The sequence below is a fragment of the Haliotis rubra genome, unplaced genomic scaffold (genome assembly GCF_003918875.1).
Source record: "Haliotis rubra isolate DU_JTF1 unplaced genomic scaffold, ASM391887v1 Scf49, whole genome shotgun sequence".
Classification (NCBI taxonomy): Eukaryota; Metazoa; Mollusca; class Gastropoda; order Lepetellida; family Haliotidae; genus Haliotis; species Haliotis rubra.
This window is the reverse complement of record NW_025767179.1, coordinates 2,300,143-2,444,321: the sequence shown is the minus strand read 5'-3', so window position 1 is coordinate 2,444,321 and position 144,179 is coordinate 2,300,143. Positions and strand designations below refer to the sequence as shown.

General features: G+C 41.8%; 9 protein-coding genes across 14 annotated transcripts in view; 2 read left to right on the top strand and 7 right to left on the bottom strand.

Moving 5' to 3' along the window:
• LOC124291331 (N-acylethanolamine-hydrolyzing acid amidase-like) overlaps positions 1 to 8,335 on the top strand; it is an 8,401-nt gene extending 66 nt beyond the window's left edge. Inside the window, exons 1-11 of the mRNA XM_046728309.1 lie at positions 1 to 165; positions 882 to 976; positions 1,774 to 1,843; positions 3,493 to 3,619; positions 4,582 to 4,681; positions 4,868 to 4,950; positions 5,200 to 5,287; positions 6,099 to 6,183; positions 6,577 to 6,642; positions 7,102 to 7,197; positions 8,226 to 8,335. The exon at positions 1 to 165 is cut by the window's left edge and continues 66 nt beyond it. Of these exons, the coding sequence (XP_046584265.1) occupies positions 1 to 165; positions 882 to 976; positions 1,774 to 1,843; positions 3,493 to 3,619; positions 4,582 to 4,681; positions 4,868 to 4,950; positions 5,200 to 5,287; positions 6,099 to 6,183; positions 6,577 to 6,642; positions 7,102 to 7,197; positions 8,226 to 8,298 (1,048 nt within the window). The 3' untranslated portion in view covers positions 8,299 to 8,335. The remainder of the gene's footprint in view (positions 166 to 881; positions 977 to 1,773; positions 1,844 to 3,492; positions 3,620 to 4,581; positions 4,682 to 4,867; positions 4,951 to 5,199; positions 5,288 to 6,098; positions 6,184 to 6,576; positions 6,643 to 7,101; positions 7,198 to 8,225) is intronic.
• A 2,233-nt stretch (positions 8,336 to 10,568) lies between these two features.
• Positions 10,569 to 17,999, bottom strand: LOC124291318. Of its 3 annotated transcripts, none has more exons than XM_046728291.1 (7): positions 17,813 to 17,999; positions 15,929 to 16,773; positions 15,310 to 15,466; positions 14,924 to 15,108; positions 13,899 to 14,860; positions 12,953 to 13,170; positions 10,569 to 11,745 (listed from the first exon to the last, which is right to left on the bottom strand). In XM_046728291.1, exons 1-7 carry the CDS (start codon positions 17,824 to 17,826, stop codon positions 11,382 to 11,384), a joined length of 2,745 nt encoding a protein of 914 aa, XP_046584247.1. In that variant the 5' UTR covers positions 17,827 to 17,999; the 3' UTR covers positions 10,569 to 11,381. The 3 variants fall into 3 exon arrangements, with proteins under 3 accessions (XP_046584247.1, XP_046584246.1, XP_046584245.1); XM_046728290.1 differs by having other exon boundaries at positions 13,899 to 14,968; positions 15,032 to 15,108; XM_046728289.1 differs by having other exon boundaries at positions 13,899 to 15,108.
• A 6,585-nt stretch (positions 18,000 to 24,584) lies between these two features.
• Positions 24,585 to 40,503, bottom strand: LOC124291324. Its single transcript, XM_046728301.1, is given in 7 exon segments — positions 24,585 to 25,723; positions 26,722 to 26,939; positions 28,096 to 28,173; positions 28,175 to 28,892; positions 29,487 to 29,658; positions 31,786 to 32,242; positions 40,187 to 40,503. Coding segments are annotated over 7 exon segments (2,040 nt in total). The 5' UTR covers positions 40,502 to 40,503; the 3' UTR covers positions 24,585 to 25,641.
• A 72-nt stretch (positions 40,504 to 40,575) lies between these two features.
• Positions 40,576 to 51,636, bottom strand: LOC124291325 (adhesive plaque matrix protein-like). Its single transcript, XM_046728302.1, has 2 exons — positions 49,720 to 51,636; positions 40,576 to 40,607 (listed from the first exon to the last, which is right to left on the bottom strand). Exon 1 carries the CDS (start codon positions 51,631 to 51,633, stop codon positions 50,896 to 50,898), a length of 738 nt encoding a protein of 245 aa, XP_046584258.1. The 5' UTR covers positions 51,634 to 51,636; the 3' UTR covers positions 40,576 to 40,607; positions 49,720 to 50,895.
• Positions 51,637 to 59,474: 7,838 nt separating this feature from the next.
• Positions 59,475 to 66,082, bottom strand: LOC124291302 (zinc carboxypeptidase-like). The gene is made up of 10 exons (XM_046728275.1): positions 66,003 to 66,082; positions 64,835 to 64,904; positions 63,889 to 64,022; positions 63,667 to 63,766; positions 63,132 to 63,239; positions 62,286 to 62,393; positions 61,750 to 61,845; positions 61,290 to 61,386; positions 60,384 to 60,583; positions 59,475 to 59,537 (listed from the first exon to the last, which is right to left on the bottom strand). Exons 1-10 carry the CDS (start codon positions 66,080 to 66,082, stop codon positions 59,487 to 59,489), a joined length of 1,044 nt encoding a protein of 347 aa, XP_046584231.1. The 3' UTR covers positions 59,475 to 59,486.
• Positions 66,083 to 76,386: 10,304 nt separating this feature from the next.
• Positions 76,387 to 78,598, top strand: LOC124291350 (vasoactive intestinal polypeptide receptor 2-like). The gene has a single exon (XM_046728331.1). The coding sequence runs from the start codon at positions 76,448 to 76,450 to the stop codon at positions 77,567 to 77,569; it is 1,122 nt and encodes a 373-aa protein (XP_046584287.1). The 5' UTR covers positions 76,387 to 76,447; the 3' UTR covers positions 77,570 to 78,598.
• An 8,632-nt stretch (positions 78,599 to 87,230) lies between these two features.
• On the bottom strand, positions 87,231 to 94,983 carry LOC124291360 (PDF receptor-like). 2 transcript variants are annotated; one of them, XM_046728343.1, is made up of 3 exons: positions 93,221 to 94,983; positions 92,825 to 93,047; positions 87,231 to 87,246 (listed from the first exon to the last, which is right to left on the bottom strand). In XM_046728343.1, exon 1 carries the CDS (start codon positions 94,949 to 94,951, stop codon positions 93,791 to 93,793), a length of 1,161 nt encoding a protein of 386 aa, XP_046584299.1. In that variant the 5' UTR covers positions 94,952 to 94,983; the 3' UTR covers positions 87,231 to 87,246; positions 92,825 to 93,047; positions 93,221 to 93,790. The 2 variants fall into 2 exon arrangements, with proteins under 2 accessions (XP_046584299.1, XP_046584298.1); XM_046728342.1 differs by lacking the exon at positions 87,231 to 87,246 and having other exon boundaries at positions 92,757 to 93,047.
• Positions 94,984 to 105,666: 10,683 nt separating this feature from the next.
• Positions 105,667 to 131,066, bottom strand: LOC124291323 (pre-mRNA-processing factor 6-like). 3 transcript variants are annotated; one of them, XM_046728300.1, is made up of 25 exons: positions 130,948 to 131,066; positions 130,540 to 130,599; positions 127,588 to 127,678; positions 127,191 to 127,388; positions 125,936 to 126,030; positions 123,700 to 123,781; positions 123,253 to 123,363; positions 122,746 to 122,840; positions 121,677 to 121,741; positions 121,373 to 121,500; positions 121,099 to 121,225; positions 119,012 to 119,130; positions 118,201 to 118,363; positions 117,056 to 117,164; positions 115,813 to 115,882; positions 115,533 to 115,654; positions 115,017 to 115,110; positions 113,462 to 113,626; positions 113,076 to 113,177; positions 111,594 to 111,668; positions 109,821 to 109,954; positions 109,537 to 109,604; positions 109,090 to 109,243; positions 107,617 to 107,743; positions 105,667 to 106,902 (listed from the first exon to the last, which is right to left on the bottom strand). In XM_046728300.1, the coding sequence occupies exons 1-25, from the start codon at positions 131,034 to 131,036 to the stop codon at positions 106,750 to 106,752; spliced, it is 2,796 nt and encodes a 931-aa protein (XP_046584256.1). In that variant the 5' UTR covers positions 131,037 to 131,066; the 3' UTR covers positions 105,667 to 106,749. The 3 variants fall into 3 exon arrangements, 1 of the variants encoding a protein (XP_046584256.1); XR_006902189.1 differs by having other exon boundaries at positions 106,771 to 106,902; positions 109,094 to 109,243; XR_006902190.1 differs by lacking the exon at positions 111,594 to 111,668 and having other exon boundaries at positions 106,771 to 106,902; positions 109,094 to 109,243.
• Positions 131,067 to 139,385: 8,319 nt separating this feature from the next.
• Positions 139,386 to 143,493, bottom strand: LOC124291301. The gene is made up of 5 exons (XM_046728274.1): positions 143,156 to 143,493; positions 142,388 to 142,478; positions 141,812 to 141,988; positions 140,847 to 141,026; positions 139,386 to 139,645 (listed from the first exon to the last, which is right to left on the bottom strand). The coding sequence occupies exons 1-5, from the start codon at positions 143,486 to 143,488 to the stop codon at positions 139,386 to 139,388; spliced, it is 1,041 nt and encodes a 346-aa protein (XP_046584230.1). The 5' UTR covers positions 143,489 to 143,493.
• Between the last annotated feature and the right edge of the window lie 686 nt (positions 143,494 to 144,179).

Genomic DNA, 144,179 nt, shown 5'->3' with positions numbered 1-144,179 from the left:
TCTTTTTTTGCTGTTTGTCATTGTACAAGTGGGTTACAGCAAACCAAGCGACCCCCAAGTCACCAAGTGGTATGATGTGGACATAGACACCCCGGCCGACACCCGGTGGTCGAAAGTCCTTAATGACTACACCCAGTTTGTGCCAAATCTGCTGGCCACCATAAGGTGAGCTATGTAGTTTCCCGTGTTATGAAGCTTGTTTGTTTGTTTTTTTACGCCGCACTCAACAATATTCCAGCTATATGGCGGATGTCTGTAAATAATCTGGAATTGTCTGGACCAGACAATCCAGTGATGAACAACAGCATGGGCATCGATCTACGCAATTGGGATACGATGACATATGTCAACCAAGTCAGCGAGCTGAACCCACGAGTATGGTCATGGTGCTGACAGTCAGATAATCACGTTCGGAGCAATTCCTGACACAAGTACGGGACGCAACTCTTATCGTGTATAACGTATTGGGATGCGCTTATAATCGGGATTGCAAACACGTTGCAAACGTACACTATAATCGCACCGAACAGGGTTTTCGTTGTGATTGTTAAATGTATCTTTCAAAATGTCGAAGATCCTAGTTCGAATCCCAATATGGATCACTACGGAATGCTACGTTTATATGCTGAGGAAAAACAAACTTTCTTTATTGTTCTTTATTGACACGAAGTTCATTCTATTCTTGAAATATGGAAATCCATTCTCATAATATTAATTGCAGCACGCTCATCCTGATGGATGATTTCATCATTGGCAGCGTTTAGACATCAGGGAATTCCATCTCGTTACACATGTAATTATAAAAAGTGCCATTGTGCGGGGTTGATAGACTCTCTATAGTTTTAGATAAGCCTACTTTCTATGATGTTTCTGTTTTGCAGGCAACTTGTCCCAGTGGAAGTGATTCCTATAGCGGAGTTGATCGCTGATGACATTGAGAATCTAATTCCGAGCCCATTCGCAGAGGAATTGTTGGGTAATATATTTTGAGATCTGAATAGCAGTTCGTGCATCATATTAAACTGTCCCGATCTGTGTATGTTCCACCGCATCAGTGATTGGTGTTACATGTACATACAAAACAGCATGCTGGACTGTAGCTACAGAGCCAGTGACTCCATTCCTTTTTTTCTTATTTTCCCATTTGTCGTACGCCTGCCTCGGATTCCTCATATCCATACCTTCCTCTATAATGAGACAGAGTATGAATGTCTAATGCACGAAAGTGTCACATTCAGATTAATGGTGGGGGTGTTTTGGGGAGATGAATTCAGTCATCGTGGTTTGTTCTTCTGGTTTCTGTATTCGGCACATTCTTACGTGTACGCTGCTATAATACAACGAGTTCATAGAGCCCGGATTATCCAGCCCTCCTGCTGGTGATAAGAGGCAACTATATTTAACACTGTGTCATCGTGCCTCGATTACCTGGGGTCAGTTCCGGCTTACTTCCCTTGGACTCAGTTCGACAGGCCTCTCTCTTCTCGATGCTTATGGATTATTAATGCATATTGCAAAATCGGGGACTGTAAAACAAACAAAACATACTGACACTTAATCCACCCATAAACGTTTATAGTATAACTAACACAAGTAGGAAACTCCAGATTTCCCCCCAATTTCTACATTAAACTATCAAATGAACCATAATTTTATTGAATGACTGTGATAATTGGATGAGAATGTGAATGTGAATGTAATGTTGTTTGACGAAATATGTGCACGAGGGTGTTTTCGTTTCTACTGTAAATGTGTATTATTTATATATTTCAGCTGTTGCGGATGGTTTCGGCATGCTGCCTGGCGACATCATCGCTCTGAACATCCTCTACGACTTGACAGCGTAAGTAGCCTTTTTACTGCAGAGATCGGAAGGGTAAGCGTTAGTTTTACACGTCTATGGCCGATGTTCCATTCTCTACCAAAGTACGGTATACTTGGTATACATTTTAACATTTAGCCTCATGTTCTGTCATGCAGGACATTCAAATCATAACAATAATAATAATAACAACTATAGCAACAACAACAAAAGCGTATAACATCCTCCAGCCAATGGTTATATATCATTTTCCTTCTATTGCTGGGGCGGCGGGGTAGCCTAGTGGTTAAAGCGTTGGCTCGTCACGCTGAAGACGCGGGTTCGATTCCCCACATGGGTACAATGTGTGAAGCCCATATCTGGTGTCCACCGCCGTGATATTGCTGGAATATTGCTAAAAGCGATGTAAAACCACACTCACTCACTCACTCTTCTGTTGCTACCGTGAGTTATATAAAGATGAAACCTATCTGTTTGTGTGGTGAGGTGAAATATAGGGCTTGACATTGCCTTCAGGATTTTGGCACTTATGTAGCAGCTTACACACCCGTGGCTTCTTGTACTGATCCGGAGTAATGCAGGTTTTGTAGCCCTCTGAGGTACATCGTCACAGTTTGACCTGGACACCCAGTTCAGACACAGTATACTCATTACGAACCAACCAGTCCTTGTTTTGATCCCTATAATAATGAGTTCCAGGCAGGGCAATGCCATTTCCACGTCTTTTGGTATGAAGAGGTCGGGGATCGAACCCCTCTCTTCAGACATGCCCTGCTTCAACTGGACTATAGAGGTGGTTGCATCCTGCTTATGGCACAATTAAAATCGATTACATATTTGTGGACTCCTTTGTCCACTGAGAGCGATATGGATAATCAGTGCAATATCACAATGTTCGTGTGAATCAGTGTCCCGTAGGGGTCCCTAGTTTGAACTGATTCCAAGTATAACACGCTGGTCAAAGTCCGATATGTTGGATCTGTAGTCAAGATTTAGTCGATGCCGTGTTATCCTGCCCCCGCTGTCTGGATTGTCGCTACAATAATTATGTTTGGTCCGGGTGAAGCCTCGATTATTTACAGACAGAGCGACTAGAGCTGGCTAGAGCTGACTAGAGCGGCGTTCAAACAGAAGGTCAAACAGGAGTGAGTGGACTGCTTTTAAAACAGTATAACACAGTTATGAGATCAATGTGGAAGGAAAGACCGAAACAGTGCAGATCTTTGTAGTCTACTGATGAGCTAGAGCTTCTAACCCCAAGAGAGAAAAAAGTGTGAGATGCCAGGTCCAAGGGCCACCCTCCCAGGCCGGGTACTGAAGCCCCCTGCAAGCCAACGCATACTTGCAAATTCCCTTCTCAGAAAAGTCACTAAAAACGGAGTAGTCAGACATATTTCTGTCATTTTTAACCGATTTTCGTTTAAATTTTTCATATTAACCCAGTTTGGCGTGAGATTTATCAGTTTTGTCGTGAGAGCGTGACATGGGTAATGTCTCAAGCCGAATGCTGTGGAGATGGCAGGTATGCACGGGCAGTGGTATGATGCTGACATACTCGGAAGCATTATTGGGGAGAACCGGAATTCCTAACAACGATTCTAGATTCCGGGCGTGCCCCAGGGAAGCACCACTACACAGCCCTGTCTGTCAATAATTAATTATGTTACCAGATACTGCACGAGTATCGTAGCCCAAGACGAAAACGGCGTCATCTGGCACGCACGTAACCTGGACTACTACTACGGGGACCTTCTGAGAAACATGACGATCAACGTGAACTTCCGGAGAAACAATCAGGTACGTCATACAGTGCCATCATCCTCGACCATCAAGGGTGTTACATTTCCATTACGTCACAGTCAACAATCTGGACCGAATCGTCTCCATAACATCACTCTCCTACCCATACGGTTAACCTAGAGTGATGCTAGGGCATAGCTTTGCGGGAGTGTGTCTCCACAAAAGATGAGGGCAATACTATTAACCGCCTTTTTGCAGTCTTGCAATTAGGGCTCAAAGTGAAGGTATGGTGGTGAATTCACCCAGGGCATGGAACTACAATGCATCGGATAACGGGAATGTTGTGTCATGGACGTCTCGACAACGTCAATATTTGGAAACATTATAACATTACAAGCGGATCATTCTCTTCCCACAGAGGTTACTTGTCATATCTTACGAAGATATGACAAGTAACCTCTGTGGGAAGAGAATGCAAGCGGATATAAACACTTTTAAAACATAATGTTTACTTCTTTTGAATAGTTTATAGTTTTTACAAAGTAGTAGGTTGCTTTTGGAAATGTTGTAAGATAAGGACGATATGCAAGTGTTGTTGACAAGATAATTCACTGTCGTGTCATTCATGAGAGACGTAGGTCGGAAACATACTGAACATCGCCTGTTTATCATATATCTTAATTTTGAAGATGCATATCAACAAACAGTGCAGGATTACTCTAAGAGAGGCTATGTCTATTTCAAACACGCCACTATAATTACACTGCCTGGAGCATGAATAATGAGACGAACGACGTGGAAGATAGACTTTCCAACTGGGAATGAACTAAACACAGAGTTCTCTCCCCTTACAGTAACAGTCACTGGGATCCGTTGGTGGGATCTATTCCATGATAGGGTGAACCAGTCTAGCCTGTTTCTGGCACCGGTTCAGGGTTCAGGTATACTTTAACAGGGTATTTTGTGAGAGGTTTTCCAACTCAATTTGGTCAAACATATCTGTGTACATGTATTTCCAGACGGTATACACGGGGACGACGTACGCCGGCTACGTTGGTCTGGTATCGGGACAACGACCTAACAACTTCACCATTACCGTCGACCAGCGGGGACATCATGGTAAGACTAGCCTGGTGCTATCGAAGCAGTGTGAAATACTTGTAAAAGTGGGATCATAATCCTGTATACAGAGGAAGCAAAGTTGGTTTTGTTAGAGACGGATTATTTCCCCATCACTTCTAGTAAAGACCTTTTGCGGTAAGACCTTTCATTTTCACATCACTACACAATGTCGGCGTGTTTCAGTGCACGTGGGGTACTGGTGGCAGAACATCTTAATGGCCATCCTGGATAAGAAGACGTCCTTTGTCAGCTTCCTCGTCAGACAGGTGAAGCACGCACGCACGCGCGCACACACAGACAGACACACACACAGCGACAGACGACATACATACACACACACGACAGACACACATATACACAGGCACAAACACCAATGTACACCAAAGATGCAGTTATATTCCCACTATTCAGAATGTTATAATGCTCATTACATATTTCATTAATACTGCGTCAGCTGGACTTCATACAAGATCACAAAAACGTAAATTACCAGATGTTCTGTATTTCACACCCAGGTGCTGGAGACAAACACAGGGTTTCGGGATGCAGTGGAGAAACTGTCGACCACGCCCATACACGCCCCTGTCTACTACATCGTAGGAGGTAGGAGATGTGTCATGTAGAGTAACCTCCAACAATTACCCAAGTCCAAAGAAATCGTCTTCCCGTAGCAAGGGGTTTACTGAATACAAACGTCCAGTTTTCGCCCTTGTCCACTTAGGCTGGAATTTCCTCGCTCGATCGTAGCGCCACCGGCATCCTGTACAAGTTAAGTCCCTTCTGTCTCCCACCTTTTGGCCAATCAGATTTTACCTATCATATCACTTGCATTTGCTCCAAGCAAAATGGCGACGCCCAGTGGAGACGATCTGATCATTTGCTATGGAACGGGTTTTACTTGGCCAAGTCCACCAGCTTATTTGAAAACCTCGATTGCAATCTGACGATGCCCAGTTTATAATACACATAAGTATTTAGCGAATCTTGCAAATGACCATAATCTGCAGTGCTTAATTTTCATTCAAGCAGTTCCAGCGCACTCTCCCTTTGATGGTGTTGTCAAACTGTCATCTCTTATTCATAGTGAGTGAGTGAGTTTAGTTTTACGCCGCACTCAGACATATTCCAGCTATATGGCGGCGGTCTGTAAATAATCGAGTCTGGACCAGACAATCCTGGGATCAACAGCATGAGCATCGATCTGCGATATTGGGAACCGATGACATGTGTCAACCAAGTCAGCGAGCCTGACCACCCGATCCCGTTAGTCGCCTCTTACGACAAGCATAGTCGCCTTTTGTGACAAGCATGGGTTGCTGAAGACCTATTATACCCCAGATCTTCACGGGTCCTCTTATTCATAGCGCTTGTTTCTTGTTTCTATTGAAAATACAGGTAAATGTCTGTTCTCCAGGTGTGAATCAAGGAGAGGGTGTGGTCATCACACGTGATCGCATGACAGCTGTGGACCAGATGTACATGAACCCAGCACAGGGGAAGTGAGTAGTGTCCTCGTCCTACATTGACACCCCTAGTTAAGTGGACTTCCCCACACATCTTCACCTTTCCTATAGTATGGCGTGGAATATGCAAATTGTATCAACGAATGAACAAAGACCAATTTCTGGAGACGATTACAGAATTGAAGAAAAATCCAAAATTTGTTGAAAGTTTTGATCAAAGTATTTTTTTGCAGATTTTATGTCCTTGAGACGAACTATGACAACAGGATCACTCCCACATATCTGCACCTTTTCTTTAGTACTGTGTGGCAAATTTGCAAAGATATCAACGAATAAATAGAGGCCAATTCAAGGAAATAATGAGCCGATTATAGAAAGGAAGAAAAAGCCAACATTTGTTGTAACTTTTGATCAAATTACTTTTTGTAGATTTTATGTCCTTGAGACGAACTATGACAACTGGACCACGCCCCCACCCTACGACAAAGACAGGAGGTAGGTTACACTGCATGTTTGGGATGTAAACTGACCCACAGTGATACAGTTCGAGCTGTCTACACCACAGGGACAGAGTATCTTTACAGGATCGATTCACCACATGGGTACACTGTATGAAGCCCATTTTCGGCGCCCCCGTCGTGGGATTGGTGGTATATTGCTTACCACGACATAACCCATACTCATTTCGATGCTTCTTTGTAATTGAAATTAACATCTTAAATGCTTGAAATGTTCCCCAGTTTCATTACGTATGTAACATTTTGGGAGAAAATGATAAAATGAAAGCTTACTGTGTATTGACATCCTGTCACATTAAAACTGTCATGGGAGAGTGAAAAAATATGATTTCGAATAGAAATACATGTAACTCGTTGACTTACCCACATGGGATCGTTCGTCCTGTGTAATATTCAGAAAGGTGATGATAAATCGTATTCATTTACCCATCCATAGAGCTGTCGGTGAGAAGACCATGAATGCCTTGGGACCACAGGGAGTCAACAAACAGTCTTTGTTTAACGTCATATCTACACGACCAGTCATGAACGAGTAAGTGCTCCAATACATTGAAGATAGTCGTGTACGATGTAACATACCACATGGACAACACCGTAAGCCTGCTCTGTGATGTCAATGGTCTTACAACCCCAAGCCTAGGGGTGGGTATTGCAGAGAATTTTCATATTGCGATATATTGCGATGCGAAAGCATGTATTGCGATATGTATTGCAATATATTGCATGAAGTATTTTTAAACAAAAAACTACTTATAATCGAGATAATGCTTGATTTATAGAGCAAATACACAGCAAAATCACTATGCTTCATTAAGCTTTAATAACAACTTTTATTCATGATTAAACATAAAAATGTGAATAATATTTGGCACAAATGAAAAACGGAAATATCCGAAGATTTCCGAGTGTTACGAAGTTTTCCGATGCAAGTCAAAATACCGGTTTTCGATCAGCGTATCGCAATACGTATCGTTTTCATGTCTGAACCGGTAAATACCGGTAAACCGGTTATATTGCGCAGCCCTACCCAAGACGGACAGCAAATTGTACATGTGGAAACATTGTAGGTTTTAAAAGTGTGTCCTAGGCGTTGTCAAGTTGTGATAAAAATATCACATGAATTAAGGTAGGATCAAGATGACGATTTAAGAATTGTTTGTGCTTATGTTTAAAAGGCAGGGAAGAAACTAAGCATTTAACGTTATTAGAAATACGTACCTGTGAAGATCCGTGTGGGACTTGGTCTCCAGCAACCCATGTTTGTCATAAGAGGGATCGGATGGTTAGACTCGCTGACTTTATTGACACATGTCATCGTATCCCAATTGCGTAGATCGATCATCACTGGATTGTCTGGTCCATACTTGATCGGTTATTTACAGCCGGCTGACATATAGCTCGAATGTTGCTGAGAACGACGTTAAGCAACAAACAAACAGAATAATAGAAATCCGACTATTGTTTTAGCCTCCAAGTCTTAAAACCAGGGACGAAACGTGTGTATTTACAGTTATTAGGACTACCAGCAATGCTTCACCCTCCAAGTCTTGCACGTTTCAGAAACACCACCTACAGCATGGTGATGAGCGCTAGTCAGCCGGCAGTCTACAGTGCATGGGTCAGATGGCCGTGAACACGACACGCAGCAATAAATGTCTCGTATTTCCGGGTGTCTGTGTCTGTGTTTAGGAACTAGATGATTAATCAAACTGCCCACATAGTAGTTGAAACGTCTAAACACAGAGGTAAAGTATATCAAGATGGGCACACAGGTCCAACCTATCCGTCACAGCCAAGATGTCTAAACTCTCAGGTCCAACCTATCCGTCACAGCCAATATGTCTAAACACTCAGGTCCTATACATACGTCACAGCCAATATGTCTAAACACTCAGGTCCTATACATACGTCACAGCCAATATGTCTAAACTCTCAGGTCCTACACATCCGTCACAGTTAATATGTCTAAACACTCAGGTCCAACCTATCCGTCACAGCCAATATGTCTAAACACTCAGATCCTACACATCCGTCACAGCCAAGATGTCTAAACACTCAGGTCCAACTTATCCGACACAGTCGAGATGTCCAAACACTCAGGTCCTACACATCCGTCACAGCCAATATGTCAAAACACTCAGGTCCAACCTATCCGTCACAGCCAATATGTCTAAACACTCAGGTCCTACACATCCGTCACAGCCAAGATGTCTAAACACTCAGGTCCAACTTATCCGACACAGCCGAGATGTCTAAACACTCAGGTCCAACTTATCCGACACAGCCGAGATGTCTAAACACTCAGGTCCAACTTATCCGACACAGCCCAGATGTCTAAACACTCAGGTCCAACTTATCCGACACAACCGAGATGTCTAAACACTCAGGTCCAACTTATCCGACACAGCCCAGATGTCTAAACACTCAGGTCCAACCTATCCGACACAGCCGAGATGTCTAAACACTCAGGTCCAACCTATCCGACACAGCCGATATGTCTAAACACTCAGGTCCAACTTATCCGACACAGCCGATATGTCTAAACACTCAGGTCCAACTTATCCGACACAGCCGATATGTCTAAACACTCAGGTCCAACTTATCCGACACAGCCGATATGTCTAAACACTCAGGTCCAACTCATCCGTCACAGCCGAGATGTCTTAACAGCCAAGACTGGCACTGTGGTGAAAACAAGACGTTCTTGGGTATGATTTGTTTATTGTCACAGAGCAATTTTAACAGTTATTATCACAGGTCACTTGTATCGACAGATCCCCATAAGTCCAATACAGAAAACGCATTCGAGGTCTAATTAATAAATAATTACAACTGCACTTTCATCAGAAGGTATCACTGAGACAGATGAAATTAATTTAATTTGAAACAACATAGTAAATTCTTTAAAAAACAAGCATTGTCACTAAGGTGACATAATCCCCCGCCGCAAATTATCAAATCAAACTTATAAAGTAATGAAAGTTTAAGATGAAGTTAAATGTCAACAAAAACATTATCTTGCTCTTTAGTTGTTCAAACACACACATATTTTAAAAACTGACTTTGACCTTGACATGAATGTCATAGTGTATGAAATATGCAAAACTAGTACTAAAGAAAGTGCTTATTGAAAAACATTCAAGGGAGGTCTTGAAAGTCTATGAAGAAAATCCAGTGAACCGTTCTTAAAATACCTTGCTGACAATTCAGGTTAACATTCTGAAATCTTCATAGTGTCGTCGTGACCCTAAAAACTATGTGAAGGGAGTCTTCACAAAAGGGAGTACATTAAAAGGTTGTTTTTCACCCATGCATCGATCCTACAGTGAAAGGATAACTATTTTGTTCTCACTATAAAACACAGTTACACTGCCTGGAAATACACTGGAATGAAAACCAGTCAAGGGCACGTAACTCCTCAACTTGTCATTCATGTACAATAAATGAAAAATGTCCTGCCGAGTGAACGATAATCAGCAATGCATATTATATGTCATGAAGAAGTGATAATTGTGTTTTAATTATGTTTGATTTTTTGGTTGCATGTGACCTTTAAGGAATATATGATTTAGTCGATTCATTTGAAATGTGGCGTCATGTACAAACGAGATCATATTTGGTGGTTGTTTGTGTATTTCAGAACTGTACATACATCATTGCGGTCAGCGTGAACGATCACGTGCACGGTCATGTTGACCTCAATACTCCAGCACCGAACATGCTCAGAGGACTTAGATAGGACTCCAACGTGTGATAAGCGATTCCTAAAATGATTAGAGGACGCCGAGCCGCGAATTGTGGCGGCTTGTACCACAGGGCAACTGGCAACAGTGTGACTATGTCATACATACATACATACACATAAATAACAATTTAATATTGGCTGGAATAATTTCTTTTTTATATCGCTACACGCTATATCTCATTTTCTTCCCACAGAGCTTACTTGTCATATCTTCCTCTGTTCTAATACAGCCATAATTCCCGGTTCTCGTACCCTAGCGGCAAAAAATCGCAACACGAATTATCTCCCTTCTTTCTATCCAATCAGAACAGGTGGTACGTCGACTTCGATCCAACTTTGCTAATACAATCAAATGTGGGGCCACAAATATCTCTCCTCTGACGGGGACTTGTGTTGATGTGACACACAAGACATTTAATGGATAGATTGTCCGTTGTCAACGAGGGCGATGAAGACGCCATTGATCCGCCAATACATGACTGAGTTCTGTCTAGAAGAAACGTCTACGCATCGCACAGGGGAAGAGTTTCTAGTTTTCCCGAAGCATACGGAAATTACCGAGGCCTTGCCAACGTCACTGATTGCACAACTAAATCTGATTGCCACCAATCACGAATCCTGAACACCCGCACAAGGAAAGGGCCGTATTAGAACAGAGGTTCGTAGGAAGATATAACAAGTAACCTCTGTGGGAAGAGAATGGCTATATCTTGAACATTGACTAGGAAGCTCAACCCGTTTACCATGTTTTCGATCAAACGCTGGTGTCTCCAGTAAACTTCGCAATGTCACGATTACACGCGGGCACTTTCTATGCACTGAATGTTGCCCGGGATAGAGAGTGTCTGAAAAAAAAATATGCCTGGGTGTTTAATCAAGGATATACGGTAATGCATCTTGTCCTGTTCACAAAGTTCTAAATTCTTCATGGTGACGTTTCTCGTGTAACAATTACATACAGAAAGTCACAGCTACTCTGCTATCTCATCATCATCATCATCATCAAATACATGTAGTTTGTTCATGTCGTTCACTGTGTCGTTGCTGTTGTCAACGATGCCGAGATGTGAGAGGTCATCATCAAGTAGTTTGTTCATGTCGTCCACTGTGTCGTTGCTGCTGTCAACGATGCCGAGATGTGAGAGGTCATCATCAAGTAGTTTGTTCATGTCGTCCACTGTGTCGTTGCTGCTGTCAACGATGCCGAGATGTGAGAGGTCATCATCAAGTAGTTTGTTCATGTCGTCCACTGTGTCGTTGCTGCTGTCGACGATGCCGAGATTTGCCAGGTCTTCGACGACACGGATGAGATATTCTGGGTCAGGGTACCCGTATCTGAAACATAGCGAGATAAACCACAACACGGCTCGGCTACATAATTTCGATAACATTCGAGTAACTCGATTTTAACAGAAAAAGAGCCCGAATGAGATTCGGAGTGAGATCTAGACTTGCTTCTTTTAGGGCTCTGGCATCACAGATGGGCTGGGCGAAAGGGAAAATAATATGGCTCGGTGACCGGGAGGCGGACTAATAGAACCAGGGGAAACTGATTGATTTTCTCCAGCAACGGTATCCCTCATCGGGTTGAAGTAAGACGACGATGATTTTCCGCCAGCCGCATTCTGAGCCTGCATAACTCGCCACACTGAGAGTGGTTTCAGCTGTCTGTAAGGTACATCTACAGGTAATTGGGATTGTCATCACTGGTCTTCCTGAACTATGCTCATACCCGTGACCTTCACCAACGCCCATAAACTTGCACCATATTGTGCGAGCCTTCGACCTTAGTCTGACACGAGTGATGGAGCTGAAATACTGTTCAGAGCCATGACCGTCACCACTCCTAGACTCCTAGACTATAAACTAGTCTCTGAAATGGACATATTTTACAGAAAAAAGCTCATAGTAAACAAAATAAAATATAATGAAAAGGAGCCCTGAGACTTTCTTCATTTTCAGAGACCCTGAAGCTGTGGAAATCTAGACTTGCCACATTTTCTAGACTTGCGTGGGCTTTCTATATTTGCTTCAGGGTCTGTATGATAGACTACACCAACTCCTTGAGGCTCTGACCCGTGAAGGTCCGGGTTAGAATATTGGCCTTCAGTAACTCATGCTTGTAAGAGGCGACTAACGGGATCGTGTGGTCAGGCTCGCTGACTTGGTTGACACATGTCATCGGTTCCCAATTGCGCAGATCGATGCTCATGCTGTTGATCTGGTCCAGACTCGATTATTTACAGACCGCCACCATATAGCTGGAATATTGCTGAGTGCGGCGTAAAACTAAACTCACTCACTCACTTGAGGCTTTGATGCAGCTAAGGTCCCGAGTCCCTTTTTGTAAATTAATATAATTTAATTTTTGGTAATGTTTCAAGGTGTATTATTCTTATCTCTGATGGAGAAGTCAACAATAAAATTTAGTATATAAACTGGCATTAAAATTATTCTTTGAAACAAATAGTTATAATTATTATACGCCTGATACCAGCCCATCTCAATAAAGCTGAGAGAAAATTACAACATGTTCACTCACAATTCGGGTCCACCGTCCTGGCTCGTCTTATGCATGATGTGTCCCCACTTGACCACATCCGGTTGACCCGTAGTAAGGGATCTTCCGACTGTGAATACCAGCTTCCTGTCAAATGCGATCTCGAGCATGCGCAATACCTTTCTCCCCATTTCGTTGTCAGGAAGGAAGGCCCGTCGATTTACACCACGGTAGAACCTCCCGGGGTGTGGGTGGTCATCCTTTAAATACCAACAACACAACACGTTGTATAATACAAGAAGTCGAAGCAATCATGTCAGGTATGTTGATAGTTTATATTTTAGAGAAAGTTTGGGCACAGGAGAGGATGAACAAGGACGCTTATGCTTAAATACGAAGGGAAACTCTGAGTGCAAAAGAGGATTGTTTGTTGTTTAACGCCGCACTCAGCAGTATTGAGCTTTATGGCGGTGGTCTGTAAATAATTGAGTCCGGATCAGACAATCCTGTGATCAACATCATGAGCATCGATCTACGCAGTTGGGATCCGATGACATGTGTCAACCATGTTAGCGAGCGTGATCACCCGATCCCGTTAGTCGCCTCTTACGACAAGTATGCATTGCTGAAGACCAGTTCTAACCCGGATCTTCACGGGAATGCTAAAGAGAACACCGGCGTATAACCTGGATTAGACGAAGTATGTGTGGGTAATATTGCCCTTGACGACTGGGATAATTCTCCACCTAAACAGAAATGGATTCTTATAGGATGGAAGGAGGGGGCGGTTTTACGCAACATACACAGTGCCACGGCTGTGTATCTGGACCTTCTAAAGCAATGACTGAGCTATGAGTGTGAGCAGGCTATCGGAGTATGATGACTTAATGCTACCCACGTAACATTGCCGCCTTAAAACAGACACAAACAAGCGCACGCACACACGGACGCACACGCAGGGGGTAGGGTGACACTAGAAATAACTTGCCGTCTGTTTTCCTCCTGGAATGGAGTAAGTGATGACAATGATGCCGACGTCCTCGTATCCTGACACGTGACAGTGGTCAAATGTTGCAACTGTCATCGTTCCGGGAGGCTGGTTGCCCCTCTGGATCAAGTTTTCATCTATTGACGGCTCAAACTCCACTGCTGCTATTACTCCATCATCATCAACATCGCTGTATGTATCTTCATAAGAACGTTCCCAATCGGGGTAGCTATCACCTGCTGCTTCGTCAAAGTCTCCATATTTGGCGACCGCTTCACTGACAGATTTGTAGGGTGATAATGGAAATTCTTCGCCGTCATCAAAGACTGTAAGTCCCGTTTCAACCCCCAATTTCGGATATGTATCAAGTTCATAGTCACTACGTTTCTCTTCAATAGTTTTCTCTTCGGTCTCTTCTTCCAGAAGGGTGAAATCAGCAACATGTTCCCATAGCTGATTTCGTGGTGAGTCTTCGTCACTCTTGCTTTCTCCATTTCTCGCATTGCTTTCTAATTCAGCATCTTCAGTGATGGTGAGATCCTGTACTGGAGACGAGTCTCGCAGAGGGAATCCAACAGGCCCGGGTAAACACGCCATGGACAGGGATTTCACAACAGGTATTGAAACGGGCGAGTCATTGACATCATTTGGAGACACTGTAGGGGATTTATGAGACTGTGTGATTAATCTCTGTATCCGGTCATCCCTTGTTTGTGCAGGCACATCCTCGTTCACCTTTAGGGAAAGGGCGGGTAAGATGGGGACCTGTCCGACAGGAGCTTCCGGGCGTGGCATGGCAGCCACCGACTGTGTTGGGCGCGACGTCTGTGGTGGGGATTTCTTATCTGACCATGATGCCCTTGCATTCACTTTTACCATGTTGATCCCGAAGTCATCAGCTTTAGGCTGACTTTGTGCCGTACTTGGGAAGACTCCTCCAGGACCCGGTGAATACCCAGCACCTATCTGTGCCGTACCTGGGTACACTCCGTGTGTAGACACAGGACCTGGTGGATACCCAGCACCTATCTGTGCCGTACCTGGGTACACTCCGTGTGTAGACACAGGACCTGGTGAATACCCAGCACCTATCTGTGCCGTACCTGGGTACACTCCGTGTGTAATCACAGGACCTGGGTGTGCAGTGAACGCATATGGATGCACGTCTGTCTCACTGGTGTCAGTCTCATCCTCTGAGCTGGATTCATCACTGTAATTTGAAGCAATGCAATTTTAGATCGCAATGTCACTCTCAAAATTTTGATCTTCTGCGCATGTGAAAATAAAAGCAAACCCATGTACAACCTAACCTAACCTATATATATATATATCATTCTAATGAAATATTTTGCAGTTAAATGATTTAACCATCAAATCAAGCTCAAGTCAAAACACATGCAAATACTTGTACCTGAGACTACAGGTGGTCTCGCAGATGACCTGGAAGTAATCGTTGATATCATTGTCCAGACTGACGAAGTCGACCTCCTCCAGAGACAGAGGACGGTGCCGACACAAAGTCCTCACAGCGGCCTCGATGGATTCCTCAGCAGTGCCACGGCCACGTCCTGTCAGTTAGAAATAGACAATAAATTGTCATAAGAGAAATGTTCATATGTATAAAAAAGGAGAGATTTATACTCTAGACAGGAAACAAATTCTAGTTACGTAAACTGATATTCCGAACTGAGTGAGTTGAGTGCAACGTCGATATACACGGTATTCCAGCTACATCACGGACTGTCAGCTGGATGAGTGAGGAAGGGAGTACAACCCGACGTGATGCGGGTCTTACACGTGTGTCACTTTGGACCAAGAAAACATAACTGGTGCGAACAGGAATTAGAACCAATGATCATGTTTTTCTGGAGTGGACAAGAGACATAAGTCTGAAAAGTTTTAGTCCCCACTTCAAATTTTATTCCAGCAGTATCACGGCGGGAACAAGTTTAAAAACAAGATTTGACCGATGTGAATGAATGTTGAGGCTTCACTTTTTATAAACAGTGTACATAATGTTACTGCCTTACCTGTTCCAAGAAGCGGGATAGCAACGCGGCTGAGGTCCTTGTCGTCAGCCTTCTTGTACACATTCCTGTACAGTTTTTTCAGGGTCTTCAACCAGTTTCTACTCTTGGAGTCACCGTAGGGGCAGATAACCGCCTGAAGCACATATTTAAAGGGAAACTCGACGTTTTTCATATGAACTGTGTACACGTTCCCATCCCGTGGGGCGCTTTTAGAGACTCGACGAGTCTCTCTTTTCTTCTTGAACTCCTCCCCACCCGGGAGACTACACAAAGATCGGGTCACCATACTCATATCGGATGATCTGGGGGACTCGCCTGTGACCACGGCATCGGCCTTGACCTTGGTAATGTCACCGACGTAGATCCTGATACTGACACCATGCTTTGTTTTGAAGGATTTCTCAGTCGATGGTACTTTGGCAGTGGCTGGAGGCGAAAAGACTGAAAACGGCGATTGGCTGAAAGTCATTGAAGTCCCAAAAGCAGAATTATAGTCCTGTTTTTTGTAAGGAAAGCCTTCCGTGCTGGAAGCAATCCGAGAAGCACTGCCATATTTGGATGGGAACGTTTGCGAGGTCTTTTGTTTCGCGGGGTTTGTTTGTCTATGTTTATCAAAGGTGGCAGAAGATAAGGATGGTGAGAAGTATCGGCTTTTGTTGGCTGTGTTTGAAGGACTGGCATCGCTCACATACAGCTCGCTCTCAACATCCTCCACACTGTCAACCAGGAGCTGGTGGCCTGTTTCTACAGGACTGCCTGTGGAGTCTCTGGATTCGTTTTCCTGGGATGGCTGGGATACGTCCTCACTCGAGGGTGACCTACTCAATGACCTCTGGCTCCTCGGACTTGGGAAAAAAGGTACTTTGAGTGAGTGAGTGGCAACATGACAAAAAGGAATTCTTCATAATTTAGAGAGATCATCTGGGTGATGAAATATCATTATTAAACTGTAAGGTCTGTTCAAATATACATAAAAGGGACGATCCCGATGACTTCATCTCACTCTCGAATTACACATTTGAGCTTCCACGTTTCCATTTCTGTTGAATGAATAGTTTTATCAACATTTCAACAATTAAGTAATAAATATACCCTACCTTCAGTAATGAAATAGCAATTTGAAAATCATACCCCCCGTTTCCTTGAATATACTGTATACAATATATTGTCGCAATATATTTCCACATGCCATTTTGACACCACATCCCCACTTGAACGCCACGAAGATTCACACCAGACGGCGAGAGGGGGTTTCCCCGTGGGGATGTTATTGTCAGAATGAAACTGTCTTTCAACGCAGACGACGGTGTCTCACGCTATTCACATTGTCCATAACCTCACAGACACTGCGATATTCAGTATCATTATCGCCAGCCATATGGCATCGAACAATATCATTTACTGCTATGTACACTCAAGAGCGATGTACTAAGGGGGACAACTCTGTTTGTGATACAATCCGCATCAGTGACAGACTTTATTCTGAACTCAAGACGATTAAATTCCGGGCGCCGCTCAAGTAAAACAAATTAAATTTAAACATTGTAAACGATATTGAGAATGTGTACGTATGGATACATGTGTGTATGTTTGTATGTGTTTGTGTGAGAGAGAGAGAGAGAGAGAGAGAGAGAGAGAGAGAGAGAGAGAGAGAGAGAGAGAGAGAGAGAGAGAGAGAGAGAGAGAGAGAGAGAGAGAGAGAGAGAGAGAGAGAGAGAGAGAGAGAGAGAGAGAGAATAGTATAGTACGCTGCGTGCCACTACCCACAAAACTGCTGTCATGTCTGAGTGTCATTTCAAAATGTCCAACAACGGCCATTCTTGACTCTGACGTAGCTCAACTTCCGCTGGGCCTATGCAGGAAGCAATGAAATATATCCCCTACCTGTCCGGGTCCATTGTGTGTTCTTCCGGGCTGGTAAATGTAGGAAATGTTCATGAACAGACCATATCCTTGAGTCAAACGACGACAGACGATAATGAGATCACGTGAGATTCTGAGAAAATGCAGGACAGGACAGAAACGAAAGCGAAAGTAGGACTAGTCGCTGCATTGATAATTAATGTCAACACAACATGCACATGCTAAACCACGTGACTTCAACACGCTTGATGTCGTGGGGTCAGGGTTATGTTTATGCTGCTGTTTCAAATTCTGTATTATGCAAGGGACGTAAAAAGCACTGATCAGGGGAAGCAAGCCATTTAGAATATGTCCCTTAGCGTAAGGGGTTTCTGTCGTGTTGTGGATAAAGTGTCTGTCTGGAGAAGGGAATGTTGGTCCTTCTATCCCCCGAGCGTTCGCCCTTTAGGGGATAAAACAATGAATTGGCTCATTATCAGTATCTGTGTGCGAGGTGCCTGTCAATACTTTAGCGTGGTTCGTTCGTTTGTTTGTTATTTGACGCCACACTCAGCAATACCATAGCTATATGGCGGCGGTCTATAAATAATCGAGTTTGGACCAGACATTCCAGTGATGAGCATTATGAGCATCGACCAGTGAGCCTGACTACCCGATCCCGTTAGTCGCCTCTTACGACAGGCTTTGGTTACTGAAGACCAATTCTAACTCAGATCTTCACGGGTGTTTACCGTGGTATGGTACGATACGACTATAAGACCGACATACACACACGCACGTACACACGTGTAAATAAAAACAATAGCGTCAATCCCCATTTCACCTCACCTACATCCTTTGATGTACGTACAGGTCAGCAGACTGGGGTTTTATTAGTATGTTCAATGCTACAAAATTACTTCTTGGGAGGAATGAAACAAGTACTGTTTTTTTGTCCAAAGAAACCCCATATATCCCAAACTGTTCAGTCCCTTACACACATTGGAATAAACATGAGAGGATGAGCTACTGTTTGTATAATATCTCCAACCCACGACTACCGTTAGAGTTATCAGCAGTGCTCCTGTTCTGTCAGTCCCCGAACCACAATATTTTCCCTTCCACCCAACCTGTATCATAAAAGTCCTAAGTGAACCAGGTACAGATATCCCTCACTGAATCACCAATCTCACATGGGCGCCTTTTCAATTTAAATGCAGTTCTTTGTTTCTATCAAATATATATTTTCAGAGACAAGGCGTGAGTCTGGAGTGTTCCCATCTGATGAGCTCTACTAGGGACTGTTATTAATTTATGACTAGGGGGAGTGATGATGAATTTAAGGGGGTGGAGTGGGTGGGATGGTGTCACCCATTTTGGAGGAGCAGCGATTCTAGTGTTGCTTGACCTCTCCGCGGCATTTGACACTATCGACCAGTCAGTTCTAATGGAGTGATTGAAGCACAGGTTTGGTGTAACTTCAAGTGCTTATTCCTGGCTGGCTTATTCCAATCGTGTCTCACAGGAAGATATCAAGCAGTAAAGATCAATAACTCTCTTTCACAAAGAGTGCAACTCAAATACGGCGTCCCTCAAGGTTCTGTTCTCGGACCCCTTTATATACAATATATACCTCACCTCTGGGTGATATTGCTTGATCCCATGAGTTATCTGCCCATTTCTACGCAGATGATACGCAGTTATATTTGGCATTCAAACCAAGAGAAGAACTGTCTACCAAGAGAGCCCAGGAAATACATTGATAACAAGACTGCAGCAACGTTAGTCAAGTCCTGTGCCCTACCACACCTGGACTATTGCAACGCTCTTTTATTTGATCTGCCTGAACGTCTCATTAACAAGCTACAGCTTGCTCAAAATTCAGCCGCAGACTCATTGCAAGGACAAGAAAATTTGACTACATAAGACCAATTCGCCGTCAACTCCATTGTTTGCCTGTATCCAGAAGGATTCAGTACAAGATCCTCCTCCTTGTGTTTAAAGTAACGCATGGTCTTGCACCCAAGTATTTGCAAAGCCTCATAACCAGCTACAGACCATCAAGAACTCTCCGTTCAGGTCATCAGAATCTGCTCTGTGTGCCAGCATCTTGCAAAGCATCGTTTGGAGATAGGTCCTTTGCAGCAGCTGCACCTAATCTGTGGAACAGTCTCCCCACTGACATTAGAAACATTCAAGATGTTGCCACTTTCCAGAATCACCTCAAGACATATATGCTCACAAAAGATGTGTTTGAATATACTCCAGTCAATGTAGAACTCCTAGCGCGTTTGAGCAATGATCACTGGATACTAGCGCTATATAAATCCTAAGTTGATGTGACTCCTCTATGGGCCTTTCAGAATTTTCTGGAGTATTTTTCTTAAGTATATAACTATTGTAACATATGCATATATTATATTTGGGATTACACTTTCTCAGTAAAGTACAAATTCTAGTACTTTTTTAGGGTTGCCAGCACACAAAGTCAGACGCCTAGACCGCCCAACCACCGCGGCTTCCACAAAAATGGAAGTCGGACAACTGGTAGTCTAGACTGCAGACTTTGTGTACCCCTCTGATAAGCGTTAATTGGCACCGGATGGGACACAACCCCCCAAAAAGTACTAGAATTAGTACTTTACTGAGAAAGTGGAATCCCAAATATAACACATTTGACCACTTTCTGAAATGGTATTGTGTATTTCATATACATGTATATAACTCTTGCCTTTTATCATAAACTACACCTCAGTTTACAAGCGCAGCAATTCAATTGTGGAGAGATCATTCTTACCCTGGATACCGAGTCTAGGCTTAATTTGGTAACTTGACCATTGAATATTTAGTAGTATCACCATCTCTGTCTTCATTACTGTAACCACTGCTTCTGTGTTTTACTACCTTTGAATCTGTACTGCCACTTTAATACCCTTGTCGTGATTTGTATTTTTTTGTAAACTTAGTTAATTTTGGAATACAATTGTTAATCATATACCATTGGCTGTTGTTTGTTGGTTTCAAACCAAGTTCTTTTACGGACTGATTTCCAGACAACATTTAGTTTCAACTTGGGAATCAACAATCAGCAACATCGTATGATTTAGATCAATTGAGTAAGTGGGTGTAGTTTTACGCTGCTTTTAGCAATATTCCAGCAATATTACAGCGGGGGACACCCGAAATGGTCGTCACACACGTGAGGAATGGAACCGCGGGGTGCGAGCTGGCTAAGGCGCCAGGCTAGTGATTCAGTGAGCATGAGGTGCCGGGATCGAGCCCACCTGTGACCGGTGTAAATACCTTGGAGCCAACTGTGTGTGCAGACTCTTTCAGTGTTGTCACAACCCAAGTGTACAGTACACAACCCTGTGCACTTAAAAGAACCCACGAATCCGTTGGTATATGACCAGATGGTGGCCCCATGAATACGTGCAAACACCTTGTTGCGGGTACATCAACGTGCAGTAAACTTGGACAAAGTACTGTGACTATGTGCCCCAGTCCACCCAGCTGCGAAGGGGTACCTCGTAAGGATCGGAAAGCCGCAGTAACTCGGTGCGCCTTAGTGGCAGCAAGAGTTGTATGATCCCCAGGGAGCTGAGATTGATAAGAAGATGTGCCGTTGAGATTGACATCCAATGATCGAGGGGAAAAATAGCATGCACTAGTGCGTGGATATGTGCGCTGTATAAATATCCTATAATAATTATAATAACCCTGGTCTTCAGGGAGACAAGCGAATGCTTTAAACACTAGGCTACCCCATCGCCCGTATATGAATTGAACAGAACATGATGCCTTCCAAAAGAGGCAATATCTGACTTTCACACTAATAATGAATTCCAATGTCTAGAAAAGATAGAAAATGGCAAGCAGACATTGGCACATTGTCTCCTCTGTTGATTGGTGTGTTCAGACCACAACTCTCCCTACCCAGGTGATGGGATGTTCTGATGACCATCCTCCAGTAACACATTCATTGTCATGAACCCATGTTTGTTTCTTTGTTGTTTAAGGCTGTTCTCAGCAATACTTCAGCTATATGGCAGCAGTCTGTAACTAGCCGGGTCTGGACCAGACAATCGGGTGATCAACATTATGACATTCATCTACCTAATTAGGATAAGATGACAATTTTCAACCAAGTCCGTGAGCCTGACCATCTGATCTTGTCAGTCGCCTTATGTCAATCATGGGTTGCTTGAAGACCAATACTAACCCAGATCTTCATGGCTGTTCCATTAACTGTTTGTTCACATCATTAATAACATACAAGCAATGAATTTTACCAAACTTTAATATACAAATATATACTCTATTGTTTCAGTAAGCTTGAATCAACTATACATATGTACATGGGACGTCAGTAAACATCAGACAAGTAGGAATCTGTAGGAATCAAGAAAAAGACATAAAGATAAGGCCACATTATCATTACACTTGTCAACCACCACTGTTTTGTAGAAAGGACTGGATATGTTGATGCCATTTACACTTTTACATTAACCTCACTTTTGCATTCCACCACTGACTACACACATCTCAGCCCATCCAAGACTAAGGGAGGTAACTCCAAATGCATCTAAGCATCTTACAAGCTCAAAACAGCCTTAGCCAGTTCTCAAACCAACGTGATAACATGTAGGTAACTTGGTGTCAGACTTGGAGGACTTTGTCCAGGTGAGGATAAAGGGAGATAACTCTTACTGGTACCCTGACACTCCAGTGCCAAGAAACAGCTGTCAATACATACTGACATCATAGAGGAATATTACAGAAACTAAACAAGAAAGTTCAAAATATATACAGTAACAAATTCACTGAAATATCATATGCACACCCTATCTGAAATGTGAGGGGAAACAAATGTTTTTAACTGTAACAAACCAACTTTAATTCCATGATATCAAATGAAAAAGAAAACTTGGATGTCATCAACACAGCGACAACACAGTATGATGTCTTCAGAACAATAGGAAACCAATTTAGTGTACAATAAAACAGTTTTCTCACAGTGTTTAATCTACACAGGAATGTTTGAAACAATATGAACAATACTGATTTCAATTCATTGCCTGTTTTACACAATTTAATGTGCTCATACCTTTTACATAATGAATTTGATAAACACATAGGGGTTTTGTTAAATTATAAGTGAACAACTGACAACATAATGGCAATGTGCGATACACATACACCAGAACTAAATTGTCATAGACAATGGTAGACACAATTTGAAAAGCAAGGAATTCCTATTCAGATATCCATAACTGATTTTCATAACATTAATGAAAAGCTGAGAAAATGTTTCTCACCTATGATTGTAAAAAAGACAAAAGAAAAGAAATAAAAACAAAACAGACACACAACAAAATAAACAAAAAGGATGGGATACAGCAGGACAAATACAGTCTAAGACTGGTAAATTTTATACATGTCATATTGTTCATGTTAACAATAATGTATTTGTGAGAGTATAAACATTACTTTATAAAGACTTTTAACCAAATGCTATACTGTTATGTATAAGGCAGGAAAGCAGCTGACCTCAAAGGTGTTAAAATAATAAATAATAACATAATAGCAACAAATAAACATGTGCATAGTTTTGTCAGTTTCCTAAAAATGGAAACATTATGATTGGTTTTGGTTGGTTTGTGTGTTGTTCAGCAATATTCCAGCTATATGGCGGCTGTTTGTAAATAATCGAGTCTGGACCAGATGATCCAGTGATCAACAGCATGAGCATCAATCTACGCAATTGGGATACGATCACATGTGGCAACCAAGTCAGCGAGACTGACCACCCAATTCCGTTAGTCGCCTCTTATGACAAGCAATTCTCTTAGACCAATTCTAACCCAGATCTTCATGGGTTGGAAACATTATGAAATGTGTATAGGATCGCAGGTGAACAAGTATATGAGTTTTAAAATATATTATATCTGGGAATACACTTTCTCAGTAAAGTACCGATACTTTTGCTAGTATCCTATCCCACACTATCAGAGTCATGCATGTAATTGATTTTGTGTGATGGATGTTAGGGCTGGGACGGGTAGGAAAAAATGGAATCGAGTACCCACATGTACTTACCCGAATCGGAATCGAGTACCCAGAAATGTAAGGAATACAGTGCTTCAGTCAACTTTCTGAATATTCAATCACGATTTGACAGAGATTATTATAGAAAACTTATAAGGGTGGCAATAAGACATTAAAAATGATCTCAAGCTATATAATTTACGTCTGTTTAACCAACATAAAGAGTAACACCATTACTTACATTGCTCGTTAAAATAAACTTTTCGTTCCTACTGTTACTTAACTTGACTACCCACTGCTCATGCACAGATAAATTACAGTCGTTAATAATAACCTCCATTAATCGGACAATACCAATGATGTAAATGTGTTACGTCAATAATGAAAAAGGCAACTTATTATCTGCCCTTGTCATTACAGAGTTCTCTCCCTTTCCGGGTACTCGATTCCTAGAAATAGGACTCGATTCCAGCTGTACCCGACCCGGATTCGAGTACCTGTGATACCCGTCCCAGCCCTAATGGATGTGACTCAACCTAACAAAACATGTGTTACATTTGACCACTGTCTAAATGGCACCAAGTATTCATACATAGTTTTATATGTATGAGTACTAGCATAGATACAGGTTTGACTCCATGTACACAGAATGATGTCAACAGGTCACACTCAGGACGCAAAGACACCAGGTGATCTGTGACACAATCAGACATGAAGATGAGACAAGGTACCGAGCCTGCTGAATGTTACACAAACTAACAAAGTCTCCCTGTATCATAAATTGTTTGACAATTCTGAACATTTCGTTCATTGTTCACATGATCTCATACAGGTCAACATTTCTCACTTCGGGTTCATACAAACAAATATATTCTGTTTTCTGTAATGAGTACCTACTTTAAATCCTGTAGAGATATCTGGAAAAATCTGTATGATCTGGTGAATATGTACCCAATTGTGAACAAATATTTGTAGCACGTTTATGAGAAATTGTAGTAATGACAGGGCTCGATTTAAGAGATGTTAACCTACTTGCAGCAGGTGCAACCTAAGATAAAGACCTAGTTACACCAGCCAAATTCCAGCTGCAACGTAGTGTGTTAAAATGTCAGAGGTTTCGGTGCACATAAACATATTTCCGTGATGTTTCCCGTGAAACCATAGTAACACAGAGACACACAGCTGATCCCAGTTTACAAGAGGTGTCATAGCCGAGACATGTCTATGAATAGCAATGTTTCAGTGCCATAGTTATTCAAAGTTTAGAAGAAAAATGAGAGGACATATTTATGTGTATAATGTTAGATTTATTGTTGATCTATTTCTCCAAAATTGACTTAGGCTCATGACTAGGTTGCACTTTGTAACATTGGGTTGCACCAGTGCAAGTAACAAAGCACTAAATCGAGCCCTGAATGAGTATTGTCTCCATTGTCACAGACAGGAACCCTATAATCAAGGTGTGCCAGGATTCACATCCCACAGTAATGGGTTTCTGACTCAGGAAAGGGATATAACTCCGCACAGTGGGCGTGATGAGCAGGCCAACTGTGCTCTATCTTCCCAGTGATATCAGGGTTTGTTCTACAGCTGATCCTCAGTGACGCCTTTACTGGCCAGCTCCCAGTGATATCAGGGTTTGTTCTACAGCTGATCCTCAGTGACGCCTTTACTGGCCAGCTCCCAGTGATATCAGGGTTTGCTCTACAGCTGATCCTCAGTGACGCCTTTACTGGCCAGCTCCCAGTGATATCAGGTTTGTTCTACAGCTGATCCTCAGTGACGCCTTTACTGGCCAGCTCCCAGTGATATTAGGGTTTGCTCTACAGCTGATCCTCAGTGACGCCTTTACTGGCCAGCTCCTCCTGAACCCTGGACAAGTATGTCGCATCCGGGTAGCCGAATCTATCACAACAGACCATATAAAGATATTATATAGCTTCAAAAGATATGTAATAATGAATAATTTACCATAGTATAGCTAGCATACTGGCAGAATGAAGGTTAAGAAATATTGAATGTTTGGACCTACTACATTGGGAATGCAACAGTTATGGTCTAAAAGTGGTTTCAGAGCTGCTGTGGCCATATTGAACTCTGATCAGGAGTCTGAGAAACAATTCATGCAATGACAATGTGGATAATGTTCAGGTCTAGATAAGCAACCATCTCCGTTGAGTGTCTTTCCAGAGAGTGGAAGGCTGGTGGTTCCATCCCCAGGTCATGTTTGACCAACATTAAACCGTACTTATGTTACCCTGCCTGGTGTTCAGGGAAAACACAAAGAATTGTCAGATGGGAGTGTTTAGGGATATCCAGTGAGTGAGTGAGTGAGTGAGTGAGTGAGTGAGTGAGTGAGTGAGTGAGTGAGTGAGTGAGTGAGTGAGTGAGTGAGTGAGTGAGTGAGTGAGTGAGTGAGTGAGTGAGTGAGTGAGTGAGTGAGTGAGTGAGTGAGTGAGTGAGTGAGTGAGTGAGTGAGTGAGTGAGTGAGTGAGTGAGTGAGCAAGGGTCAGAGTGAGTGAGCAGTGATGAGTGAGTGAGGAGTGAGTGAGTGAGTGAGTGAGTGAGTGAGTGAGTGAGTGAGTGAGTGAGTGAGTGAGTTTTTTAAATCCACTTTTAGCAATGGTCAAGACAAAAGGCTTTATACATTGTACCCATGTGGGAAAACGTAACTGCCTTACAAGCGAATGCTTTAACCACTTAGGCTACCCCACAGCCCTGCAGGTGCTATAAAATGGTATAGGTCGAGAGCAGAACAAGCATCCACAAACACACGTACACATACATATGAGTTCGACAGTTTTGAATGAAAATTTAAAACAATTTCACCTCAACTGGAAAAGTAATACATCAGCCTCAGATCGGTCGGTGTCAGACTGATGAACATTTCAGATTCAGCTCACCTTGTGGGACCACCATCCATACTGGTCTTGTGGTGGATGTCGTTCCAGGTGACAACATCGTCACGGCCAGTGGTTGCTGACCTGCCAACTGTGAAAGTCAGTTTCCGATCAAACGCCAGTTTCAGAAGTCTGTACACCTTCTCCCCTTCACTGTTTTGTGGCAAGAAAGCAACACGTGACGTTCCATGGTAGCCCCGGCCAGGGTGTGGATGATCTTTCTGAAGAAATAATTGATGATGTTTTTATGATTGATTTAATCATTGAGTTATCATGTACCTCAGTTACACTCCAGGAACTCATTGTTTACGTTCATGCCACTGACTGAGGAAGAGAATATAGATTTGTGGGGAAATATCAACATCCATTTGTATCAAGATTGTTTAATTAAGAGTCAAAATCAATCGACTTGCAGAAATAACAATGAAGAATTGGTAGGTGTCATGAGTGGGCCAATCATCCATGATTATGTTTATATTAAGGTTTAATCGATTGCAGGTGATGGTAGCGTCGCGATCGGCAAAGCAGGCGGGTGAGAGAGAGATAGACAGAGAGAGAGAGAGACTTGTGCTACGTTGTTGTCATTTTAAAACTTTGTAATACATATATTCAATTTATTTGATTAGTGAGTGAGTGAGTTAGTGAGTTTAAATTTAGTCTTATTCCAGCAATATCAAGCCAGAAATGGGCTTCAACGTTACACCCATATGGGGATTCGAACTTGGGTCTTCGGCGTCACAAATGAACACTTTAACCACTAGGCTACAACACCACCCCTATTTAATTTGAATTATGATTTGAAACGTCACAAAGTGTGTTCTGTTTCATATTCAACTTTACCTTCTAATTTACTGCACATACAAACAGATATAATTGTGACGATGAAAATGTGCAGCTCACATTAGTTTTGGTTAGCCAATACATACATTAAAAATACATTTGGAATCAAATGTATGACACTGCTTTAAATGGTTAAAATGTTGGCATTGTGCTTCCTATTTCCGGAGTTAAGGATTCACTATGTTGCCAAGGGTGAAAAGAACAAGCACCACAAGCTACAATCTAAGACCTGATAGTTCACACATGAGCGCTGCCACTTTAACAGGTTTAATTTCTGTACTTGGAATGCGTAGATAGAAGCATGAGAGTCGACTGACTGAGTTTGGTTTTACGCCGCTTTTAGCAATATTCCAGCAATATCACGGCGGGGGACACCAGAAATGGGCTTAACACATTGTGCCCATGTGGGGAATCGAACCCGGGTCTTCGGCGTGACGAGCGAACGCTTTAACCACTAGGCTACCCCACCGCCCCCATGAGAGTCGAAGGACTAGGACGAAGATATAGAATTAGTCTCAGCCACAATGATGTACTTACTGTCTGAGTTCCATTTGGGAAATGGTACTCTATAGTGATGATGCCACTTCCCTCATATCCTGGGAGACTGGGGTAGGGGGGCCCTGTGCACAGACATTCTTCCATGTGGCATGTTGCCAGTGATGACGTCGTACACAGTCAGACATGATGGACAGACAGGCTTATATCTTCTGAAGCTGTCTTCAATGCATTCTTTGCAAAATTTATGACCACATTTGTGCAATACTTTTAAATTTTGGATCACATCCATGCAAATGGGGCAGATTTCCTCTTCTGAACTGCCAATATCGGTACCATCAGGCTCAGGCTGCTTTTCAGGACTTAATCTGTTTCTCTCATTCAAATCATCTTCAACTTCAGCTGAGCTGGAATGTTGATCAAACTGATTGCATTGCGCTCTCCCTCCCCGAGGAGGAGCGTTACCAGCATCAGTAGCACTATGATGTCCAAGGGACTGTCCGAATGAAACATCACCACGAAGGGACAGACTTTCAGTTCCAGCTTCCAAACTGGTCATTTCTGACTCATCATAAGGAGCATGGAAGGCACCAGCACTGGCTTTCTCAGATTCTGAGGCAGCCACCATAACTCCATTCCTTATTGTCGTGGCTCGATGTGATCTCAGTTGTGGGCCAGTTTTGTGTGCATTGCTTCGATCAGAGTGATGGTGAGCATCAGCTCCGAGAGTGTTGTTTCCAAAGTCTGAGGTGTCTTGAGCTGAAGATTGTGGTTGTTTCTTGGATGTTGTTTTGGACATTGATGTACCACTTTGAACTGTTGATGCAGACTCTGTTGGGCTGTTTGAAAATAAAAATGATAAATTAGGCCCAAAGTTCAGACAAATATACAGCCATAAGGTACCAGAGTATACTAACATCTCGTCTCCAGAATGAACATATTTTTTCCCCCTAACATATAATTATAAAATATAATGAAAAGGAGTCCTGAAACTGTGGTATCTTGACTTGCCACATATTCTAGTCTTCAAAGGGCTTTCTTTGATATGTTTGTTTCATCGTCAGTATGACAGACTAGTATGACAGCTGACAGATAAATACCAGAAATGTGCTTGTTTGTACTTGTAAAACCAAAAATAGTCCTTTCACTGCCATTCATTGCACATTTCCCTTGTAGATTGGGGAAATGCTTGCTTACAAGAACCTCACATAGGATTCAAGTACCGAGGCCAAATTCTACAAAGCATTGGTTGGTTGGTTGGTTGTTTAATGCTGCACTCAGCAATATTTCAGCTATATGGCAGCAATCTGTAAATAATTGAGTCTGGACCAGACAATCCAGTGATCAACATCATGAGCATGGATGAATGCAATTGGGATATGATGACATGTGATGACCCGAAATTTCATCAAATCTGCAAAATCATTGGTTACCTGTTAAAACTCTTTTCAATTTCATTATAGATGAAGTCAATACATTTCACATCTGGTGTTACAATCTCTATCGTAAGATGCTTTGTATAACTTTTAGGCCTTTGTCTTGCATAGCAGAGTAAACCATGTGCTAAGTCTCCGACAGCATTTTCCACCTTGATGTGACCTCTGCCTGAAAACATAAATCAGGACATCAGCACTATGAACATAATCAGGAAACACTTACTAGACAGATATGACTGAAAAGGACTAGAAATCAAATGTCTGTTACATGCAAATTGGGACAAAACCACTGTTTTGTCAAAAATGAGCATTTCGAGATAAATGCAGTGTTTATATACTTACCTGATGCTACACAGTGCTTTAGCTCCCTTTCCTTAAACTAACAGACAGTACCGGATTGTTTGTCCGAAACAGGTCGATGCATAGCTGTCAATTCTGCCCCAAAAGTTGGAATCTCCTTCTTACAGGTGATTGATGAACTGAAACAACTTGCAGAGGGAGGTGTCACTTGTCCGCTGTCTGAAGAAAGTCACTTCTGTCGACACTTCCCGACCAAGAAGCTTCCTCGGCTGGGTGTCTTGTCAGCGAAACTGTTGATTCATATCCCATGCCTTAGCCTCCGTGGCTATATGCGGAAGCTCATGATTGAAAGGTGCTGAACCTGACCAAGGTTAGCGCATCATTTGAGTCTTGATCCAGGAATCCCAAGATGACTGCCCCATGATGGTTATGGACCCAAGACAATAAGTCACTGCAGTTGCCCATCTACACCAATAAGAGGTGCTGATTTACCGCCATAGGGAATTTGTCTAAACAGTTTTGAATGGCTGATTATGCGGAAGCTATGGCAGACAAGGTATACAGCAGCGTCCATTTGTCATGATTTGGGTAATTCGTCCTAATCTGGAATAAACTCTTTTTCATCATCAGTTGGAGAATGATCCGCCTGGAGCACTGGACCTGGCAACCCTGCAGGCTGGCGATGATGGACACGAGATACCCTATTGAAATACTGATCTGTGATGTAAGGTGGTGCCTTCTCAGGTATGAAGCACCTGGGACTATGCGCCATATTCTCAGATGAAGAGGGTGTGACGACAATCAGGTAAATGGACCTTGCACTGTGTAGGGGCTGGCTATTTAGATTTGAGCGTGACAACCAGAGATAGGGAGAAGCAGAGAAGTGATCCTAGTACAGAGCTGGCGCATAAGGATAACGTACACTATTGGGTTATCTAATGAAGAACAGAAGAATGTGACAGACTATCAACCATCAGGTGATGGTGCCTTGTTCACAGGAGGAGGGCAAGGCGTGAAGTGCAGACGTGAATCGCTGGCGATCATGAGCAGGCAGGCGCTCATCTGGTGGCAGTGACCTATCAGAGGAACCATGGGAGTGGTCATCCAGCAAATGATGTGAGATGGCGAGGCTGGAGCTAGGTGGAGGCAACGCCAAGTTATCCAGATGATGCTGTAGATGATCCAGGACCAGCTTTACAGACACTGTGGAGCAGACGCAAAGGGTAAATCGTAGTGTTGACGCAGCTGCTGATGTGGTCGGAGGGGGAGGCTGCGCTGCACATACAGGCGAAGTGGCAACAGAGGTGGAGAATCCTTCATCTTTCTATAACAATGAGGTTGCAGGGGCCTAAGTACCAGGGCACTTCTTTGTCTCTCCGTTCCAGTACTGTCTGCTTGGTTAAGGTAGGGAAGCCAAAGCACTGTGCAGCAGAGGGTTTACTAAAGCCACTATTTCACAAATTCAGAGACATTTGACACAAAAAAATAGTACTTAATTCAATGGTGAAAAACTAAGCATCAAAGCCTTTTCCTTCCTATCAACAAGTGAGTCTTGTTTAATTCCACACTCAGCTAAAATTCTTCAAAGGCATTTAGAAGTTGGTGTAGTGATACAAGACAAATGTTATGGATAACAGCTTCTATATTTGTTTCTGATGACATTTCTGGGCTCGTTCTCAGTTGAGACTAAACTAGACAATACACAGACTGCTATCTGGAACATTGATCTACATCTGGAACTTGGATACAATGACATGTGGTCAACCACGTCAGAGAGCCTGACCACCCGATCCCATTAGTCTTTACCTTCATAAGATACTCAACAAGCTATTCTTCGGGATATAGAGGGTATTCTACATAAGGATTAACATGAAATAGTTTGTAGGTAAGTAGTTTGTTTCCAATTGCTTCTCTATAGAATTCCAATATGTATTAAAATAAGAGACTTAACTAATTCCTTGAAAGATTACCCAAAAGGCAGTAAGATATATCTCACCTGTACCCAGTAATGGAACAGCCACTGTGGTCAGGTTGAGCTCATCTGATTTTTTAAACACTTCGTAATACAGCTTGCTCATATCGCCCAAAGTTGTGGAATCAAAGACTGCATGCAGCACATATTGGTATTTAACATGATCTTTACTCATCGTTTGTGTGTCATACACCTTCCCTTTCTGTAATTCTCCTCCATGTGAAGTGAACAAATTTTGTCTTCTTTCTTCAAAGCGTGTTCCAAGAAGGTTAGAAATAGATTTTGTCACCTGGCTCTTTTGCCTAACTTCCCAACCCTCGCTAGTTGTGATGGCATCTACTTCAGATTTAGATATATCGCCGGAATATATGCGGACACTGATACCAAGGTGGGTATCATACTGCCGTTCTCCATATGCAGATGCTCCACTGTAGCCTTGAGGAACAGGATCTGCTCTGCTCTTCCTGACATCATGCTGTCCCTGAAATGAAGAACCTATCTGTTAGGGCGACATGATGCACAGTGTTACATTACGATGATAATTGAGGCATGACACATATTGAGACTGGGATTTATCTAAGATTCCAAACTAAGTACCCTTGACAGGAAATTTGTTCCAAAGTGTAATTTTTTAAGTAAAATTGATATTTTATACTTATCCTGACTCAAGATCTTTGCTTATCTCCCTTTCCCTTTTGAATGGTAGTGGAACACTTGAATCCCTTGAAGTTCCTGAAGCGGACGTACAATACTCACCCACGAGTTACCTCCCTTCCTCTTTCCCGCTCAAACGTAGCATGTGACGTGCCCAGACTTGTCACTCTCTCCTTATATTTTCGCTCATGCACTTGGATCTGCTGTGAAATCACAAGTGTCTTCAACGGGGAGGATGGGAGGGCTTGTTTGTCATGAGTCAGGATAAGTATAAAGTATCAATTTTACTTAAAACATTACATATTTTGCCTTATCCTAACTCATGATCTTTGCTTATAGAATCCGCCGGAATAGGTGGTGGGTCAAGCCACTGGATTCAACAGCTGTCCTTAGATACGTCCTGTATCCCCCCCATGGGAACTGCAAACGGCATTTCCTTGGTCCTATTCTTCCAACTTGCGGCGTAGTAACTCGGGGGACCACTCCTTGGCTTACTTCAATCTCAGACAAGTTGAATCATGTTGATTCGTGTGGTTATAGATAAACTAGTATTCTCCTGTACTAGATATCTTATAACAACCCATAGATTATGATAAGGTCTTTATCATAAATGAGTTGCGATCCCTTTATGTCCAGGTAAGGTCGTTACCCGCAGAGGATCTTAATCACTCATGCTAGTCTATCCTAGACTGTGCACATGGACTTTCAAACTAATACTTTTCCTAGTAAAAGTCATCTACAAGTCAGTGTAAAAAGGGTGAGATTTCAACTCAGCGCCTTCGAGGAACCGTTAGTTGCTGTGCTACAACGAGAGGCCCAAATTGGTGAATGCCTGAGACATCTTCAGTGGCTATGTCTCGGAGGTAGTGGTTGGCAAACACCGTATCCGACTTCCAAAAGCAGCCCTCCATTATTCTCGGTATAGAGCAATTTCCGTGTAGAGCTAGTGTTGACGCCAGTGCTCTAACTTCGTGTGGGTTGGAAGCTCTAGGAGGTTCTAGTCCTGCTGCTTTGTAGGCTATCAATATAACGGCTCTCATCCAGAACGATATGGTTGTTCTTGAGACTTCAGTTGATGTTTCCGTTGATAATGGGATGAATAGGCTCTTGAATGTCCTCTTTCCTCGTTTTAGTCTTTTGAAGATATATCTTCAAGGCTCTGACTGGGCACAAGGATAAGTCCTCTATACCTTGTGGGCCGAGGACTGTAGACAGCGCTGGTAAGTGGAATTGTCTATCTGGTTGACCAGGTAGTTGATTCTTGGCAATAAAGACCCATCTAAGTCCTAGATGAACTGCATTATTTTGCCCTCTGTCAAACGTAGTTCGACCGTAGTCCAGCGCATGTATCTCCGATATGCGAGCTGCCGTGGCTAATGCTAGCAGGAACACCGTCTTCTGTGTTAGCAGCTCGATCGTGATCTGGTCTAGTGGCTCGTAGACATCACTGGTAAGATGACGTAGAATTACATTCAGGTCCCATGCTGGAGCTCTGAATTTCTTTGTCGGTCTTCCAACTTGAATGATCTCAGTAGAGCAAGTAATTCTGGTACTTTCGTCAACTTGATGCCGTTTTCATGGTAATTACTGTACTGATGGCAGTGAGGTAAGTAGATAGAGTCGAACCTTCAGATGTCTGGTCTGTCTCAGATGACATAGATATTCTGCCACTTGAGGATGCGTAGCATTCATCGCTGTGAAGCCTTTCCGCCTTGCATAAGTTTCAAGCTTCAGCCATTTGTCGTCGTATAGGTTGCGAGTCGATCTGCGTAACGCTAGTGTTACTGCTTTGGCTGCTCTGGCAGAGTATCCTCTTTTCTTCAAACACATTTTGATACGGTCAACATGTGTAACTGGAACACTGTTGGGTTTCCGTGGACTTGCTTGGTGTGCAAATGTATCAGAAGGTTCGGCCAATTTGGTAGCTTGATTACTGGGTTTCCTAGGTTTTCTAGTAGATCTGGGAACCATGCTCTCGCTGGCCAGTAGGGCACGACCAAAGTCAGTTGTAGCGTCTGAGTCTGATCTTGACCAATACTTTTGGCAGTAGTAGCCGTTTAGTCCTTCCCACAACATGCTCAGTGCATCTGTTGCCCAGGCTTGAGGATCTGGAACTGGTGAGACGAACGTCTGCAGTTGTTTGTTGAACCTCGTGGCAAACAGGTCTATGGTAGGGGATCCTATTTCCCTTATGCTCCGAAACGCTTCTGGATGGAGCATCCATTCCGTAGGTGACGGGTGTAGTGAACTTGAGAGAGCGTCTGCCAGTACGTTCTTGGCTCCGGGTATGTGGTACGCCTTTATCCAGATGTCTGCTTCCTTCGTGATCTGGAACAACTGGAATGTGAGCTGCAATAGGCTTGGCGATCTTGTTGGTCCTTGCTGATTTATGGAGAACGCCACTGTTGAGTTGTCTGTGTGGATCATCAACATCTTGTTGTTCAGCAAACTCGACCATAGTTGTAAGGCGTTGATCACGTCTTTCATCTCTAGTAGATTGATGTGGAGCTTTTGTTCTGTTTGAGACCACTTTCCCGAGGCCCCATCCTTGCATCGAGGCATCTGCGTAGAGGTGTGTGTCGAAGGCCGACATTCGACCTGTGTGTCCACCATAGTAGATTCCTCTTGAGGTTTTCTGGCAGCAAGATAGGGTCGACGCTGTCTAGATGCTTTATCAGGAACCGTTGTAGAGGTCTTAGCTGTATCCTTCCTATGTGCGTCAGGTCTTGCGCCGAGGTTAGTAGACCGAGTAGAACTTGCCATGATTGTAGTGTTAGCGGAGAGGTGACTGCTGGCGGAATCATGGCTTGTATCTTGACCCATCGATCCTCTGGGATGACGATTCGATTCTCTGCAGTGATGAATCTTATCCCTAGGAATTGTAGATCTTGTTTTGGTTCCAATTCTGACTTCCTTCGGTTCACCAACCATCCTAGTTGAGTGAGCAACTTGATCGTGAAGTTCAGTTGTAGTCTGAGTAGACTGGCAACTTGGAGGACCTGAATTGCGTCTTCCAAGTAGAAGACCTCGATGATGAAGGTATGCGACTATGGGCTTGGCTATTCGTGTGAATAGCCACGGGGCCAAAGATATTCCAAATGGTAGGACGTTCCATTGGTAGTGCTGCCCTCTGAACAGGAATCGTAGATACTTCCTTGATTCTTGATGTATCGGGATGTGCAGGTACGCATCCTGCAAGTCTATGCTGGTCATGAAATCTGCTGGACGGACGAGTTGTTTCAGTTGAGGTAGGTGGATCATGCTGAACCTCTCTGGTTTCAGTAAGTAGTCTCTGTTGAATTTGCGCATGTTGTAAATCAGTCTGAACTTCTCCAAGGAGTTCTTCTTTGGTACTAGAAAAATTGGGGAATAGAAGGCTGGGGTGAGATGATTCTGGTCTATTATCTCTACCCCATCTTTCATGAGTAGTGTGTTGATGGCTTCTTGTAATTTGACGGCCTGTTCCTCTGCATACTTGAAGACCATCGGGCTGAGGGTTAGCGGAGGAGTAGCTTTCAGTTGTACTTTGTATCCTTCTGTTAGTACCCGAGAGGTGTAGTCGTCTTCTAGAATTCCCCAATTCTTCCAGTACCCTTGTAGACGTCCACCCACTGTCGATAGTTTTACAGGAACGGCTGGGGGTGGAAGACTCCAGTCGTTCCGAACTCTGGCATCAGCGTCTGGTACCTCTGGAAGCTCTGGGGCCGCGGCCTCTTCCTGAGTTTCCTCTGTAGTTGCCCGAAGGACAACAAAAAGAGTCCTTCCCACCTCTGGAGTTGGAGTACTTCTTGTCTTTAGCTCTCTGTATCCCGGCGTACTTGGACTTGTTGTTATATCTCTGGGATGTATGGCGGATGACGTTGGCCAAGGTATCTATGGTTTTAATCATCATCACCTCTCTGAGGTCTTGTGTGGCTTGTTTAGCTGCATCATCCAAGAGACCTCCAAAGATGGTAGGCGCCTCCCACGGAGCTCGTAGTAGTGGCTGCGTAAATCTGTCATTCCAGGAGCAGGATGCCAGTAGACCCTGTCTGCGTAATAAGGTGATTCCCGACGAGATCGACGTGAGGTGGTCCGACAGGAAAAACTGATCCTTCTTTTGCGTGACGAGGGCTGAGTAGATCATCTTATCCTTTTCCGTCGTGGAATCTTGGAATTTCTTTATCAACGCTTCATTGATGGCTCTAGATCTTGCCAGTCCGAAGAAGGATCTTCTAGAAGCTGTATCCAGTTGTGATAGCTTCTTATCATCCACCTTATACACCTTACTCCAGACGTCGTTTATGTTGTCATCCCACTCCAGCGCCTTCACAAATGGTTCCATGTGATGTAGGGTATCTCTTCTTATTAAAAGATGGCAGCTGCTGCGTCTGGTACTTGGAAGCCTTCACGAAGGCTGTGCGAAGGTTGGCCGGTACGTTGGATATAGGCGTAAATTTCGTTCCTATCTTTAGAGGGAGACTCGAGGCTCAACCCGCTAGCAATCCAAGCCGTTACTTCTGAGTCTGAGAAGACAGGGTCCGTAGTGTCCTGAGTCAACGAGCTGTGTCTTGTTGACATATCTCTGTGCGAGCCTGTATCCCTTCGTGAACCTTCATCCTGGGTTTGCTAGCCTGCAGCTGAAGATTCCTCCCTGTGCGAACGTCTATCGTGGGAGCGTTCTCTTCGCGTACGTCTCTCTCTGGAATCTCCTCTTCGCGAACCTCCGTGGGGTGAGCTGTGCCTTCGCGAACGTCTGCGTTGAGGTGATCTTGACCTAGAGCGGCTAGATGTAGAGGCAGGCTTCTTGGAGGTTCGCGAACCTTGAGGGTTCGTGAACGGGGACAGCGTATCAGCTTGACTATCTTGTAGTATGACGGAGTCGTCCGGTTGTGGAGCCCTTCGCGGAGGTGTACGTTCGCCAACGTCAACTGCAGGTGTAGCTCTGATGGGTGTAGATTCGCGCAGGCCTGGGGGTTTGCGAACGGTGTCAGTAGACTGGAGGGTCTTCCTCGATTCTTGCTGGAATCTCTGCTCCATCATAGCCATCATCTTGTTGGTGAACTGCGTCATGAATTCCCCAGGGTCGAAATTCTGCATTTGTTGATGCTGCTGCGATGCTGTTTTCTGTGCCTCAACTTCTGTCTCGAAGTAAAAGGTCTTATGTCCGACAGCTGGCCTGTTGTGACATTCATAGGGGACGATCTCGTAGTAGTTGAGGTCGACTGTGTCGTTGATGTCATCGATACCTCGGGTAGAAGTATAGGGGGGTCGTCAAAAACGTCTTTCTCGTTAGGCAGGACGATCTCATCGTTGAAGGATCTCTGGTGCGTAGCAGCGGTAGCATATGTAGTTTTGCCCTCAGATCTAGTACTCGTAGACTTTTTCTGCGTAGTAGAAGAGGACACCGTCTTCTTCTTAGACTGGGACGGCGAAGGCTGCGAGGTAGACGACCTTTTCTTAGACCCCTTTGACGCAGACTGGCCCTGTAACGTACTAGGCAACACATCACTATTATGAACATTAGTAGCAAGTAACATACGTTTTTTAGGCTGATCTACTGATTTATCACATGTGACTAGAGATGTCTTTTTCACCTGATCCATGACACGTCTATAAACATGAGACAAATATTGATTAAATTGTAGGTCGGTTAAATCAATACAATATATACAACGCAAGGTGGATGAACATGGATCTGTACACGAAGTACATTGGGGGTGAGGATCAGCCACGGACAACCTGTGCCTACACACACAGCAGGATTTCATGAATTGTAAACAAGTTTACAACACGATGAAAACACGACTCAAAGTCAATAAATTCAAACAAATTTGTACAAATACTACATAATAATTATAGCCAAAACCATACACAGCTTAATTTAGAAGAATAGGCCTAAATAGAAACGATAAAATTGCCGTATACGGGACTCCAGTGCTCGCCCAACCATCCGCTTGGGCGAAAAGGAGAGAGAGTGACAAGTCTTGGCACGTCACATGAATGCGTTTTCGCGGGGAAAGAGGAAGGGAGGTAACTCGTGGGTGAGTATTGTACGTCCGCTTCGGGAACTTCAAGGGATTCAAGTGTTCAACTACCATTCGAAAGGGAAAGGGAGATAAGCAAAGATCATGAGTCAGGATAAGGAAAAATTAAGTGTTATTTTACTCAAACTGGTCAATGATAAACAAATCACAGCAAAAGTCTGAACTAGTTACTATTATAAAACATGAATTGGGAAAAAATGTAATTCAACTTTGGAAATTTTAACTGACATTTGGTGCCAGCATGGATCTAAAGACATCTCTGTGGGTTTAGTACTTTGTGGTGTTTTTCATGAAAGTATCCAAAATCCATGTGGTCATCCTGACAAAAGGTCATTCCTGACACTTTGGTGAAAATGAGCTTGTTCTAGGAGCATCAGGTCATCCAACTTGATATGATGTTTGTGAAAACCAGTAAGGCACAGTCAACCACTGTGGTTACTAAACCCTGGATTCAGCCCAAATGAAGGTACACTTTTTGAAACCAGTTCAGAATTCAGATGTGAATAAATGCATAGGTAGGAAATTATGTTAAAACTATGTTCAATCTATGTTGTCTTCCAAAACAGGATTTCCTGTTATGCATACTGGCATTCATTGTTCCAAGTTGCCACGGCGATGTTCAGGTATGAATCTGTAGGTGACGCCGATAAACAGTTTGATGGAGGAAAAAAATCGGTTTTGAAATATTTGAGTTGGTCAAATTTATTGCATTTCAATTAAATGAATCATGATAATCAGAGGCCCAGATAAGCTGAGTATCCGGGTAAAATACGCATAGAAAACGTCCAATTACGCATTGAAAAATAATTGTTGCGTACTAATTACGCATTTAAAATGTTAGATACGCAAAAAGTTTAAAACAATTTAAATGAAATACCCACTCAACATTCATAATACCCACTCCAAAAAAATACAGTGGGTACAGTACCCACATGAGCTAAATCTTATCTGGAGCTCTGTGATAAGTATTATTTTTATAATTTTATTCCCTGCCACCAGGGCACATTGAACATCCTTTCCATTTCAACATTTACTAAGGGTGTCGCGATACGCGAATGTATCGATGCATCGATACATTTTTACTGACGATACGATACACGATACATGCTTGCGTGTATCGATTCCTATTTTAAAACTTGATCGATTCAAATTTTTATGCTATATCCATCTCCGTCAAAGTCTTGAAAGTAAAATTATACCAGACTGCTCCGATAAATAGATGTAGCTGGCTTTACTTAAAAAAATAGGTTGGAAACTAACAGCTTTTGTGATTGGCTAGACTATTTTGATGGACCAATCAGCGAGCGCGTACGTTGCCGGTAAGGTAATGCTATGAAAAGGCGCGATAATTATGTATCGCGATACGTATCGTATCGTGACCTTAAAATCGTGATACGTATCGTATCGGATCGTGAGATTGGTGTATCGTGACACCCCTAACATTTACCGTACCAAGGCAGGCAGATAAGGCACTAATTCTATCCCTAATATGGAAAGGATATTACATGTGTTAGGATATCTATTCAATGTAAGTAAACCATTATATAACAGATGCTTAATTAGATGTGTTGTCTCGCCAAAAATGAAACAAATGAAAAACATGTACAATATGAATGGATTGTGTAAAACGTGATGAATTGTCACATGGCAACTGTCGGTGGCTGAGGTACTCTGGTTTGGGGATTGAAGTTTATTATGCATGGTATCATCAGACGCACACAGCAACAATAAATCTTTACTCTTACCACCAGCGATGCACAGCAGACAGATGTCAGTCCCCCTTCAGCGCCAGGAACCTTCTTTGACTTGGACTTACAGGAGGTGTTGCGGGAGACAGGTAGTCCTGCTGTGGTTGATCGTTGTTGATCGTGGAAGGATGAACTGTGACCAGTTGCTGATCGCGAACCACTACCTGTCCCTGAAGCACCTGGGAGGGATGATGAACTGTGACCAGTAGCTGACCGCGAACCACTACCTGTCCCTGAAGCACCTGGGAGGGATGATGAACTCTGGGCACCGTAACCATTGTAAAAGCTACCCTCCTCACTCTTGTTGGCCATACTTGCCAGTACAGCGTGTCTACCAGTGTCAGGTAAGTTTCATATGGGTCACTCAGCTGTGTTCTTTTGTTTTCCTTCAGATGTCTTTCCACTGTCTTCTGGAACACTTCAAGAGTTGAAATAAGAATGAGTGACAAATAATGATAATAATAAACATAATAGACCATTTATCATGCACATTTCTTCATGCATAATGCATGCTCAAAGCCCCAAAACAATCTGATTATTGTTACCCCAGATAACCCAAGCTGCCTGAGAGGCGCAAGAAGGTTAGTAGTCACATGACTTATCCCACCAGGTACCCATTTTCTGCTGGGTGAACAGTGGCAATAACTGCCCATGTTCCTGTTCTATCAATACGAACTTGGATAACAGGACAAAAGCAGTTATAAATCAGTGTATGAATATGCCAAAAATCCAGCCAGACATGGATTTAGCCAGACCAAGTATGGAGAATTTACACAGATGTGTGGAACATCTGAAATTTTTAGCAGACCTTCGGGCTGGCTAGCTGTAAATTTAGACCGTCCGTAAGAAATCTTGACCGTCTTGGACGGTCGGGCGGGCCTTATTTTATACACTGTATAAATATAATCTGATATATGCAATATTTTCTTCTAAGATCTTTGGGAAAGTGTGGAAATCATGCCACAAAAACATCAAGAAAAAACATCAGGATGATCAGTGCTTAGGGATACATCTGTGATAACAAACAGAGCACTGTGTTCTCCAACTCCTGGTGGCAGTTGGCTAACAAATGTAACATAGGTTATATTTGGGACCGTACTTCCTCAGTAAAGTACAGATTCTAGTATTTCTGGGGTTTGAGTTCCATCTGGGATTCGAGCCCACACTCTCAGAGTCAGGTTCCCTAATCTAACCCACAACCCACTTCCACAAAAATGGATGTTAGGCAGCTGTAGTCTAGATCACATACCCTTCTGACTAGAGTATATTAGGTTGGCTCACATGATTGAAAGTTATGAATATGCAATGTCTTTTGACAGTGGTCAAATGTATAACATGTAATATAAAAAGTATTGGAATTTGTACTCTCCTGAGAAAGTGTAATCCCGAATCTAACATTTGACACAAGCTGTTCACATTGATTATGTTATCTTGAGACAAATGACAGGAGCAATCTGATGCAGGACTTCAAGTCTTGGTACTCATTCCACAATCAGCAAATGATATTGGAAGTTCTGGCAAGACAGTCAAGAGAGGCTAAGCTGCAGTTGATTTCTTTTATTGTTATTCTACTTTTGAAAATTGCAATCGACTGAACAGTGTATTTCAAATATTCAGAGGTCAAAGATGGGATATTAAATATTATAATAGATATTGACTACTATACACCCTGTATTAATCTTATATGTTATCATTAACCATAGCAAAGGAACTTATCCTCAAGAAACAATTAAATTGCAAATCTAATAACAAAAAGGACAATAAAAAAATATGTACCGGTAGTTTCTTCAGTGACACAAAAGTGGTGTAAAAAACCTGACATATTTTGTAGAGCTGATAAGTATGGTCATATGATGTTAACATGTGCTGGTTCACAGTAAGCAGATAGATAGCTTAGTAATCGATCAATAATCAATTGTAATCGTTTACCTTACCCCAAAAAACACGTGGACAATAACGAGACACAAACATAATATTATGATAAAAACCACAAACAAGGCGATCAAGGATACTTCCTGCTGAGACAGTCACAAGATTATGATGTTTATATTGCAGTTTTATGAGTCAGGAAACAGTTGTTTATGTCTTGATTTAACAAACACAACAATATGAAACATACTTTCTGAAATATAATTAGATGTTTCATTTTTTATGAATATCTATTAGTCTCACGAGTCCATTGACAATGAGACCGCCTCCGTGGTGTAGTGTTAGAGCGTCTGCCCGGATAGCGGAAGGTTGCGGGTTTGATCCCCGACCACGTCATACCAAAAGACGTTAAAATATGGTACTTGTTGGTCCCTGCCTGGCGCTCGGCATTAATGGGTACAACAAGGACTGGTCGGCTTGGAGTCAGTATACTGTGTCTGAGTGGGGTATTCATACTTCACTGCGGTATAGTATCTCAGTGAGCTAGCACTATAAAACCAGCTTAAGTCTGGGCTAGTACAAGCAGCTGCACATACACATACACACGCTTGCACGTCGTCATATGAGCGAAATATTCTCAAGCACGACAATAAAACCCAATTTCACCTCACCTCACCATTGACAATGCTGATGAAAGCACTGTAAGTTTCTCTTCATTAAGAAAGCATCTTAACCAAATTTTGATGTCATCTATGAGCCCTCAATCACAATGTGTACAATTTTAAACCATACTCAGAGTCTATACATGAAGTTTCATATAATGACTGTAACAAATGCTTAGATGTTGTTCTACACTATATACAGGATTCCTGGCATGTGTGTTTAACCTGGGAAATGGTATTATGGAGAGTCATATTAAGGACCACTGAGGGCGTAATGTTGTTCACCTCACGGTCTGTGGCATTTCACATTCCTGTTGTCAGTGTGAAGTTGTGAGTAAGTTAAGCTTAGCACTGCCAAAACAGTGTTTTTCTTACACACTGTAAATCATGATGTCAAAGGAAACATTTAAGTCACCCTTGCTCACATAAAATGATATTTCTTGAGAAAGTTTTTTCACAGCTGAAATTAATACTCCTGCTCACAGATTCTTAAATTTCTTAAAGTTTCAGTAACAACGATAACAAAATTGCTATCACTCCTTTCCGAGTTTCATCCGCTTGGTAGACGTTTCATTTCAGCCTCAAGGGCTTCACACTCAAGTTCCAAATGAGTATTTTCATCCATACCACGTGAACTTTCAGCGAAAACTGGTGACATCAATTTAGCCGGCTTGGTCTGTTCGTGAAGTGAACTAAAAACAAACCCTTCATCACAAGGCGAATGTTTGATTAACTCCAAAGATTCCATCATTTTAAGTTCTGCATTCCTGCGTTTTGGCTTCACATCGGCAATCATAAACTACTTGGTGATCGTAAACAAACAACAGACAAAATAGCAAACGCTGGGTGACAAACGCCATGTGGGCGTGAAACCGACGTGAGTGAAATTCGAAAGGGAGGTAACTCTAATATAACTAGCGTGCCTATGGAAAGGGAGGTCACTCGTGACTAACGTATCCAAATATATTTTACTAAGGTAAATACTACATCACTAGTCCATGGACTGTTGCATTTATTTTCACTTCACTATCTGCTGATGTATTAGAATTACACCCAAGTTTACATTTGAAACACACATTCCCTTAACACTGTCAATGTACAAACAAAATTACAAGTTTAGCTAAACTTCTTCATAACATAGAATATTTATTTCCTAACTCCCCTAGTGATCCCATGCCAAAGTGACATGACTTTGCATATACTACATGCATACTTCCTGAATGTCCTCATCACAGACCATAACAATGTAAACACTCAGTTCTGTGAAACATAATTATTTAGGCATCTATTTTAGCTGATAGTTCTAGTGAACTTCTACCTGTGCTTGTGTCACGGTCGACAAGAGACATACAGGAGTACCAACTGCATGTGCTCTGATCGAGTGAGTCCACCTCGGCAAAGGCGCACACGCAGTGTAAAATGATCAATAGTGAGTACTTGTTGTATAAATTGAGCTATGGGGGGACCCCACAGCCTTGACAAGAGAAAGTGAAAAATGACATAATGGATCAAGCTTGTGGTCAACAGTGCAAGTGACACTAACGCTGAAGGGGTCGTTGTCGGCACAGGTACTACAGATATGTACCCCAGGTACGTTTCTGTATACAGACATGTACCCTAAACAAAGTCAAACTACAGAAACGTACCGGTACCCTAAACGACGGACGAGTCCATATTCTCGCGACCCAATACCGAAACCTTATGTAGTTATTCCCGTTCAGCTGATTACGAGTGGTGTACGTTGTGCACCGTGAAATATTCGTTATACTGTGTATGCTCTTATATAACGCAATTAAATGCATCTAATACAACAGTATGACAGTTCCGATCAAGAAAACTCCACAATGCAGAATGGAATCGTCCTAGGGTACATTTCTGTATTCTGATTATGGCCAGGGTACATTTCTGTATACGAAAGCGTACCTGGGGTACACATCTGTAGTACCCGTGCCGACAACGACCCAGCGACACCAACAGTTCCTTCCTGTGCCGGGTTCAGTGGAATCTGTCACCTCTAACTACAATTACAGTTTCACACTGACTGTGTTACACTAATAGCAATTTATACAGTATCTTAGCTGACTCATCACTGACCAGTTGAAGTTTTTCCTTTCCAGTGTCAGTCTAACAACGATGTTCAGTCACGTCATGTCGATGCACAACAAACCGAAAGAGAAAGTAGACACCCGGAAGTGCCTGTGATATATTCGATTGGAACTCGAGAAGCAGGAAGGGGTTCGAAGTGGTCTTAGAAGCTCTTGTAAAATCATGAAATGTTTCACGCGCATCCGTCTGTTCACTTTGGCACTCTCCAGCCATGATTTAGATCCAGACCTTGAAAGTAGCTACATCTATACATTCGCTGTGTGTGAATAGGACATTCCGTCACTATTGACAATTGGTTGACAGATACAATAAATACAATACATGTTGGGTTTGAATGGCATTAATCAAACTTGACACTGAATGAGCGACCTCAATTTCCCGAGAAAATATGTAACACATTCTGCATTAAGTAGGCCTATGTCAATATGTTTATCAGTTAGGTCAGAGGGCACTTTACTGTAGCCTTCCTGTCAACACAATTTATTTGGTGTACACTGTACAGTTTGCATTCAGATAGGTCCGCTCATCTCGATAGTATTGAATGGAGTAACCGTCAATGCAACTAAAAGCTGAGTGAGCGAGTGAGTGAGTACGGTTTTACGCCGCTTTTAGCACTATTCCAGCAATGTTACTGCAGGGTTCACCAGAAATGTGCTTCAAATAGTGTACCCATGTGGGAAATCTAACCCGGGTCTTCGGCGTGACAAGCGAACACTTTACCCACTAGGCTACCCCATCGCCCCTGAAAACTGAGAAATGTGGACGTCAGGATAATATTTGGCTTGAATGAGTGAATTAAGCACTTATGTCACACGACAAAAACATTATATAGATGAAATAACAAGCTGTCAGAGAAGGATAGTAAGATAATTGTACATATTACCACGCACAATGTATCAAGTAATCTAGACTAGTCAGAACATGTCCATCATTCCCATTACAGCATGACTTAGAATAGTGGAAAAGGTGGGGTGAGGTGATATGGGGATTAACGTCGTGCTTGAGAATATTTCGCTCATATGACGACATGCATGCGTGTGTATGTGTATGTGCGGCTGCTTGTACTAGCCCAGACTTTAGCTGGTTTTATAGTCCTAGCCCACTGAGATACCATGCCGCAGTGAAGCATGAATACCCCACTCAGACACATTATACTGACTCCGAGCCGACCAGTCCTTGTTGTACCCATAATGCCGACCATAACAACGTAAACACACTCAGTTCTGTGAAACATAATTATTTAGGCATCTATTTTAGCTGATAGTTCTAGTGAACTTCTACCTGTGCTTGTGTCACGGTCGACAAGAGACATACAGGAGTACCAACTGCATGTGCTCTGATCGAGTGAGTCCACCTCGGCAAAGGCGCACACGCAGTGTAAAATGATCAATAGTGAGTACTTGTTGTATAAATTGAGCTATGGGGGACCCCACAGCCTTGACAAGAGAAAGTGAAAAATGACATAATGGATCAAGCTTGTGGTCAACAGTGCAAGTGACACTAATGCTGAAGGGGTTGTTGTCGGCACAGGTAGTACAGATATGTACCCCAGGTACGTTTCTGTATACAGACATGTACCCTAAACAAAGTCAAACTACAGAAACGTACCGGGTACCCTAAACGACGGACGAGTCCATATTTCGCGACCCAATACCGAAACCGTTGTAGTTATTCCCGTTCAGCTGATTGCGAGTGGTGTAAGTTGTGCACCGTGAAATATTCGTTATACTGTGTATGCTCTTATATAACGCAATTAAATGCATCTAATACAACAGTATGACAGTTCCGATCAAGAAAACTCCACAATGCAGAATGGAATCGTCCTAGGGTACATTTCTGTATTCTGATTATGGCCAGGGTACATTTCTGTATACAGAAACGTACCTGGGGTACACATCTGTAGTACCCGTGCCGACAACGACCCAGCGACACTAACAGTTCCTTCCTGTGCCGGGTTCAGTGGAATCTGTCACCTCTAACTACAATTACAGTTTCACACTGACTGTGTTACACTAATAGCAATTTATACAGTATCTTAGCTGACTCATCACTGACCAGTTGAAGTTTTTCCTTTCCAGTGTCAGTCTAACAACGATGTTCAGTCACGTCATGTCGATGCACAACAAACCGAAAGAGAAAGTAGACACCCGGAAGTGCCTGTGATATATTCGATTGGAACTCGAGAAGCAGGAAGGGGTTCGAAGTGGTCTTAGAAGCGCTTGTAAAATCATGAAATGTTTCACGCGCATCCGTCTGTTCACTTTGGCACTCTCCAGCCATGATTTAGATCCACACCTTGAAAGTAGCTACATCTATACATTCGCTGTGTGTGAATAGGACATTCCGTCACTATTGACAATTGGTTGACAGATACAATAAATACAATAAATGTTGGGTTTGAATGACATTAATAAAACTTGACACTGAATGAGCGACCTCAATTTCCCGAGAAAATATGTAACACATTCTGCATTAAGTAGGCCTATGTCAATATGTTTATCAGTTAGGTCAGAGGGCACTTTACTGTAGCCTTCCTGTCAACACAATTTATTTGGTGTACACTGTACAGTTTGCATTCAGATAGGTCCGCTCATCTCGATAGTATTGAATGGAGTAACCGTCAATGCAACTAAAAACTGAGTGAGCGAGTGAGTGAGTACGGTTTTACGCCGCTTTTAGCACTATTCCAGCAATGTTACTGCAGGGTGGACCAGAAATGTGCTTCAAATAGTGTACCCATGTGGGAAATCTAACCCGGGTCTTCGGCGTGACAAGCGAACACTTTACCCACTAGGCTACCCCACCGCCCCTAAACACTGAGAAATGTGGACGTCAGGATAATATTTGGCTTGAATGAGTGAATTAAGCACTTACGTCACACGACGAGAACATTATATAGATGAAATAACAAGCTGTCAGAGAAGGATAGTAAGATAATTGTACATATTACCACGCACAATGTATCAAGTAATCTTGACTAGTCAGAACATATTCATCATTTCCATTACAGCATTACTTAGAATAGTGGAAAAGAGAGACGAGATATATAATTCTCTTGGAATGGTGTTGTTTTGATTCCGTATGATAACAGCTCTCCGTTCAGTATCACTTTATCCATAGGTCCTAGAAAAAATTATCTTGAATTTATTTGTCGTTTGATCTTGTTCATATTTTACACGTGTCATAAATCATCTCAGCTGCACAGACATAATTTCCGTTCTATTTTCCATTCAGTATTTCAAGAATGACTGCACTTTGATTGATGCGTGTCATGGTTAAGACAATTTTTAACATAGAGGTCTATGGGGAAAGAATACACAATGTTGTATATGTGGTTCTCATGCAACTACAATGCGGAAAATACTTGAAGGAACATTACATGGAAATTATGTATCTGTGACCAAGTTGATTTTTAACAACCTGTATAATTTGACAACCAAATAACGAAAACTGAAGTAATGAATATTATTACAGCTACACTAAAATAACATGCAAGCCTATGAGAATTTTGCCGACTAACGAATACTTATGTCCCATGACTGTACTTCTTGTTCTCTGCTTGGCGCTCGGCATTAATGGGTACAACACGTACTGATCGGCTCGGAGTCAGTATAATGTGTCTCAGTGGAGTATTCATGCTTCACTGCGGCATGGTATCTCAGTGAGCTAGCACTATAAAACCAGCTTAAGTCTGAGCTAGTACACGCAGCCACACACACACACGCATGCACGTCCGTATTAGGAGCGAAATATTCTTAAGTACGACGTTAAACCCCCATTTCACTTCACCTCACCCCCCTTAAGGAATATCAGAGATATTGACCATAACCCGGGTTATTTTCAAGACATGCATTTGTTTAATCGAGTGAGGCAGAGTCGACATGTATTTAAGGCATACTTTTATTAAACGATTAACGGTTTGCTACTTTGATGGCGATATATAAAGCGATGCATTGAACAGGCCAGATAGTTAATCTTCATCACAGTGTATGTGACGTTTCGGTGTAGATGCTATCACCGTCCTCAAGCAAGAGACATCGCATATGTTGTAATAAGAAAATTGTATATTCATAGAACTATCCCCCTCGTTCATCACCCCAACTTCTAATTTCTGTACTGATGTATTTGCGATATGCATCTCTCTTACTTCATTTCCAGAAGACTTTTTCAGCATTTGGAACTTCACCTGCTTCTGTCCTTACAAAATAAATAAATTACTTTGAGCGACGACAGTTAGCGTCAAATTCCTTTACACATTTTCTTTAGACAGTTCTCCTAATTTTGTTTAATATGGCATATCAGAAAGACGGTTCAGCTACTAAACAAACTAATAATCATGAGATGGGTTTGTTATCCTTGTGATATTGTTGAGCGATCGCCGAATATATTAACAGGTTACATGACAGTTTTCCTTTCTCCCGTCATATCAGCCCGAGGGCTCATATGGTTGTTGAGGGCTGATATGAAGGGAAATTGTCATATCATAACCTTTTTATCATATACCACATCAGTAAATATTGAAACAGTCAAAAACACCATAAGGAGAAAAACCTCATATTTCCACCATTTCCTGTTGGACAGCAACTCGAGCAGACGACGCAAGGGACGTAACTCTAAAATATACTAGGCTTCGTCTATATAAGCGTTTGCGTGTATTCATTCCATACTAGTTTAGTAACCGGGCAATACGGCTGATACAGATCGGCCCTAGCTAGGGCGCATATGGCTGATATGCATTTTCGGTCCTGGTGATAAAAAGACGTACCACACACAAATACGATAACGTGATATCTTTATACGACAACGTGATATCACTATACATAGTGCCAGATGATCAATACATATGGTCGGATTTGACACGGTAGCCTTGACGTTTACTGTCAACTTTCCTACCTTCCTTGTTTTGTGCCCAGATAAGTGAGAGTATCCATCTTCTAGTTCAGTATCAGTTTTAATGAGCGTTAACCTTCTTGTTCCTTCTTGTTCTCTCTCAGATTAGCCGTCTAGCAGGATGCGGGGCCAAGTGGAGCTATATTCTCTCTCAGATCTGTCATCTTTACCCACAGGCAAATTGTATCGCAAATAGGTTGCGCAACAAAGAGAAAATGAGCAGTCTTTCCATATGCGTTTCGCTCGCATATGGGAAGACAGGTCATTTTTTCTTTGTTGCGCAACCCTATTTGCACTACAATTTGCCTGTGGTTTACCTTAGCAACATTACTGAGAATATTCATGCTTACATTGCTGACAATATGTTCCTATGTATTTGTTGGTTTACGCCGCACCCAGCAATATTCCAGCTATATGGCGGCGGTCTGTATATGATCGAGTCTGGACCAGACAATCCAGTGAACAACAGCACGATGACTCGTGTCAACTAAGTCAGCGAGCCTGACCACCCGATCCCGTTAGTAGCCTCTTACGACAAGCATGGGTTGCTGAAGACATTCAAAACACAATAAGATGTGCCAAGAATACACTGTCGGTTAATATACTAAGTGACAGTGTATAAAATGCTTATCACGTTAGGGGAATTATTTCCCTTGAAAGTTAACCGTCACGTATCTTAGTTAAAACACACAAAATATATGGTATGTAAGAAAAATAACTTATGAGCAGAATTACTTCTGTAAGACCGTTTTTGCTCATGTAAATATTCTCACGAGGAAATGTTTCATAAATGTGCCAATGCGTTCACATGACCAGTTTTGTTATGTTCAGTGAATTTCTTATGAGAAATTAACCTTCGCATTAGTAAGCGTTGGCATGTAAAAGGGGTATTAGTTTTATTGCGGAAGGTAGTTTCTAAACGTGTCTAGTCCGTTATGGCTCTAACCATGTTACTGAGTGTGCACATTACACAGTGTCCTTAATGACGTGTAAGCGTTCACTATACACAATGTTTTCTTCCTGTGATTTAGTGTCATCGTAGTCGAAGGTATTCTCTTCAACATGACAACATGAACCATATTACTGAGTGTCCATATTAACGTGGCTATTGGCCTCTGACTGTCCATATTGAAGAAGTCGTAATCTACTTGGTGTCCACATTACTACGGGTCTAGTCTCTTAAGGGTCTACTCTATCAGGGAGTTCGCCTTGAGAGTTGGTGTCTCGCAAGTTAGGATATGACCCGCTAGCTGGGAAGGTCGACATTGGATATAACATCTCTGATGAAGCCCGGGACATGTCTAAGTCTTCGCTGAACACAAGCGACGTGGCTTCGGACCCCGAGTAGTCACTGAGGGGCTTGTAGCGGGTCTCTGGGTACTCCTGCTTGGGGTAAGGGCTGGATGGGGGAGGGCTGTTAGGGTAGGTACTTCGGGGGAAGTCTCCGGAAGGGTATCGTCCTGTCGCTGGGAAATATGCAGAAGGGTACAGGTTACGTATGGGGTAACCGCTATCAGGGTAGCCGTTTGGTGGGTACCCGGGTGACATGTTGATAGCTGGATTGGGGTAGCCGGGTGGGGGGTAGAATGTTCTGGAAGACGCTGTGGACATTTCACTGTAGTTGGAGAGACGGGAGGAGGAGGGTGACGGCAGTTCTGAACATGTGTCTCGTTGGTCCTCCGTATCTTGGGACAGTCTGGAGCTGCTGGACTTATTGGAGGAAGGACGGTCTGGTGCAGTTTCACTGTCCTTGGGGTCAGCCATCTTGTCTGATACAGGGTCAGGTGAAGTTCCGTTGTCCTTCAGGTCAGCCATCTTGTCAGATGCACGACCAGGTGAAGTTCCGTTGTCCTTCAGGTCAGCCATCTTGTCAGATGCTCGGTAAGGTGAAGTTCCATTGTCCTTCAGATCAGCCATCTTGTCAGATACACGACCAGGTGAAGTTCCATTGTCCTTCAGGTCAGCTATCTTGTCAGATGCTCGGTAAGGTGAAGTTCCGCTGTCCCTCGGGTCAGCCATGTGTGATTTACTGAAGATTCTCGTGTCAAGACGTCCGCGACACCATCATTTGCTACTCGCTAATCTGAAGACAACGTAAAAAACAAATGGCAAAATCAATATTCCAAGTTAACATGCATTAGGTTTAGCTGTGTGTTACATTAACAAAGTTAAGCATACAATATACTTAAAATATGCATTTATCACACGCATGTTTTATTGACGCCACAATGCAAAGGAATAATGGGCGAAAGGAATATAACACTTCATCAGTACCTCTAAATATATCACATGGTGATGTCATAACGGTAGTTTGGTGGTTATCTTGGTTTTGTGTGGCTATGACGTAACATTTGTAGTTACATTCGAGTGGCCGGAATAGACGATCATAAAATATATATCATCTCTTGAATGCGTGTCTCCGTGTGTACAATATATCTCCCAATGTGACCCAGCAGCCAGCCAAGACATACGTTATGTGTTACAGGTCGGGGTTTAAGACCCTCGAAGATAACACCCCCCTCACAACAGAGTAAAGTGGGCTCAACTTGACAGTTATATCAATAACAATGTCATAAATCTCACGCTGTCTGATCACTAAACCTACTGTGGCACGGGTCGGGGTGCACTTGACGGCTCTGCTTAGATCCCCGGATCAGTCCTACGTGGTATGGGGTGTATGGGCCAGTTTGATGCCATTGATTTAGCCAGGTGCGTATTTGGTTATGTTCCATGGTGTGTCTCTTTTTATGTTCTATAGTTACCTACCTCTTATAAGTAAATTTTTCAAGTTAGTATCTTCTCAACTGGAGTAATTGGTTACGTCTATTTGATATGGAATAAACAGACCTAACACTAGATTCTATTATTGTGACGTCATTATATCATCATCATCATCATCACCATCATCATCACCAGCAGTAGAATCGTCATTGGTGACGTCATCATCCTTTATCATTATCCCCTTGGGGAGGTTCGTTGGCTTAGTGGTAGTGGTCAGTCAGAACGTTCGGGTTCGATTTACCACATGGGTCCAGTTTGTGAATATCATACTTGACTGCAGATTTGCTAAAGTCGGCGTAGAACCATTGTCACTCACTCACTCTCATTCCTGATGAATGTGTCAATCCCATTTCTGGTGTTTCCCGCCGTGATGTTGCTGTAATATTTCTAAAAGCGACGTAAAACCAAACTCACTCTCTCATTCTTGATGAGGATGTCGGATATCAGAGTCTGCAACCGTGTCATTTCAGTTATCACAGTTTCGTTATTGACAGATAATGCAGTAAACGGGTTATTATGGGCGAGTATCATTAATATGAGGAGGATTGGTTGAACTTCATTAATGCGATCGTGGAATTCCCTATAATCGTCAGACTAATTGTATCAATTAACGACCAAGGCAGTCGCTATGCCCGGCTGGTCAGACTCCTACAGTGGAACTCCTGTCAGTGGGCCAGGTCATTATGTTGATACGGCTCACCTGACATTTCTCAGACTAAATAGAAGGGAAATAAACTCATGAATAAATAAATAGCTAATTTGCATTCTTTTATGAAACCGTCTTGTGGGATCCATATTTTGGTCGATGTGTTCCATTTATACCTAATTAGTACCTGTGCTACAAGTTTTCTATGCCAGATAATGAGTAATAAAACCTGAACAAATATGTTGATTATTTACCAATACCGCCTTACAATATGAAACACAACCGTACGTAGGCACATATATATATAGTGTACCGTACCATCTATGTACACTACCGCTGCCATATAGCCACTGTTACACAGGTATATATACACAACTATGCCATACAGGTATGTACACAACTCTGCCATGCAGGTATATACACAACTATGTCATACAGGTATATACACAACTATGTCATATAGGTATATACACAACTCTGCCATGCAGGTATATACACAACTATGTCATACGGGTATGTACACAACTATGTCATACATGTATCTACACAACTATGTCATACAGGTATGTACACAACTCTGTCATATAGGTATATACAAAACTATGTCATACAGGTATGTACACAACTCTGTCATACAGGTATGTACACAACTCTGTCATATATATACACAACTCTGGTATATACACAACTCTGTCATACAGGAATATACACAACTATGTCATACAGGTATGTACACAACTCTGTCATATAGGTATATACACAACTCTGCCATGCAGGTATATACACAACTCTGTCATTTAGGTATATACACAACTCTGTCATACAGGTATATACACAACTCTGTCATACAGGTATATACACAACTATGTCATACAGGTATGTACACAACTCTGTCATATAGGTATATACAAAACTATGTCATACATGTATGTACAAAACTCTGTCATACAGGTATATACACAACTATGTCATACTAGTATATACACAACTCTGTCATACAGGTATGTACACAACTCTGCCATGCAGGTATTGACAAAACTATGTCATACAGGTATGTACACAACTCTGTTATATAGGTATATACAAAACTATGTCATACAGGTATGTACACAACTCTGTCATACAGGTATATACACAACTATGTCATACAGGTATGTACACAACTCTGCCATGCAGGTATATACACAACTATGTCATACAGATATATACATACCTCTGTCATATAGGCATATACACAACTCTGTCATACAGGTATATACACAACTCTATCATATAGGTATATACGTAACTATGTCATACAGGTATATACACAACTATGTCATACAGGTATGTACACAATTCAATGAAATAAGGTATATACACAATTCTATCAAATAAGGTATATACATAACTCTGTCATACAGGTATATACACAATTCTGCCATGTAGGTATATACACAACTCTCTCATACAGGTATATACACAATTCTGTCATATAGGTATATACACAACTCTGTCAGACACAACAATTTACATATACTTACATACACGGTGTCAGATAACACACAACAATTTACAAATACTTACAGACACGGTGTGAGCTGACGCACAGCAATTTACATATACTTACATATACGGTGTCAGATAACACACAACGATTTACATATACTTACAGACAGGGTGTGAGCTGACACACAACAATTTACATATACTTACATATACGGTGTCAGATAACACACAACAATTTACATATACCTACATACACGGTGTGAGCTGACACACAACAATTTACAGATACCTACATACACGGTGTGAGCTGACACACAACAATTTACATATACTTACAGACACGGTGTGAGCTGACACACAACCAATTTACATGTACCTACATACACGGTGTCAGATAACACGAAACAATCAGAATAGACTCCTAAACAACCAGACCTGATATTAATCACATGGCCCATATACCAGCGACGAGTAGAATCCTTTTGCTTTTTAACACGAAGCAAATGCTGATGTAATGATTTACAGACAATATACATTCATGATATACACATCAGCTAGTAATATCTTTGTCACATGCGAATCATGTGGCACGGTTAACAATTCACAGACATACATAAAAATTAACGGATCAGATGTAGCCTAATATCTCTACGAATATTGTATATTTACATGTTTATAGACACGCATGACCATTAACAGCTAATATCTTGATCACATAGCTAAACTTACATGCTCACATCCAGACAATAGTTTCGCCACCAGTTATATTCACCATGGGTGTAGACTCACGACAGCAGACCCGGGCTCAGTGTGTGTGTGCCACACAGTGCTATGTGTTGTGTTGTCGAAACATCAAACACCGGGTCACGAACAAAACCCTTGTTAAACCACAATACACAACAGGAAACGCGATCGCTTTTTCCCTATGGGTTTATACAGGTAGTCATTGATTGGGGTTATAAGCAGATCGAACAGATACGATCAGGTAGTTTCAGCGTTACTCCGCTGTCAATGCAGCTGAGACTCGGCTAGGAGAAATATTTGTATGTCTTTTGTTGACAAGATATCAACACAGCGTTACTACTGTAGAACACACCGCGGCCGATGAATGCGTGAAGTCTGTGTGACCGCCTACTCCTCAATGTATCTATATGTTTGCTGTGTAGTCTATGAATAAGATCAATACAGTTGGGGCTGGTCGTATTTTTCTTTATAATTGTGTTACAGTAAAGATGGCACGAATGCCAAACACAGCTTTATTTGTTACCAAACGTGACTTACCGTTAGAGCAGGACCGCCTTACCATTTTCGCAAACACCCGGTGTCATGTCAGATGTTTCAGTGATCCGTTCATGTATTTGTCAATACTAGTTTGCTTTTTACGAAGCTTTTTGAAAATAAAATCGAAACTGGTATTCTATAAGACTGGAACGTTGTGTATCTACGCACGGTATGTATACAATAAGGAACAGTGGTATTCTCACAGTACAAAGACTTTAGAATCTGCACTTTTAATGACCATATGTTAAGTTCTCATTACATTGTCTTTAATACTTGGCAGAAAACATATACGAGATTGTAAAGTGTATGAAACTACGTCTTCTTTAACTCTTCTTTTAATATATATTTAATGTAGATGTTTGCCTCCAGGATATTCCACTTCCTGTCTGGATCACACGGAAAGGAGCATTTCAAATCAATTCAAGTCCGATAACCCTCCCGGTAATATGGAGCGTGTCAAGTGACATTGTGAGACAAAATATTTCTGCGCCGATATCATTACTATTCCATCGACATGACGGGGCCAGTAAATAAGGCCGTCTGTGTTTCTCATCTCCCGACCGACCCAAATTTTCCTTCCGACGGAACAAAAAAATTTTTATTTTATTTTACAAAATGCCGCCGACAGCAATAATTTCAGCCCGATCAAACGAAACATGTATCTTAAAAGTCAACTTTGAAAAAATATAACATTTTGAAAAGTCTCTCAAGCATCTAAATGGGCGACCTTTTTGAATATATCTTCCCTTCACTAATCCGCTTGGAGCTCTGATCCGGACGGTCCAACCTTAAACTGACAGCGCATGTCTTATGCGGGATGGGAGCTGTTCTTGTTACTAAACACTTAGAGACAGTTAACCAGTGCAGCCTTCATCATCACCGTTAACGTACACGCTGGTGCATATCGACAGTATATCTTTTCCCTTGACCGATGATATATCAAGTGTGATATCCTGAAATATTTGTTATGTGATTCCATGATACACCGGGGATAGCTACGACTGCCTATATTGCATTAATAAATCGCAAAAAGGCCATTCGAAGCGAGGCGGTGGAATCAGCTGATCCTTCTTAAGGTCATATTTTGACATTTTGCAATCGGTGATTCAAATCTGGCACTAGATGTCTGAATATCACACTTTTAAGCCTGCAATGTATTTTTGCATTTGTACTCAGATCTATATCGTATTACGCCGATTAGGCAACATTCATGTAATTCAGTACGGTCGGGAGCTAATGTGAAAACATTGTTATGCAACGTTTGAATTTCGTCATGAATTTTATCTGATATTTTTGTATGATGGTGCGTGTGTACTTCAATATTACATTACACATGCATGACTTTATTCAGTCATTGTACATAAGTATTATCTGTTAAATTTGTATATAAATAAACAATGCATACACATATCTACATGGAATTTATGTCATCAAAACGATTGATTTTAAACACATTTTCCATTTTAATTCCTAACAAACAGACATAACACTAAAGTTTTCTTCAGAATCGTTGAATCAAAATCAGACTATAAAGCTACAGCTAGATAGTATATGGTCTGTCACGTGAAATATTTTATCAACATAATGTTACTAAAACAAGAAGATGTCATTCTATACACATATAATTCTATCATACACATCCTCTTGGGTGTTCAGAATGACCCGTTGTTTGTTGAGACAAATCTCTGTAAATGAGTACTTATGTTTTGAGGTTGAATGGTATTAAACTTTTGTAAGAAATGGATCAATGAATTAACATATATAATGACTCACAGCACTCACAGCACTGACTGATGGGCACATTTTATAAGGGCTAAATCTTTTATTGATGACTATGATGACTGGTATTTATGCTGCAACCGACTAAATGCATGATAGAACCTACATTAAGTATGCGTCAGAAACATAGCGTCAGAAATAAAAAACGGAATGAAATGTGTGAAGAACTGCTGATCGAAACGTACTATTCATATCTATAATTAAAGGTTACATTCTACACAGAATATCTTCAATTGTCAGGGTTGTGTAATATTTACAAATTTGCGATAAAGGTCTTCCAGGGGATACAGGTCCGTTGGTTAGAGGTGTATCTCCGATACTTTTTACGTTGAGGTCGGTGGTAGTATCAGAACTATTTGTTAAATTTGAATGCGGAAATAGTTGAAGAATTGCCGTCGGAAATAACATAAGGGCTGATATATAAAGTGAGTTTACATTATTTCATAGATGCCACGACATCCGAGACTTACACTGTCTCGTGTTCTGTCGTAGGAATTGCTGTGACAATATACCGATTTTTCATGGCGTTTTCCCGTTATCTTCTATCGTGTCAATTCGTATTGCGCTTGGAAATTAAACAAACTGTGGACCTGCAACCAGTGAGCTACCAGTGGACGACAGCCTTTGACCGGTGGCCAAAAAAACTACAAAAAGGGATAAATCTCTCCCAAACTAAAGAAAGTGCCAGTTTTGAAGAACTGACTTTGTTGTATTCTGATCCAATGTGACATTTAAAGAGGCTCTATTAAAAGTTTGTAGCATAATTATTCCATATTGTTTCCTTATGTTTAATGATATATGAACTGTCTAAAATTGAGAAAAAAGGATTCTCACAATAAGAAAAGCCTCTTTTTATGGTCTAGGTACTGTAGGAGGGTCATTTTCTGTCACCAGCTTGAAAAGAAGATGGCAAACTGCTTCTATTCTTTTCTTTTTTTTTCGCTTTTTATATTTTTTTTCGCCCGCCCGCCCCTCATCAGCACCAGTTTGGAGATGAGAAACATGAAAAAAATGAGGATGGCCTAATAGACCAGGCAAACCATTGTCTCAATAAATAATAAACAAATTTAAGCACGATTTCATTTAGTAGAACTTGCAACAGTGCTGGGTATATGCTAACTGTTTCGAGAGGCTTCCTGAATACTGCCAGGGTAAGGATTGGGTATCGGCGGCACTACGTCCCCCGCCACATAAACATCTTCTGAGGTGATTCCTACGTCGTCTGCGACCGCCAAGGCGTATGCGCGCAGCCCTCGCCAGATGATTGGGGTGTAGAAGGGAACGAGGTTCTCACTTGGAGAGAAACCAGATAGTCGTCTGCCTGACCTTGGCATCAGTTCCCACGTGTAGGAACGGGCGACCTTGGCCTTGTCGCGGGCAAAGTCGGCTGTTATACCTGCGGCAGGGTCTGAAACCAATAGCATGAACTGGGTGATAACAATGAAGGACAGTGGGCGTAAGAACAGTAGTGTGAGATCAGTTGTTTTTACTATGTATGATAGAAAGACTGGGAGACCGAGCTGAGGTGAAATAGGGTTTAACGTATGTACATAACGTTCAAGATTATTACACTTATATAGCGATGTGCATTTGTGTGTGTGCATGTGCGTGTGTGCGTGCTTGCACTAGCCCAGGATAATGGTGCTCAATCCCGAGCGCCTGGAATGGTAACGGCAAGCACCATCTTTTAACGTAGGTTGGAATGCTTGCGACAAACCAACGACCTCCCGGACCCAGGGAAGATGCTTCAAGATAGCTTTAAAGACACACTTACATAGCATGGAATATGCAGATCCTATCCTGAATGAAACACCCATTGCTTTCTCGGCAGTTTTGCAAGGGAAGTCTGAAAGTAGATTAGAAGCTAATTAACACACCTTCTTGAAAGAGTATCCCAAGGGAAAGAAAGCCAGCATGAAAGTAAGAGGTTTGCTCATTTAAATAGAGGTGTTTTTTGTATATCAACCTATCTCATTACTGTTGTGGTGGTGGCTTTGGGTTGTATACCCCCAGGGACCTGACACAGGAAGTGTGAAGTGCACACGGACCAATTGGCTGGGATAAACATGATGCTAATGCTTCGAGCATGCATCAACGGATGGACGGAGCGCATTACAAGCAGCCATTAATTATTAATATTTCATTGACTGTTTCCAAAGCAATTCCACAACCTGTCTGAAATAAAACTATTTCTGCCCTTCTTTTCTCTCTTCTTTTAGCAAACCAGTTTGTACAAGTATTCGATGGGGCAATTATGAATAAGAAAAATATAAACACACAAACATGTGTATGGATGGAAACGTCATTAAAGTTCATGACGACATCTCATGGCTAATTGTACGTTCAACGGGTCATTTACTGACAATGAAGAGTTTTCCATCCACAAAACATGTCACGCCTTCATGTTCTTGTCTATGAAAGAATTGGTCAGAAACTGTTCAGTAGATGACTGGTAGGCGGAGGGGTGGGAGGAGAAGTGGGTGGATGAGTAGCCTAGTGGCTAATTTGTCCCCTCAGCACGTCCGCGGAGACCTGGGTTCGATTCTCCACATTGGCACAAATTGTGAAGTCAATTTCTAGTCTCCACCGCCGTGATACTGCAGAATATTTCAGAAGCAGCATAAAGCTCAACTCACTCACTCAGACAGATGAAAGGAGTTTCATTAATCCTGCTTGTACAATATCACCTCACCAGCTTGTCGTTGTCAGCCACGAGCTTCTTCTTGTAGCCCCAAGGAAGCAGGAAGTACTGGCCGTACGTGTGTATTGACAGGTAGCTGAGGATGTCCTCATGGGTATCTAGGATGTAGTCTTTCAGGACCTTCGCCTCGGGTGCTGAGTAGGCGTATGGACCCCTGTAGGTTTCTGAACAGGTCTGTCCACTTGATCCCCCTGTGCAACACGTGCTATTACATCTTGTACCTTCATGTCACTCTTAATTAATTGCGTGCATTTTTTAGTATCGTGGTGTTATGATATTTCGGAAGCTTAAGCAGATACCTTACTGTTTTGATTATCATATGAACAATTGCAAAACATGTAACTAACTTATTAGAGACAACGTTATCTTGAACAGCCATCATCTGTGTATGTACAATGTCTGTGTGACGCTACCCGCCTTGTTTCTGTGCGAATTAACACGGCCTTCCGAAAACGGACATCCGAAAACCTGTGATCCAGCTGTGCATGAGGGTCATTGTTGGGATTCCTGACTGCTCCAAAGCAACCCAAATACACTATGGATAGCGAAGGATTTGTCCAAATTATGTCGGAAACGTTTTAAGCCCCAAAAGTGAAATATTGCATCTGGTAAGAAAATAAGTAGATGGTCCAAGGTGTTAGATAAAGTTGGATACCAAAAAACTAAAACGAAAAAAGATTATACGTTCACTGACAAAATGTAATGGTAAAAGTCCAACTGTGCCGTTCCATAAGCGCCATTAGAGCTACAGCAGTCATGCGTCACGGCCGTAGTTAACTTTTCTTAATAAGGGGGGGCACTATCAATTTTAAAAGAGTGTTATATCAATACTTTGATGCATATAAAGTAATCTGCCCCCCGGTCTAACTACGGCCCTGTGTGTCCTATATCACGTACTTTGTCCAAATCCTGTTCCAAAGTTTCTGTTGAGGTCTGTCCCAACACAGTGAGACCGAGGGTTCCTCTGGCGGTTCTTCCTCCAGTACCGATAACCCTTTGAAAACGGGAACCACGTAAGCGTACATTTTGATAATTCAACAGATTTTGAATAATTTTCCCATTTGAAATAAAGACTTTTGGGAATGAAAAAAAACCCCATCTTTGATCATAATTTTGAAATGGTGGTCAGAAATAAGGCTCAACCAACCAGCTTAGGAAATAAATTACAGAGTGGCCTCCCTTTGTAGTCACTACTGTGCCACAAATACGGTCGAGTTGTTTGGATCCACAACGCATATTAGCTGTGTAATTATATACTCGAAAGCAAGCTAATGACGATATTTCCTCTGTATATCTAAATATTAGGTCTACCTGGTCAGACAGTGTTACGCTATCATTGCTCTGTGAGAGAACCTACCGAATGTGTGAATTCATACCCGTCAGGGTTGACAGGGGACACAACTTCCCAGTCGAATAACTGAGTCATGTCAGCGTTGCTCTTGTTACATGCCAACTGAAACATGAAGAAAAACACAGAGATGTGATGCTACAGAACCATAATGATATACAACCATATCATTTCAAGATAGTATTTCGAAAATTCATGATACTATGCCGAAATACAAGGTAATTGCTTTAATTTGCTTTTGCTTTTGAAATTCAACTGAATTACTTTAATGTGGAATAGAAATATGAACTTCCAACATAGTAGCCCTATATTCTAGCATACATTGAATATTTAATCTAGAATCTTAAAAATGCAACATATTACGTTCATATTTCAACATAGCATTTGGTATTTGCAAGAAATACAAATTTGATGGCCCTAATAGGCTTCCGTAAGTTACAGTGTCAGCTGTTTACAGGTACTGTTTAATGGTCAGAACCTACTCTAGTCCAGCACATGTTATCATTGGGGACGAGGATGTGTTAAGAGTGCCGAGTCTCCAGTACCTGGTAGATGATGTAGTTGGCTGTGGCAGGAGACAGCCACTCCCTGGCGTGCACTCCGCTCTCGATGAAGATTGTTTTCCTGTTTCGGCCTGGGTTCTTTGGGAATATCTGCCAGGATTAAATGTTGTTTCAAAGATGTTGAGATCATAGTATCAGGGCTGAATTTACAGCTGATCTCATTGCCGCCATTTCAGAACCAGTCCGTTATGAAATGGCTTGTGCTTGACGCCAGACACATTCATGTAAGAATAGAAAGGCTACCAGTTTTCTACTTTATAAAGCTGATTTTTGGAAATTGTATTACCGATGCATAATCGTGATCGTGGTTCTCCATGATGTCAAATACTGCATCCCTGAACGTCAATATCAAAGAGAGATATAAATATTTAATCAAGTATGTTTGTTTATTGTCTCAAGCCGCCCTCAGTAATATTATAGCGCTATTCCGACGGTCTGCAAATAATCGAGTGTGGACCAGACAATTCAGTGATCAACATTATGAGCATCGATCTACGCAATTGGGATGCGATGTAATCAACTACGAGATGTCACAATGATGCTTACACCGATTTTGTAATTACGCTTTGGAAGGGCAAAACCAACAGACATTGTATAGACCGATTTCTCACATTCGTGGCATTGACCAGGATTTCACGTATAAGATACTGACTTCCTATCTCATCCATACGATATTGTACACTCTACTGGAATCTGTATTCAATAGGCTAGAGTATCATATTCATTGCCTGATCTATGTTATTGTACTATATGTCGTATGGACTTGAGTCTTACTTTCATGACATTTCATATAGGTACGCTCGCATAATCTATGGACTGAGGTCTCACCTTCATGACGTTGATGGTCCTGTTCTCTTCCGAGTAACCTATAGTTTTCTTTTCCACGTTTACAAAGTCGTTACATGATTTAATTACCCGATCTTGAAACTCGTATATCTGAAAGCCAAGCGTACACTATCAACATATACTATCACGAGTGGCACTGGAGTGTCAGTTGTTCTGGAATAACAGTGAGTGAGTGAGTATGCTTTTTCGTCGTTAGCAATATTCCAGCAATATCACGGAGGGGGACACCAGAAATGGGCTTCACACATTGTACCCATGTAGGGAATGGAATCCGGGTCTTCTACGTGACGAGCGAACGCTTTGATGACTAGGCTCCCCTACTGCCCCTTAAGGAATAAGAGGAATACTGCTGAATCGCAATGTCTTACACCTAAATGATATAGACAAGGCAGGTAACTTTATTACCTGGCAGTTTAATTCACATAATTTCAATCTGGTACACGTGTCGTTGGCGTATTGTTTGTTTTCATTTGAGAAAAGTTACCACGTTGCCATGCGACCAATTCTACCACCATACCTCATCAAGCTTCAGATATTCTTTAATTGCATCGTCCAAATTCAGAGTTGCTCGTTTGCGTCTTCTCATGTCGAGGTGACGAAATTCCTCATCGACAGAACTAGTAAGACAATACAATCCATAGTGTGTTATATACTTATTGTGTGTACAAACAACAGTCATGGTCAACCAAATAAATAAAAGAAAACATGGAATAATTTCTTTAACACATTGGTCACTCACTCTTGTAAATTGTCTTCTAATATCTCAAGGTCACCATGTTCTTCTGAGACAGTCTGAACAACCTCTGTCAGATCATCTGGTTTTACTATGGCAATCACGGTATTGTCATTAGGATTCCTATTTATGTCGTCAATCTGAAAAAGAAAACGGCGAAAACAATAGTGAATGAGAAGGTTTACCCCACATAAATTCTTTTCCACCAACATGCCTCTGTTTGTATTGTCCTCAAGTAACTAACTGTTATCTTTCTGTTGTTTTCAAAATATTGTTTTAGGCTGTGCTGTTCTGAAAGACTTGGCTCGGCATTCTCAAAGTTGTTGAGTCAAAAATGAAGCATGCCGTTTTATGGATGACAACTTCTTGTAATTGCATAAAGCGACGATTCCATGTAGATTTTAGCTTGATAACGGTGTAAGAATCTACATCGAAACGTCACTCAATGCAAAAACAAGAAGTTGTCATTCATAAAGTTGTATGCTTCATTTTTCACTCTACGCGAGTTTGATCTAAAACACTGTTTTAGACTGTGTGTGTATCCCGTTCTGAAACACTCTACACCAGTTTGGTCCCGACCACTGTGATGCAGATGACACGTACCACGCCCTAGAACAGTGCCAGTCCTACGCTCCAGAACCATCTTGTCCATACACACTGTCAGTCCTACGCGCTTACGTATGTTGTATTTATTCACACCTATATATTATGGGTTACGCATGTTGTATTTATTCCTACCTATATATTATGGGTTACGCATGTTGTATTTATTCCTACCTATATATTATGGGTTACGTATGTTGTATTTATTCCTACCTATATGTTATGGGTTACGTATGTTGTATTTATTCCTACCTATATATCATGGTGACATGTGCTCGTTGTCTCCTTACCGAAAGGTACCATGCCCTCAAACCCGGTCATCTCTGAAGGCTGAGTACGCGTCACCTACCTTGGGAAGCTGTTGTAAAATCCTATCCAAGCGCTGCGACGATCCGGCAGTAATTTTCACAAGTTTGAAGCTGGAGATGAAATTACATCAATCTTTGAAACCATGTTCATATTTCTCGCATATATATGGACAGACAACCGATAACAGAAATAATTTCTGACGTATATTTCTTAAGAATGCCGTACACTGAATCACACACTGCTAGTGTTTTTCATAGTATGTAATAACAAAAAGCAGTTCAACAAACAACATATGTTGACTTTGGACCGTGAAATGACTAAACCTTTGAGTAATTTCGCCAGGTGACTAATAGGGTTAGTTATTTTATGAAATAATTTTGCTAGACATGTAATTCAACGGCTAAATCAATTTATAAATCATGGAATGACAAAGCAGTTTCCAAAAGGAACGAATCAATAAAGAAAATCTCATTACACACACAGGTTCGAGCAGGTAGGTGACATGAAATGACTGATTTAACAGTACACCCCCCCACCCATTCTATTGCCAGCCAGTCAATTTATTTATGGAAATATTTACAAAATAAAACCAAATTCGTGATTTTCAAATATACCGGTATTTAAATTTGTAACTTTTATTTGTTAAGTATTTTAAAATTCAATGTTACTTTGGGATTTTATACTTGACAGTGGTATCATTCAATGTATTACTAAGATGAAGCCTATACCTGATAAAACTGTGGGTAAAGAAAACGGCGGTGTAATGTGAAATAGAAGCAAATGACACGGTAGTAAAATAAATACTGCCACAGGTCAGTTACAAATATCATTAGATTATCGATTTCTGTGTTGTGTTTTATTTTTATAGAGAGTATATAAACCAAATGATTTAAACAGTTTGTTTCTATGAAAAAAACACTGCTCCATATGGAAATGTTTAAGAAACATCTTTAAACCAGCCCAGGAGCATACTATAGTTAAAATACGTTTCGTGTACTGTCCCTTTTTTTGAAATGTGGTGGCAGTGCCCTTAATTAAATATTCTTGCTTTTAACAATCTGTGAATGTGCAAGGGGCAAACAGGCCACCATCGGTGAACTGGTAATATACCAAAGGATAGTTTGTTGAGTGGGGATGAGTTGCACGCACACACAAGCAGCTATTTCCATTAATCGGTATCAACTATTGTACAGGCTGTCGAGACTCACCTGTCGTAAGGCTTCACCCTCGCGCACAGCACACAGGCTGACACGAAGCACACCAGGACTCCCAGCACCCTCATATCCATACTGCACTCCGCCCTTGACCAAACAAAATTCCTGGTTTTCTTATGGTAAATTAGAAATTTCGTTTCATTTCAGTTTATGTATAAAGTATTACGGTCCCGTGTGCAACATAAGGAGAATTAATTATCTATTAGTGAAATTGTCACACGTAAAAGTTATTCTTCAGTAAAAATCAAATCATTACAAATACATAATAGATATATTCTCAAATGAATTATAAATAGTGAATGTTACTACGAAAAACCTTTCGTTAATAATTAAATAATTCCATCTTAATGAAGGCACTACAACATGATATTTACATAATGCTGAAGAAGTGACACATGAATCAAATCTTAATTAAATGAAGGTCTTACACTATAATATTAAGGTATTCCTAAATGAAATCAGCAAATCGTTACATATTTTATAATGAAATTTACAAAACTGTTTCAGTTAATTTATTCAATCATTATATTACGATAAATCAGCACGTATTTTTAGATGAAAGTATGACATCAGGAAACACTTATCAGATACGTCATGCATATGTATTTTAATTAATTTATAAAATGTCAAGAATCAGTTCAGATCAGCTGATATATTTACCGTTAAGTCAGGTGGCTTCAGTATACAGTCTCCAATCTTAGAATCTCCCGCATTTATAGCTTGTAGTGGGCGCGTTTATTTACATCAGGTCAAATAGTGCAGGGTCAGCATGAACACGTGAAATATTCTGAGCACCTGCTACTGTTGACGCTGAAACACTACTTGTGTGTTAACAGTCCTTTGTAAACAGGACCCAGTTGTATCAACGCGTAATTATGTAATCATCAATTAAACACTAATCATTGATTAAATTCTTAATGTTTGATTAGTTAATAAAGTGTTTAAATACGGTTGTATAAACCCTTATTTAAACACCCATTAACTAAGTATGCCTCTAATAAAGGTCCCGTCATTAAACCATGATTAACTTAGGGGAATCCCCTAATTATTATCCATGATGCATTGCAGGTAAACACTCATCTATAGTCTGCATAATGGCTGCCGTCAGAAATCGCAGTAAAAAACTTTGAAAGTTGTGAAATACAGGCCTAGTTGAAGATCATAATGGACGTTAATAACGGCTCTAGAAACTGGAAGGTTAATAGTCACGTGACTTATCCCAACGGGTAGCCATTCACTGCTGGGTGTACAGAGACAATTAATCACGTATATCACACACGTTTCACGTGTGCTTCGTTGTGGGGCAGGACTTAAGATCTAGACACTCTTAGGAGTCAAGCTGCCGAACACAGTCACCCATCCAAGGACGCTGAGTGACAACGTTGCTTAACCAAGTGATTTGCGACCTAGGCTCTGTGCACAAGACCACATGCCACCTGTGTGAATGCGCCATCTTGTTTGACGGTAACGAGAGCGCGATGTCATCAAGGATACGTTAGTTCCCTGGGGAGGTAACCACAGTCCGACGTTGTACTGACTTAGCATTACACCGCTAATACAGGCTAATTTACACATCTTCGGACCGGACGTTTTGTAAACAACGTGTTATCTACAACCAGAGCAGTCTGGCCTAATGGAAGTATGTCGTTGTGCTTTACGTACTGTTCTGATATATGTTTCAACGACTGGGTTAGTGAGGCGTTCAATATATAGTTTATGTATGAAAGCGACCATAATGCCAGTGCTCGTATGGCTTCCATGACATGACAGCAAGTGGATCCGTGGAAATGAAGTGGAAATAGTTTTTCACGCTTCTGGACATTTTCTCAATGAAAGTTCAAGATCCCATATGTTTATTTTAAAATGTAGGCTGTTCAAACAGGTGAACAGGAACAGGTGATAAACACATGCTGTGTAAGATGTGACGAATCATCACATACAGCTGGCTGTGGCGTAGGTATTCGGCTGGCTGCAAGGAACTTTGGTCAGGAGAGAAAGCACGATTTTGAACAGAGCCATGACGTCAGCCCGTTATGACGTTGTTCTAAAAGGTTTACTTTTTCGCAATGTCGAGAATATAAATGTCTCAAAACAGGGACCAATGCTGGTCTTCTGGGTCTAGTTTCCATCTCTCGCAGACACTTCCTGATTGTTTGTATAACACCTAGACTAACAACTAGTCTCTGAAATGAACATATTTTACTGAAGAAAGTTCATAGTAAAAAAAATATATATATAATGAAATGGAGCCCTGAGACTTTCTTCATTTCTGAAGCTGAGGAAATCTAGACTTGCCACATTTTCTAGACTTGCGTGGGCTTTCTTGGATATATTTGCTTCAGGGTCTGTACGACAGACTACATAACACCTTAAACCAGACACACTTCCTGCAGTGTAGGTGGTAGAAGCATGTTGATGAAGTAGATGAAACAGTAGGATGTAGCGACTTTGTGCAGAGGGCGTGACTGTTCGACCCCCACTTCGGGGACAATCTTTGGTTGAATTGAGACGGGTTTCCGACGATCCCAATAATGATGTATGGTGCTGTGGAGTGTAGTGTTCTGGTAGATGTTGAAATAACGTGCAACTGCAGACAACAGACTCTCCAGCTTGAAGACGTCCGAGGGCGATTGTGTCGGCATTCTCCCACTTCTAATACGTTGACAAATGTATAAAATAATGTTGACTTTTAACAGTCACATCTTGCACGTGCAATACGTGTTTAGGTTCCTTTCCATGACAGTTTAGAGCAGTCTCATCAATATTGCTGTGTAAAGCGTCTACTGTTAGAATTATTGCGTTTGAGCACTACACCATTTAACGAACATGCATGTTGCTGGCATTGTTCATTCGAAATATTGCATTTGTAGTCGATGCTTCTTGAATAAGCATAAACTCTACATTCTCGTTATCTCCTATGAGTTTCTTTTCTTTTTTGAAGAGATACTGACTGGAACAAAGAACGCCGCTTTTAGCAATATTCCAGCAATATCACGGCGGGGACACCAGAAATGGGCTGAATATATGTACCTTGTGGGGAATAACCTTTTCAAAACGCCATCCCCCAGCGCCCCTTACTATCTGAGAACCCAACGTTTACTTCAACTAATGTTGTTTAAGAGAATGTGAATGAACTCATGTATGTACCTTGAATATTTATTTCAAAACGCAGCAGTTACTATCTGAGAACCCATCAAAGGGGAGGACGCGAACTCAGGTCACATGACCCAGCGAGTTACTACCTGAGAACCCAGTCAAAGGGTGGACTGAACTCAGGTCACATGACCCAGCAGTTACTATCTGAGAACCCAGCAATAAAACCAGCTTAACTCTGGGCACATGACCCAGCAGCCGCACTACACAGAACCCATCAAAGGGGTGGACCGAACTCAGGTCACATGACCCAGCAGTTACTATCTGAGAACCCATCAAAGAGGTGGACCGAACTCAGGTCACATGACCTTTCGATAGCCTACCAATTAGAATATATATGTCACGATAATCCTCCTCTTAACTTATGGTTGAGAAATTTGTTTTTTGAAAACTACACTATTTTGGAAAGATTCTCTTCGGTTGTATGGGAGAACTGTGTCCTTTCAAACTGGGAATGAGAGAGAAGGAGAAAGAAGTAAAGTTGTGTTTAAAAATACAAATAAAGAAGTTGATAAAAACATCTTTTTTTCATTCTCAAATAATGATTGATGTGATTGCATGAACAACAACTTGCGACCACAACATAACTGGTGTAGCCACCCCTCGCACTGATAACATCTGTCATACTGGCAATCAAGCGTTGAATTATCAAGAAAAGTTCATTCTTAGTACCGTCGTCTTTTAAATCAGTTAGAAAACTGCAGTGCCGGCCCTGCAATTATGAAATTAATACACCAAAGTGCTTGGTGCCTTTGCAGCACGTGAACACATGAACTCGTGAACATACATTTTGAGATATTGTGGGAAGCACCTGCTTAACGTTCGCATATGAAAGGGTATGATCTCCTGTTTGGACCAAACGTTTTAAAAATGCCCTTGGGTTCTATCAAAAATATATTGTTAATTTCTGTATATCCATTCCGACTATTTTTAAGTCATTTTCGTACATAAAGAGATGATATGCCTTGCAGCCTTGCGTGAAATAAGTTGAGTTCAGACACGAGGAACTGTGATACAGTATTCTGAAGGTGTTTCTTGATGCGTCGTAAAATCCTACTCTGTTGCCTGATACAGTAATACATCCATGGAACAAACATAACACATGGAATATATGAAATATCCAACAAAATCCTTCATAAGTATAAACATATGATCATTTCACAACTACATCGTGCATTGAAGGTATAAAGGTTACACGCAGCGTGAAATAGTGTTGTTATTTGAAAGCCTCGCGTAACTCTCCCAGATGTGTACAAACATACAAAAACGCCTTCTTGTTTCCCCCAAGTAATGGACCAGGAAGCCTCGCCGCCTGTTATGCATGAGGATATCTGTTGGCACTGTGATCGCAAGGTCGCACAACACACGTACGTTAACATGTTCAAGATGGTGAGCGCTGCCGCTTGCTGTGTAACTAGGTCTCCGTATTAAAGCACCACGTATAACTCCAGCAAGACTATCGTCTAGTCTCTGAAATAAGCATATTTTACTAAAAATATTCATACAGATAATCCTAAACTAGAGACTTTCTTTATTTGCAGAAGTTGTGGAAATCTAGACTTGCCACATATTCTAGACTTGCATGGTCTTTTTTGGATATATTTCTTTCAGGGTCTGTATGACTGATTTAAGTCAAGCCTTTTCTTGCGTATGCGTATGCCATTCACGGGAATGAGCGATGTGGGTTATACACCGCTTTCAACAATATTCCAAAATTTTACAGTCAATTAATGCAATGGAACCACAGGCCCTCGTGTCTTTGTGAGGATTAAAGATTAAAAAGAAACTTGTTTTTAGCTGACCCCTGACTCGAAATGCTTCACAGTACAATACATCATGATTTATTGTACTGTGAAGCATTTCGAGTATTTCGACATATAACAAAGACAACAAGAATTCTTTAAAATGAGAAATAAACATTATTTGCTTTCATGACATTCAGTAGGTATGTCCAAACAGTTAGTTTGTTAGAATCTGAGTAAAAATCAAAATCTATAGAATGAAAATGTGTACATATCCTAGACTCGTGCCAGAAGTGATATCAGGGGCTAGTTGTCGTTGGGAATTATCTGTGTAGAGTTACACCCCTTTAAGCGTGCAGGAAATACTGATCGCGAGTTCGAGTCCGAAAAATGTTATTTCTTGCTTTGCCGACCCCATACCCATGGTCATGGGCTCATCTCCATCACTGGCTTCACCAACCTCCATCACACTGCGAACTGACACCATACCCATGGTCATGGGCTACACCAATCTCCATGACTGCGAACTGACACCATACCCATGGTCATGGGCTTCACCAATCTCCATCACTGCGAACTGACACCAGGCTAACGCGTTGGTGATGTAACGCTACTGTAATACTGTATAGCTGCGTAAAACAGTGCACTCGCTCGGGGATACGATACGGAGCCATCGCAGTCTTATGGACTCTGATGCTTTCACTCACCGTTTATTTAATGAGGTAGCAGTAACTTCGAAGCGTTTTGTTTACAGAGCATTGGAACAAAACAAAACAAAACCGCAAGATGTCTTTAAAGTTGGCCAGTTATATTCAATGTAGAATAAGCTGGGTTAATTTAAAAAACAAAAAGTAAATGGACATTTAGACGTTCTTTTCCTTCATCAGTATTTTGGTACCAGTATTTCAGGTGCATTTGTAATTGTATAGTATTTGTATTTTGAATGAATAGGTGTATCTAAGTTCTTAACGGGTCCCAAAGATGTTTTGGTGAAATGTTGGTGTGTGACTCTTGTTTCAAATCTTATCTGAGTTTGTTTGTCATGAATTCAAACTGAAAGAACTGTTGTTAAGTTTGATTATGTATGTTAAACCATAAGCCCTTCCTGCAACAGTCTGTAAAATGGCTGTCTGGGTAAATCTGTGTGAAATCCTTCAATGATAAGGATGGGTAGGGAATGAATTTGCAAATTGGAAATGACCCTCACCATGTTCCTGTCAGAAAAGACATTCTTATTCATAAACAACATGTCTATCAGCCGTATTTTGAAAATTTGTTGTTCCAATTATATTAGTAAATATAACATCATGTAGGAATATTCGTTACGAACGAAGTGCCAATGCAGTTCAAATTTTAAACTTAATTTATCGTGCACCTCAGATTTGTTCAAATGAAAGTCAATTATATCAAAAATCAACAGATAAGTAGGGTTTCCGTCGCCCATGAGTTTGTGGCATGACTGCCTACGTAATCTCTTTGTGGTCTCACAGCCCCTGAACCACATTATTTTCCCTTCTGTCCAACCCTCCCTGCACGACTAAAGCCCTAGACGACACAAGCCTACATTTCCTCAGGTTCTGAATCTCCCATCTCATTGGGTCTCCTTTTAAATTTAACTGAGATTATTTGTTACTATCAAAATTATACTGTAACATATTCAGAGACTAAGCGTTAGTCTATCTCGACGTGTGACCAGGGTCAGCTTTGTCGTGACAGCAAACACCATAACGTCATCAATTAGACCTGTACTGGTATTTAACAGACGGAGACCAATCAGCCATGTAGCTCAACTATACATACATCTATCTGAGCTGGTATTGTTGTTGCTAGATTCCTTACAAATAAACATGATATGCATGTGTAATAAAAACATGCCGCAAGTAAACAAACAAGATTAATGTATATTTTGATACTCAGAAAACGTGTAATGAATCCGTCCTTGGGTATTTTACAACTCGTGCCTGTTCCACGATCTAGTTAATCCTTATTACATCTGAAATGTCACTGCTCATGTAACCCGTACGTCAAACCAACTGAATTACTCTCTGTATCCTGTCAAGTTCAGAAAACATGAAGAGACATTTACATTCATAAAATGGTAAAATCCCAGAAAACATCTAGAGCAATGTATATCAACAGTCGTGTCATAACCAATTTGCACCCGTCACATATACTTCTTATAGATAAATGTATGATTTAAAGCGCATCCACTGGTCTCACAGAAGCAAAAGAATAAATTGAGAAAGGAGTCCAACTGAACGTCTTAGCAAGTCTAGATCTGAAAGTAAGCATTGCTTGGGACACCAAGTTGTTTTATATTTTGTAAATGAATATTTTGAAGTAAGATAACTTTATTTCGGGGACTACGTGTTACACTAGGCAAGGACGTCCACAGGTCGGTGTGTGTAGAAAACCTGGCGTCTGTTTCCCAGGACCGCTAAGGGCATGCAATGGTTCGGCTCCAATTCCAAAATGAGCCTGGTCTAATGAGTGTAATACTCATTAATTGACCATTATTGGGGTAATTATTCAATAAAGACTAGATATGTGGCTATCTTTTAACATTCTTCCATTATCGCTGACAGGCGGCTGTCCATGCCTGTTTAACGGAGAAGTACTGGTGTTGATTTCAATGGCTATATGGTGGAGTGGGGCATCTTCACTCGCCTCCAGCAGGTAGGGGGTTGTGTGGCGCGGACAGCTGGGGAGTACTGCTACGCTATCACCCAGCTTTCATCTTACGCAAGTAATGCCTCTTGTTGATCCTTTCTGAATTTGGCGGTTCTCATTTGCGATACCAGTCCGTGTAACAGTCATCAGTGAAACTTTGGGGTTTACATAAAACAATAAGTTAATTTAGTTAGCCCCTGAAAGAAAGTTGTTGCCACTGACGGGATCCATGTACACAACTTTACCAGGATTCCGACATCTGTTTTGGTCCGGTAACAATCGGTTGATATTCATTGAGGGGTGGCAAAGGCAGGTTGTATTATAAACTGCATGAACATACTGCATATATTTTTTCCTTATGTTTTATAAAAAAATAATATAAAAGCTCTCATTTCCGATAGACATACCGGATATGAAAGTATTCAGCTCTTTCTCAGAACGTCTATAAATGGCGTGTGACAAAATATTCTGTTTCTAACAAATCCCCCCCCATAACATCATATGGTCTGGGCATTAACGTTTGTCGACACACCAGTCTCTTGGTGTTGGGGGCGCGGGGGTAGCATAGAGGTTAAAGCGTTCGCTCGTCACGCCGAAGACCCGGGTTCGAGTCCCTACATGAATACAATGTGTGAAGCCCATTTCTGGTGTCCCTCGCCGTAATATTGTTAAAATATTGCTACAAGTGTCGCAAAAACATACTCATTTAGTGCAAACAGATGTAACTTTGCAAGTTTGGCCAGGCTTACTAATAGGATTGTTGCTACTATGTTCCGAGTTTAAACTTCCTGTAAGTCACTGGTATATATACAAAGCCTTTTAAGTGTGTATATAGAGGAGTACCGATAATGACAACGGCTACTGGCACGGTAGCCTCGCGTGATACACCTCCAATAGGTAAAGGTTACAGTGTATCCAAACAGTGTTGTAAACCATCATTATCTAGTTCCGTGGTCCATCAGCACAACAGGTGCTCAGTGAATTACGGAGAAATGAATCGGAACAAACTGAGATCTTTGAGAGACAAATGCTATATATCGGTGTTACATGCGTTACATCTATTTCACCTTTCTATAGATTTGTACATACTACCGTATGGTTGGATTATCTAAACTTTGCATATAATTACGATGTGCCCCACGGCAGGATGAACTTTCTTCATGAAATAAAAATATGTAACTACTATCGATTGGATCAAACAGTCTACATATAGTCATTTACACTCTTTAACAAAACTGAACATGTATATGTACATATATAAGGTTAGGGTAAAACATATTCGAAATGCGAAATATTACGGTGACATTATTTAATGCATTGTGTAATTCATTATTATTATCATAAACGTTTTTTATTGAATTTTTATTACTGCTCGCATCCGGTCTTTCTAGAGGGGTACTTGTACAATACAAGTCTAACATCGAAAAGTCCTCCTAGAGGGGTACTTGTACAATACAAGTCTAACATCGAAAAGTGGCAATCCGTTTTCACATTTATTAAGAAATTAATTAAAGATTTCTTCAATTGTTTTAAAGATATCTGTATTCTATTCAAGATATCAATAATGTTTTAAAGATATCGGAAAATAATTGAAGATATCTTTATTAATTTCTGATATACAAATAGAATTACTGATATCTCAAAATGTGCTCACCAATAAAGCAATTGCGATCATAGTGTTTAGAAATGAATTCAAGATATCTTGAAATGATTTATACATTTTGACAAATACTTTACAGATTTCTTCAATTCAATTAGAGATATCTTCAATTCGATAAACATTGTATCTTGAATTCAATTCAAGATATCTTAAAAACAATTTAAGATATCAGTAAGTTTTCAATACATTATCTCTAAGATATCTTTAATTCACTTTAAGATATCTCTAATTCAATTCAAGATATCAACAATTCTTTTCAAGGTGCCATTGATAATTATATCTTCAGTGAAGTGCTTCATAATATCCTTAATCATTTCGTGCTATCGTGAATTTTATTGCAGTTGCTATAACTATGTCCTGTCGATATATCGTCAATTCAAGATATCTTCACTTTAATTCAAGATATTTCTATTTTCATTCAAGATATCTTTAAAAGAATTTAAGATATCAGTATTTCTTAATAAATGTGAAAACGGCTTGCCATACACCAGCGGCAAGTTTCATTCAGTCTTCGTCGCTTTAACTTGGATTCATCAAAGAGATGCGCATGTAATCACATCATTGGGTGCTTAAGTTCATCGCAGTTTACTTTCTCAGCAGGTGGTTGACGATAGACCTCAGAACACTGTCTCACACAGTGAAATTACCATGTGTCATAACATCTGGGTAATGTACATCGACATGGGACGGATCACGTGTCTTGAAACCAAACACATGGCGATAAAGAAATTACTTTTCAAACTGTTTAAATTAAGCCCCGATTGTTTTGAATGGTCTCCGGTCGCGGCCGTGTATATGGCTCGAGGGGGCTGTAAATTATCAAATCGTTGACATAAAAAGCTGTTTGTTTCAGGGAGCTGAGAGATGAAACACAGGCGTCTATCGCGTCCAATCTGGATCGTGGCACGAGATGCTGCACTCTAAAGGAGGCTGAGATAAACCAAGACAGGTTTGCTGATACGGGATACTTCTCTCATCAACATCCGCAGTTCATTCTGTGAACCCGGAGATACAAGTGTTGATATCTGTGACCATATCTTTATACACAACTTGTAATGCCGCGCTGACAAGTAACCATGGCAACCAGTGATGCCAGAGCGTACCAGCGCCTGGCCGCTTGTTTAAAAACGCTTCGGGGCTCGTGGGCAGAGGTGGAGAGGTTTTGCCGAGCCAGTTTCGATGGAGTTCTGTGTTGGCCCCCCGCCCTCCCGGGCATGACTGTGAGGCAACGCTGTCCTGAATTGAAGGGATTTATTTCAAGGCGGTACGCTTACCGGACGTGTGGTCCAACCTCCACATGGGTCGGTTTTACCAAAAGTTCAGCTGCTGAGACGGAAAGTAAGATCCTGAAGCGGATTGAAAGCGACGGGGACGGACTAACGGATTACACACGTTGTATTAACTATACGATGGAGATGGCTGGCCTGGCGCCCAGATACACAGGTGTTTCAGAGATGGATGAAGTCACAGCGATGGAGATTCTTGGATATGTTCTGAAATCGTTGTCAATCTTAACATTGTTTGTGGCTGTGTGTTTATATGGGTGCTGTGTACGAGCAAAAACTCAGAGATACAAGATATTCATTCCAATGTTCTTATCCACAATGATGAAATATGTCGTCAGTTTGGTTGACGTTATCGTCTGGCGCTTTGAAACTGACTTCCAGCAGACGACAGTTTGGAGACACCCTGTTGTCTGTAAATGTGCGAATTCGGTAACACGATTCTCCGAGTTATCAGTGTACTCATGGATCGCTGTGCTTGGAGTATATTATCTCTTTGCAGTGCTGGGCGATATAATCAAAGGCAGACGGGTCATAGTGTTGTACTTAGTTGGCCTCGGAATTCCTGTCGTCTTTGCGACGGCGTGGGCCCTCACCGTGACGTTCGTCCTTTCAACTGACGTCTGCGACGACGGTCAGATTCCACATGCAACCCACTGGATAACGGATGCTCCTAAACTGGCATGCGTGTTGATAGCGTTCTGTATTTTCATCGTCTGCGTGTATGCAGCGTTTAGGGGACTGATTGATGAAGATGTGCCGGAATTTAAACTTGTTAAACAAGGAACCATTAAATGTCTCCTGTTTTTGACGTTGTGTACATCGGCAGATCTCTACCTTTTGGTGATCGTGTACAACAATGGCGGTCAGACGATTCGTGTGTCGTCTGCCGACTCGTGGATGGATTACTTCAATCTTGTTGTGGACAGTATTCCGGGGATGATAATGGCGATATTGCTCTGTTTTGTTGATAACGAAGTTCGAGTGTGTGAAAATGAGCCTCGCAAAGTGAACGTTGTGGTGGTTGAGCGAGGTCGCGAACACAATCGTTGAGTACAGACACACCCGCTATCTGACCGCGCCAGACATAGTAGGTGATAAAAGGACCACCTCTGGAACAGTACCATAACATATTCATGTATCGTCTTACACCAAGACAGATAACACCTATGTTCAAACAGGAACGCATCTCAGAGGCGGATTCAGGATTCTCAAAGCGGTACGACTAAGAGAACGTATTATCATTGGTGGAATGGCCGTATATAGTTGGATCCTTGACTGTCAGCCCCAATTCGAATTCCATGGGTACAAAGTATGACGGTTCACCGTCGTAGTATGACAGGAGCAACGCTAGAAATGGCCTCAAACCCACCATCCCGTTCACCTGTACAGATAACTTTTATTTTACAACTCCAAACGTTTTTCTCGAATCCGCAAGGCACGAAAAGAACTGATAAGGGGGTCTATGTTTCTGATAAGGTGCCTGTGATAGTGACCAAGTAATAAAGTGACCACTGTATGATAATGACTTAGAAGGTCCTTGATATGCCACGACCACACACACTCGAAACAACTTGAAGTCTGTCATCAATCAGCTTTGTGGCACGAGCGCCACATCTGGAGCAAGCAGTGTCGCATACCTTTTCATTTGAGATATTTCGTTTCGTGGCAATCTGGAATAGTCAGTTTCACATAATTTTAATTTTGATATATTTCGTTTCTTGTTTACTACACCTATGAAACAAACTGTTTTATAGGACTTTTCATTGATATATTTCGTTTCATGTAGCACTTTTTGTATAGATCGTACCTTGTCTAATTTTTCATGTTTATGTAAACGTTCTTGCGTAGCTTATATATCAGGCATAGTGTTGAGATTAGAGGATCGGTTGTGGTATGAACCGAGGCGAGGGCACGGGACCAAATGTGCATTATACGGACACCCAGTTAGCGGTAGCAGCACGTATTACCTTATGTTAACCATTTCTACTTCCTGCATATGTGTATTGGATTACTGATGTAAAACATGGGGGAGATTATTACACAGAATGTTTTTTTCTTTCATTAAAAGCTCAATACAAAGATCTGTTATCATCACTTGTTGTACATCAAGATGCACTGAAGTTGAATGTGTGTATTGTGAAGATGGTGGTTGAATCAAGTCCACTTTGTTCCCCGGGTCAGGCCTGACCGTCACAGACCATTCCTGACAATACCGGGATTGCTTGGAAGAATCAGTTGTGCTGTCGACAGTACCATGGGTGTGTGCTGTACGATGTCAATCTGAGTCCCATGTCAAGGGTTCTCTCTTGGAACGACAGTTCGTGTCAGCCATGGTATTGTTTGATATTGGAATCCCCACATTTCTGGTGTCCCCCGCCGTGATATTGCTGGGATATTGCTTAAAAAGAGGCGTAAACCATACTCGCTCACTTGAAATTGGAGTAAAACCCTAATCACTCACTTTCTACGTCGATTCGTTTAAAAAGGTGTGATGGAGTAGCTCTGTTGTCACTGTGTTCGCTCGCCACGGTCGGGTTCATTTCCCAACCTGGTTATTATGGTTACTGTATAAAGGTATTTTCTATTTCCACTCCACATTCCAGCAATATTGCTGGAAGAGTCGTAAATACCAGTTCCACTCACTTAAACCCCATGGCCATTGCTATTTATCATCATGTAGAGACGGAGCCTAGATTGGTAAATTCATTTGACTGGTTTCTATAACTGTTGACCCTTGACAATACACGTCAAGCTGTAGGCTACAGCAATACCAGTTCCCAGTACGAGGAAGGTGTCACGAACGGATATGAGGCTATTAACGAGGACGGACTGTACAGTCGATCAGAACTCTATAAAATGCTGAAAATATATTTGTGAAAAAATAATGTTTTCTCCCTCACTGCTTCTTCGTTGACGTTGCTGGAGACTTCATCTCTGTCACCTTTGGTCCTGAAAATGAATACAGCGACCAGTCACTGACAGTCAGATGCTGATGTCTGATAAATATTTAGCACATATGTTGTCAGGAGAGAGGTAAGAGCGTACTGAGAATGAAACTATTTGCGTAGAGAGAAGGGAAGAGAGATGGATAATTTTGGACACTCGACTGCAGCGCTCCCGCCATCATATATTAGCTTATTGCAGTTATCGCTGCATCAGAGACAGAACTGTTTGTTATTGTAAGCTACATACAGCAATCTTCCACGTGTATTCGTGGCGTCTCGTTCATACTCCAGTATCAGCCTACAAAACAGGTGTACTTGGAAGGATACACAACGTACCACGATATTGGTGTGCCGTGATAGGAAATACTTGTATTTATCCATGTAAGTGACATTGCTGTGAGTGTAGCGGGTCTATAAACCTTAGACTAACGCTTAGTCTCTGAATAATAGTTTAAATGGAAAAGTGACTAGTGAGATAGGAGATTCTGAGCCTGAGGAAAATGTAGGCTAGTCTCATTTATAAAGAGCTGGGCGGAAGGGAATATACTTGGGGTTCGGAGACTGTGAATGAGTGAGTGAATATGGGTTTTCGCCGCTTTTAGCAATATTCCAGCAACATCACGGCGGGGGACACCAGACATGGGCTTCACACATTGTTCCCATGTGGGGAATCGAACCCCGGTTTTCGGCGTGACGAGCGAACACATTAACCACATGGCTATCCCACCGCCCCTCGGAGATTGTGGGACAGACTACATAACCTGTATAATTATGTATATAAACTTGTAAAGTGATACTGATAACAGTGATTTGGGATGTAGATCGTATACATGGATGTAACATTGTTTGTAGATAAGATAAGATATTTATTGTATAGCATTCCATGAAGGAACAGTGCCAATATTCTACAAACTACAAATATAAACACAGTAGGTTCAAAGATAAAAAAATACACAGATACATTCCACATATAAATTATGTACATTATACCAATTTCACAAATCATATGTTGATGATTGCATGGAAACAATATGAGGCGACTATGGTAATACACAGAATACATTTAAAATTGTAAATATGATCACATATTTTGGAAACTGTATTTTGAGACTTGGAACACTCACAAGATCATTGTTCCCCTCCCCAACAGACAGTGCTTTGTGGGGGCGGTGGGGTAGCCTAGTGGTTAAAGCGTTGGCTCGTCACGCCGAAGACCCGGGTTCGATTCCCCACATGGGCACAATGTGTGAAGCCCATTTCTGGTGTCCCCCGCCGTGATATTGCTGGAATATTGCTAAAAGCGGCGTAAAACTAAACTCAGTCAGTCAGTCAGTGCCTTGTCCTGTTACGTGAACTGAGAACGTGAGATAGTAAACATGCGGTAATACGAAGGACATAGATCTATTCCAATATACTACTGACAGCGCTGAATGCGCGCAACACAATAATGGACTTCGATGCAGTAAATCCGATGAATGGAAGTGAATGAAACTAATTAGCTCTTTGGGTTGAAATAGTGCAAATTGCGGAGTATTAATGAGATTTCTGGTCACATTAAGTTAATGTTATATCATATTTTAATTCGTTGATACTAAGACATAGTATTAAACCTGAGATGATTCAAAGGAAAGTGTAAAACGTGGTTGACGTGGAGGCAGCGTGCTGCTTTAACTGCCCGGCCACCAAGTGCAGCTGTATTGTGTAAGCATGATTGGGGGTCGTGCCACTCCTCCCTGTAATACACTCGGCAGGGTCAGCTTCTAATGCTAAGTGTTTACATACGCCTAGATGGGGATGTAACGCTGTACTACATATTACGTTGATCTCGTGGTCACTGCTAAACCCCACATGTAGATTACGCTGAAGTATTTACACTCACATAGCTTCCCAACATAGATCAGGGATACTTATGGTTTTGGATATTATCGGGAATCTGACTGAGCTTCAGAAAAGTCAGAAAAAGTAAAATAAAACAGTGAAACAATATATTCTTCTAGCATCAACCATTTCTTTCATATAACATTACGGCTTTTATAAGTAACATTTAATACAGAAAAGAAATTATGAATTGTTGTGTTTGTGTGTTAATGTCCCACTATCTATAATCTATGATATGTCGTACTTTTTCTAGAAATCGACTTTAATTGCAGTCTTTTACCAGACATTGGGCTGGGTCGTTCGGAAAATCTCGGCTATAATCACGACATACACGCCCTCGGGCGATGCTCGTAGGTTCCGCATATGTAAACATGGTCACACAGGGAGGGTCTGATTGACTGGTTCCACTAACATTGCTTATCCCAGCAGATTTTGAGGTTAAGGGTTAGATAGGGAGGGGTCTGGGATATGAACCCTGAGAACAACCCTGGGGCGGCTGAGACTGTGTGGGAATACAGCACGAGGGGGGTCTTGTGTACATGGCTGGCTGGAAGGAAGCAGATACACCAATGCGCCCAACCTGATAGTCTGTCTCACAGTCCCTGGGCCGCATTATCTTCCATACTGCCTAGCCCTCACTGCAATGCTATAGCCCTAAATGAAGCAAGTCTAGATTTCTTCAGGTTCAGGAACTTCTGAATCTCACTGGGGCTTCTTTTCAATTTAACTGGGATTATTTGTTACTATCAAAATTATATATATTCAGAGACTAAGCGTTAGTCTACCAACCTGACAATTTGTAGACGAGCCATTACCCACATTTCAAATATAGAATCTTTAGAATGTGGACAAGTTGTCAGATAGAGAAAAAAGACCGAGGGGGACAAGACCTCAAACGTCAAACGTGAATCATTGATTGGTCCTTCTGTCAGACTCCAGACGTAGGGGAGCACTACTTAACGTTATGCCGTAACCTAATCATACAGACCCGGAAACAAATATGCCCAATACACTAGTAGTTTCACTGTTCTCTTCATCGGGCTTTGTATTTTTAATTTCATTTATCTATAATATAAATATTAATTGTTCTCGTCACGATATGTCTGAAATATTGCCGTTGTGACGATAAATATTCACTCACTCACTCACTCACTCACTCACAAGTATGCCCAATGCAGCCCATGCAAGTCTAGAATGTGTTGCACGTCTAGATTACCACAGTTTCTGAAATAAGGAAGTCTCTCGGGCCCTTTTTAGTCACTTTATTAACATAACTTATAATTTTTCTGTAAAATATGTTCATTTCAAAGACTAGATGTTAGACTAGCGGTTACCAAAAAGAAGAAAACTCTATCTCTGTTACTGAGCGTCCATATAGTTTACAGTTGACTTAGAGTGTTTATTCCACCTTTCGTCAAGATAGCTCACTATCTCAGAGAACGCGGTATCAATGAAAGCGACATTTTACATGCATGTTCCCACCATTGATGACACGGCAGACACATTATGAATTAGGTATATATATAGTTATGTTAGATTCATCACATATTTTGATCTTGTTTTAACATTTGATTTCACTATTCTCTTAAATTCTCACAAAAATTCCCACCTGAAACCACCAGACCGCTGAACTTTATGAAATGCATATATATGCAGAGTTGCTAATTATAGATGCTAAGATTGAGGTGAATACAGGCAGTCACTGAGTGAGTAAGTGAGTATCAGCAATATTCTAGCAATATCACGGCCTGGAAACACCAAAAATTGGCTTTACACAATGTACCCATTTGGTGATCTTCGGGGTGAAGAGCGAGCAGTTGAACTACTAGGCTACCTCAACACCCCAGTCACTGGGTGATAGAGTTTGGTTTACCGTGCTCTAAACTGGAAGCAACATCCTACGTCGGGGTATATCGACACACTAGCAGCCATGTTCCCCTAGTTAAGACCCATCCGGGTTAGAATTGGTATTCAGCAACCCATGCTTGTCGTAAGAGGCAACTAACGGGCTTTGGTGGTCAGGCTCGCTGACTTGGTTAACACATGTCATCGTATCCCACTTGTGTAGATCGATGCTTATATATCCTACGTCGGGGTATAACGACACACTAACAGCCACTGTTCCCCTAGCTAAGACCCATCTCGGTTAGAATTGGTCTTCAGCAACCCATGCTTGTCGTAAGAGGCAACTAACGGGCTTTGGTGGTCAGACTCGCTGACTTGGTTAACACATGTCATCGTATCCCAATTGTATGCATCGATGCTTACGCTGTTGATCACTGGATTGTCTGGTCCAGACACGATTATTTACAGACCGCCGCCATATAGCTGGAATATTGCTGTGAGTGGTGTTAAACAACAACCAAACCAAATCAAACCAAAACATGTTGGCTACTTGCAACATTCGCCAGAACAACCCTTCCCACCATCATGGTGTGGTAAACAGGTGAACATGCCCAAGATACGACGTCGTGACGCCGTGACGTCATGGCGTCGTGACAATATGTTACTGCTACTGATAGCACCGTCCCCTCTAGCGTTCAATGAAGGCTGGGTTCACCCTCAATCCTACAAATACGTGAGATAAGGAGTACTTCTCTCAAGCCCTCCTCATCAACAGGACTTGATAACACGGATCTGGGATGCTGGGGTGACGTCTTTCCTTGACCCACAAAATTCGTAGACAAGGGTTAATTGTTAAATAGGATGCTGTCTGAGAGAAGTGGTGCCCGTCAGTTACTTGGCTATAAAATATATCCTGAAGAAGACCTGTGGAGAAGTAGAGTTTGGAGACAGATGTGTATGTACACATACCAGCAACATTGATAAGTTCTGGAGAGACTGTTTTGGTGACTTGTTCCAATTGTGTGACACATGGAATTAACCTTTCATAATGGGCACCACACTTCACCTATGCTTCGGCGTCTCTCTCACAGTAAACACGGTTCTTTCCTCAACCCATTACAGAAGGTTTGTGGTCTTACCCCAGGCTTGGATTGATTGATGACTTTATTGCGCACCAAGGAACTGTCGATCACACTGTGTTCCTGAAGTATGGACAGTATAGAGGCTGCTATATTGAGGCCTAAACCTATGGGTGTTTTTGCAGCTTCGTCGGTAATTTCAAGCTGCATTGGACCCGTGAAAATCTTCAAAACCCATGCTTGTCGTAAGAGGCGACTAAGGGGATCGGGTGGTCAGGCTCGCTGACTTGGTTGACACATGTCATCGTATCCCAATTGCGTAGATCGATGCTCATGCTAATGATCACTGGATTACCTGGTCCAGACTCGATAATTTACAGGCCGCCGCCATAGAACTGAAATATTGCTGAGTGCGGCTTAAAACTAAACTCACTTACTCACTCACTCACTCACTCAAGCTGTATCGTGGCGGTCTTCCGCCCTGCACCATGAGTGGTATTATATATCCATGTAGTACTTCTGTCATTATTAAATAGGCAAGTCGAGATACGTAGGAAATACACATAACAAGGACATGGTCCTGTTAAGGGGACAATTAGTTCTTATTTGTATTATCTGCAAATTATAAATTCAAGCTTCTACTTTTTGTCACACAGACTTGTGTAAGTGGATGTTGGTCTAGGGGTTTTATATGCAGCATCCCATGCCGTCGCAGTGGGGACACGCAGCCAAAAATGTCACCCAGTCGGACCACCGGTCACATTTATAAATTTACCACAAGAGCACTCCCGCTGTAACTACTGGCCCCCGTCTCTAATGCAGCGTTATGCAGAACGAACTTGATACTTATCCTTACATCGATGTGTAACTCATGCGTTTACATAGTCTGTCTCACAGGCCCTGAACCACATTATTTTCCCTACTGCCTCGCCTCCCTGCAATGCTAATGCCTCAATTAAAGCATGTCTATATTTCCACTGAATTCCCATCTCACTGGGGCTCCTTTTCAGTTTAAAGGGGTAATTTGTTAATACTAAAATTATGTTCACAGACTAAGCGCTAGTCTTGAGTTTGCATTGCATTCTTCGCTCTCACGATGAGGGACATGTACCATAGACTCCACACAAAGGGAAAATGTCTTAACCTTGCATTTAGTTTGAGCATAATTTTTGTGAGCCTGCAAACAGTTTATCTAGGTTATATTTTCAAATATGATGCGCATTCAATTGTATTTGACGTAGATTTTATGCCGCTTTAATAACATTTCCAACAAAATCATGGCGGCCGAAACCAAGCATGGGTTTCACAAATTGTACTTTTGTGGAGAATCGAAACTGGGTTTAAGGGAGGAACGCTTTAATCCTTGGATTACCCCATACCTTTATCCCTTGACGTTTGTATGTACCTAGAAACGAAAACTAAGAATGACCAGAAATTTAACTCCAAACCAATGCATTGTATTTCATTTTCAAATTACGTTGCTAGCCAAAGCCTGTACATATACATAACATAATATTGCACCCTGTTGATATACACAAAATATGGATCATTATCACATATAATAATTACTTCACATAAACTATATTAGTAATTAGTAGGCAGATCAGCTCATGTGACCAACATCAAATTTCCTGTTGACGGCCGTATCATAGACCACCACAAGGGCTAATTGGGGTGGAAAAGCGTCGATTACAATGGGCAATTACAACTGTAGTAAATGTCAAGTGTGATACCTGCACGATACGATCACGGTATATAGGGCAATGTGTGTTGGAAACATGTTAGGGGCGGTGGGGTAGCCTAGTGGTTAAAGCGTTGGCTCGTCACGCCGAAGACCCGGGTTCGATTCCCCACATGGGTACAATGTGTGAAGCCCATTTCTGGTGTCCTCCGCCGTGATATTGCTGGAATACTGCTAAAAGCGGCGTAAAACTAAACTCAATCAATGGAAACATGTTAACTCATAATGAACATAATAATCATTACGATCAGCACAGCATTAATTCCACGTTGAAAGTAGAGACGTTGCTGCTCCTGGCGATGATGTTGATGGCAATACGGTGTATATTTGCCCAATCAGTAAAGGTGGGAAGGGCGTACGTGTTGTTTGAATCGAGGCAATTCGCTGTGCAGATTTACTTTTCTTACTTTTTCTTCTTTTAGGCGTTCCAGAAACAAGTGGTCGTAGGTTGTAATACTAGTGAGTGAGTTTAGTTTTACGCCGCTTTTAGCACTATTCCAGCAATATCACGGCGGGGGACACCAGAAATGGTCTTCACACATTGTACCCATGGGGAATAAACCACGGGTCATCGGTGTGAGCGAACGCTTTCACCGCTTGGCTAACCAACCGCCCCTTGCATACTTATGTCGCCTTGATTGTATCACCTCCGGGTATCCCCCACCACCAAGCTGACACGCCGTCACACTACTAAAATACTCATCAGTGTGGCGTTAAACATTACTCACTCACTGAACAATAAATGTGGTGATGTTGACGATGACAATCATGACAAAGGTGATGCTCACGTTACCAAGAAATGAAGGATGTATCCCAAAGGATTAAAGTGTTAATTTTCTTAAAGGTCGGGCATGCGTAATATTTGTTCGCCTTATTATTTTAACTGTAGACCGCCTCCGTGGTGTAGTGGTTAGAACGTCCGCCCGGAGAGCGGAAGGTCGCAGGTTCGATCCCCGACCGCGTCATACCAAAAGACGTTAAATTATGGTACTTGTTGGTCCCTGCCTGGCGCTCGGCATTAATGGGTACAACAAGGACTGGTCGGCTCGGAGTCAGTATAATGTGTCTGAGTGGGGTATTCATGCTTCACTACGGCATGGTATCTCAGTGGGTTAGCACTATAAAACCAGCTTAAGTCTGGGCTATTACAAGCAGCCGCACATACACATACACACGCATGCACGTCGTCATATGAGCGAAATATTCTCAAGCACGACGTTAAACCCAATTTCACCTCACCTCATCTTAACTGTAATTACGATACAGTTCTTCAACGGTGGCCGGACCTCCTCTTGGTGGATAGAGCGTAAGCTCGGAGACCGATGGATGGTTCGATCCCTTGGCCAACCAACACATATTAAATGTTGGTACTTGATGATATCCTGTCAGGAGTCCGGAATTAAAGGGAGAAAACAAGGACTGGTCAGCTTTTAGTGTGTCTGGGTATCCATGTTAACTTTTGTGTGAGTTATTGGTGTGCGAAAGTCAGTAATAACAGCGGAAAAAATGCGGTGAGCAATCCACCCGATGATGGATTTGCTGTAGCAAAGACTGAAAGGTCATGACTTTCAAACCAATACTTTCATAAACCATCAAAGGATGACAAGAAGCAAGCGTTTTAATGAAACAAGGGCGTGTTGTCTTGCGCATGAAGATGTCCTATACGCACATAAATATTCCTGTGAGTGCCCTTATCATGCGTCGTCTTTTCAGTGATATGTTGTGTTTGTAAGTCTGTTTGTATAGATATGTATTATTTACTCAATAAATAAACAACAACAACATGGACCACACAACAGTTTTGTTTTGAAAAAGGCAAAAGAAAGAAGGAGCACGATATACGGGTTAAAAACGATTTATTTCTGGAATGAATGAGAACTTGTGACTTTACACGGTGCCAAAACAATATATCACTTCTAATCGACGTAACCGCCGCATAGGGAATCATGAGCTCATCTCTAACATGGTTGTTTTTGTAGAACTTACTGTATTACTTCAGACACTTGCTTGGGTTTCAGAGATACCAGATGTACATACCGCAGTCTAAGGATAGAGAATATTATACTAAGATTGATTATTTAATTGAATATCGTCTAATGAACAATAGAAAGAAACCAGAATTTTTTTTTTCTAATAATAAAGAAATCTAGACTTGCCAAATTATTGTAGACTTTCCGTGAGTTTTCGAATACTTTTGCTTCACGGTCTAACAGTAAATATCCAGTGTATTTCAATACACGGTGGTTAACAGGTGTGTTTTGCAATACCATAGCACTATAAGGACACACGGAGGACACATGGTGGAAAGAGGACACATGATGGGAAATTACAAAGTATGACATAAGGATAGCAAGAAACCGTAAATGCATGATTAAAACTATTAACGAGTACAAAGTATACATGCCGTATTTCCTCTATTAGACGCCCGGAATTTATTAATTATTAATTTTGTCCAAGCCGTTGACCCGGTCCCGTCGGTCTCGAGGCTCGGCGTCTGTTCTGTTAAATACTGGCACGCACTACTTAACCAAATCCAAAATTCCACCCCTATACAAAGGATACATTTGCAGGAAAAGACCCTTTGAATTACTGACGCATCACAGTACAAGGCTCCCAACCTCTGTTGTTCGGGCAAAGCCCATAGCACGGCTTAAAACAAAGACTGACACTTATTGGATTCATGAGTCTAATAGAGGGAATATGGTAGATCTTCACATGTTGTTCAGAGGGCATTGGTAAGCTGAGGTTTTGACATAAACACAGGCGAGGCCCTCATAATTATTTCTACACTTATATGTGCAATTAATTATAACATTTGTGTTATGTTTCTACAGCCATCAAAGTATACCATATATTTACAGAATAGGAGGAACAAACAGTCATAACAAAAATACGTAAACATATATACTGGCAGTGAAAGCTGTCACGAGGCACTTGACCACACGGCGGTCAACAATAATACCAGTGATAAATGACCAATATCATACAGTCTATATGTACATCCAGCCAAGGAGGTGTGTGTTCTGGAGTGGCACATAATGTGGGTTCTGTCGCGAAGTATAATGTGGGTCCTGGAGTGGAGCATAATGTGTGTTCTGTCGCGAAGTATAATGTGGGTCCTGGAGTGGAGCATAATGTGTGTTCTGTCGCGAAGTATAATGTGGGTCCTGGAGTGGAGCATAATGTGGGTCCTGCAGTGGAGTATAATGTGGGTCCTGGAGTGGAGCATAATGTGTGTTCTGTCGCGAAGTATAATGTGGGTCCTGGAGTGGAGCATAATGTGTGTTCTGTCGCGAAGTATAATGTGGGTCCTGTCGCGAAGTATAATGTGGGTCCTGGAGTGGAGCATAATGTGGGTTCTGTCGCGAAGTATAATGTGGGTCCTGGAGTGGAGCATAATGTGGGTCCTGGAGTGGAGCATAATGTGGGTCCTGGAGTGGAGCATAATGTGGGTTCTGTCGCGAAGTATAATGTGGGTCCTGGAGTGGAGCATAATGTGGGTCCTGAAGTGGAGTCCAATGTGGGTCCTGGAGTGAAGTATAATGTGGGTCCTGGAGTGGAGCATAATGTGGGTCCTGAAGTGGAGTCCAATGTGGGTTCTGGAGTGGAGCATAATGTGGGTCCTGCAGTGGAGCATAATGTGGGTCCTGAAGTGGAGTCCAATGTGGGTCCTGGAGTGAAGTATAATGTGGGTCCTGGAGTGGAGCATAATGTGGGTCCTGAAGTGGAGTCCAATGTGGGTTCTGGAGTGGAGCATAATGTGGGTCCTGGAGTGGAGTCCAATGTGGGTTCTGGAGTGGAGCATAATGTGGGTCCTGGAGTGGAGTATAATGTGGGTCCTGCAGTGGAGCATAATGTGGGTCCTGAAGTGGAGTCCAATGTGGGTCCTGGAGTGATAGTACAATGGGTCCTGGAGTGGAGTATAATGTGGGTCCTGGATGGAGCATAATGTGGGTCCTGCAGTGGAGTACAATGTGGGTCCTGGAGTGGAGCATACTGTGGGTCCTGGGTGGAGTATAATGTGGGTCCTGGAGTGGAGCATAATGGGGTCCTGAGTGGAGTCCAATGTGGGTCCTGGAGTGGAGTACAATGTGGGTCCTGGAGTGGAGCATAATGTGGGTTCTGGAGCAATAGTGGAGTATAATGTGGGTCCTCCTGCAGTGGAGTATAATGTGGGTCCTGGAGTGGAGCATAATGTGGGTCCTGAAGTGGAGTATAATGTGGGTTCTGAAGTGGAGTATAATGTGGGTCCTGAAGTGGAGTATAATGTGGGTTCTGTAGCGGAGTACAATGTGGGTTCTGAAGTGGAGTATAATGTGGGTCCTGAAGTGGAGCATAATGTGGGTTCTGTAGCGGAGTACAATGTGGGTTCTGAAGTGGAGTATAATGTGGGTCCTGAAGTGGAGTACAATGTGGGTCCTGAAGTGGAGTACAATGTGGGTTCTGTAGTGGAGCATAATGTGGGTCCTGGAGTGGAGTACAATGTGGGTTCTGTAGTGGAGCATAATGTGGGTTCTGTAGCGAAGTATAATGTCGGTCCTGGAGTGGAGTATAATGTGGGTTCTGTAGCGGAGTACAAGTTTTGTTCTGTAGCGAAGTAAAACATTGGTGCTTTTTTTTTTAATGTGATCTGTGATTTTTACATCCTAAACACACTTTCGGCATGTTCTGTCATGTTTCGGATATAACACAAGAAGTGACCTCTTCTCACAACCTAAATACAACATCCATACACCCTAAACATTATATATTTTCAGGAAAAAGTGTATCACACCGAAACATGAGTCTCATCAATCTATTCAGGCAATGACCTACTTTTCAGCCGATCCAAATTTTCTTGTGTGAAAGTGAAAATAGACATCACAAACAACTATGGTTACACTGAATTCAAATTCCTTGTTTCACAAGAAAATGGTCTTTACAAATAAATTTTAATTTTAAACTTTAATAACATCGTATTTCTATATTTTATGGCGAGGTGTAGGCAGCATGACCTTAACTAAGACGTCACAGACTGCCTGTTTGATGAGGCAGAGCCTCGTTTTCAGATTTCCACGATTTCCAGGTTTCCGTTTGTCAGAGCTCGCTGTATGACAGAGCACGCTGCACGACGTGTTTGCAAGGATTAGAAGGAGCGTAGTGTTGCAATATACAAGTGCTTAGATGTCTCAAATAATACTGATTAATATTTATGTATCCAGTTAAATGAATTGGTCTCAAAATTCTGGACTGGTTGTTGTACTAAGTTCCGCAATAGGACGAAACCCTGTCAGCAGGAAACGAGACTGTTGTGTAATCAATGTTTTGACTTGCATCTTTGCGTATTAAAATAATCTTAACATGTTTGAATTTTGTTTAGAATCAATGCATGTTTAAATAAAGTGCATCATTGGGCATCAAATATATGCAATATATATATGTCAAATATTGACATTGGTTGTAAAACCATATCATAGTCACGTGCGCTTATACGAACTTGGGTAATATTAACATAACAAATAAATTAACTTAAAAAACAAATAACCTACGTAGAACAGGTTACGTCGTAGCGTGAAATCAAAATATTGCATTTTAGACTCCGCCGTTGCGAAAATAAAATGTCTGTTGTTGTATTACGACTAATACTATTTCTGTCATACAGGAAGCTCACAGTGGTCTCTGACCGGTAAGAGAGATAGGACCCCGACATTTTAAAGTTCACACTTAACAAGATTAAAACATATAATCAGGGTTGATTTCCTGAATACATAACACTGGAAAAAAACTTTTAATACAAGCACAAACAGGTGCCCCAAAAAGCAAACTTGATCAGATATAACGTTTCGTGATTTTCTGTACGTTTGCAAATCGTAAGTCTATGTCAAAGCAATAACGAAATGGTGAGGGCCTAATGTACTCTGACGTATCAGAGATCTCTCACCTCTTAATACATTTGCTTCAAAGCTACAGCCCGTATTTAAGTGGTTGCCATTAGAACTGATGAGGTAAGTGCCATTGTGGATGTCTGATCTGATACAAGACTCCCACAATGTGGGCTCCGGGACAGCCAGGCAGCGCAACATCAACAGTGGTTGTCGTCGTCGTTATAATCGCTAGCATGATTACATCCCTACAAAGGAAGTTGTTGTCATCGGACCCATCTAACGTGTGCCACCTGTTGCGATAACGAGCCGGCAAATGGCACGAGTCCTACACAATGTCTGTAAATGTGAGCACTTGTTCCACGTGTCATAAGTAATGGATGAGAACTGCCGGTGTATTGTCAGGCTTGGGTCATAATAATATACATGTGTTGAGGCTTTTATGTTGGCGATAACAGCTACAACGACAGTTCCAAAATCAAAAGAAACCCTTAATGGGCAGAACAATCGCCGAAATACTGCACACGTAAAGTCCTGCACACGTAAAGTCCTGCACACATTTTTGATATCAATATCAAAGAAATCATTAAAGGATAACCTATTCATGTTTTGTTCACCCCAGCCCGCCTCCGTGGTGTAGTGGTTACAGCGTCCGCCCGGAGAGCGGAAAGTCGCGGGTTCGATTCCCGACCGCGTCATACCAAAAAGACGTTAAAATATGGTACTTGTTGGTCCCTGCCTGGCGCTCGGCATTACTGGGTACAACAAGGACTGGTCGACTCGGAATCAGTATAATGAGTGGGGTATTCATGCTTAACTGCGGCATGGTATCTCAGTGAGCTAGCACTATAAAACCAGCTTCAGTCTCGGCTAGTACAAGCAGCCACATATACACACGCTTTCACGTCGTCATATGAGCAAAATATTCTCAAGTACGACGTTAAACCCCATTTCACCTCACCTCACCATTTTGTCCACCCTAAAACATGGGTGAATACTTTCTTTTGTCCGTTAGTATATATCATCAGCATACATATATGAATGACTGTCAAATAGTGAACAAGTGGCAGTGAATCAGCTACCTCCAGGGGTTTCTTCACCATAAGCAAACTTGGTGCCTCGCGAATCGGATGTCAATACCCCGACAGTACGTCCGTTCTCAACACTGAGCGTAAGTTCCTAACACTCTAGGGGCGGTGGGATAGCCTAGTGGTTAAAGCGTTGGCTCGTCACGCCGAGGACCCGGGTTCGAATCCCCCACATGGGTACAATGTGTGAAGCCCATTTCTGGTGTTGTTGCTGGAATATTGCTAAAAGCGGCGTAAAAACAAAACTCAGTCAGTCAGTCAGACCTAACACTCTAGCATCATCCACCGGGTATTCTAATGACCAACTGCTGAAACATCAGCTATTATAACGTTCAATTGCTGATATATGGGGTATCCTAAGATGTGATTGATGGTTGCACTGATGATTACACCATAATTACAAACAGTCTTTTACCTCCCGTCAACTAATATCTCTTACGGCTTTCACACTTAAATGGTAAGTGAAGCCATGTGTACAAAATAAAATCCGACATTAACTGTGTAGATTGTCGGTAATACAATGTACCACCTGCTTTCCAAACGTGTAAGGTTTTTGACATGGCTGATTTAAATGTTGTGTCCACAGTGATGAAGGTGTGCAACATTTACCTCTCTATTAAAACAAACGAACTAGGTACTTTTAGCATACATAATAAATTCAGGACACAACAGCAAGACTTACGTATGATCCGAATACTTGTGAAATGTTGCAATTGATGTTTCATATTGAAAACAGCAGGGCCTACAGTCTTAGTTTCGTTGAATGAATAAAACAATGGGAAATAAGATTAGGAACACGTACTCCGTTGTGAATGTTGGTTGGAGACTGTCCTTCTAGTAGTAACAGCAGCACCATGTCTCCGTGTCCAAGAAACACAGGAGAACGGCGATGAGGAGAGGCCGAATTCCCTTCACAATAGTCTCCGCAACAGAGACCGACTCCACGATACCATACGAGCACAGGGTCAGGTAGACTTCCGCCGCCGCAAGAAGTAGCAGGAGCAACACGACCTTCCACACACTCTGCAACACTAGACGGATCTCAGTACACTCATAGGCGACAAGAGGACGACAGGTTGCCCACCACATACACAAAAACAACATGAGCAGAGCAATTGCGATGATGAGGAACTTCGGGGCATCCGTGATCCAGTGGGTACTGTCTAGCTGGTAGTACAACACGCACGCTAGGTTGCTACGAAGGAAAAAGGTCACGGCCACAACCCAGGCGGAAGCTAGCATTACCGGAAGTCCGAATCCCAAGAAGAAGGAAAGGAGGAGACGCCCCCTGTTAAGGTTGCATTTTCTTAGCCAGATCATGTAATTTATTCCGAGAACCATCAACCAGGAGTAGGTGGCAAGTTCCGAGAATCTTCTGAGATAAGTTATTGTGATGCAAGATGTTGGATTTTCTGATAAGCTACGATCGCTTTGTGTCGGGTCGTCGATATATTGCATCACGTTGAAGGTCAAGGACACAAGGGAGATAAGCAGAGCTGATAGGAATAGCGGGATGAGAATCTGATAGCGTAGAGACCATTTCTTGATACAACATCCGAATATGATGATGGCGATGATGAGGGCGAGAGCGGCTATGCAATTCAGGAAGTAGAAGAGAAGGTCGTTTGTGAGGACAGCGACATCTATACTCACCTCCTGCACTGCCGCGGTAGGGACGTAGGGAGTTGTCTCCTCTTCCTCGTCAGGCAGAACGCAGGTTGTGTAATTTGTCCAAACCGCGAATTCGTTTCCCGGTGGACTATACCACGTGCCATTCCTATTACACTTCTTGTAGGCGTGACCAGTTGACGTGAAACCGTCAACTGAAGGGCAAGGTCGACTAATGGTCATCCCTGGTAAGGTAGGTGGCCAACAGATGTAGCCATCGAATGTCGCATTGCAAAAACTCTTGGGGTACAGGTGTTTGATGCTGTTTAGACATTCCTCCGTAGCCTTTTTGAGTCCATCAGAAATACGTTTGTTCATTCCCTCCATATTTGGACATTAACTTCAAATACTTCAGAACGTGTTTCAAGCTGGCGGCACAATTTTTCTTTGGCAAAGCGAGATCCTTTTTGAGTTAAACTGTTATCAACTCTGGCAGTGCTGAAGTACCAATCTGTCCCTGGTAGTTATACAGTCAACCAGAGCACCTATTAACTTTTGCTTGACTGAAAACACATACAGTTTCACTTTGCCTCAGTCGGAATCACATGCACATCCGCTGCCCATTAATCTTCGTTAAAGTGGAAGAAGCGACGTCCGTGTATAAAAGCTGTATACGTTGTCTGTTCCGAATGAGCGGTTACGATGCTGAAGAGAAAAGAACACTTATTACATATAACACCTAGAAACAACATAAGTCAAAAAAGAGTTTTTCCCAAGTGTCAGTTGCTTTCGGTATTATTTTAAATCCTCTTACGCTGCGAGGAGTTTGCACGTCTGCACACTACAGCTGTGTTCCAAACTCTATCATGTTATAACAAGGATGTCAAGCTCCGAACAGTGACCTCTCCTGTTAAAAATACATTACAGATCAGTTCTCCTGGGAGGAACAGATTAACGCTCTTCAGTGGATAAGCAACGCCGGTTCCTCACCAACTCGTGTGGTCAGATGAAGACCAGGCTAGTGCTAAAACGACACCAATATGGAGTTTATCAGCAATCAAACAGACAAATGAAACATTGAAAACAGGTGCTTGTGTAGACGTAATTTGTCATTTTCTTTTGCTAGCATTTCTAATAATATATTTTATGGCAAAACAGGAACGGAACTTGTTTGTTGAACAAAACCCCCTCCATGCATTCATCAACTCACCCCCTCATGGAGCGGCACGTGTGGGTGGACATAGAGTCCCGGGGTACACATGTTTTACCCTGACCAGCATCAAGCATCACTCTCCACTGCCCTCTTATCGTGCTAATCTAGAGACAGGGGTTTGGGGTGTACATGAAAGATGCGACTGTTTGGAAAAGATTGTGTATCTTATAAAACAACATACTGGACATAGAGATCATTTACACAGCTGCCTGAAGGGCCTTGACTATCACTATCTGAATATCTTGAAGAGCGGCTGGATATTTAGATAGATTATATGCACGCAGTTTCCTTTCTTTGACCATTGGTTCATAGATTCAAGCTGATCGAAAACATTGTCAGATATTTGAGACTGCACATATAATATCGCGTTTTAATGTGTTAGAATATTTTTTTAAATACTTTAATGTGTTTCTTGCATTAACCAAAACATTTTCTTATCACGAAAAGATATTTAACCAATCTCCAGAGAAAATGAAAATGGTTCTTGAATGAACTGTCTTTATTTGACAAATGGTTGTATTTCCTGTTTATGCAGTTAGGGCGAACATCCGTGCTCGTAATTTTCCTCAGATCGCATTTATCCTCGTTCTTTGACATTATCTTTGCATATATAGTGACAAGATATCTCACCCCTGTTCTTTACGTCTACCGGAGTGTCTACGGCTGACAGGGCAATTACAATAATATATGGTTATATCGCCTCTTGTGTTGTTCCAGCAATACCTGACCAATTCCATTGTCATGGAATAGTTAGATGAAACAAAATGTCTGTTTCCAAATTGAATCATCTTAGATGTGTGATCTGATGAATGTGTTTGCAATATAGAACCCGATTTCTTTCGAAATGTTGAGCACAACAAACGAGCATTTACATGATCTGCCAGGGGTGTAAGGATGCCAGCCCCTCCTGCTCTGTAACAAATTGCTCGCTGAAAACTTGAGACGGCTAAAATATGCTCTCATCAATTAGGTTGGGAAAACATACTTTTAACTAGATGTCTGCGCCAGTGTTTTCCCTGGGTTTTCAAATTTCATTCATGAATGTGCGACAAATGACCACGTTACTTTTGGAGGAAAACCCCAAATATATTGATTTGCACGTGAAACATGATATTCACACATAACGGTTCTCAAATGTACACGAATGTGATGCATGTCACCAGTAGATCAAAACTTTACCGTAAAAAGGATTAAGGCGTTATAGTTATAGTACACGTTCAAGTTGTGATGGAAACGCAGGGAAAATATCAGAGTTCATTTCTGTAACATATACATGATTCACGCTAAATCTTGTTCTCTAGAATATAACATATGGGCGTAATGCAAGTCACAAATATAATAAGGATATGGTTTAGAAAATGTATTTATCATTTGGATTCTTGACTTTACTTATACAAAAACGAAATCATTACGATTGCTGAACAAAAGAGATTTGATAATATACTCACCGACAGGTTGTTGCGGAGAGAGTGGACTTTGCGTCTGGTCCAAAGTTCCTCGTGACATTGTGGCATTTTACAATTAACACGTTAATTAACCACGCTTTTGTAAATCAACATCTAATTAGCTATAACTATATGAACATGATAGGTCAACTGAAAGCATGAGACGGATATACATGTTTTGGGCTAGACGCGATTTATAGGGTTCACGGTATCTGTATAAACGGCCAGATTTGTCGGTGGTGTATTACAAAGCTGAAATTGCTCCTGGCTTACTGCGAAGGTCGTAAATTGATTGAAGCGTATTGAGTGGCGGGTGTGATTACATCTATTAGAATAATACAGCAACGCCATCTCCACAGGGAAGCCATTAACACAACCCATGTAATGTTAAAACACAAGTATTACTTAAACGATAATACAGTCATTGTGTACGGAGAAGATATTTATCCTTTTCTTCGGAAATCCTTAAAAACTTTTCTCCATTTGTTAATGTTTCTTTCATTGCCGTGTGGAGATTAATAGTTTAAGATGATAGTCAAGTTATAGTAATGGCGTCCTTGAGTGGCATTTATTATCTTTGTATTATAGTAATTACTTTAAAAGTATTAATTATTGAAATGATTTAGTTATAACTATGTATTAATTGGTTGTCAAGGTGACGTGCTGATATAGCTGTGGCTTGACATTAGATGAGTGAAAACGGCAGTTTTATTTTATCTCAGGTTATACAAGATACTGCGCTTTGGTGCTTCTGTGATATGTGGTCTGATTAAGATTATCAGTTAAAGTAGATTTTGTGTACTGTTAGTCGTAATTTCCCTCGGGTATGGCACTCTGATTGGTCATGTCTGTACTTATTTAGTCTGTTATTGGTTGTATCTGTACTGCTCATACTGTGTTCCCCTTGTGGCACGTTGTGTTCCTGCTGTGGCACGTTGTGATTGGTTGTATCTGTACTGCTCATACTGTGTTCCCTTTGTGGCACGTTGTGATTGGTTGTATCTGTACTGCTCATACTGTGTTCCCTTTGTGGCACGTTGTGATTGGTTGTATCTGTACTGCTCATACTGTGTTCCCCTTGTGGCACGTTGTGATTGGTTGTATCTGTACTGCTCATACTGTGTTCCTCCTTTGTGGCACGTTGTGATTGGTTGTATCTGTACTGCTCTCATGTTGTGTTCCTCTTGTGGCACGTTGTGATTGGTTGTATCTGTACTGCTCATACTGTGTTCCTGTACCTTGTGCGTTGTGATTGTGTTCCCCTTGTGGCATTGGTTGTATCTGTACTGCTCATACTGTGTTCCCGTTGTGATTGGTTGTATTGTGGCACGTTGTGATTGGTTGTATCTGTACTGCTCATACTGTGTTCCCTTTGTGGCACGCTGTGATTGGTTGTATCTGTACTGCTCATACTGTGTTCCCCTTGTGGCACGTTGTGATTGGTTGTATCTGTACTGCCCTCACGTTGTGTTCTCCCCTTGTGGCACGTTGTGATTGGTTGTATCTGTACTGCTCATACTGTGTTCCCCTTGTGGCACGTTGTGATTGGTTGTATCTGTACTGCTCATACTGTGTTCCCCTTGTGGCACGTTGTGATTGGTTGTATCTGTACTGCTCATACTGTGTTCCCTTTGTGGCATCGTTGTGATTGGATTGTCTGTACACGTTGTGATTGGTTGTATCTGTACTGCTCATACTGTGTTCCCCTTGTGGCACGTTGTGATTGGTTGTATCTGTACTGCTCATACTGTGTTCCCCTTGTGGCACGTTGTGATTGGTTGTATCTGTACTGCTCATACTGTGTTCCCCTTGTGGCACGTTGTGATTGGTTGTATCTGTACTGCTCATACTGTGTTCCCTTTGTGGCACGTTGTGATTGGTTGTATCTGTACTGCTCATATTGTGTTCCCCTTGTGTGGCACGTTGTGATTGGTTGTATCTGTACTGCTCATACTGTGTTCCCTTTGTGGCACGTTGTGATTGGTTGTATCTGTACTGCTGATACTTGTGTTCCCCTTGTGGCACGTTGTGATTGGTTGCATCTGTACTGCTCATACTGTATTCCCCTTGTGGCACGTTGTGATTGTACTGTTGTATCTGTACGCTCATACTGTGATTGGTTGGTATCTGTAACCCTGACGTTGTGTTCCCTCTGCTTTGTGGCACGTTGTGATTGGTTGTATCTGTACTGCTGACGTTGTGTTCCCTTTGTGTACACGTTGTGATTGGTTGTTGTATCTGTACTGCTCATACTGTGTTTGTGGCACGTTGGCACGTTGTGATTGGTTGTTGGTTGTATCTGTCTGTACTGCTCATACTCCTGTTCCCAGTGGCACGTTTTCTGTACTGCTGATTGGTTGTTGGTCTGTACTGCTCATGTATTCCTTGTGATTGGTTGCCCATTGTGATTGGCTGTCTGGTGATACTTGTATTGCTCGTGGTCCATCCTTCAGTGACCGCTCTGACTGGTTACATCTGTACTCCTCATGTTTTACCCACGTGGAGGCCAGTTGTCGGTCCATTTGGCTGTTCTTCTATTACTTATTCTGTATTCCCCTGTCGATCTGTCTTGTTTACATTTCTAATGGAGGCAGTCTCTGTGTTCCCTCTGGTAATGTTATATATTTTAGCTATGTTTATATGTAGTGAGAAACACAATGAGATGTAACACGGGCTTGATGGTTTGGGTTTGTGGGCTGGTGGGTTTAGTTTGTTGAAATGTCGTTTCATTGGGCTATATGATTAAGATATGGTTTGAAAGTTTGCATAGTAAATGTAGTGGGTTTGGTTCTACTAGAACCGGCGGAAATATGAAATATTATAGCCAAAATTATATTTGTATTTTACATTTAAACTTTGATCTTTGAAATAATGAATGACCTTTCCAAATTTCCAAATATCCAAGTGTATTTTGGGATTATCTAACTTTGACACTGAACTCGTTTTGATAAAAGCCGATTCACCACAGACACATGCTGAAATGCAATATATGTTTGTTTTCGTTTGGTTGTTGTATAACGCTTCACTCAGCAATACACTTCACTCTATGACGTCAGTCTGTAATTATCGACTCTGGACCAGACAATGCAGTGATCACCAGCTTGAGCATCGATCTAGGCAATTGGGATTCGATGACATGTGTCAGCCAAGTCAGCGAATCTAAAAACCCGATCCCGTTAGTCGCCGCTTACGACAAGCATGGGTTGCTGTAGACCAGTTTTACCCGGATCTTCACGGGTCGGCAATATTAGAACAGTTTTTTTCCACCTGTTGTTCACTCGTACTGCGTCAGACGACATGATGCAAGCTGCAGTGGAAGCGAGAGAAGGGAAGTCATGTAACTGTTGACATGAAGTTACAGTATGAGTATTTAAATTTGTAAGCAAAAGGTTAAACGAAACTATACATTTTATATGGAAATATTATATGGTGTTATAATTTTTCACATGTAAAATGTATATATCAAGATCACGTGAACCAATGAGATATCAACATTCTGATGTGGAGATAATTTTAAAGTTGTTACGTTTGAAGTGTTGACAGTCCTTGTGGGGCGCTGAGGTGACAACTCAGTCTCCCGGTTGATCCCGCGCACAGCGTCATCCCCAGTTAAAACCAGTTCTCAATGGGGCACGTGAACGTGGTTTCCTTGTTGCGTGGTCCTGCGTGTGGTGGCTTGTCAGCAGCAAGGAAGGATAACAATATATATGGATGAACAACTTCTTTATTGCTGTGAGAGCGACGTTTCGGTGAAGGTTCTAACACCGTTATCAAGCAAATGATGAGCAGCGTTCGAACTTAACGTTGGTCCGTAGGCCCGAAGCCGACTGAAAAACCACACGGACCCATAGGTTTTGTTTTCTACAGGTCCCCAATAACTAAGAGTATTATTTCCATATTAGAATATAGAGCCTACACATTCTGATCAGGACCCACAACTGATGATCGATTCTGGGTCGTAAGGGACTGCAGCTTTGCAGGGTTAAGGGCAAACACTATTTGTCAGAGAGGTGTGTGTGTATGTATTACCGTCTTGGCATCTGCAGATGATCGGGCGGTAATATGGCAAGCCGGTTATAACGGCGGCTGATCGTTTACTTTGTAATGCCCTACATAACTGGTGTAGTAGGAGCAGGATGGCCATTAACCTAGAAATGCCAAAGAGGTACATTTAAGGGTCAGTCACAGAGGAAGATTGCGCCTTTAACCACGGGAAAATAAAACTCAATCTTCACACTTTTAGTTTACTGAGACTATTGTTGACTGTAAACTGAATTGCTCGGCTGTCTCTGAAACAAACAGATATAATATATCCCTTATCACAGTAGGCAAGTCTAGATTACTGGAGTGTGTGAAAATAAAAAAAGTCTCTTGGTGTCATGTTTCCAGATTTGATTAAGATAATTTAACAATATCGTAATTTCTTTTGCATTGTATTTCTGTAAAATAGCTACAGCTCTTCGGTTGTGGTGTATCTCTTTTTCTTCGTGTATCTAATATTGCAAACAGTTGGATGACACGACCGGTTCACGTGAGGAAGAAACTTTGAATATTGCGAACTGATATGATAATGGATGCTTTACATTCGGAATCTGTTCACTCGAAATGTCGGCGAGTTAAGCTGTTCAGTTTTCATATCAGACTGTACGACGGTATGCTCTGGTTTATTTTCAGCTGTGAGTATGTCTGATTATAATCTGACTTTGGTCATCATCCAGCCTATCTTCGTGGACTGGTTTACGTTACGGTTATTCTACATGAGGACGTATTTACTTCTGTGAAATGTACCTTCACTCAAAGTGTTAACTGTATGATAACACGGGTAATGTATGTGGATTTGATCATGTGGAGGGTGTGCCACAGGAAGGATGAGAACCAGAGTTTTAGGTTATACCTCAGTTAATTGGGTTTGTATCAGGATGTATAGTCGATGTTATCGGGGAGGAGGGTTTTTAAAACTCGGAAGTTGGGTTGGTCTTGACGGCGAATTCATTGATGGTTATTGAGACATGAGAATATAGTAGACGTGTATCTGGTGGAAACAAATTGAGAGCCACAGGCTTAATACGGGATATTTATTACAATGCGAAAACCACGAACTACATGTCACGAAGTACATGTTATGATTCCCCGACCGCGTCATACCAAAAGACGTTAAAATAACGGTACGTGTTGGTCTCTGCCTGGCGCTCGGCATTAATGGGTACATCAAGGACTGGTCGGCTCGGAGTCAGTATAATGTGTCTGAGTGGGGTATTCATGCTTCATTGCGGCATGGTATCTCAGTGAGCTAGCACTAGAAAGCCAGCTTCAGTCTGGGCTAGTACAAGCAGCCGCACATACACATACACACGCATGCACGTCGTCATATGAGCGAAATATTCTCAAGCACGATGTTAAACCCAATTTCACCTCACCTCACCTCACGTCATGATCATATAAGATTAAAACAGAGGTACATGTTACACAATAGTGTTTAGCGCCGCACTCAGCAATTTCCAGCTATATGGCGGTGGCCTTAAATAACCAAGTATGGGCCAGACAATCCAGTGAGCTGCGGCATGAGCATCGATTTACGCAACTGGGATACGATAACATGCATAACCCAAGTCCGAGTCACCTCTTACAGTGACATCAAGAACTTGCAGTAAGTCGTCATTGTGAAAAATAAAGATGGGTTAACTTTGCGATTACTGCATATAAAAAGCGACGTGCATGAACGTGTATGTGTGTGGCTGCTTGTTCTATTAGCACGGACTAATACCAGTTCTATAGTGGTATCCCAAATAGATACCTTGTCTGGTTAACATGGATACCCCACACCAAGATACAGTGTAGCGACTCGGTGCCAAGCAATCCTCCTTTATGTCCCCTTAATGCTGAGTGCGAGACACGTTCTTATCGCTTTGCGGATCGAACCACCACCCTGCGGCTCTCCAGGCAAACGTTCTATCCACTGGACCACGAAGGCGGTCTGTTTCTGGTCTTAAACTGAAAAGGAGCCCTACCTAAAACCTGGGGAAATCTAGACTTGCTTCATTTAGGGCTTTAGCATTGCAAGGAGGGCTAGGTGGAAGGGAAAATAACGTGGTTCAGGGACTGTGAGACAGACTAGTATCTGGGATGTAGCATGTTAAATAGTATGTGGTAGGGCTTTTAACTACGTGACATGTTAAGCTGACATTATTGTGTTAATTTCATATATATTCTCGGCGAAAAACAACAAAATTGCTGATGCTAAGCAAAATCCCCTCACTGTTAATTGTATACAGGATACCATCGATAAAGGAATCTTCTTACATTTCAGAAAAGATGGACACTTCGACACGGCTTACAACAGGAGTGGCACCTTATTTTATAGAATGTGCTTTATAGGCGTCTCTGTTACATACACCTGTTGTACACGTTGTACATCAAGACGTTGTTTATCCAAATATCTTATCCTTATGTATTCCGCGAAATGTTTCGTGATTTTCAAAAGATACGGAATCTTAATGAATCACCGTCGGAAACGACCAACAGTCTGGTCCGAGAGCAGTACATTAAGATCAAGTTGAACCAGATATCCCTGGACGATCAAGTGTCTGGGCCAACAGATACAGCAATCTTGGCGCCGTGTGACTGACCTGCTCCCAACATGGTCGTCAGGTCTTATGATTGTTTCTGAAACTGCGATAAACCCAACAATCGTGAATTGGCCCCAGGTTAACCATCTGGAGCCCCTTGCTGTGGATGTAGCCTGCAGCATCGGACAACCACCGGACGTGAACCTATGTAAACATTGGCGTTGTTATTGTCTTAGCGCCGCTGTATACTGGAACCTACTGAAATGTTACAATGATCAATCAACACGACTGAAGCACGTGTCCAGTGAAATACATAACAGAGACTATCATGCATTAAGAAGTTCGAGACTACAGATCGTAATAGCCTGTGTTTACTCCGCGAACATCCAGATGAGCAGGCAACACTGAGTTTCGGTTAAAGCCGTTTTGCGCATTATTTCGTTTATATCACAGCGTTTTGTCTTCATGTGGGAGTAAAGCCCAACATGCTTGGTTTGATGGTTTGTGGTTAACGCCGCACTCAGCAAGTTTCCAGCTATAAGGTAGCGGCCTGTAAATAATCAAGTCTGGACCAGACAATCCAGTGATCAGCATCGATCTACGCAATTGGGTTGTAGTATGACATGTGTCAACCAAGTCAGCGAGCCTGATCACCCGATCACGTAAGTCGCCTCTTACAACAAGCATGTGTTGCTGAAGACCAATTCTAACAATGATCTTCACGGGTCGCCCAGCATGCTACAAGTGCCAGAAATTTACTAAAACCAACCAGCACAGGCATGGAACGGACAAGGTTTGGAGACTCAATTTGAGCAGTTGATCACATTCTATTCTGGCACTTATAAGGGACACAACTTAACCCCACGAATACCAGCAATTAGAAAGTAAATGTTAAACATAAAACCAAAGTAATATATTCATTAACACATCACCAGTGGGTGTTTAAAGTAGCTGCAACTGCATTTCTAGCTGTGTCAGGCTGCATCCGGGACAAACGAGCAAGCAGATAATGGTTCAAAAGTTTCACTCACGCAAGGCTAGGCCATACACGAACATTTATCTGAGGTAGACCGACACTAGTGAAAATCTTTAGGGACTATTTATTTTTTTAAATTGAGTTATATTGCATACACTAGTTGAGAAACGATATGTGGTTAAGTATGATATGACCAGTAGTGTCTACCAATGTAGTTGACTGTGCACTATACGATGGTGAGGGCCGACTCTGAGGTGGTAGAATAACCGGGTTTGAAACGTTCACCTTGTAGGAGTCTCTCACTGTTAAAACAACAATGTGGAGTGAGTGAGTTCGTGCATACGTGAGTGACTTCTGAATATGGCAATCCCAGCAATATCAGGGCTCCGACACTAGATAAAAGGCTTCACTCATCATACACATGTTGGGTACCAAAAAATGCAGCCGGCCAAAATAATAATTTAACCCCACTGCCATAATATGCCACACTTCAAGACTCACCTGTGGATACAATCAACCTTTGTTGAACAAGAAGACATACATAAATTGTGTCTGTCATGTTCTGATTCAAAGATACATGATCGGTATTTTACTTGTGTGACTATAAACAAATACCTGTACTGACATTACTAGCTGGCTTAATATCTACCTTCATTTTGTGACAGTACACTTTAATATGGCATAAAACACCACCATCATCAAACACAGATCATTTTATGGATAAACAACTTCTATATTTCAAATACCAGTGTGGTGTAGGGTCTGATATGGTTATCAAACATGTGATGTACAGACATGTGATGGCGGAGAAGCATGGCACTAAGTTGCTGAATAAGGACAATTTCTAAAGTCTGAAGTCTGTTACAGGACAGTTGATGACAACAGCTGCAGAAACAGTTCAGTTAAATTTTGTTACAAATTTATTCATTAGTTCTCATGAATATTTACAATGATTGAAGTCATTAACAAAACACATTTAACAGTACAATTCACACATACTGGAGACCTCCATATACTGGAACCCTCCATATACTGGAACCCTCCATATACTGGAACCCTCCATGTACTGGAACCCTCCATATACTGGAACCCTCCATATACTGGAACCCTTCATATACTGGAACTCTCCATGTACTGGAACCCTCCATATACTGGAACCCTCCATATACTGGAGACCTCCATATACTGGAACCCTCCCATATATTGGAACCCTTCATATACTGGAACCCTCCATGTACTGGAACCCTCCATATACTGGAACCATCCATATACTGGAGACCTCCATATACTGGAACCCTCCAAGTGAATCCAAGCTAACAGACCCAGATGTCTAGGACAATACATCATGGATGTGACCACCATGAATGTTGTCTTTGGTAATGACACTGTACAGACACCCCAGGAACAATACATGGTGCAGGACACCTTGCATCCTGCACAAAATACTTTTAGAGGAAAACAAATACATCACTTCATCAGGTAATTGACAAGGCAAGTTAGCTATTCAGTGAATTAAAACATGCACCAGGTGTATTTACAGACTCAGGATTTTTACAGATGAAGTGATAGTGCTCTGACGGATGTTGCCCTGATCAACATCAAGATGCCCTGGACCAGTGACATTCACCCATGGCCACCAGGATACAGGGCCTAGTTCAGTAGGGTCGGTTGGTCTGTACGGTACATCAACAACATGCAAGTCAAATCTTGGAAAAAGTGACTTTGTGTGTCTCAAATGAAAATCGAAATCCCACCCTTAATGTGGATGGAACTCTGCAACCACTTCAGTGACAATTGTCTTTTCTTTTCAAGAACAATGCACAATTATCTGCATAAAACAGCTTAAGACATTTCATATTGCTGACTCTTCCTTATCCTCTCTTGCTGGAGGAAAGGACAAGATCTCTTAACAGTTCATGGTAAAGTCGTATGGTTGAGGCAGGCCTTCCTATAACTCAAGGGAGGTCACTCTTGTATTCGTTGTCTCATGTTGGCAGAGGTATGGCATTAGCAACAAGGGGAAGTAAGTCTTCTGTCTTGAGCCTCCAGTTGCTGATGTCCTTGGACACCTGACACCACTTCTCCCCATGGTGGGGCTCGGACTGGATGCAGCGTCTCGCCACCTCCTCCTGGCTTTGCTGAAAGGTGAAGTAAAGTTTACCATCACTATGCTTTGATATTACTAGACTGTTCCAGCTGCTGGCATCTTTCACGCAATGATGGAGAGGGTGAGGTTAGGTGAGAGGAGATAGGGTGAGGCAAGGTGAAGTGAGAGGAGATAGGGTGAGGTAAGGTGAAGTGAGGTTAGGTAAGAGGTGTGTGAGGTGAATTTGGGTTTAACGTCGTGCTTGAGAATATTTTGCTCATATGACAATGTGCGTGCGTGTGTATGTGTATGTGCATGCTGCTTGTACTAGGCCAGACTGAAGCTGGTTTTATAGTGCTAGCCCACTGAGATACCATGCCATGAAGTGAAGCATGAAGGTGAGAGAGAGATAGGGTGAGGTGAAGGTGAAGTGAAAGATAGGGTGAGGTGAGGTAAGGTGAAGTGAGAGGAGATAAGTGAGAGGTTAGATGAGGTGAAGGTGAAGTGGAGGAGATAGGGTATAAGGTGAAGTGAGAGGAGATAGGTGAGGTAAGGTGAAGTGAGAGGAGGCTCCGGTTCCAATGTGAGTGAAGGCAGTGAGTGTTTGGACCAATGAGTGCTCAGAATATGTTGATCTGTTCACGTGATCATGTGTGATGAAAACACTTAGTGCATGCAAACTCTGAAATGTTCATGATAGCAAAGGGCAAGCTTGAGTACTGTTAAGGTAAAGATGTAGAAAAGAACAAATGTAGAAAATACCCACCTCATCTCCATGCATCAGTTCAAACTTGAAGAAGTATGCCCAAGCATCACCAAGGTCAGGGTCAATCTTTACTGTACGATTAAACCAATCACGTGACTTGCCAATTTTTCGTTCAGTCCAGAACAGCCTGAAATAATTTAAACAAATTACTAGAAACATAAATATTACTGAAGAAAATATCTGTCAAGTGAAATCAAGCAGGTTTTGACATTGTCTGCTTCCCTAGATGTATCACAGCAGTCAGGGGCCAATGGCCTCCTGCATGAGTGAGTGAGTTGGGTTGAACGCGGGTATATCCCAGTGTGTCAGCTTATTGTGGGAGGACAGTCTGAAGTGATGCTGATCTCAGACTGTTACTGCATTGATGAGACCCAGCAAAAGCATGGGTATGGTGCCTACAACCAAGAGACATTACTTGCAAAGGAAGAGCTGAACCCACAATGATAGGTTACTGCCATGTGCTATGAAAACAACTAACTGCAACTCAACTTAGATGACTTGGCCCCTGTTTGTTGTATCTAGTTCAGAGTGTTACAGTAGCCAGAGCTATAGATTTCTTTGTGGACCAATTATTAGAACAAAAGAACAGTTGTAAATGACTGGATTTAAGATCAAGCAGAGACTTTCATTGACTCTACATACAGGAAATCAACATGTGCGGAAGAAAGGTTAAAATCTATAATCTGAGGTCAACTGAGCTTACGTAAAAGGTCTTGTTAGCAAAGTCCCACGAAGTCTGGGTACACTTGAGCCGAATCACCTTATCCATTCAGTTCTGTGCCATAAGCATATGCTACATGTGACCTACTTTAACCTGGAAGCCCCTCCAGCTGTTTACGAGAGCTATCACTTACTTTAACCTGGAAGCCCCTCCAGCTGTTTACGAGAGCTATCACTTACTTTAACCTGGAAGCCCCTCCAGCTGTTTACGAGAGCTATCACTTACTTTAACCTGGAAGCCCCTCCAGCTGTTTACGAGAGCTATCACTTACTTTAACCTGGAAGCCCCTCCAGCTGTTTACGAGAGCTGTCACTTACTTTAACCTGGAAGCCCCTCCAGCTGTTTACGAGAGCTATCACTTACTTTAACCTGGAAGCCCCTCCAGCTCCAGCTGTTTTTAACCTGAGCCCCTCCAGCTATCTATCACTTACTTTAACCTGGAAGCCCCTCCAGCTGTTTATGAGAGCTATCACTTACTTTAACCTGGAAGCCCCTCCAGCTGTTTATGAGAGCTATCACTTACTTTTAACCTGGAAGCCCCTCCAGCTGTTTATGAGAGCTATCACTTACTTTAACCTGGAAGCCCCTCCAGCTGTTTACGAGAGCTATCACTTACTTTAACCTGGAAGCCCCTCCAGCTGTTTACGAGAGCTATCACTTACTTTAACCTGGAAGCCCCTCCAGCTGTTTACGAGAGCTATCACTTACTTTGACCTGGAAGCCCCTCCAGCTGTTTTACTTAGAGCTATCACTTACTTTGACCTGGAAGCCCTCCAGCTAGAAGAACATGGGGGTCGTGTTCACACTTGCGGAGTGCATCCACAGACTTTGTCTTCCTCTGGGGCCTCGGCTCCATGAAGATAGCATCTGCCCATAGGATACCTGAGTTGGGACACTCCTGTAGGGCTGTAGTAGAATATGTGTGCATTATTAGGACATTATTTGCCTACTTCACAAGTTTTCACAGCTCTGAAAAGGTAGGTATGTCACGAAGCTTAACTCCTATATGAAGACACCAGGTGAGCAAAGCTTTTACTGATGATGCCTATTCAATGGCTACTGAAGACCAGGGGTTAATGGGAAAACATGTTGTTGTAGTTGGTAAGAGAAGAGTGAGTGAGTTAAGATTTAACGTCACATCGGCAATATTGCAGCCGGTAAGAGAAGAAGATGTTTGTAGTGACGAAGGATATGCTCACCTTTTGCCATCAGGGTCTGTCCAATGTTCTTCAGTCCGCCTCTGATCTCCACACGCACAGCCTCCAACCTGACAGACAGACAGACAGACAGGGAATGACAGGAAGGCCACATGAGGTACAAACTAGTGGCCAGGTGACACACCATTGGTGATGTGACAGACAAACTACTGGCCACGTAACAAACTATTGGCCAGGTGACAAACCATTAGCCAGGTGACAATTAATTATGTAAGTAAGTTAATTAAGTAATTATTTCAAATTGACAAACAGAACTGCAGAATTACCAGAGGTCCGGGCACTTGGGGTTCTTCAGCCGGGCTTTCTCCAGGATGGACCGTGCCCTCGTCAGCTGCCCTGTCTTCTCCTCCAGCCGAGACAGCAACAACCACAGTGGGATGGAATGTGGACATTTCTTCAGCTGGAACAAGACAAACATAATCGTTCATATCTTGATTAGACAACTGCTCGACACTGAAGACCAGCATAGTTTGTGACATTCATTCTGGATGCATGTAATGTGAAATGTCACACTGCATAGAACAAAAAGCTGCTCTCGAGGTGTAAACAGTGTCAGTCTAAATTATTTTTCATCGGGACCGCCTCTGTGGTGTAGTGGTTAGAGCGTCTGCCTGGACAGCGAAGGTTGTGGGTTCAATCCCCGGCCGTGTTATACAAAAGATGCTAAAATATGGTACTTGTTGGTCCCTGGTTGGGCTGCCAGTTATGTCAGTTTTGGTTGTCACACTTTTAGACTTTCCACGTCTCATGTGAATGGTTTTGAGCTAAACCCAATCCTTATGCTCAATGGCTGTGATGTAATACAAGTACTATAGGCTTCACGCATTGTATCCATGTGGAGATTCGAACCTCAACCTTCAGCATGACATGCAAATCGTTTTACCACAAGGATCCCCAAATGATATCTGTCCATTTAAATTGACACCATATACTCCGTAAGTTATTACTCAATAAACCTTTCTGTAATATACATTGAACCAAAGGGCAATGTGTCAGCACATGCATGAGCTACATGTCTACCTGCCACTACACTCCTGCTACTCACCCCGAGATTGTAGGCTTCCCGGGCACTCTCCGTGTTTCCTCTGTGTCTACCTGCCACTACACTCCTGCTACTCACCCCGAGATTGTAGGCTTCCCGGGCACTCTCCGTGTTTCCTCTGTGTCTACCTGCCACTACTCTCCTGCTACTCACCCCGAGATTGTAGGCTTCCCGGGCACTCTCCGTGTTTCCTCTGTGTCTACCTGCCACTACACTCCTGCTACTCACCCCGAGATTGTAGGCTTCCCGGGCACTCTCTGTGTTTCCTCTGTGTCTACCTGCCACTACACTCCTGCTACTCACCCCGAGATTGTAGGCTTCCCCGGCACTCTCCGCCACTGCTACTCACCCGAGATTGTAGGCTTCCCCTGCACTCTCCCCGAGATTGTTTCTCTGTGTCTGTGACCTGCCACTACACTCCTGCTACTCACCCCGAGATTGTAGGCTTCCCGGGCACTCTCCGCACTCTCTGTGTTTCCTCTGTGTCTACCTGCCACTACACTCCTGCTACTCACCCCTCAGATTGTAGGCTTCCCGGGCACTCTCCGTGTTTCCTCTGTGTCTACCTGCCACTACACTCCTGCTACTCACCCCGAGATTGTAGGCTTCCCGGGCACTCTCAGTGTTTCCTCTGTGTCTACCTGCCACTACACTCCTGCTACTCACCCCGAGATTGTAGGCTTCCCGGGCACTCTCCGTGTTTCCTCTGTGTCTACCTGCCACTACACTCCTGCTACTCACCCCGAGATTGTAGGCTTCCCGGGCACTCTCCGTGTTTCCTCTGTGTCTACCTGCCACTACACTCCTGCTACTCACCCAGCTAGAGTTGTAGGCTTCCGGGCACTCTCCACTATGTTTCCTCTGTGTCTACCTGCCACTACACTCCTGCTACTCACTACCCCAGATTGTAGGCTTCCCGGCACACACTACTGACCTGCCACTACACTCTCCGGCACACTGACCTGTGTCTACCTGCCACTACACTCCTGCTACTCACCCCCAGATTGTAGGCTTCCCGGGCACTCTCCGTGTTTCCTCTGTGCTCCTCAATCTGCCCCTTCATCATACACAGCTGACAACAGAAACAATATCAGCTACAGCAACAAGTTCATCAACCATTTCAACAGCTACAACAAGTTCATCAACCATTTCAACAGCTACAACAGGTTCATCAACCATTTCAACAGTTAAAACAACAAGTTCATCAACATCAACATCACATCAACAGGTGAAACACTATTGGCCAGGTCACATAATACTGACCTGATGAAACACTATTGGCCAGGTGACACACTATTGACCAAGTGAAACACTAGTGGCCAGGCGACACACCATTGACCAAGTGAAACACTATTGGGCAGGTGATACACTATTGGCCAGGTGAAACACTACTGACCAGGTAAAACACTACTGACCAGGTAAAACACTATTGGCCAGGTGACAAACTAGTGGCCAGGTGACACACTACTGACCTGGTGAAACACTATTGGCCAAGTGACACACTACTGACTAGGTGAAACACTATTCACCAGGTGACACACTAATGGCCAGGTGACACACACTGAATGGCCAGGTGAACACTACTGACACACTGGCCAGGTGAAACACTATTGGCCAGGTGAAACACTACTGACTAGGTGAAACACTATTCACCAGGTGACACACTAATGGCCAGGTGACACACTACTGACCATGTAACAGACAAACTATTGGCCACATCACAAGCTGTTGGCCACATCACAAACTATTGGCCACATCACAAACTGTTGGCCACGTTACGAACTAATGTCAAAAATATTCAGTGTAAAACAATGCTAATGTGCTCAGACTGATAGTGTGAAAGTCCGGCTGAATGTTCAGACTGTATAAGTGGGGAGGACTGAATGCCATAATATCAGATATGTCATGTCAGCTTAATGTTAGATGACTGCCAGCAGACTGGTGACACCCATGTGCAAACACTTTGTGTTGTCAAACCAAGAATCGTAATCAGGACAAATCTTGGAATCTATTATCAATGGAAGCTGCATGCCCAAGGGATGTAACTCTGCACAGATTGGTTGAAAAATGTGATGAAGCATAGATTTCAGAATAAGAGTTGGTTTACAAACAAGAGAAAAGTCTGGTCATATGATATATGTGTTGACTGGGAAGGCTGCCACACTGCCCCTCACACTACTTGGAACTGTAACAGTTCCGTGAAGATCTGGGTTAGAACTGATCTTCAGTAACCCATGCTTGTTATAAGATGTGACTTACGGGATTGGGTGGTCAGACTCGCTGACTTGTTTGACACATGTTTTTGTATCCCAATTGCATAGATCGACGCTCATGTTGTTGATCACTGGACTGTCTGGTCCAGACTCGATTACTTACAGACTGCCACCATATAGCTGGAATATTGCTGTGTGTAGCGTAAACCAAACTCACTCACTCACTGAAACTGTAACATGTACATTAAGGTGGAGGATGAGTTTACCTTAGCAAAGTCGGCGTAGTGTTTCACAGCCTCGTCCAGCAGGCGCTTGGCGTTCTCGATCTCCCCCAGACACCACTCCAGCTTCACAGACTTCATGAACACCTGCAGATGGGAGAGTTAGATTGTACAGAAGCTATTATGATGTTCTCAAATTCAAAGTTGAGATCTATGTTTTTCTGACCATGCCCATATACTTATGAATGAGTTCATCATCAACAACCGTAAGTCATTTGAAAGTTTTTTCTGAATCCTAAAAACTAGCTGCAGTTTCCAAATGCTCATCTAAATTTCAGTTTCTCGGATTATAGATGTTACACAATGATGAAGTCCCTCCGTAAACAGTCTTTGGTTTCATCTACTTGAGAGTGGGTGTACAGGAAACGTACCCTAGCAGTGGGTGCACTAGCTCGGGCTTTTTGCAGCAGTCTTCGAGCTCTCTCATACTCATTGTTCTCACTCTCCAGCTTGACGGCAGCGAGCCAGATCTCCTCGCTGTTGGGGTTGGCCTGGAAAGCCAGGGCCAGGATGCTTCGGGCTGCTGGGACATCATTCTGCAACACAGACAGTCAGGTTTGCATGGAGTACGGTACAACACAAATGTTCTTTATCATGTTCAAATCTTGTGTCATTTCTCTTCCCATGTTTGTTTATGTCAGTATTTTAAAATTATTTCAAAGTTTTGAAATTCATGTTGTAGTTGACAGAATGTCTTGTTCATTGTCAGCACTTTTCAGTATATGTTGGCGGTTGTCATTGGTTGTATTTGTTGATGGTTGTCATTGGTTGTATTTGTTGATGGTTGTCATTGGTTGTATTTGTTGATGGTTGTCATTGGTTGTATTTGTTGGTGGTAGTCATTGGTTGTTTTTGTTGATGGTTGTCATTGGTTGTATTTGTTGGTGAGGTGAGGTGAAATGGGGTTTAACGTCGTGCTTGAGAATATTTCGCTCATATGACGACGTGCATGCGTGTATGTGTGTATATGTGTATATGCGGCTGCTTGTACTAGCCAAGACTTAAGCTGGTTTTATAAAGCTAGACCATCGAGATACCATGCCGCAGTGAAGCATGAATACCCCACTCAGACACATTATACTTACTCCGAGCCGACCAGTCCTTGTTGTACCCATTAATGCCGAGCGCCAGGCAGGGACCAACAAGTACCATATTTTAACGTCTTTTGGTATGACATGGTCTGGGATTGAACCCGCGATCTTCCGCTCTCCAGGCGGACACTCTAACCACTACACCACGGAGGCGGTCTGTATTTGTTGGTGGTTGACAGTGGTTGTATTTGTTGGTGGTAGTCAGTGGTTGTATTTATTGATGGTTGTCATTGGTTGTATTTGTTGGCGGTTGTCATTGGTTGTATTTGTTGATGGTTGTAATTGGTTTGTATTTGTTGATGGATGACAGTGGTTGTATTTGTTGATGGTTGTCATTGGTTGTATTTGTTGATGGTAGTCATTGGTTGTATTTGTTGATGGTAGTCATTGGTTGTATTTGTTGATGGTAGTCATTGGTTGTATTTGTTGGTGGTTGTCATTGGTTGTATTTGTTGGCGGTTGTCATTGGTTGTATTTGTTGATGGTTGTAATTGGTTGTATTTGTTGATGGATGACAGTGGTTGTATTTGTTGATGGTAGTCATTGGTTGTATTTGTTGATGGTTGTCATTGGTTGTATTTGTTGGTGGGTGACAGTGGTTGTATTTGTTGATGGAAGTTATTGGTTGTATTTGTTGATGGTTGTCATTGGTTGTATTTGTTGGTGGGTGACAGTGGTTGTATTTGTTGGTGGTTGTCATTGGTTGTATTTGTTGATGGTAGTCATTGGTTGTATTTGTTGATGGTAGTCATTGGTTGTATTTGTTGGTGGTTGACAGTGGTTGTCAGTGGCTGACATGCCTGTTCTTCATGCACAAACTGAGATATAAACTTACCGCCATCCACTTGGATTTGGCTCCCATGAGCCAAAGCACTTCAGCTTTAGGGCAGTGGGCCACAGCTCTCTGTAGCAGTGCCTCCAGCGACTCCCTGGAAACACAAGATACAGCATGTACATCAACAGGGCAGGTACAGAGTATATCAGTGACAGAGAAAGGATGAATATGTCACACCACAGTCAGCCTTATTCAAGTTTTATCACGGCTACCTGCAGATACTCTGTCGGAGCAAGGCAAAACCAGTGGCTGACTGTTCAGCAGTAATTCAAGTTATTCAAGGTGTGAGGACACTCAAAAAGCCTTGTGGTTCAAACTAACTCAACATCCCAGTCGGTCCACTTATCTGTCTGGGTCCCACTTTCTGTGTCCAACTCTACTGACACAGCTGTATTGAACTGGCTAGCTATTCTAAGCGTAGGTAGCCCTACGAACTTCAAGCCATTCTTCACATTGGCTCACGATCAAAGTTAAGAATTCTTAGAATTCTGAGCGTTTAGATGGGCTCTTGCCTACCTGGTTCCATGGTTCTTCTCGAAGTACGCAGCACTCAGCCAGATGCTCTTCTTGCTGGGGAACACTGTCAGGGCATAGGCGTAGATGGCTCGGGCACACTCGTAGGCTCCATGAGCTGCACACTGTTGGAGAAACACCAAGGTCATCTCAGTCATCACAATGCCATAACTAGCTTCATCAATAACACAGTCAGGTATTAGTTGCAGTAATTATAACATCCAAAATGATCATGGATCTACGATGGAATTCTGCAAGAACAATACAGCACAGGTAGACTTACGGCATCTGCATCCTCCATCCAGGTGTGCTTCCGGTCTTCCTCCTCAATACCAACACTAATCACAGCCCGCCTGCAACACAGTTACCATGGCAACAATAAAAAATATGCTGGGTTTTTTTTCACTGCATGTGGCAATATTCTAGAATTATTATGGCGAGGGAGACCAGAAATCGACTTCACACTTTATACCCATGTGAATCGAACATGTGTCTTTGGTGTGTTGAGCAAACACTGAAAGCACTAGGCTACCCCCATGCCCCTTTCAGAGATGAAACTTAAGGCCATAGAAGCTGGGTTCCAAATTACATTAGAGAAACAGTGTAGGGTTATCTCCAAAATGAACCTAATTAATAGAATCACTAACAGTATCAACCAGGCCATACCCTGTTGCCATGAGATGCATACTCCAGTTAGGTCCTACAATGTATGGGGTTCAATACTCCATGCATGTATTCCCCCATCATCTCTCAAGCATATGTCCTCTTTGTGATGTAGTCACTAGTTTTAATCAACAAGTTACAACCTAGTTCTAGTGGCACAAAATCCAGGTAGTACTCTGACCAACGAGAACTCTACCCTAAGAGCAATATATCTCATGCCCTATGTGCTTAAGCCTCATATCATCTTCTCTCCACATTGCTTCAATATAAAGCAACGGTTGGTACCACACTAAACACAGAAGGGCTCATTTGATTTCCATGCACTATACATGTCTCATGGAATTGTTTGACTTAATACCGACCGTGTCCACTGCACTACATTTATGCCATATGTATTCATGTATGAGTGAGTGAGTTCAGCTTTACGCCGCAATCTGCAATATTCCAGTTATATGGCAGCGGACTGTAAATAATCGAGTCTGGACCAGACAATCCAGTGATCAACAGTATGAGCATCGATCTGCTCAATTGGGAACTGATGACATGTGTCAACCATGCCAGCAGGCCTGACCACCCGATCCCGTTAGTCGCCTCTTACGACAAGCATGGCTTACTGAAGATTCACTCTAAGCCAGACCCTCACGGGTCTATTCATGTATGAAGCTGAAATGCAGCGTTACAAACATGTGAAGTATTAAGGAAAGGATAACCAAGTTCTATGGATAGTCAGTTGACTAGTTGACTAGATGACTATAGAAGTCCACATAAGTTCGTTTTCCTTCATCTTTATAACTTCTAAAATGCCTCTCAAACAAATGTGGAGTATTGACAGTGCCGTGATGGTGATGATGATGGAGACTCACACGATGGCCTGGCAGGTGTTGATGCTGCCGCTCTTCTCGCAGTCCTCCGCATCCTTCAGCCAGTGCTCCCTGTTGATCTCCACCATGTTGGAGCGAAGTGAGTTGAGAGCTGCGGAGGAAAGACAAAGCATTTTCAGATGAAGACAGCATCATTGAAGTATGTGTGTTGGATCTATCTCAACCAACCACAACAAAACTGAGAACTCAGTGAGTGAGTGAGTGAGTGAGTGAGTGAGTTCAGTTTTACTCCGCTTTTAGCAATATTCCAGCAATATCACGGCGGGGGACACCAGAAATGGGCTTCACACATTGTGCCCATGTGGGGAATCGAACCCGGGTCTTCAGCGTGACGAACGAACGCTTTAAGCACTACCCCACCGCCCCCTGAGAACTCCACGACCAGTTTCAGTAATAGGATATGTGGTCATATATAGAGAATACTACACGAGGTCTCATAACATACAAATTATACGAAACGAGTGTCCTTCCTATGGTATCTGACTGAGCGAAAGCAATACAATATTTGCATGACGTCACAATGTAATGACGTCACTGCCTTGGTAACCGACGTCACGATGCATGTCAGTTGTCATCGCCTCATACAGCCTCCTACAGTAAACTACTCCGTAGCACCCCGTTTCTTGGTTTGCAGTTGCTTCATTGGGCTAACATCACTGGTGGAAACATTGCGTTTACGTTTTTCGACGGATATAATGTCTCAGTTTGACTCACAATTAAACAGCGACACGGCAACGTTCGCAATGTTTACATTCCCACAATGCATTTAAGTTGTAGAATGAATGAATTCACGTGTTTGTTATGAATGAAAAAATAGTTACGTCAGAATATGACCTAATTGAGAGGTCATCGGTTATCCAATCAAATCGTTAGAATCTCAGGTCAAGTCGTTACGACACAGGTCAACGCGATACGACACTCGTGTGACGTACGAGATTAGTATGCAACTACCCATACGTTGACCTCGTGGGTAATAAAGTCTCATATCTACCCTGGTCCCACATAACAATATCACTGCAGTGACCAATATAGACTCACACCCAGTTACTGGCTACAGTGACACCTGTCGCCACCATGTGGATATCACAGCACTGTAACATTTTATATAACAGTGGGAAACAGCTCACCTCTCTCCACAATCTTCTCCACCATGTGGTCGTTCCCATGGGCTTCTTCAAGCTTGGCAGCTGTAACCCAGATCTGCCGGTCTGTCGGGATGTTCTCGCGAGCCTTGTTTAACACCTTTCGGGCGTTCTCATACGTCTCCAGTCTTGCCAATGCCAGCCATAGCTGTGACAATGTTACATGAGCCATGAGAGAAAGTTGTGTGTTAGTGATTTGTACAAGGTCATACAACAGTCGATCATATTAATGTTGAAGAAGACTAACTTGGTAAATCCCTATTGTACAGCCTGATATTGACAAATCAACAATGACCAAGTGTTATAATCAGAGAGAATCTCACACTTTCATAAACACTGATCATAAAACACAGTTTAAGATATATGTGAGAAATTCTCACAAACTGTAATTCAATTATTAACACCAATGTTTTTCCATCCATGACATACCATAGTGAAAAAAACGTACTTTGACCTTCTTACATATTGGAGTAATATGAGTTGTTATCCTGATTGCGGACTCAATACATTGGCCATTGTGATGAGTGTCTAGTTCAACAACTGTGCTACCCTGAGTGAGTGAGTGAGTGAGTGAGTGAGTGAGGCGAGCGAATGCTTTAACCACCTGGCTACTTCCCACCACCCCAATCTTCCCTGTTAAGGGGGACACGTTTTGTTCCCATGAAGTTAGGGGGTCGTAATTCATAAAATCCCCAAAATATGCTTAAAATCATCATCACCCCACCACTAGCCATAAATTTTAGGGCGGTTCCCTAAACACATAATGACCCTGTCCATAAATTTGAGACTACAGTACCTCGACACTGGTTGGGCAGCACTCCACGGCTCGACTCAACATGATCCTGGCATCCTCCTCGCCTTCCTGCTCCACCGCCAGCTTCCACAGACGCACCGAGTTGGGGATGTGCTCTAGGGCTGCGAAACATGCAAAACTTGAAAACTGGGAAACACTGTTGCTATATTTCTGGCCCAGAAAATCATGTTCAATACAAAATGTGAAAGAGTGTGTTTTTGTTGTTTGCATCCAGACTGAGCAGAATTCCAACAACATGAATCTGTAAATAATCAAGTTATAGAGATTTTAATAATACACACCAGTGAGAGAATCCTATGACTGACATCAAGTGAATGGTTGACAATGCTGGGTTACTATGACATGTTGGTACTAAGTCACAGTCTCATTGCTGTTCATGCAACAAACTACTGTGCCACCTCTTATGCTGTCACCTTGCTTTACAAATCCCACACTACTTGGAACCAACATGTTATTCCACTCCAAGGAATACTTGGATCCTACATGTTATTCTACTCCATGGAATACTTGGATCCTACATGTTATTCCACTCCAAGGAGTACTTGGATCCTACATGTTATTCTACTCCAGAGAATACTTGGATCCTACTCCAGGGAATACTTAGATCCTTCATGTTATTCTACTCCAGGGAATACAGGGAATACTTGGATCCTACATGTTATTCTACTCCAGGGAATACTTGGATCCTACATGCTATTCTACTCCAGGGAATACTTAGATCCTTCATGTTATTCTACTCCAGGGAATACTTGGATCCTACATGCTATTCCACTCCAGGGAATACTTAGATCCTTCATGTTATTCTACTCCAGGGAATACTTGGATCCTTCATGTTATTCTACTCCAGGGAATACTTGGATCCTTCATGTTATTCTACTCCAGGGAATACTTGTATCCTACATGTTATTTTATTCCAGGGAATACTTGGATCCTACATGTTATTCAAGTATTCCCTGGAGTAAACTAACATGTAGGATTCAAGTATTCTCTGGAGTTAACTAACATGTAGGATCCAAGTATTCCCTGGAGTAGAATAATAGCATGTAGGATCCAAGTATTCTCTTGAGTGAGGAATAACATGGAGGATCAAAGTATAGATGGAGTAGAATAGCATGTGGGATCCAAAGTATTCCCTGAGACAGAAACAAAGGATCTAAGTATTCCTGGAGTAGAATAACATGTAGGATCAAGTATTCCCTCTGAAAGAATAACATGTAGGATCCAAGTGTTCCTGGAGTAGAGAATAACATGTAGGATCAAGTATTCCCTGCTTGAGTAGAATAACAGGTAGGATCCAAGTATTCCTGAGTAGAATAACATGTAGGATCAAGTGTTCCATGAGTAGAATAACATGTAGGATCAAAGTATTCCCTGGAGTAGAATAACATGTGGGATCCAAGTATTCCTGGAGTAGAAATAACATGTAGGATCCCAAGTGTTCCTTGGAGTAGAATAACATGTAGGATCAAGTATTCCTGGGTAGAATAACAGGTAGGATCCAAGTGTTCCCTGCTGGAGTAAAATAACATGTAGGATCCAAGTATTCCCTGGAGTAGAATAACATGTAGGATCCAAGTGTTCCCTGCTGGAGTAGAATAACATGTAGGATCCAAGTATTCCCTAGAGTAGAATAACATGTAGGATCCAAGTGTTCCCTGGAGTAGATAAACAATAAGGATCTAAGTACTCCCTGGAGTAGAATAACATGTAGGATCCAAGTATTCCCTGGAGTAGAATAACATGTAGGATCCAAGTATTCCCTGGAGTAGAATAACAGGTAGGATCCAAGTATTCCCTGCTGGAGTAAAATAACATGTAGGATCCAAGTGTTCCCTGGAGTAGAATAACATGTAGGGTCCAAGTATTCCCTGGAGTAGAATAACAGGTAGGATCCAAGTATTCACTGGAGTAGATAAACAAGAAGGATCCAAGTTAATACTTGGATCCTACATGTTATTCTACTCCAGGGAATACTCGGATCCTACAATTCTACTAGGTTCATGAATTGATGCAATTTCCTTGTCATGCCTGTTACCCATTTGCAATAATGTTCTGGATATTGGCCTTACCCTTTCTGAACACTCTCTTCCTTGCCTTCAGCTCCAGCTCCAAGTCTGCAGCTTTGATCCACACCCTGACTGAGCTGGGGAGATGCCGGACAGCCTGCGCCACCACGGCCTTGGCCTGGTCCCCGGGCTGACAGGTACACAAACACATTACTTCAGACTTTCAAATATTCTTTGCCACATTTAATATGAAATTTAATTCCATGGAAAACTGAATATAAGAAAATAACAATTATCGTTGGATGAAACTATTATAATGCACAGAAAGCTATGTTACCATGAGTCTTGCAGCCTCTAGCCAGGCATCCTCACTCTTTGGACACTCTTCACATCCCTTCATGATGAGGTTCCTGGCTGCCTGCACCTTGCCTGTCACCTCCTCCAGACGAGCAGACGCGATCCACGCTGAAACAGACATGTTGGCAGTCTCATCAATGCTCATTTGACCCCACTCCAACTAACACACAATGGTAAAATCCCTCAGCATGTATAAGATTCAGAATAAAAACGCTGACAATTTTTTTAATATTTAAGAGATGCTGAAAGATGGTGCAGAACAGACAGTACACAGTCATCCTCACCTGGGGGGTGTTTGGGGTTGGTCTCCCTCACTGACTTCAGCAGCAGTCGGGCTTTCTTCACATCGCTGAAGCATTGAAAACATGGCTTAATTCTACATGATGTTGGCATTGTTAGATTCTCGTGTGGATACTAGTATGTCATATTGACTGCTTGATTGCTTGTGATTATCACCTGACTTAGTGGTTTCCCAGCTGTATGCCAGCAATCTGTAAATAATCGAGTCTGAAGCAGACAAGAAGGTAACTGGCTACATGAACATCAATCTATTGTGTTGGGATGGCAATGACAGCAAGCCTTATGAAAAACTGGAGACAACCCGGATTTTCATGGATATATTAAGGCTTGTCAGTGATTGAGGCATCAGTGTTTCCTATTCTAGGAGTCTGCAAAACAATTCAGTAAAGATATGTATGTAGGTGTGACAGGTACGGTGTGTAGGACAAGAGCGTCTGTCAGTGTGTCTGCCAGGTGTCTGAGTGTCTGCCAGATATCTGTGAGTGTGTCTGCCAGGTGTGCTTGTGAGTGTGTCTGCCAGATATGTCTATGAGTGTGAGTGTGTCTGCCAGGTGAGTCAGTGTGTCTGCCGCGTGTCTGCCAGCGTGTCTGCCAGGTGTCTGTGTCTGCCAGGTGTGTCTGTGTGTCTGCCAGGTGTGTCTGTGTGTCTGCCGGATGTCTGTCAGGGTGTCTGCCAGGTGAGTCAGTGTGTCTGCCAGGTGTGTGTCTGTGAGTGTGTCTGCCAGGTGTGTATCTGCCAGGTGTGTCTGCCGGATGTCTGCCAGGTGAGTCAGTGTGTCTGCCAGGTGTCTGTGTCTGCTGGATGTCTGCCAGGTGTGTGTCTGTGAGTGTGTCTGCCAGGTGTCAGTGTGTCTGCCAGATATGTATGTGAGTGCGAGTGTGTCTGCCAGGTGTGTCAGTGTGTCTGCCAGGTGTGTGTCTGTGAGTGTGTCTGGCAGGTGTGTGTCTGTGAGTGTGTCTGCCAGGTATGCCTGTGAGTGTGTCTGCCAGGTATGTATACCAGGTGGAGAGTCTGCCACATGTGTACTCCAGTAACAGAGTGAGTGGACGTACTTGATGTCTCCTCCATGTGAAGGTAACATAGACTGCAGGTCAGTCAGGTAGCCTTTGGGATCAACAACTGTCTGGCCTGCTACAGAGTCTGATACCTGTCAGAAAAAAACAAACCATACAGCAGTGTATCACTACTAACTTGGATAGATAGCCAACATGTCCCATCCGGGATTCGAACCCACACCCTGAGAGTCAGGCACCTAATCGCCCAGCACACAATGTCAGCTGCCTAACCCCCTCAGTACTAGAATCTGTACTTTACTAAGAAAGTGTAATCCCAAATACAACATGCTAGATACACCCTGTAAGTGGGTGTGGAGCTAGATACACCCTGTAAGTGGGTGTGGATAATCATTTCTGGGTCTGGGTAGCTTGATCAGCCAATGAAATAACTCGAACTCACACACAATTTACTTACTGAGCAATGTACCTTTCCTTTTCAATGTGTTTCAGAAAGCCAAGAAAGGACACGATGCCCCTTATCATTAAGAACTCACTATAACATACCTGTGTGAGCTTGATGCCCATCAGTGTGTTCCTGGCCTGACCAATCTTCTTCATGTCGATGTCTCCGCTGGGAGTGGAGAAGCCAGCCGGTGTGGCTAGGCCTCCATATTGCTAAAACAAACACGATCAGTATCTTTACTCACTCGAAGTCTGTTTATAATATGTCACAGTAATACCTCAATTTCATGTACACCAAAAAACATAAGTCTCCCAAATGACTCTGTATTCAACAAATTGAATTCAGTTACAGAAACAGACATGGTATACCTTTATGAAATTATCTCTGAAGTCGGTGTTCAAAAATGGGAGTTTTCTTGAGACTTTTGTTTTACTTATTTAATCTAAAGACCCCCACTTAAATCTTTGGACCGGCTTTGTTGGATTCATCATTAAACAGATATGAGAAAGAATTTAATTGCTCCATGGACGTATATCGCTTGTAATCACCTGTTCTTTCTCTGAGAGAGCACTATTCATCCCTGTAGAGGCTGCCGCCCGGGCCAGAATACTGTCTGGGACAGGTGTGTACCTGCAACATTGACATGTCATCAGTAACCCATGTCATGGCAATTGCAACAACACAACATCTTCATGTCATCAGTAACCCATGTCATGGCAACAACACAACATCGTCAAGTCATCAGTAACCCATGTCATGGCAACAACACAACATCGTCATGTCATCAGTAACCCATGTCATGGCAACAACACAACATCGCCATGTCATCAGTAACCCATGTCATGGCAACAACACAACATCGTCATGTCATCAGTAACCCATGTCATGGCAACAACACAACATCGTCAAGTCATCAGTAACCCATGTTATGGCAACAACTCAACATCGTCATGTCATCAGTAACCCATGTCATGACAACAACATAACATCGCCATGTCATCAGTAACCCATGTCATGGCAACAACACAACATCGTCATGTCATCAGTAACCAATGTCATGGCAACAACACAACATCGTCATGTCATCAGTAACCCATGCCATTGCATCAACACAACATCGTCATGTCATCAGTAACCCATGCCATTGCATCGACATAACTGACTGACTGACTGTTTGGTTTTACGCCGCTTGTAGCAATATTCCAGCAATATCACGGCAGGGGACACCAGAAATGGGCTTCACTCATTGTACCCATGTGGGGATTCGAACCCGGGTCTTCGGCGTGAAGAGCCAACGCTTTAACCACTAGACTACCCCATCCCCCTGCATCGACATAACATCGTCATGTCATCAATAACCCATGCCATGGCATCAACACAACATTGTCATGTCATCAATAACCCATGTCATTGCATCGACACAACATCGCTATGTCATCAGTAACCCATGCCGGTGCATCGACACAACATTGTCATATCATCAGTAACCCATGTCATGGCATCGACACAACATCATGTCATCAATGACCCATGCCATTGCATCGACACAACATCGTCATGTCATCAGTAACCCATGCCATTGCATCGACATAACTGACTGACTGACTGAGTTTGGTTTTACGCCGCTTGTAGCAATATTCCAGCAATATCACGGCAGGGGACACCAGAAATGGGCTTCAACCGGGTCATTGTACCCATGTCATCAGTAAACCCATTCGATCACCCGGTCATGGCATCAACACAGAATGCATCAACATCGTAATGTCATCACTACCCCATGCCATGCATCGACATACCATCGTCATGTCATCAATAACCCATGCCATGGCATCAACACAACATTGTCATGTCATCAATAACCCATGTCATTGCATCGACACAACATTGTCATGTCATCAATAACCCATGTCATGGCATCAACACAACATTGCTCATGTCAACCCATGCCATTGCATCGACACCCGTATCGCTATTGTCATCAGTAACCCATGCCACTGCATCGCATTTTACACAACATTGTCATATCATCAATAACCCATGTCATGGCATCAACACAACATCATCATGTCATCAATATGATGTCATGCCATCAGTGACATCGCATTCATCGACATTGCCATGTCATCAGTAACCCGTGTCATGGCATCGACACAACATCATGTCATCAATAACCCATGTCATCGCATCAACACAACATCATCATGTCATCAATAACCCATGTCATGGCATCAACACAACATTGTCATGTCATCAGTGACCCATGCCATTGCATCGACATACCATCGTCATGTCATCAATAACCCATGCCATGGCATCGACACAACATTGTCATGTCATCAATAACCCATGTCATGGCATCAACACAACATCGTCATGTCATCAGTAACCCGTGACACATTATAAATACAACACTGCCGTGTCAGCAACAACACTGCCGTGTCAGCAACACAACCAGAACATCAGCGCAAGACAGCCATGTAATAAGTAAATCAATGCCATGCCATTAACGCAACACAACCATGTCATCAGTAAAACGGTCATGCCATCAATGCTAGTCACAAGTAGCCTTCAATCCTTTATGACTGACATTATGGATTTAATATTTTAACAAAATCACACAATAACATTAAAAATAATCAAAGGTGGTGTTTCTTAAACCTGAACATAGGTAGTTTTTGTACCTTGTCAAATCATTCCCCTTCTCATCCTGCCAATGTGTGTTACATTTTGTGAAGAACATTTTTCTAATCCTCTCCATATATTATAAGACTGTGAAGAACTTACTTCTCTGTTCGTGGGTTCCTCTGCCTCTTGGTCCGAGCATCGCCCACTTCTGGCAGGTTGTTCCAATCATCAACAGTCACATCAGCAAGATCTCGCTGTAAGATACAAGCACAAACTTGGGGCACATGTTCGTAACAATAGTCCCTTATTGCTTCCTAACACAGCACTGAAATCGATTTACTGACTTCATAACCAAAATTATCAGAAACTGAAAACACAAGTTGATGAATAGTACAATAATACAAAGTAGGAACCCACAAACCACCATTTCTATCATTGTAGTAGAGTGGCTGTCTTTGCCACGGACAGCTGCTATAGAACTTAAACTGCTATAGATGCTTAAATGTCCTATGACTAATGTCCTTTGTCATATTACTGCCATTCTCTTCCCACAGAGGTTACTTGTCATATCTTCCTACGAACCTCTGTTCTAATATGGCCATATTTCCCGGTTCTCGTAAAATCACCTAGCGGCAAAAAATCGCAACACGAATTATCTCCCTTCTTTTTATCAAATCAGAACATGTGATACATCGACTTAGATCCAACTTGACTAATGCAAGTGAAAATGGGGCCACAAATATCCAACTTCTCTGCCGGGGATTTGTGTTGATGTGACACACAAGACATTTAATGGCAAGCTTGTCCGTTGTCCTCGAGATCCGGCATTACCTGACTGAATTCTGTCTAGAAGAAACGTTTGCGCATCGCGCAGGGGAAGAGGTTCTAGTTTTCCCGAAGCTTACGGATATTACCGAGGCCTTGCGAAGGATCACTTTTGAAATGTTGCTGATTGCACAACTAAATCTGATTGCAACCAATCACGAATCCTGAACACTCGCACCATGAAAGGGCTGTATTAGAACAGAGTTTCGTAGGAAGATATGACAAGTCACCTCTGTGGGAAGAGAATGTATTACTGCAAGAGTCAAGCAATACTTGATGCATTGACCAGAATGTATATGGATTGACAGAGGTAAACATTACATTACATTGGAATGACCGTGTGTAATAACCTTCCAATACTTGCACAAATGACATGGGACTAACAATGTCACAATCATTCTGTCACTGTGGAGAAATAATTCATAATTCCTCGCAGCTCATTGTTTATTCTTCAAGTCCTCTATGTTGTCCCAGCAATATTGCAGCTATTCTTAATGAGTCTGAAAAACAACAAATGTTACCAAGTGATACCATGTGGCACAAGAATGGCCACTCACCAAACCCAATGAGACCAACAAAACTGTATCACCTTCAGATCAGAGAACTGTTGTTGAATTTTGGGTCTTTCTTGACGGAATTTCTCCAGCTCTTCCCGAAGCTTTTCCTCTCTCCTCTCCCTTCTCTTTTCATCCATCCGTTTGTCAACAGCATCATATATGGCATCTGCCTCCTCGTCATCTTTGTCGTAAGGGTCTTTACTGCACAGGCTACCTCCATAGCCAGCAAACTGGAAAGTAATGGTGGTTCTGATCAGGTGAATGAGTTAGTCAACTGAGCTGTATGGAGGTACAACCTAATGGATTGTCACCATGGAATAGTGGTTTGATAATGTCAATCTCTGATCATCAGCATAATATACTCTCAAGAAGACTCTTTGAATCCTCATGTTCATTGTAACATTTACAACTGAGACTATGCTGACTGACCTCATCAAAGTTGGCATCGTTCAAATCTTCTTCTTCATCTTCTTCCTGGTCTTTCTTAGACTTTTTTACAGGAGGAGCATGCCGATCCTCACTGAAAACATAATTATACATGAAGAATCCTTTAGAAGGGCACATGAAAGACTGAAACTTTACCATGTGATGAAAATGTTTGATGACATAGTTGTTCTGGTATATATATATATATATACATATATGCTTCTACAGGAAACAACATTGAAATATGTTTTCACATTTTAATACAGCCAATATTCTGCCAGTTCATTCTTTTAAATATGTTGAAACCAAATAACAGGGCTTCAGGCCTTCATATTTTCCAGTAGCCAGCTGAGCAGCTGACAGTGTTTCATATTTACACGTTCACTGGCCATGATAGAACTTGTCCAGTTTACCAAACCCTGTTGTTTGACTAACCATTTCATAATAAACAGTCAATTAGAAGATAAATCTATTGTGTTATATTAATACATCACAGGTTTGAATATAGATTTGACTTCAGGTTTATAATTTGAAAACATTGAATCAAAGGTTTAAACCTCTACAATAAAAAGAGATAGGTTTACATCAATTTTCATGACACAATGATAAAATAGAATATTGGAACAGATGAGTGATGTGTCATTTGTTCAACATGGTGAAGATAATTTTCTGCAGGATGAAAGGGCGCATTTAGTGATGTAATCAGTGAGGATCTCTTTTAATCTGCACATGCGTTCATTTGATGTACCCAAGCAAAAGTCATACTGTCATACTTAAATAACTTCTATGAGACACAACAAAATCACACAGTGAGTGAGTTTAGTTTTACGCCGCATTCAGCAATATTCCAGCTATATGGCAGTCTGTAAATAATAGTCTTGACCAGACAATCCAGTGATCAACAGCATGAACATCGATCTGCGCAATTGGGAACTGATGACATTTGTCAACCAAGTCAGCGAGCCTGACCACCCAAAATCACACAGGAAGACATCCATTATGCACTACCAGTATTCAAACTGGCATCCACATTGACTGAGTGACTGAGTTTGGTTTTACGCCGCTTTTAGCAATATTCCAGCAACATCACGGCGGGGGACACCAGAAATGGGCTTCACACATTGTGCCCATGTGGGGATTCGAACCCGGGTCTTCGGTGTGGCGACGAGCTACCCACGCCCCCATCCACAAAAAGAAGTTTTTGAATATGATTAGGCTACCCTATAATTCTACAGATGTTCAGTCTCATCGTGATGCATTGGACAAGATGTCACAGCATGTGATGAGAGAAGTGACAAAAGTCAAGCTGCATTGATGATGTTCAATTTTACAATACATTTGTTACGTGTTGAATGTTAATTTGTCTGCCTTTATTAATATATTGCTGTACATGTTACTACTGTAGAAACTTTTACTCCATATTTAACATCAATAAAGAAGTAAGATCAGTATCCTAAATGGTCTAATGGACAGGGTTTTCACAGAAGTGCTTGTGAATAAATCTTTTCCTTTGCAATATGCACTTATTAGCAAGATTAGAGTGTAATCATCAAGGTTCATACAGAATAGAGCACATGAGATTCAAGTGCTTTTCAAGGACTTTTCATAGACATATGAGGTGTTTTCAAGCAATGCTTTCTTTCAAATTGTACCAAAAATATTACACAAAACTTCATATGTGAAAACATCAATCACGGTAGACACCTGACTGCTAAAGTTAAAAGAACAAAGGTTTTCAGATCACTAGTACATAGCACGCATAACAGGTCAACAGTTCAAACAGTACAAACTTGACTGTCAAAAATAAAAAGCAATTTAACACTTAACCTAAACAACAACTGTTTACAACAATCACATCATTAATTTTAAAAAGCCCTATTCCACTCAACTTCAACTAGTCCACTTAACTTTAATAAGTTGCGTAGCTTACAACCCTGTTATAGTACTGATGAGCTTAGATTTTCTTTAAATGATCCACCTTACTGTCTGATTTGTATGAATTGTGAGTCACAATAGTTTGAATTGTCCACATAATTTCGTTTCTTGAAACAAAATTGTCAAGTCGTCGCGAACCCGTAGAGGTTGTGGTAGAGGTCAGTCGTTTTTGGAGGTGTTGGAATTGTAAGGTCACACTTTTCTGTCATATCTGGGTTCCCTGGGTTCATATCATTTCCCTGAGATTTGTTTTCTTATTTCACAAAACCAATAGCTTGCAAATTGACTCTGATTATCTGATAGTTCCACAGTTTCTAATGTGGTTGTCACTTTTCCCCATAGTCCCAATATCAATTTCTTTCCGACAACAATAACATGATGCCTTGTTCCTTTCTATGCACCTACGCACCCTTCTGTATTTCGTTCACCATGCACGATTTAACACACATGTTCCCATTTTAAAGCAATGATCAGGAAAAACTTTTTTCACCCGGTATGGGTATCACAGACAATTTCCATTTTCGGATTCGACATTGCCGCTTCCAGCATTAACGATGATCTTTCAGAATGCAGCGCAAACGTCCGATTTTCGGACAGAGCCTGGTTTCTTTTTTTTTATGACGTAAGGAACCAGGAACCGGGTCTTAGTTTTACACTGAATCGCACAAAAGGTTGCGGGTAATAGTAAGGTGCGGGTTATGTGTGGACTGTGTAGTGGAGATTAACTCCAATACTGGGGTGCGGGTAATATTCAGGAGCGTGTAATAGTGCAAACAATATGGTAGTTAAATTCAAGAACTTTTCAAATCTGTGCGAACCCTGACCATGCTAAGCTAGATTCAACATTTCCGTCAGACCAGTCTGAATTCAGGGTTCTAAAAATGATTGGGTAGAATCTACATGAAGTACTTGAAGTGGAATATATTGGCATTCATCTTCAACGTGTTGATGGAAACTCATACACCTGTACAAGTCGTCATTGCTATACCATGTGCACACAAATCTTGACTTAATACATACGGAATATCATCTGCATCTCTGGCTGGACCAATATCAGATCGAGTTGTAAATCCTGTTGCTCTGGAAGATAAAGATGCTTTGGTGACAATGACGCATTATTACGATTCAACATTTTCACATAATAAATACATAAACAATTGACTTAACAAGAAAGATAAATCTACATCTTAACAGTGGTTTACAAGGGTTTAAAGGATGAAAAACAATCTTGATTCTGTTTTTATTTATTACATAACAAGGTAAAAGATTAACAAAACACGACATGTACACTGAAGTGACGAATGCTTACGATTTTTCTCTCTAATAACATGATCGATTACCGGACAATAACTATTCATACAAAGAATATATGTTTTATACAACTGACATTACAACAGAAAGCAAGTCAGAAGTACAACAGCTTATTACCCTCTTCCAAGACCTGGTACGTAGCCAAGTGGAGCCGGCAACCCGATGAAACTTCGTTTCTTCTTACTTACTAAAGACTGCACCGACATCTTTACGTATAGTTTCCGTCGATCGCAGGTGCGAGGAGAGAGGGAATACTGTTATTTGATTGGTTCCTCAAGAGCTCCTGACAGCCTTAGTTAGGATGCAAATAACACTAGCTGTGTGTTGGTTATATAAAGTAACTTATTCTATTCGCAGTCGCGCGCATGTTGTGCTTTCATTGAAATTGATTTCTCATGACGATGAGCGAGGTTACAGACCACCTTACGCTTGTCAAAATATGCTCTTGTTCCTGTCCTTTATCCCGATTTCTAATTTAACCAATTTAGGACATGGAGCCTTAACTACCAAGCAAGCACGTACTGTCTGCATTTGAAATTTTCATTTCATCTAGCCCGACTAGCTAGTGAATTTGCATTGGGTCATTTTGTAAATATATCACTCTGTCCAAATTGTTAAGTAATAATACACGTTTAAAACCTCACGGACTATGGCCTAATAAAAATGTTCATCCAATCTTGCTCCCCCCCCCGCCACTCTTTGTCCTGAAGGTTTATTTGATGACAATTGAAACTCTCGAGAAAACGGGTGAAAATGAAGTGCACACACAGTGAGATGTTTAATGCGTTTATTCTTTAATTTCAAATTCTATATCCGTCCACTCGAACACCTCAAAGTCTCAGTTAAAAGTAGGAAGTTCATACAGATGGTATTTCTCAATTAATGATCAGTATTCGTTAGAAAAGTAATGCTTTCCACCCCCTTCAACCCTGCTTGTAAACCTTCTCGTCTAACTGGAGTTGGCACCATCAAATTGAAAACATTGTCAAAAAGACATCTGGAATGATTGGAGCATTTCGGAAATTAAAGTTACTACTAAATAGAACAACATTGGCAAAAATATATACTGTATTTATAAGGCCACTTTTTGAGTACGCATGTGAGGTATGGGATGGATGTTTAAATAAGAACAACTCCAACTTGAAGCAGCTCGCATAGATATTGGTCTTACAAGATATGCATCTTCCAGTTCACTGTATTATGAAACAGTGAGTACCCAACATCATCTTATATTCCATCAGCAGTAACCGTCCATAATCTACTATTTAGACATAAACTGTTAAAATCTTTAGAAAATATTGCTAAAAATAGAACAATAATATTATGTTAGATGGCAATGCAGGCCTCTCAATTACTGAAAGCAGTATGTTTTCAAATATGTACATATCTATATCTCTCACACAAACGTTTTTTCAGTTAACTTGTACATATATACTCATGCCAATAATGGTTGTCACCCCCTCCCCACCCCAACCCCCACACCCACACCCCACCCCCACCCCTCTCCAATTAAAAAATTGAAGTGGGTGACAACCATTATTGGCACGAGTATATATGAGCCAATGTCTATCACTTGTGTACATTGTTGTAAGATGAATTGTGTAATTATCACTTGTACCCGATCCGTTTCTTGAATGAATAAAATATGGTTCAATCAATAAACACAATCACACCTCTCAGTGATAAACCTGTATTTATATTCGATAGTAAATGATAGTAAAACAATTTTGAGAAGAGAAGATAGCTTATCATTTAATCACAACAAATAACAGTAACGAACCTGTTTCAGGCTCACCCTACTCTACTCACTAGACAGTGGACTGTTCCATTATACCCGTAGGTGTTACCCTAACCTTCTAGTTCAGTGTCTGTCAATCGACACAAGGATATTAGGATTAAGCTTGCTTAGTGATGAGTTGATGACAGGCAGTGGCTATGACAGTGGGTGTGCGATATCCTTGGTCTCTGCTTATGGCCGGTTGGAGTCTCTTGATGTGAATGGTTTGTAACAGCGGTGTTACGATCTGTATTGGAACGTCAATGTGACCGTACATTAAAGAGGGTGTTATCCATAAATAAGTAATGTGTCTCATTTCTTGTTTGTTATATATACCCATGGAAACAAATAAGGGAACACATGAAAGTACAAGTGTTCCTTTATTCTTTTCCAGGTTTTTTCTCAAGGTATGTATTGCACTGTGGGTGAAATTCTGGAAATATATAAAGGAACACTTGTGTGTTTCATGTGTTCCAATTATTCGTTTCCATGAGTATATATGCGAAATGAATTAGTGGCTTCATTTTGAATTTAAATAAGCAACGTGAAGGCATTAGTTCACGTTACAAATTATATTGGTCAAATTCCCTTTATGTCATGGGTGGAGTTGTAAGGAATGCAAGCTGGATCCAACAAAACCAACATACACTGGCTCCTACAGAAATGTGATCACTTGGTCATGTTTGGCAACAGAAATGATGCCAAACGGTGCCGTGGGGTAGCCTAGCGGTTAAAGCATTCGTAAAGACATTTTTTTGGTAACGTTTATTGTATGACTTATTAACGCATTTTTCACGGGTTCGATTCCCCAGACGGAGTAAATGTACGAAGGCCATTTCTGGTGTCCCCGGCAGTGATATTGCTGGAATATTGCTAACCTCACTCATTCCACCCCAAGATGGTTTCTTTTAGCGAGATCTATCCATGGACAAGTTAACCGCAAATCAATCCGTAAATTTCAAAACAAACAGTAGAGAGATGGGATGTAGTTAACAACTGTATTCTAAAATTAATGAAGTTTACAAATCAATAGTCGCCAGTACCAAAGTATTACGGAGGCAGTACAGATTCAAAGACAGCACAATATATAAGCCGTTACTATAGCAATAAAGACAGTGTTCTTTGTTAACATTTATTATGTGACATCAAACAACATTGATGAATATGGCTGCATGTAAACAAGAAAAGCGACTCAATACATTCTATCTAGCACAGTGTAAATTGTATATGCTAAGCGTATGGATTGGTTGTTTAAACTTGTTTTATTATCTTAAATTGACCGTGGTCTTTAAAAGAAATTACAGAGATGATACAATGAATTATGAAAAAATTTCGCGCCCTCGTATAAAAAGTACATACCCAAACGTAGCCAAGAGGGAACACAGATTTTGGCATTCCGTAACCACGTGAAGGTGAGTACTCTAACAATAGAATGACGTATTGTCACATAAATCAAATCCACAGACAAAATGTCTTGCATTTGTTATTGTTTTAGGATATTCATATAGTGCACATATCCACGCAACTTGTAATAATAATAATAATTAGTGAATTTATAAAGCGCTAAAATACTCCAGGCACTAAGTGTCTGCTCTAAGCGCTAACTAGTACATGCTAGTACATGCTCAAGGCGCTGGAGTGTTCCCTTGATCAATGGATGTCTTTTTTTCTGGCATTCTTTAACCAACTCAACTCCATGGGGAGTATTCAACTCATGCAGCCTGTCAGGAGCAGCGAGCTATCACACAGCCTCATCGTCACAAGGTAAATCGTAAGTCCAGATTGATAGGAGCTTACTGACAGTTGGAATTGCTTGTGTCATGGTAATTATAACTTTAAGATATGAAAGGTAAGTGTATTTAGACTTGCGGTTTGCGTTTGTTTAGATTAAATGACAAACAAGTTACAACTATCAAAGGTTGATGCTTGATACATTTTCATGACATAAAACTAAATTTACATTAACCACAAATTAGCTTATTTTCTTCTGGTCGAAGGCACACATCACACTGAATGAGTTTTCAATACGGTTTCAGAAATGTAAATTAGATAACGTCGTAAACATGTACCACGTGTGAACCATGCACTGTCGTTGTGGGTTTTATATATGTACCATATGCGCAAAATGTAATTCGAGTTAATGTATAATTAGGGATTATATATATTTACCATAGGTAAAACATGTAATATCAACTAATCTACAGTTATGGATTATCTATATTTATCAGACGTACAACATGTAATATCAACTAATCTACAGTTATGGATTATCTATATTTATCAGGCGTACAACATGTAATATCAACTAATCTACTCTTATGGAATATCTATATTTATCAGACGTACAACATGTAATATCAACTAATCTACACTTATGGAATATCTATATTTATCAGACGTACAACATGTAATATCAACTAATCTACACTTATGGAATATCTATATTTATCAGACGTACAACATGTAATATCAACTAATCTACACTTATGGAATATCTATATTTATCAGACGTACAACATGTAATATCAACTAATCTACACTTATGGAATATCTATATTTATCAGACGTACAACATGTAATATCAACTAATCTACACTTATAGATTATATATATTTACAATACGTACAACATGTAATATCAACTAATCTACACTTGTGGAATATCTATATTTATCAGACGTACAACATGTAATATCAACTAATCTACACTTATGGAATATCTATATTTATCAGACGTACAACATGTAATATCAACTAATCTTCACTTATGGAATATCTATATTTATCAGACATACAACATGTAATATCAACTAATCTACACTTATGGAATATCTATATTTATCAGACGTACAACATGTAATATCAACTAATCTACACTTATGGAATATCTATATTTATCAGACGTACAACATGTTATATCAACTAATCTACACTTATGGAATATCTATATTTATCAGACGTACAACATGTAATATCAACTAATCTACACTTATGGAATATCTATATTTATCAGACGTACAACATGTAATATCAACTAATTTTCACTTATGGAATATCTATATTTATCAGACGTACAACATGTAATATCAACTAATTTACACTTATAGTTATATATATTTACAATACGTACAACATGTAATATCAACTAATCTACACTTATGGAATATCTATATTTATCAGACGTACAACATGTAATATCAACTAATCTACACTTATGGAATATCTATATTTATCAGACGTACAACATGTAATATCAACTAATCTTCACTTATGGAATATCTATATTTATCAGACGTACAACATGTAATATCAACTAATCTACACTTATGGAATATTTATATTTATCAGACGTACAACATGTAATATCAACTAATCTACACTTATAGAATATCTATATTTATCAGACGTACAATATGTAATATCAACTAATCTACACTTATAGTTATATATATTTACAATACGTACAACATGTAATATCAACTAATCTACACTTATGTAATATCTATATTTATCAGACGTACAACATGTAATATCAACTAATCTACACTCATGGAATATCTATATTTATCAGACGTACAACATGTAATATCAACTAATCTTCACTTATGGAATATCTATATTTATCAGACGTACAACATGTAATATCAACTAATCTACACTTATGGAATATCTATATTTATCAGACGTACAACATGTAATATCAACTAATCTACACTTATAGAATATCTATATTTATCAGACGTACAACATGTAATATCAACTAATCTTCACTTATGGAATATCTATATTTATCAGACGTACAACATGTAATATCAACTAATCTACACTTATGGAATATCTATATTTATCAGACGTACAACATGTAATATCAACTAATCTACACTAATCTATATTCTATCAGGAATATCGTACAACATGTAATATCAACTAATCTACACTTATGGAATATTTATATTTATCAGACGTACAACATGTAATATCAACTAATCTACACTTATAGAATATCTATATTTATCAGACGTACAACATGTTATATCAACTAATCTACAGTTATGGATTATCTATATTTATCAGACGTACAACATGTAATATCAACTAATCTTCACTTATGGAATATCTATATTTATCAGACGTACAACATGTAACACCATCTAATCTACAGTTATATGGATTATATACAGTTACATGTACTACAACTATATTTACATATACTCCCAACCTAATTATATCATTCCATATTTTCTGTTTATTTTGCTTTCAACCGCAAACTGAGTGGGTGAGTGAGTGATTGATTTAGTGAGTGTATTGTTATGCCGGTTTTAGCAATATTCCAGCAATATCACGGCAGGGGACATGGTTTCACACATTGTATCCATGTGGGGGATCGAACCCCGGTTTTCGTCGTTACGAGTCAACGCTTTAACTACTAGGCTACCCAGCGCGCCCTGAGTCAGTCTTGTCGACTACATGAAACTCAATCTGTTCCATGCATACAACAACCATCAGTCCAAATGTTATACCCACTTAAGGTACAAATCTTCATATTATCTCAAGTTATGGTACCACCAGCCTCGACTTGTCTGTATGTTATACTTGTGTAAGGTACCACCAGCATGAATTGTCTGTATGTTATACCGGTGTATAGTACCACCAGCATGAATTGTCTGTATGTTATACCTGTATAAGGTACCACCAGCATGAATTGTCTGTATGTTATACCGGTGTATAGTACCACCAGCATGAATTGTCTGTATGTTATACCTGTGTATAGTACCACCAGCATGAATTGTCTGTATGTTATACTTGTGTAAGGTACCTACAGCATAAAATTGTCTGTATGTTACACCGGTGTATTGTACCACCAGCATGAATTGTCTGTATGTTATACCTGTGTAAGGTACCACCAGCATGAATTGTCTGTATGTTATACCTGTGTAAGGTACCCCCAGCATGAATTGTCTGTATGTTATACTAGTGTAAGGTACCTACAGCATAACATTGTCTGTATGTTACACCGGTGTATTGTACCACCAGCATGAATTGTCTGTATGTTATACCGGTGTATAGTACCACCAGCATGAATTGTCTGTATGTTATACCTGTGTAAGGTACCACCAGGATGAATTGTCTGTATGTTACACCTGTGTATAGTACCACCAGCATGAATTGTCTGTATGTTATACCTGTATAAGGTACCACCAGCATGAATTGTCTGTATGTTATACCGGTGTATAGTACCACCAGCATGAATTGTCTGTATGTTATACCTGTGTAAGGTACCACCAGCATGAATTGTCTGTATGTTATACTTGTGTAAGGTACCTACAGCATAACATTGTCTGTATGTTACACCGGTGTATTGTACCACCAGCATGAATTGTCTGTATGTTATACCTGTGTATAGTACCACCAGCATGAATTGTCTGTATGTTATACCTGTGTAAGGTACCACCAGCATGAATTGTCTGTATGTTATACCTGTGTAAGGTACCACCAGCATGTAACATTGTCTGTATGTTACACCGGTGTATTGTACCACCAGCATGAATTGTCTGTATGTTATACCGGTGTATAGTACCACCAGCATGAATTGTCTGTATGTTATACCTGTGTAAGGTACCACCAGCATGAATTGTCTGTATGTTACACCTGTGTATAGTACCACCAGCATGAATTGTCTGTATGTTATACCTGTATAAGGTACCACCAGCATGAATTGTCTGTATGTTATACCTGTGTATAGTACCACCAGCATGAATTGTCTGTATGTTATACCTGTGTAAGGTACCACCAGCATGAATTGTCTGTATGTTACACCTGTGTATAGTACCACCAGCATGAATTGTCTGTATGTTATACCTGTGTAAGGTACCACCAGCATGAATTGTCTGTATGTTATACCTGTGTAAGGTACCCCCAGCATGAATTGTCTGTAGGTTTACCTGTGTATAGTGCCTCCAGCATGAATTGTCTGTATGTTATACCTGTGTAAGGTACCACCAGCATGAATTGTCTGTATGTTTACCCGTGTATGGTACCACCAGCATGAATTGTCTGTATGTTATACCTGTGTAAGGTACCACCAGCATGAATTGTCTGTATGTTATACCGGTGTATAGTACCACCAGCATGAATTGTCTGTATGTTATACCTGTGTAAGGTACCACCAGCATGAATTGTCTGTATGTTATACTTGTGTAAGGTACCTACAGCATAACATTGTCTGTATGTTACACCGGTGTATTGTACCACCAGCATGAATTGTCTGTATGTTATACCTGTGTATAGTACCACCAGCATGAATTGTCTGTATGTTATACCTGTGTAAGGTACCACCAGCATGAATTGTCTGTATGTTACACCTGTGTATAGTACCACCAGCATGAATTGTCTGTATGTTATACCTGTGTAAGGTACCACCAGCATGAATTGTCTGTATGTTATACCTGTGTAAGGTACCCCCAGCATGAATTGTCTGTAGGTTTACCTGTGTATAGTGCCTCCAGCATGAATTGTCTGTATGTTATACCTGTGTAAGGTACCACCAGCATGAATTGTCTGTATGTTTACCCGTGTATGGTACCACCAGCATGAATTGTCTGTATGTTATACCTGTGTAAGGTACTACCAGCATGAATTGTCTGTATGTTATACCCGTGTGTGGTACCACCAGCCCTGAATTGTCTGTATGTTTCATCTTCATCTGGTACTGTCTGTGTTTGATTATCTGACCAGCGTTCTGAAAAAATGCATAATTTCAGTAAGATTTGTAATTCCAGTTAGCAGTGTGGTATTCCGCAGGCCTCTGGTGTCCATTCCTCAGTGAAACACCATGGGTACGTCCAGTAGCCCTCGCCAGCATCACGGCAGTAGTTGCGGACATCAGCGAGTGTCTCGGGACTGAGACTTGCCTGTGTGACACTGTCAGCTTTGTTGGTGTTTGACCAGTCGAGACACGCCTTTCCAGATGTAGTGGTTGCCACAAGGCCGCTGTAGATGCCTCTGCCCCTGGTAGTATTGTAATAATAGCAATCCTTGGCTGCAGATGAAAAGAAACAGACGCGAGAGTCAGATGTTAAATACCACTTGCACAAGTTTGTATTTGATGTGTGATTCCTGTTGATGTACTGAGTTTTTAGTTTTACGCCGCTTTTAGCAATATTCCAGCAATATCACGGCGGGGGACACCAGAAATGGGCTTAACACATTGTGCCCATGTGGGGAATCGAACCCGGGCCTTCGGCGTGACGAGCTAACGCTTTAACCACTAGGCTACCCCACCGCCCCCTCCTGTTGATGTAATATTTTCAGGTTATCTTCGTTCATATACGGTAAATGATGGTTGGATAGACGGTTATAGCGTGACTGACCATACCGGAGACAGACAGACACTCAGACAGACAGAGATTCACTCAGACACTTAGACAGACAGACAGACACTCACAGAGACAGACAGACACTCACTCAGACAGACAGATACTCAGACAGACAGACACTCAGACAGACAGAGATTCACTCAGACACTTAGACAGACAGACACTCACAGAGACAGACAGACACTCACTCAGACACTCAGACAGACATACACTCAGTCAGACAGACTCACTCAGACGCTCAGACAGACATACACTCAGTCAGACAGAGACTGTCACTCAGACAGACACATAGACATTCAGACAGACAGACTCTCAGACAGACACTCAGACAGACAGACACTCAGAAACACTCAGAGAGACAGACACTTAGACAGATAGACAGACGCTCAGACAGACAGGCAGTCAGACAGACGCTCAGACAGACACTCAGACAAACAGACACTCAGACTTTCACTCACTCACTCTGCTTTGCATGAGTGAGTGGAAAAGGTGGATTAAGTCTACAACAGTGAACAGTCCCCAACATATTGCACAGCTACATTAACTCACGCCACATTCAGCAACATTCCAGCGGTATGGCGGTCGTCGCACAAGAAACAAGACTGAGACAAAAAGGGTTTCTTCAACCTCTTAATTCAGATGTTAAGTCCACAAGGCTTTATATAAACATATGGTTTTGTAACAAGTTTCAAAAATACATTCGAAATTTTGCCTTTATGCTGTGAACACGTTTTACTACGTTTAACATTTTAAAATAATATTTTCTCCCCCACCTTAAAACTGGATCTAATTGTCATGTTTCTATCCAGTGAATAAAACTGTTTAGATAATACTTCATTTCATACGATGAGAAATTTAACCTACTATCACTACACTTGTAGTTAGGTGTGGTCCACGTGTTGTCGCTGCTGCACGAGCTGGTAAAGATGGTGTTGGTTGTCGCCCTTACATTGATGTAACCCTTGGAGCACATGTAAGTTGCTTCAAGAGCCCCCACGTTCACCAGATCAGCGTTGGTAAGTACTGGAGGCGTCAAGCACTGACCTACCAAAAGACTACTGATGTCAGAGTATTTGATACGAGGGAGGGGTGCAAAGAGAGGAACAGCCAGATGTGCGAGAAAGGATGGCGACGGCACAGCACAGGTTAATGAATCAATGACTTTGTCTGCACTTGTGTTGGCTGATAGTTTGTTGAACAACTTTTTTTAGGACATAAATTCTGCGAAAAAATCACAGAGTTGGTCTGATATTTTGATTATGATCAGTGTTTCATTGAATATTATATGTTTAGTTTTTTTCGAGTTAGATTCCAATTCATCGGTCCGATTTTGAGGCAAACGGACTATACAGCGCAATGAAATCATGATCTAACGAAGCACTAGGTATTTAGTTGACATTAACATAAAAGGTCAATGCCTACGAAACACACACACTCACACACACAAACACACACACACACACACACACACACACACACACACACACACACACACACACACACACACACACACACACACCATTGCCACTGCGAGTCTGGTCATGTGATGGACTTCAGCAAGCAACAGTCCCAGCTATACTTGTGACCTTCAGCTATGGTGGCTGATTAGGGCCATCACTTTCTCCATACAGCAGTGACAACAGTAATTCCGACGAGGGCAGTGTCATGAGCAACTCAGATTGCTTAAAGTAACTAAACTTATACTGAGACGACATCTCTTATGCTGTCATTCCCTGTACTGTTGTGTAGCGTGCGTGCATGTGTGAATGAAATAGACTACTGGTGTGAACTAGATTTCGAAATAAGCTACCCTGATAAAACCTACGTACTTTCAATACATTTGATGTTGGGTTCAGTCCAGATGTTGTTTCCGATACACCAGCTTTGTACGTTGCTGGAGACTGGCGTAGGAGCGGTAACGCTACATGTGTACTCGGCTTTGACGCCGGAGAGGTAGACAACGTCGGCATTTGGGACTTGAGGGGCAGAGGTATGTCTACAGCGACCTGTAAGACGAGAACTGATAGGTACACATTCACAACATATACTACCGTATGCATATTTCATTACAAGTAAATATATGTACAAGAACCGAAGAGGAGTGACCCAGTGCGACAATTCGCTGTACAAAGGGGAACCCACCCACTCACTGACTGACTGACTGACTCATTGACTGACTGACTGACTGACTGACTGACTCATTCACTGACTGACTGACTCACTGACTGGCTCGCTCGCTCGCTCACTCAAATGGTACTTCAATTAATTGTCGAAATATCATGTGATATCATGTGATAACTCTGAATCAGATTATTGTCGGGTTGGCGACGGTAATGCCTTTCCAAGCACAGGTTAGTGATAACAAGTGATAGGTTGTACGAGAATAGGCTATGCATGACACCTACCAATAGCAGCACAGCGATAGCTTGTTGAACTTTCCTCAACGCAAGCCTCGAATGGCTGACAGGGTCTGTTTCCACATGGTCCAGCAAGAATCTGTGACAGAAGAGAGGACATACTTGTAATTAAATCGGTGTATATATGTCAGAGGAATACATGTCGTATTGAAAGAAGCATTATCACAGTTACTGAATAACCGTATTGGAAGAAAGTGAAGTGCATCCTCTTTTGTAAATACACACAACAGTGTATTTTACTGTTGAGTTTAGCAGTAGTCGCTCAGTCCTAGTTGTGCTCACCAGGCTCCTATAACGTCCTTCCTTCTCGAATTACTATAACCAAATGTTTTAAATACTGCGCGCGGTTATTGCATGCATCATGTACTGCATATATTATGATGTACACTGACTTCATTGACTGCATAGCACCCAGCCAGAAACCCGTCCACTGCCAATTAGTACGAAACCATTGCTAATTAGTACCTAACACTGAAACCGTTTCACTGCTAATTAGTACCTAACCCTGAAACCGTTCCACTGCTAATCAGTACATAACCCTGAAACCCCTCTACTGCTAATTAGTACATTGGCGGATCCAGAGGGGTGGGGGTTGGGGGTCAGGGACAATGAAAATCACTTAAGACCACATTGAAGTCAATGTTTTGCATTGGCAGAGCAGAGGAGGGGTTCAATGGCTTCGAAACCCCCTCGTCCTGGATCCGCCTCTGTAGTACATATATCTGAAAGCCCCGTAACTGCAGACAAACTACTGACCTTAGGGAGTTGGTCTGCCTCAACGTAGACCATAGTGGAAACGCTGGATGTCTGTAGGGGATACGAGTTGTTTGCTGTGATAGTGAAGGCTTTACATGTCCCGTCAGCGTCATTGTAAGTGAACGATTTGCACTCTGATCGAGCTAAACACAACCGACCACAGTTGATCAAGGTGTTCACACTCGATATACCCTGAAATTCGAAGGAGTCGGCAACAAATTCCTTGCCCCTGTGAACGGCTGAAGCTGCCAGTGATCCCTGTTGACACAGTCCTCGGGCCTCGTGTAGGACGACGGCAAGAACTGGGAAAAAGGACATGCTATTGGGGTCCATATTGACTTCAGGTCGACGACCGTTCAAACTGTGGTAAAGATATCAACGCGCAATACATCATGTTAATTGGGAAACGCATCATCGATACCTTTATGTGCGTACTTTCTGAATAATTCAGCGTCACAGTCGATATCCAGTTATGTGAAGCAATCTTTCAAAGATTAGCTAGATCGAATACAGTTATGGAAGGAGTCATTGATTAGTAAAATTGAAACGAGGTAATGGTCTCGAAATTCTGCTGAGACATACTTGACAAGGCGTAAAAGCCAAAATCGGGTTGGAAATACTTTTATGGTCGACATGTGGAGAACATTTCAAAATTCCACTTCCCTAATCCGTACTTTCGTAATTCCGTGAGATGTGCGCATGCGCTGTGTTATCAGTATGCTTGAGTTGTTAATCAGGGCCTCCTTTCACAAAACACTAAGGTGATCGTAAGTCACTAAGGTAACCTTAGTGCAGTGTTAAAGAATGGGAGTTAAGGTTAACCTTAGTAAAGATTGCTTCGTGAAAGGAGCCCCAGTCTAATTAGTGTGTTCATTAGCTCCGTTAATTTCCGCTCTTATTGCAAGTTTCGGAGTCCTTTCGAGAAATGGACGTTGACAAGTGCTGTTATTGGAGTGACTTTCGAGATTGGAGACGTCTATACCTGGATTCTGTGGTGACTGAGCTTGTTATCCCAGTTTTGTTT

Coding starts and splice junctions, on each gene's coding strand:
- LOC124291323 (XM_046728300.1), bottom strand. CDS start 131,036: ATGTCGGTGCAGTCTTTAGTAAGTAAGAAGAAACGAAGTTTCATCGGG. Junction 117,165..118,200: donor GGAGAAGATTGTGGAGAGAG/GTGAGCTGTTTC, acceptor TTTCCTCCGCAG/CTCTCAACTCACTTCGCTCC. Junction 113,627..115,016: donor CCAAATCCAAGTGGATGGCG/GTAAGTTTATAT, acceptor TCTGTGTTGCAG/AATGATGTCCCAGCAGCCCG.
- LOC124291301 (XM_046728274.1), bottom strand. CDS start 143,488: ATGGACCCCAATAGCATGTCCTTTTTCCCAGTTCTTGCCGTCGTCCTA. Junction 141,027..141,811: donor CAACATCAAATGTATTGAAA/GTACGTAGGTTT, acceptor GTCTTTTGGTAG/GTCAGTGCTTGACGCCTCCA. Junction 139,646..140,846: donor TAACTACAAGTGTAGTGATA/GTAGGTTAAATT, acceptor TTTCATCTGCAG/CCAAGGATTGCTATTATTAC.
- LOC124291325 (XM_046728302.1), bottom strand. CDS start 51,633: ATGGCTGATCTGAAGGACAATGGAACTTCACCTTACCGAGCATCTGAC.
- LOC124291360 (XM_046728343.1), bottom strand. CDS start 94,951: ATGGAGGGAATGAACAAACGTATTTCTGATGGACTCAAAAAGGCTACG.
- LOC124291318 (XM_046728289.1), bottom strand. Junction 13,171..13,898: donor TTCCAGGAGGAAAACAGACG/GCAAGTTATTTC, acceptor TGGTATTTAAAG/GATGACCACCCACACCCCGG. Junction 11,746..12,952: donor CAGGACGGTGGACCCGAATT/GTGAGTGAACAT, acceptor GCTATGTTTCAG/ATACGGGTACCCTGACCCAG.
- LOC124291350 (XM_046728331.1), top strand. CDS start 76,448: ATGACTGTGAGGCAACGCTGTCCTGAATTGAAGGGATTTATTTCAAGG.
- LOC124291302 (XM_046728275.1), bottom strand. CDS start 66,082: ATGGATATGAGGGTGCTGGGAGTCCTGGTGTGCTTCGTGTCAGCCTGT. Junction 62,394..63,131: donor GGACCATCAACGTCATGAAG/GTGAGACCTCAG, acceptor TAATCCTGGCAG/ATATTCCCAAAGAACCCAGG. Junction 60,584..61,289: donor TGGAACAGGATTTGGACAAA/GTACGTGATATA, acceptor CGTGTTGCACAG/GGGGATCAAGTGGACAGACC.